This window comes from Tinamus guttatus, unplaced genomic scaffold (assembly GCF_059628265.1).
Source record: "Tinamus guttatus ecotype Peru unplaced genomic scaffold, ASM5962826v1 Tinamus_guttatus_pri_ptg000441l, whole genome shotgun sequence".
Taxonomy (NCBI): domain Eukaryota; kingdom Metazoa; phylum Chordata; class Aves; order Tinamiformes; family Tinamidae; genus Tinamus; species Tinamus guttatus.
The window spans coordinates 181,859-303,754 of record NW_028288975.1 but is presented as its reverse complement, the minus strand read 5'-3'; the positions used below and the strand labels follow the sequence as shown (position 1 = coordinate 303,754).

Here is a 121,896-nt window from a genome sequence, read left to right as displayed (position 1 = left end):
AGCCCCTCAAGAGCCTTCCTGAACGCTGGAACGAGCCGACCCAGGCGAGGGAGTCGCACGCAGCCGCGCGGGACATGGCGGCGCCTCACGAGCAACCGCCGCTTCGCGCGCGCGCGCGCGTCCCTCCCCCCGCTGCGCGGCTCTGCGCATGCGCAGGGCGGGCAGGGCGGGCAGCGCGCGTGCGCCAGGGCGGGGCGCTCCCGCCGCCCGCGAGCAGGGCCGCACCGCGCGTGCGCGGCGGCCGCGCGCCGCCGGGGGGAGCGGGGGCCAGGCGCCTGCGCGGCGCCGCCGGGCGGCGCACTGCGCCTGCGCGAGGGGCGGCCGCGGAGGACGGTGGGATACTGCGGCCCAGGCAGGCTGGTGAGGCGGGCGGCGGCGGGTGCGCGGCGGGCGGGCGCGCGGGCTGGGCCCGGGCTGCGGGCAGCGCGGCCGGGCCTGGATCACCCCTAACGCACCCTCCTTCCCTTTCTCCCGGTGTGCTTGCAGCAGCGGAGCGGGCGGCGGCGCGATGGCTTCCAGCAGCGGCACCGACGTGATCCAGGTCACCAACGTCTCCCCCAGCGCCAGCTCCGAGCAGATGCGGACGCTGTTTGGCTTCCTGGGAAAGATCGAGGAGCTGCGGCTCTTTCCCCCCGAGTGAGTGCGCCGCGCCGCCCCCGCCTGCGCGCGGCCCGCCTCCCGCCGCGAGGCCTGCTAGGCCGCGGCTCGCCTGTCGGGGACCCCCTTCCCTTCCTTCCTTTCCCTTTCTAAGGCGGAGAGGTTGTCGTTGACCCGCATGGCACAGAGCCGCGGTGCCTCCCGGCCATCCGATCTCTCAAAGCTCAGAGACGCGTTCCTGTTTCTCCCCTGTCCTTCCCCAAGTCCCTTCAGCACTCAGTGCGTCCATGGCAGCTGCTCAAAGCTGCTTGGATAACTGCTTTGCGTGCCCGAGGGAAAAGGTGATACCTGGTATCTCCCATTGCATGCTAGAGTCCTGCTGTCAAATGCACTTTATTCCCTATGGGCTGTTTGTCCTCTCTGCCTGTTCTCCAGAGCTGTGGGCAGATTTTGGAAAGTTAGTCTTCAACATAACCTGAAAATATGTGCTCCCTACAAAGACCACTCAGTGAAATGGGCAGTTAATTGCTGATATGTAAATAATACACTTGTGTGTGTGTGTGTGTGTTTGCGTGTCAGCTAGGAATTCATATTGATTTTGGCTGTGTTGCTTTGATTTGTTTTATCAAGGAGCTGTGGCTCAATAGAGGCCTATAGGAGCTTGCATATATATCAGTTTTTTAGTATGTATATATATAATGATACTCTGATGAGTAAACATGATCTGAATCTGATTTTGCTTGTTTGTTTTCTAGTTATTATATGTAAGACCATTGAGATCTTGTTGTTTTAGAAAAAGAAGAGACCTATCAGAAAGGATACTTTTTTTTTTCATCATTCATTTTTCTTATTCAATGCACTGGCACAAAAGAAGAAGGACATTTTTGTCTCCTGCCAGTTGGTTATGTGCACAAACTTGCGTTCTTGCAGTTTCCTGTTTGGGGCTGGCTGTTAGCAATTTCATGTTGGAAATTGAAGTGTAAAATAAAATGGAATGCACATGGAACTGGAACTTAAGGGATAGTACCTGACAGGAGTGTTTTTGTTATTAATATCTGGGGTAACTGTACTTACATAGCAAAGCCATTAATGGCTAGCAACCAACAAAGTACACCACCTTTAAAGATATGTATTTTATTTGATTCACTGCTTCCTATTTCATTTTTCCCATTTTTAAGGTGGGCAATTACAGGCAAATTCTCTTTCTGAAACTTCATGCTGTTATATATTAACTACTTTATTAAAAGCTCACTTGTGGTTCATTTCTAAATGAACTGCTTGAGGCGGGGGGGGGGAATCCCAACTTTGCAGCTCTCCTTTTACCGCACTTGCTGTTGTATAATCTTAATTTAACTCTTTTGCACAAATGTATTATGAAGTACTGGCTCCATAGGGTTGCACTTCTACAGCTGATGGACCTACCTTGATATTCGCATTGGAGAAGACCTGTGATTGTTTTTTGTTTGGTTACTTTGTTTGGTTGTTTTTTGTACAATTTGGTTGAAAGAAGACTTTCCTGGAGAAGGGGGTTGTATCTTTGTGCCTGGAGTGTTTAATCTTGGTCTTTAAGTCAAGCTTCTTGCTTTATGTTGCAGCAGAAGTTCGTGCTTCTGCAGAAGGGGTAGGGCCCTGTATTTGCCTGCTTGCTTCTGCCTCCTTTGTTCTGGCACTGGCATTCATGTGGATTCAGCTGGGTCCCTTCCTTGGGATAGACAAATAGTAACTGCCCTGTGACTGCCTTCTGCAAGGGCTGTGCGTTGAATCACATCATAAAACAACCTCAGAAATGCAGGTACCAACACCTCGAATAGGACAACTACTTCTTTTCTTTCTTTCTTTCTTTTTTTGGAGGGGGTGGGGGGAAGGCTGGTTCAAATCACTAAATGAAAGGATAACACATTCTGAAGGGATATTGTGACAATTAGTGTTTACAAAAAATGAACACTATGATAATTAGAATTATATGGAAAAGCCACTGAGTATATTAAGTCAAAATGGGAAATACAGTGTAACTTAAATAGGTCATGCACAGAACATGAATAAAATATTGAATAGCTGCTGAAATGAACGGTATAATTTATCCCCATTGTGAAATGTGGATCTGGTAGAAAAACACCATGTAATTACTTAAAACCGTATATGCAATAAAGTAAAATAAAAATAAGTAATAACTAAAATAAAGTAAAATAAAGGTGGTGCAGCTGAAACTGAAGTGGCACTTTCTCAGGCCAGAACCATCACTATTTTGGGGATGTTTAGTGCCATTTCCCTTGTGGTGATGTCCCAAGGTTGCTAGAGCTGTCTCCTTTAGATGCACCGTGGGCCTCTGCAGGACCTGATGGCAGCAGAGGGCAGCAGTTTGCTGCGTCCGTCCTTTTCGCAGGTGCCTAGAACTACAGGGATGTTTTGGAGTTTCCGATTTCATTTCACCCCAGAGAAAGGTGTATTTTCTAGTAGGGGCTGTTTCCCTTTCTCTCGCCTCACCCATCTCCATATCCCAGTTTATTTAATATGCCATTGGTGTTTGTTCCTGTGTGACTTTTTTTTTTTTTTCTTTTTTTTGGGGGGTGCGTGTGTGTGTGTGTGTGTATATCTCAGTTTCATATTATATGTCTTTAGTCCACAGCCAGTTATAACTCTTTCTGCATTTTTTTCCTCCCCGTTCTTCAGCTCTATATCCGAGCTATGTTGGGTGACTTCGTAATTGGCAAAATCTTTTTACCTTCTCTGCAATGACTGCAGATTGAACATCATGCAAAGATTCTGTTGAATATGATGTTTATTTGCAGTTAGCACTGATAGTTGGTCTGTTTCAGAGTGAAGGGAGGGGAGCCCTTTTTTCCCCATGCAGTTGAGCAAGGTAATATTAAAGAGCATGTGTCACACAGCCAATCTGTTAACTCTAGCCTGCTTTATTTATTTATTAAACATCAAAAGTAGTGTTTAAGTGGTAGAGCTATCCATTTCAAAATGCATATCCTAGTGTTTTAAGATACAGGCTGCAAAATGAGGGGACTTTGGTGAAAAGAGTCTTTAGAGATTGAGATGCATGAGGTTTGGATTGCCCTACTTACCTACTGTAATTCATAGTTGGTACATTGTTCAAATACCCACCATATTAAATCATAATTTCTCTCGGCTCTCTTTGGTGTGGTGACTGAGAGAGAATTACTGAAATTTTCATTCTCTGTAATGAATTAAAGTGTGCTTTTGCTGGTAGCTGTGTGACCATTCTGTTTTTGAAGATTTTTGCTCAATTACAGGTTGGATTTAGGAGGGATTGGAAATACAGTTTTAAAACACACTACTTCATGTTAAATTTCAGCACAAGCAATAGCCTTATGTATTTTAAGCCTCCGTAGGTTTGGCCAGTTGTTGGTACTGTTCTGTACGTGGTGATACTTCTGCTTTGTGATGCATGGGTGTGAATGGAATATGCTGTGTTTCATATTCGTATGTTAACACAGCCATTTGAATCTTAAGTTTGAAAAGATTGTGCTGTTCTTATCAATAAATTGCTTGTGTGTGTGTGTGTATGCATATGTAATTTAGGTTAGAATACCATTCACAAATGCTGTAACTCCTTGATTTCCATCCCTCCTTTTTTATTTACTGTGACTTTTGCTAAACATAACTTGCCAGTGCTTCTGGTTCTTTAACCAGAAGAGTAAGAAAATGCAGTATTTTGAAAGGCTGATGTGTATTTAATAGATATAGAGAATTGAAACAATGATCTGATTTGTATCTCAGTGAGATTCTCCACAACATTACCTTCCTCTCTATTAGATCTGCAAGATGTTGAATGGAGCAAATGTTTCTGGTTTTAACCGTTTAAAAACTTCAGTATGCTGGTTCCAAATTGTAATATCAGGCTAAGTGTAAAGTGTATTAAAATGGAGTCTGATGTGCATTCAGGAAAATTCTTGTGTTTACTTAGCTTGCACAATGGGCTTCTGTGGTTCAGGATAGGTAGTTTTGACCATGTGCACCAACACAATAGATATTCAACATCTTTGACTGATATGAAAGACTCTTTTCTACTGAATTGTGACAACCCTCTGCTTTTTCAGAACTTAGAGACTCAGTCAATTGTCTTCAACCTAAATAAAATCTACTTGGCACTAGGAGGCATTTTGAAGATCTAGTCTTCTATCTGTTTCTACAAATCCAGTGGTAAAGGCACCCATTGACACTTAGAGAATGTTTTTCAAAGCCAGCTTTCTAGACTAGTTTATACCTCTATTTGAAGGCAGATCTGAACAGCACAAGTACCTAGGCCTTGCTCAGGCAGTAGGGTTTTTGGAATTTGTTTCTACTTTCAGTGCTTGCCAGCCTACAATTCTTCCCTATTGTTGTAGGAAGTACACATCTATATTCTGTAAAATTGCTTGAAACCCCCACATTCTCTTTATGGATTTTCTATGTGCAGAATTTTTACATAGCCCTGCTGACAGATACACAATTTGAGCTGTGGAGTTGATATGGACCTATCTTGTGAAGAAGTTTGCATTTACTCATTGTTTAGAAACCTTTCACCAATTAGTGAGATTGACACTGTAGTGTTGTCTACATAAGCTTCCTGAATTTTGGAGGGATTAGTTCTGTTACTGCCGGATGATAAATATCCGTGTAGCAGTGTGCTTCTGTTCCAAATGAACTTGACTGGTTATTTTTGTGTGAGATTTTGACTAAGAAAAGAAGCACGATGAAGTTTGGCTTAAAAGTTTGTGTGAAATTGTATTTCTTTTTCCATGAAATTCTATAAACAATGAAATCATTGTGGTCTTGTAGTCATTATCCTCTTAATTTCGTAATTTATCTTTAAAAAAAAAAAAAGGCCTAAAGCCGACGTTGTAAAATTACCACTCTTGTGAACGTACATGGTATATGTGCTAGCTTACTCTTTGCATTTCTTTGCAAAATTTTCATTGCCTCCTTCCCTTTTCATAGTGAGGACATGCAAATTAATTTGCATTTTTGTGACTGGCATAGATATAGCTAATAAAATTTAGAATTCATTCTCCATTATAAATGAAGCAATAAAACTATTCTTGTGATTTTTCAGGAAAGTGGCTTCATTCATTGTAATTCCATAGCTATGGTTATGAGAACTGATGTTTGATAGAAAAATTGAAGTCGTATTCTTACATAAAGAAGTACACCGTTATCAAATATAACTTCCTAGTTTGTCAAAAAGGGAGAGACAGTAAAAGTTTGAAAATAAGTTTGGATATGTTAAACTTGCTTCCATCTAATTAATTTTTTTTTCTGTCTCTTCTAGTGATTCTCCTTTGCCTGTTTCTTCACGTGTCTGTTTTGTAAAGTTCCATGATCCTGACTCGGCAGTTGTGGCCCAGCATCTGACAAACACTGTATTCGTTGACAGAGCGTTGATAGTCGTACCATATGCCGAAGGTTTGTGCATTGTTTAATGGCCTATGAAGCCACTGGATGGTGGCATTCTATTCCAGTGTAGCTCATTAGAGTGAGGGTTAGTAGAATATAAAACATATGAGATACCAACATTTTAAAACCCTTGGTATATTGCCATTGGCCTGTAGATTATATATTTTTTTATTTAGTGACACTTAATGAAAGTGGAAAGTTAACCTATAACTGTTCTTACATGTCTTAAGTTTAGAATATTAATACTTTAGAGAGAATTATTAGCAAATTATGGTCTTTATTAACTTTGGTGAGACATTTTTCTAAACAGACTTATGCGAGCATTTTAAAGAAATTTTGCCTAAATAATTGAGTGTTTGCTATTTGCACATAAGCCTAAATGTCCTCACGAGAGTTGTTTTGCTCTCTCTCTCTCTGTAAGAGTGCATGGGAGAGCAGATTGACATTTCTTTGAGATATGCTGCCACTTCATTTAGATAAGAACTTCCCTAAAAAAGCACTCGCTCTCATTATTAATTTCAGTATACCAAGGGTTTGAATAATTGTGGTTTAATTTCCAAGTGAGATTTTCCAAGAGGTGCCAAATGGGCACTGGTATTAGTTTTTATTCCAAGTTTTCTTGTTCAGCCTTGCTATATTTTATAGAATTTCACTAAATAATAAACTCTTCTCTCTGTTATTTGTGTGTGTGATTTTTGTAGTGGAGAAGGCAAATGCAAAGCCCTTCCAGATGACTGAAAAACAGTGGGTCCTCTGCAGCTACAGGGGATTCTAGACATTAACTAAAGGCCAGCAAGCACTCAAGTCCCCAAGTGTTTTCCTGGTGTAACCACTTGTTAACTACATTTTCTCTTCTTCTTTTTATTTTTACATTTTAGGGTGTTACAGTAATTTGAAAGGCAATGAGCAGGGTTTTTGGAACTTACCTTAAAAACAATCTGCTGAGAAGACAACACTTCTTACAGAAGTCTTATTAAACTCTTCTAGACTTGCTTTATAAGTAATTTATTTTCACTGTACTATTTCTGGGTTTACTTCTGAAATCGTAGTTTTTTCTAATCACTTGAATAAGACCTCTGCAGATAAGTCATACTATATTAATTAAGTTGTTATACGGTCTTTGTTCAGACCTTTTATTAAGATATTGTAATGCTTTAGGCTCTCGTTTGAGGCCTTGGGAGCTGTCTTAGATTTGTATTCCTCAAATCTAAAAGATATAAAAACTTAGTTCAGTTAAGGAATCCAGAGTTAGTGATTGAGACACAATACTTTGCTGAGAGTACAGAACACGTTCTAAAATTGTTATTACTGCTTCTGCTTTCACTAATTTAGGTATAATAGCATAGTTGAAAGGCATCTTGTCCTAATCTTTCCATTAAAATGTCCATCTGTTAGTACTGAAATATTTTCCAAGGCCCATATTTAAGAACATTAGTATTTACCTTTGATAAGAATAAAACATTTTTCTCTTTGTCAGTCTGACTTTGTCCATTGTGCTTGATGGTGGATAAATCTGGCACACAGAGAAACCTGACCAGTAGTTTTGGTTCAGAACATGTAAAGACTAAATATGATAAAGTAGTATATTTGAATGGGCCTGTTTAAATCAAGGAATTCGTCATGGACTGTTCCTTGTGGTGTTCTGGTGTTAAGAATGCTGATATTTGTGGCATAATGATGCGGCAGACTGCAACAGATATGTTTTGCCAATGAAGTTATGCCTCCTGGTTTTGTAATATTCTCTGCTTTTGTCCATCACCTGGAGTATAGTTTTTCTTCCAAATATGTATTGCCAGGGTCCCAATTCAACAAGTTACTTAAGCACGATACAGCAAGATTCTTAAAGCCGTACTAAAGTTGCTCATGTGCTTAAAGCCAGGCATATGCTTAACTACTGTGCTGAACTGGGCCCTTTTATCTTTTATTTTGTGTTGTGATAATTCTGTTTTAATATTGCCTGTCGCTAAAGTAAATGTTTATTATTTGTTTAGTGCAGTAATTATCCCCTATATCACAAGCGTACTCCAGTTTTAGCATACACAGACACTTTGATGTTGGCTGTTGCTTTGTGTTGTAGAACTATGCACAAAGTCTACGGTAAGGTTTAGTATTAATTGTGACTTTTCACTGTGATATTCCTAGATTTGGAAGGAACTCTTAAAGGTGGCTGTGGGGGGGTATTTAGGTTCTTTGGTTAATGTTTGTTTCTTTTTGTCTGTTTCTTTTTCTTTCATTTCTACACATTCATGCAGTATTTCATGGTTCTAACAAAGCAGCAGTAAAAAAAACTCTTGACGCATGAAAATTAACTGGTGAGGGGCCTCATTGCTTTTTTTAAAGTTGTAGTTTATTTCTAAATATTTTTTTTTAAAAAATAGAGGATCAGATGCATGATTTTTTTTAATGGATGCAGATCTTCTATGAGGTGTCTCAAGATAAGTCTGAGGATTTGTATTTAGATGCCAGAAATGTTGTAGTTGCACTAATTTGAAATGTCTAGATATACTTTATAAATATCCTCTGAGACATAATTTTGCATGCAAAATTACCCCATAATCTCTGTAGGTATGTTAATTTATTGATGCATTAATGCCCTTTATCTAAATTTCCTTTTTCCCCCCTCTCCCTCCATAACTTTTGGTATCTAAATTGATGACAGCTCAATGACACAAGCAAGATAACAGTGCTGTGTATTATACATTTGTTTATATTATCGGCACTTCTCAGTATAGGTGGAAGGAACCATTACCTTTATTTAACAGTGGTTTTTCTTTTTTGTTGTTGTGTTTTACAGTTCTTTTCCCTGGTTCAGCCTGAACTATATACCAGGCCCTGCTGAAAATACCACCCAACAGTTTTCTTCTGCAGCTTATCCAGTTTCTCTTAAGTGCCCTGTACATATTGTATGTTTTATGATGAGATGCAGTTTCTTAATATGTATTACAGAAACACTACTGGTATTTGCAAATATATAGTAAATTTGTTTTATTGAACTCTCATTTTGGGGGCTTGGGCACATTAACAAATTAATCCATCTGTATAGGGCTTTTGCTGTTGGATAGAATTAAAAATACCTACATAAGTACTTGTTTCACAGTAGGACCCTTAAAATTGCACATGCAGAACAGGCAGTAAAATAAGACACTTGTCTTAGTTGGCTGCAAGATCTGGGGCCAGAAGTTTCTTCTGAAATGGCAGTAAATAGCAGCATTCTTGGTTCAGTAAGCATGGCACATGTTGGAACGTATGCGTTTTACTGCACAGGTAAGGAATGTGCCACCATATACTGTCTGTACGCACCCATGCACCCGCAGACACACATACACAGCGTGTGTTTGAAGATCTGCAGAGACTTACATTTTCATTTGACAAGTCAGCAAAAGCCCTACGCTTGATTCAACAAAAAATATTTCCATACCTTCTCTTAATTTTTGCAAAGTTTGTATGGTAGGTGTAAAAGAAAACATAGTGAACTGTACCATATTATTAACCCCTAAATCAAACTTTTTTTGTCTTGTGTATCTTGATTTTTCTGTGTGCTTTATAGTGAAGCAGCCGACACGAGTCGTTGTTCATAAAACAGCTTTTGAAAGTTGAGAGCACACCCCTGGAGAACCGACTGTGCTTGCTTACGTTTGGTTCATGACTTAAAAATCGAGTACAGGTGATGAAATCTTGGCAGTGTTAACAAAAAAGTAGTGTGTATTGTGCTATTTTTTTGCTCTAGAAACTTAACCATTTGTAGAGAAAAAGGAACAGTCAAATTTTCACACATTGAAGTTTCATTCTGACAAAAAATTTAATGATAAATATTAATAGACAACAAGCTTTGTATTTTAGCCAACATAAGTACTTTCAACAAACTCAGGTGGTGTATCAGGGAGACATTTTCTGGGTGTATTTGTGTTTTTTCTGCCTTTAAGATAGAATGCATGCTAATGCGAGGCTGTTTCTCTGCAGGAGTTATTCCTGATGAGACTAAGGCTTTGTCTCTCTTGGCACCAGCTAATGCTGTGGCAGGTCTGCTGCCCGGAGGTGGACTCCTGCCTACTCCCAACCCGCTCTCTCAGGTAGGCTCCAGCTGGACCACACTGAAGGGAAGCTGCTCATGTCACCCATTACACTGCTTTGCTTTGCTTTTTGTTGTTGTTTTCAGGATAAATACTTTGATGTACTAATGCTTGCCCTGCTGGATTGTATGGCTTCAGATGCATGATCATGATACATACAGACATGATTTTTGGCGTAATGGCAATAAATTGCTAGATGGAATCCTTTTGTTTCCATAGTATAACATGTCTGTTACCTTACGGCCTCTTTTTTTTTTTCCTGGAAACTTTCAGATTTGATGAGTAGCAGAAACCTCAAAGATCTTAAATTCCTGCAGTACAGCAGGCTGTGGAGAGATACTCACCATTAATATTCCAACCATGTGGGGAAAAAAATGCAGCATATATTCAGTCTTTCTTGGGATACACGAGAATCCATATGGAAGATGGGCAGTTAGAATAACTCAGTGTGGAAAAAGTTTCAGTCAAGATGCATCATATTAGAGAATAGAAAATCCAAGCGAAAGGGTCAAATAGTAAGAATTAGGCTCATTATTCATGCTGCTCTCAGATCTACTTCATTTTGTGCTTAGCACTTCTTTGTGTTCCTGCTGTTATGTTTTCATATCACATGAAAAATATACTTGTTATTGAATCATCCGGAGACCCTTTTAAATCTTCCTTATTTGGGAAAAAAAACTTAGAAATTTCAGGAAAGTGATGGAAGAAACAAATAACACGAGATTTTTTTTTCTTCCCCCTGCAAAAAAACAAGTGTATATATAAATCCTTGGAAAGGCTGTTGAACCAATTTAATTTTAGATCTGTCAATCTGAATCCCAGCCTACTCCCAACCTACTTAATTTTAGAGTTTAACACATCCACTTTATGTGATTGTATAGAAAATTGTGCTGGATGGTGGTTTTCAAAGGCATATCAAAAGCTTGTTATGCGTCTCCTTTTGTTTATTAAAGTGAGTTGGGCATCTAACTCATTAAAAATTTTTCAGAATTTTAGTTTCTATTCATGCAAATGGTATGTGGGGATGTGGCTGCTTCTTTGAGGCTGCAGGGAGGAGGCCTGTAAGGTTTCACGAGGAAGAAGGTGAGTGAACTGAAGAGCTCCCCGTCGCCAGCAAGCAGGAGCTCCTGCTCCCATGTTCTTGGCCACGTGCTTCTGCCTCATCAGATCTTTTTGGGAAGCAATGTATTAGTTTGGTGCAGACAGCACAAAAATGTTTTCTGGTGGCTTAGTGAGTTGAATTGTTGACAAATGGGTCCCACAACCTCCAGTGCAACTGGAAGGGAGGCCGTGAGTGTTAAGGAAGTCAGATCAAGACATTTTGGTGAAACTAAACCAATTATATCAGCATATGTGCTTATAAAATCTTATGTTTTGGTACCAAATTTGTATTGGTCATCTCACTTAAATGGCCTGAAAATGAAGTTCTCCTAGGAGGCTTCTAGATTAATTTCTCGAGGAATTCAGACTTATGCTATCATTATACTTATTTATTCTCCTAGTAGCTTTAATCAAATTTGAGAGATACGTAATAATGTAATGATTTTCTGCATTTTAACAGGAAATATATTAATTTCAAATCCTAAATTGACTTACATATGAGGCTCAGAAACTTATAATGAATATTCATTGTAACTCTGGGGGCAGAATTCCATTTTAAACAATTTCTGGATTTTTTTTTAGCTGTTCTTTTTTTCCTCACCTTTTGGGATGCTGAGGGAGAAGAATTTTATTCCTAGAAAAGAATCTGTCATATACCAAGCTTTGAAATACATAGTTAATGAAAGCTTAAGTACATTTACTGACCTTATTATAATGTTTCCTTTACTTGGCAGCCTAGGTAAAACCCAGTTCAGATTTCTTCGTATCGAATGGCTAGGAGTCTTGTACCATAGCCTTTTATCAATGAAATATGGCTTTATCTGACAGTTGTCTTTGTATGTTGCAGATCGGTGCTGTTCCTTTAGCTGCTTTAGGAGCTCCTGCTCTTGATCCTGCTCTGGCTGCTCTTGGGCTTCCTGGAGCAAACTTAAACTCTCAGGTATGTAATACAGTTTCAGTTTTTCCTTTATTGTCCTTAGCACACATGCAAAATGACTAGTTTTCATGATTCCTTTTGTTTTCACAAGTGTATTTAGTCACAGGCTCACAACATGGGACTTACGTTCTTGAGTTTGAACCGTACTTAGAAAACATCACTTTAGTAAATGCTTGGCTCAATAAAATTTGGATAGGCTGCTGGCTCTTTAAACTTCTTCCAGTTATTGTACAATGCAACATTTGTGTTTTGGCACAGCAGGTTCATACAAGAACTCTTTTTTAAATCTAACTTTAGTCCTTTTCATTTATATCTGTTCTGCAACCACTAATAATTTAATGCAGGATTAGCAAATCCATCACTTGGCATTCTTTCTATGTATGTCAGGCATTATAGCAAAAGTAATTATGATAATGAGAAAACAAATGGGGAAAAAAAGCATTGATTACATATTAGCAAAGTGTAATCATGATAGGGTAATACGATAAGTTCTTTGTCCATTAAGCTAGTTGATTGCAGTGCTACTTACAGCTTCGTGTGGCAGCTAGAACAAAACCACTGGGGAGAAAGCATTAGCCTTCTCTATTTATCATTGGTCTAACAAGTGGCTAATGGTTATAATGTCTGGATTTTTCTAAGAGCCGCAAAATACTTTTTTAATAAAATTCTTGAAAGAGTTTGCTTATTGGTCATAGTTTGACATGTTTCCCGTGGGCAGGCAACTTTTTTAATATGCTTTGTATTTTCTTGAGGTTAGAGAAATAACCTGTAAATACCAGAAACTTGGCAGGGTTTATTGTATTGATTCTGTCTGGGAAAAGATGGCTTTTTGGCTTTCTTGGAAGAAAAATGCTCTTACACACCAGAACATAGTGGTAAGACCCAGTTTGCATCTCCAAAATGGTTACAGAATGATTGACCATTTCACCTATAACTGATTGGAATTTTTATTAGCAAGGACTTTCTTTTTGCTTTTAGCCAGAGCTTAGGATACATTCATGGAAGATAATCTTCTTAAAGATGCTCTGTAAAATCCTCCAACATGGTTTTAATTTTGGTTTCAATTTCTTTTTTCCTTTCCCTCACAGTCTCTTGCAGCAGATCAACTACTAAAACTTATGAGCACAGTGGACCCAAAGTAAGCATCAATATTTACAAATACTTGTATGGCAATACACTTGATCTTGGGAATGAAACCTTTTGTGACTTAGTATAAGTTTTTTAACCTGCCTGGTCTAGTTAAAATTGCAGAAAACTGGTGTCATGGATCTCGTGCAGATCCTTCTGTGGTAGGGAGAAGAGAGTCTAGAAAGTAAGGTTGTTCAGCCTCACGTCTGTGGAATCATACCAGTCCATCTCCGGGCTTCCATTTGGCTAGAGACAGGAATTCAGTTTTTCATAGTTGCATTTAACACTTCTGTGCCCAAAATGTAAGGGTGCAGAAAGCATCTTGCCAGGATGGAGTCAAAGCGGGATAGAAAATTTGTTAAGTATAGAAATAGTGTATTGCTTAATGGAAGGGCGCAAGCGACAGATAAAACAAGTATTTGCTAACTTTGAATTCAGTATTCAGACTCTTCCTATTTACAGTTAACTCTGTTTCTAAGAGCCTAGTATGTTAGGATCTTGTTCCACTGATTCCAACATGGATATTGCATCATAGACTTGTAACTCTGTTACCTAAGTGGCAACAAAATGCAGATAGAGACACCCACTGAGATGAGCCGTTTAGGGTGGACTGCACGTTGACAATGTAGGCTTGTGTTTTTTGGATTAAGCAATGCTGAATTTCTAAAATACTCCTCCTGTCCACCAGGTTGAACCATGTGGCTGCAGGTCTTGTTTCACCAAGTCTGAAATCAGATACCTCCAGTAAAGAAATAGAAGAAGCTATGAAAAGAGTACGAGAAGCACAGTCATTAATTTCTGCTGCTATAGAGCCAGGTAATTCCTACTCACAGAATACCTCACTCAAGTCAAGGGGGTATGCTGACACAGTATGTGACAAAGTTAGCTGTCTGCAAAATGTTGCTTTTATGCTTTCCCATTCTATAATTACTTAATTTCTACTTGACAAGCAGTTAATTGTCCTGTATTGTGAATGTATATACAAGTTCTGCAAAATGAAATAGGGAGTGAATCACCTGAGTCTTTTTGTTGTTCCCTACACCATCTCAGTCCAAGCGCCCCAAAGAGACTTGATTTGAGGAGGGTAAAATGCTTGAGCTTCCCTGCACTGGAAGCAGCAAGTGACCTAATCACTTGGCACGCAGTGGCATTTGTTCTTGGTGGTGATTTCCCTCCTTTTAGTTCTTACTCTGTGCAAGTTAGTAAGCAATTTTCTGTAGTTAGTGTTTTTGTAATTCCAGATATTTCTGCTGCAGTGAGATGCAGCACCTCATTCACAAGTGTCAGATGATCTAAATCCCAGTACACATGTACCCAGAACATGGAAAATGTAGTTTTGCTGCTTTTCATCATTTTAGGGAAAGAATAGAGCTTCTATTCTTTTTACTAGCTCTGACTCAAATGGAAAACTCTGAAGTTTGACTTCTTTGTGTAATATTTATACTGTTTCTATGTATGTCACATATGTCTCTGTCATCCAATCACTGTGTGCCTCAGCTTTAGAGGAAAAAGATAGGGCTTAATTGATAATGTCAAAATACTCCCTTTCTTTTTATCCTCTTTGTCTGTAGTGTGAAACCTGAGTTATTTTCCTATGTAGAATCTATTGGAATGCTAAAACAACATTTGTTTTTCTACTTTTTTTTTTTTTTAACTCTAGACAAAAAAGATGAGAAACGAAGGCATTCAAGGTCAAGATCACGCTCAAGGAGGAGGAGGACGCCTTCTTCATCTAGGCACAGGTAGCTAGTTGTTTTGCTTTGAAAACATTTGCCTAGAACAGATCCTTTAGAACTGCTTCTTGCAAGTTATGCTGCACTCGTGCAGACTGACATGAGAGAAACGCAGATATTTTGGAGAAAACCAAGGCTCTGAATTGGGTAATTAGTGTGAGATGAAGGCCTAGCCCTGTGTTTTTTATAAAACAAGTGGGGTGGTACCACAAGATTGTACTATAATAGCAAGAATTCAGGAACTGCAAAGATGGCTTCCTCACCAGCAGTGCTTGTTCTCTGCTTTTAATCAAAACAGTGTTTCTTTTATGAGACAGCTCCAGCAGAAGCCCTTAGTTTTACATAGCCCTAACTCCTGCTAATGCCTCGGCTATCTTAGTCTGTCCATTTTACAATAGTTCCTTAAACCATTTTTTTCCTTCTTTCCATATAGTAATTTAAATTTGTTCTAAAAACAAAAATAAATTTGATTTTGGCTGTTGTAGTTTTTTTCTGGCATTGGCAGCAAATTCTGCCTCGTTGAAGTGCTTTGGAAAGCGTTACCCAGGCATTTCCAGATTTGGTTTTAATTAGACACCAGGTCTGTTTGGGTATCCTGGCTAAAGGTCTCAGTACTGGGCTGCCTTGTCCACTCCGGTTCAGACAGTGCACCCAATGGTCTGTACATGGCAGAAATGTCTCAGCTCTTGCCTTGTGATTGTGTTACTGGCAGACGGTCAAGAAGCAGATCAAGGAGAAGGTCCCATTCAAAGTCAAGAAGCAGAAGGCGGTCTAAAAGTCCAAGGCGAAGAAGATCTCACTCTAGAGAGAGAAGCAGAAGATCTAGGAGCACATCCAAAAACAGGTGATTGCTTCTGTAAATTTGTTATCCTTATTAGAAATTAAGTTTTAGATCTTGGTATTTTATTAGAAAAAGAGATCTCATGAAAGAAAAAATCTCATGAAGATGAACTAGTGACTCTTAAAGATGTTACAAGAGGTTTTATTTTATAGGAAGGCTTACAGTATTTAACCTTTAAATGTGCACAATTAGTCAGCTAACCACACGTAACGTTTTTTCTGTGTGTTGATAGATGCAATACCCATTAATAGATAATTACTGTCTTTTACATTAATACAGTATCCAATGTAATTGTCTTTATTCATAGCCTTATATAGTAAAGAGTAGTAGCATTATCTGAACTGTTATCTGAACTTGAATTTAAAATCTGTGTTTCACTAAAAGGGATAAGAAGAAGGAAGAAAAAGAAAAGAAACGCTCTAAAACTCCTCCCAAAAGCTACAGCACAACTAGACGATCTAGAAGCACAAGCAGGTACAGTGCCTTAGAAGTCATTTTCTCAGTCTGCATTTCTAGCATGCTTAAAGCACTTTGAAGAGATGCTTTAATGTAAAGAGTGTTCGTTTATTTAATAGGATAGTAATCATGTCGTGGATATATTGGGTTGTGCCCGTCACATGGAGGAGGTGATGTTTATCAAGAAGTGCATGATGCTTTGAGACCTAATGGATAGGATAAGCCAAACATGTGCATGAGGTGCAAGATTCTTTTTAGAATCGCTTCCAGAATTGTTTTGTCTTGTTAACAGTGTTTGGTAGTTACAAACTGCCTTTTTTTGTTGTGGGTGGAGTAAGACTCAGTGTCTCCAGTAAGGTTCAAGCTGGCAAGTCCTTGGTGAAGACGAAGGGTGAACAGGAAACTACTTGCCCTGCTGCCTGGCAATGCCTTGGTTTGCAGTGCTGCTAGAAGGAAAGGCTGGTTGTCAGTTACAGTGTATATTTGCAATGCTGCTGAGCTTTTGGAGCAGCATTTGGAGCTCAACAAGCTTCTGTCTTTCCTGCAGAGAAAGACGACGCAGAAGAAGCAGGAGTGGAACACGGTCACCCAAAAAGCCCAGGTCTCCTAAAAGAAAACTCTCCCGGTCGCCATCTCCAAGAAGGTCAGGATGCAAATGAGCCTCTTCCCTTTAAATAAAAAAATAAAGTGCGGGAGGTGGTCTGGCAGAGAATTTCTTACATGAGGTAGAGCACAGCTTGTTGTGGAGTTATCCTGGAGATACCGCGGGTCTGTCTTGTTCTGAGGCTGACGTGTTAAAGAAAGAATGGATCTCTCCTGCCTGCTCCCTCTGCTTGAAGCTAGTTAAGATAGAAGAACTTTTAATGTCCAGAAGCTCTACATGGGATGTGTTCCGGGGACCCGGAGTGAGAGATTTCTTGAGTTTCTAACTGCTGGCTCTGTACGGTTATCCATCAACTTAAGTACATTAATAAATTGGTTAAATAATCCCCTCATCCCAAGTGTGTGATTTGGGATGGTCCTGAGTAAGAAAGTGCAGTTTTACTATTCTTAACTACGGTGTTTTTTTGACTTAACTTTGAGGTTATAGTGAGGAGCTGAGAAGCGTAGGGATGGTTGGCCATTTCTGGAAAGAAATGGCACGTCTTGTTTGCACGCGGTTGTTTCTCCCTGTAGACTTTTAAGGAACTATGGGTGACAGTTTGGACATGACTTTTGTTCTAGTCATGTAAGGGTGTAATTGTCTTTCATTCTTGAACACACTTTATCCTTGTAGACATAAAAAGGAGAAAAAGAAGGATAAGGACAAAGAGAGAAGCAGAGATGAAAGGGAACGATCAACAAGCAAGAAAAAAAAAAGCAAAGACAAAGAGAAGGATCGGGAAAGAAAATCCGAGAGTGATAAAGATGTGAAAGTATGTCTAAAAATCTGTTTAACTTAGTGCCTTAATAAAGCATTAACCTTAAATCCACAAGGGCTTTGAAAGCAAGTTTTACTCTTTTTTATCTCGGCAAAGCAGGTCACAAGGGATTACGACGAAGAAGAGCAAGGATACGACAGCGAGAAAGAGAAAAAGGAAGAAAAGAAAACGGCAGATTCTTCTTCCCCTAAAGTAAAGGAGTCTGCAGTTGATAAAGGCAGCGGAGATTCAGCAAGGGAGTCCAAAGTAAATGGGGATGATCATCACGAAGAGGACATGGATATGAGTGACTAAATCTTGTCTTTGCAGTGAACACGGCTGCAGACGTGCATCAGTGTCATTCCTGTGTGATTCTTTTATGCTGTACTTGTTAATCCTAAATCTAGATGTATACAGCTCTCAGCTATCAATGGTTTGTAAAGCTCCGGATACTAACTCGCATCAGAGGCGTGATGGAAGGGTAACCATCCTTGTTACGGCGGAAAGGGACTGCATAGCCAAGCCATCTTTACTAACTTGGTGATGCTTCAAGCAAAAGTAAAAAGCTGCATGCATCTACAGCAGGCATGGACTGTTTGTTGTATGATCTCCTTTAGTAAATCAGCTCACTTATGATAGTGTTTCTAGAATTTGATTCATTGCAGTAATAGAGCAGTATAGGGAATGCACTGACTGCATGTTGAGTGTGGCAGAAACATCCTACATGTTCGAAAATCCTACCACATACAACGGATCTACTTATGGGTCTTAAGTGTGACTACACAAAAATTGACAGTACATCAGAAAATACGCATTCTGATATAAAGGTTTTTGTTTGTTTGTTTTAAGCCAACTTTCTGTTTTCTTTTCCGTTTTGTTTTTTTGTGGGTTTTGTTTGGCTTCGACAAGTTAAAATGCACTAACCTTTCTGAGGGCTTCTTTACTGTGCCGGTCCAAACCCGCCGCAGGCAGCAGGTCGCGATGGGTCGGGACGTTTCTTTTGGGCGGGCCACGGAAATCTCCGCTTGACCAGTGCCCAGTGATTAAAGGTTGATTTGTGCAGTTTTCGTAATCCAGGTGGTTTTATTTGTTTATTCAGACATTGCAAAAGGGTAGTGCATTTTAAAATTGACCTTTGTATGCTTTTAAAAGCAAGTCTACTTGATAATGTACTTTTTACTTGATCTCAAGTTGTATAAACTAACAAATTTGTGTTTACTGTCACTGCAGTAGTAATCTTATGCACACAGTGATTCCATGTTATATGCAGCATAGTTAGGCAAGCTGTTTCTTAGTTCCCAAGTTACAGAGCTTTTACTTTTGTGCAGGTAAAGAGACAAAAGTAGGCTACAGTCTGTGCCATGTTGATGTACAGTTTCTGAAATTGTTTTACAAAACTTTGATAATAAAACCCTTAAACTTATACTCATGTTCCTATAAAACTGTACTGGTATTTATTTACATGATTGAATGTATGAAGCTTTACCTCACTCATCTAGAACTTATATTTTTCCTCATCTACCTGTTTCAGCAAGACGAACTGAACTCCGTCCTTTGGAAACTGCCAGCGCAGCGGCGGCACTCGGCCATTCTAGCCGAGTTTGTGCTGACGAAAGATTTATTTTACTTTATTTGTGAATGAAGGGAACAGGCTTAAATAGGAATATAAAGGTATTATGAGTCAAGTACTTTTTAAAAGAAATATGTATTTGTAAAAAAAAAAATCGTATTTTCATTGAAATATATTTCTTTCACCTTTTATCTTTAGAATAGTAATAGAAGACTAGTAGAAACAGGAGGCAGCAAGTGCTTTGTGCATGTCAATGAGGCTGTTAAGGACAGGCACTAAAACTAGATTGGTTTATATTAGTTGCGATGAAGCTCTGACTGGTGCTGGCAGCTGAATGGGTAAGTCAAATCACCTTCTAAAAACTGTCCTTTTGACATAGATGAACTGGAACTTGCCATGCAGTTATGCAGGGGCGTTTTTAGAATTTGTAGAACTAAACTTTTTACCAACTTTTTGGAGTATTTTGTCAATCCCAGAGATGTGTGTGATGCAGCCAGTTCTCCTAGCCTTTTATTTCTAGTAGAGATAGTTCTCATAATACTGATAGACACAGACAAGGTGCATGATGTCTTCATGGATGTGCCTTTGTTGTTGTCATCAAGCTATTTATATGTGAAGTTATAAGAACCTCCAACAATTTATAGTAATAAAGTACTATACTCCTTGATCTTTAGATCCTGTTGTTGTGGAAGTCATTAAAACACTGTAATGAAGGACCAAGTGTGTTGAGCTGCACAGGGTAGATCCTGCCTGCCTTAGGTACTGCAAGGTAATTAGACGACGCTGGTGGTGGCTGGTTTGGCAACCAGTGAGTGTTGCAGCTCCCGTTAACACTGGAGCTCACTCACCCCTCGCCTGCTGGGAACAGGAGCAGCCCCGCGGGGTGCCAGCCCCGCTGCTGGTCGTGAAACGCGGAGCTCCGAGAGCCACGTGCTGAAAGGGGCCCCTTGGAGGGACGCGGACAAGTCCTGCCCCCCTCCTGTTCCAGGAGGTTGATGCCTTTCGGGAAGCAGAACAGAGCCAGGGAAGGAGCGTCCCGGGGAAGGGGGCGCCCGGAGCGGAGCGCCCCGGGGCAGGGGCCACGTGTGCTGTTACTGGGGACAGGGGGACAGGGCGGCGAGGCGGGCAGCAGCGCCCGGCCCGAGCAGTGGGACCGTCCTCCCCGGGCCGGCCGCAGCGCCCGCAGCACCCAGGAGCCTTGGAGCCAACCCTCCCGCCCCAACGCTCCACCCGGACTCCTCACAGGAGGAATGAAGCTTCCCAGGTTTTGCCTAAACTGTTGCTATTGTAACATCATCTCCTGGGAGAACAAAGCAAGTTGTCTTAAGGAACAAAGACAACCTTTGCAAGTCGTATTAAGGAAAAGCACTTCTGCAGTGGAAATAATTTGGGAGATAGATAGAACATTTATGTTACGATTATTTACAATATAGTTAAGAAAATTTAACCCAGGAGGAGGGTCAGATAAAGCTCTCTCCCAAACCTGGCTAATTCAGGCCCTTTTAACAGCAGGTATATACTGGAAATTAGCGTTCAGCTCTTCCCCAACACTCCCTTTCCTTTCCTTATTAGATGAACCAAAATAATTTGTCACATTTTGCCACCTGCTAAAGAGCAATGCTATACTGAGAAGTCTGCATTTTCTTTAAAAACTGACCCATAAAACGCCCTCGCAGAACAGTGGGAACCTGCCTCCTTAAATCAAAACAATTCCTTGAACACAGACATCCACCATGGGCGGAGAGTTAAACTGAACCTGGGGGTGGTGATCGGCTCCGGAATCAAACAGCACATTGGGGTCTTTATTCTAACAAATGACATAACCTAAAATGTACTAGTGGTGAAGGCAAGTTAAAAACATGGACCACACAAACAGTAAAATGCAAGAAAGTGACATTGTTTCCATGATAATTACAAATTGTAAGGAAAATAAATGTGAAACTGCAGCATTACAGGAAAGTTGTTAATACAGATTAAATAATGCAGTTATCCTTGCATGAATTAAAAATCAAGAACAAGTACATTTAAAAAAGTGACAATTGCTTTGAATGTCAACTCAACATGGTGGGTTTCCAGCACAAATATATCCAGAATTCTTCGTAACAAATCATTTCAATACATAAATCAATAATTGCAGTAAAGTGAATACAGTGACTGGAACAGCAGCTCCTTAAAAGGAAAAGAAAATGCATTCCCTTTGCCACAAATTAAAGCAATATTTTGGAAGACCAGTAAAACAGTTTGGTTAAGAAACAATCCTAGGAATTCATTTGCAATAACTTCATATTCAGCTGACCAAAATTCATGGCTGCTTTTTAGTACTTTTTATTAAGTAACAGCCATCAGAAAAAAAAAAAAGAGAATTTACACGGAGGCAGCCCCGGTTCCGCCCCGGGGTTGTGGCTGGCACCGGAGGGGCTGCCCAGCCGGGGCGGTTCTTGCAGCTCTGCCAGCTTCGCCCGGGGCAGCTCCCAGCTCCTGCCGAGCGGCTCCCGGCTGCGGCGCCACAGCCCGGGCGCTCTCTGCAAGGGCCCTGCAGCCTCGCGGCGCTGCCCCAGCCCGGGCGCTCTCTCCAAGGGCCCTGCAGCCTCGCGGCGCTGCCCCGGCCCGGGCAGGTCTCCTGCGACGCGGCCGCCTCGGGGGAGGCGCCGGGACCGGCACCCACGGAGCAGGGCCCCGACCCTTCCGCAACGCTGACGCGAGACAAGGGGAGAACCAAAATCAATCCTGCTAGAAACAGGATGTTTTCAAATGGTAACCGGAGATGGGGAGGGGTAAAGGGCGTCAGAGCGCCCAGCGGCTGCGGCGCAGGGCTACGTCTCTGCCGAAGCACTGCACCCATTCCCAGCGCGGGCAGAGCTTCCATGCGGATCCATCCGCAGTGACAAGGACACACGTCGCATCAGCACGGTGAAGGGCAGCCCTTGCCAGCGCAACAAGCTACCCCCGATAAAGCACCGCCACGGGCACCAACACCGCGACGCTGCAACAGGGCGCACGCGCTGCCCATGGCGAAGGAGCAGCGGCAAGAATGGGGCACCTCTCCTCAGTGGGGCTGTCACAGGAGCCTGGAAACAGTCACTGAACTGAAAAAATACAGTCCGATTGGAGTCAGGTCCTTCAGCTGCATATTAGGGAAACAAGTAGCAGGGTCTGTTCACCGTTTATTATGTTAAAAGACTACAGTCAACCAAACCTGCGTCCACGGTGCTGACACTTCAAATTAGAACAAGCCTCAATAGAGCAACCCACTATAAAAAGTTTCTGCAAATCTTAAAACGTATCAAAGTTAGTAATAATGTATTCATGAAGGTTAAAAAACCCATCAAGTCTTCAGCCAGAGTCCACGATAACCAGTGAAAACCCTCCCACAAGCTGCAGTGGGCTCGATGCAGCCACCCCGTTCGCCAGCAGAAGAAACCGCAGCCTCCCCTGAGCAGATGGGGATGACGGCGACCCCGGTCCCACGGGGGCTAACCTGGATGAAGGGTTTGTTTTTAAATGTAGGACCCAGCGCGCTGCAGTTGCTGTGCTGCCCACAACACCCGGCTGTCGCTACGAAGGGGCCCTGCTGTCACAGGCGCTGGGACGATAGCTTGGAATAAGCAAAAACACAAAATGACGTGACCCCCCGGTCCTCCCCCGCAATGCTGACCGGGATGATGCCCAACGCGTGCCGCAGTCCCGCGGACGCGGCGCTCCGACGGCGCCGCCCGGCCCACGGCTCTGCCCGCGCTCGCCACGCGCCCGCGCGCTGAGGAGACCAGCACCTTCCACCCCACACATGCAGAACACTGTAGGAATTCATCATTACTTGGAAAAACAAGTCCTATCATTCCTACCAAATGTTCAACATCTGCTCCTCACGCAGTATTTCGAATGTTATTACAAGAATTTTACATTTCCCTTTGTTCCTCCCTCTACTGTTTTATTTCCAATTTGATTTCGAACTAGGTAACTCCAGTGTATCGGTCACTGTCTGCCAAGGAAACACCACACTCCCCTGTCCAACTCGCAGCCTTAGGGCAATGCTGAAACAGGATCAGCCTCCGCTTTGTTTTCAGTGCAGCCAGCTTGTACTGCCACTGATTCACCAGTACTTCCCTAGAGCAGCCTCTTGCGGTTTTACATAGCCAGGATCCCAGAAATTCCGAATGAATGTCCCCGGGAAGCACTTCCACCTTCGCTTGCTGTGCCTGACAGACCAGCTGTTATTGCCTTGTGACAAGCTACCTCCATTCTCCATCTGCAGGGTTAGTCAGGTGGGTTACCTTTGCTAAGCTTTGATGGTACTCTTTATTATAAAGTTTCAAACATAACTCTATTGATTTCCAGAAAAAGTTTTAACTACAGTGCACAAAGAATATAATTTTGAAAGTATTTACATTTTTGTACAGTTACACCACAGCACGTTATTCTAAATTTCTTAATACAAACAAATAGCACCATTAGCCTGTTGCACAAAGTCTTTCTAACAAACCAGAAAGCTGGATTATTGTCAAATTAGGAGACTGGAACCACTTGGAATGAGAATAAGCTCAAGAAACCAGAGTAATGCAACTCCCTACCTATTAAAAATATTAAGAAGAAAATTAATTTGGAAACATACTAAGCAATTGTAGGTAAAATCTTCCAGTGTGAGCTCTATTCAGTGTGCACTACAATTAAACTAACTTCAAGAGAAACAGTTTTTGTTAAGAGAACAACGCTTGAGCTTATTGTTCTAGCAACTCCTCATCCGCACGCCGGTATTCCAGTGGCTGCCGGACACACAAGCAAGGTAACTTGGTTGATGGTTACCCATCAACTGGAGCAAGTCTCCTAAGTGAGCGTGAAAAAAAGGAAAAAAAGTGGCGATTTCTCCCTCAGGAGCTCCAAGCTAACCAACACCAGGCCGGGACACCGCGAGGGCTGCGGAGGCCACGGTGACAAAAACGTTACCTGCAGAGCCAATGAGAGAAAGAGTAACACAGAGCTCAGGGAAGAAATCACCAGTCCAGAGACACGGATAGCACCACAACGGCCTGCACTCAGGTGCTAAGGTGGTACCTAATTCCCTGCAGAGTGAATGCCCTTTCTGATGTGTACTGCAATACGAAAACGCAATTGTTTAATGGTTGCCATTTGGTTCATTCACCTACAGGAAATGCATTCCTTCTAATATATGTTCAACTAACATTCAAATTACTGAACTATACATAATGATACATAGTTTACAATTCATGAAAACAAAGCATGAAAGAATATAACATGGTCATCTTAAATACAGTGTGATGTTTTAAAGGATTAATATCCAGCTAAGACATTTCAATTTTTATGCTAATGGTCCAAGAGTGCTTTCAGTATCACCAAGAAGAAATGTAAAAAATTTAAAAATGAATGATAGTCCTCACAGCTATTAAATATTTTTAGGGTCACCGAAGTGTCAGACTACCACGCTTGCAGCACGGGATGTACAAAAGTGTGAGCGACACGTCAGGAGACTTGCTGTAAATCAGGGCCTAGATTAGGATGCCCATTATAGTGAACACCAGTACACCAGTCATTTGATGCATGTTCCCTTTTCTTCTGGGTTATTTAAGTTTGTCCCTTCCTGTATGACCCACTCCCATACCTATAATACCTGTGGGCTCTTTGCATCCATTTGCTTTCACTGTGATACGCTGGTATTGTTAGTCACCATTAACCTTCCAGTTTAATTACAGATCAGGAAAATGGCTGGGGTCCTCCTTGTAGTCATCAGGAATAGTGAAGATGGATTCATCAAACTCGTCGTAACGAAACTCCTGAAAAGTCACAGTGGCTGTGATGGTGGGGAATACCGGAATATCTAGGTAGGAAGTAAAATGGGACAGGGAAGAGGAAAGAAATACAAGTTTAGCAATAATCAGCAGTAGTTATTTCATGCCATGTCTTCTGATTTGCTAATACGCAGAAAGTTCCTTGATATTTCAGATTTGCCAATACATGGAAATTTCTTTGATATTTCAGATAACCGCATGCATGAAACTCAAAGCCTAAAGAAAATGAGAATGTGCTTTAAAGATATTGAAGAATCTGCTCAAACAGTCTGAGGGGGGAAAGAGTAGCCAACTGAATACACCATTCAAAAACATGGATGTAATTAAATAAGTGTCTTTCTTTATGCAGATTAATAACACAGAAACAAAAGACAAGGTAGAAGTTTGGCTTGGATGAACAGCTTCAAGGTGCTGTCAACGTGCAGAATAATCTGTTCAAACAGAGGAACTGGCCTGAAGATACCACAAGATAAAGTAATCTTGCCCTGTTTAGGTTTCAGCTGACAAGCTCACATGCAGAGTTCAGCTCTTTGCCATGTTTGCTTTAGAATATATGCTTCCATTTATATTTTTCATTTCACTTCTTCATTTTAAATTCATGTTGAAGTTTAAGAACTGTCCTCATTAGAAGTGGCTTATCCATGAACTAAGTTAACAAGCTAGGCAAATTTCAAACCTCAAATGCAGAGACAGCTGCCAGTGCCAATATAATAGAAGGTAGAATTCAGTCTGTTCACAATGCTCAAGCTTAAACAGAACAAAAATGAAAATTTATCCTGCTGCTATGAAAGAAAACCTGCAACCTTTAGAAAAGCGACTATTGGATTTTGTTATTTTATGTTTTATTTATATGCATCCAGGAATAAAATATTTTATACATTTCTATTTGTTAGCAACAGTTTAGTTTCTCATTTGTTTATAAGTGAATGATGTATCACCACTCATACGAAAAACTCTACAAAATCCTTTACTCAAGACCAAGATCATTCTTCAACGAAGGTGTACTTCAGTGTGTCAATGCTATTCTTACAGCAAGACCTAGCACCAGAGAAATGCTAAAGAACTCTCTTTGTGGCTGTGACTATATTCTTCCTTCAGACAGGTTTCCTTTTTCAAACCTAAGACTATTTCCAGTAGTGTAGCTACTTTCTCCAAAATCTACAGCAACACACTCATGTTAAGAAGAGACAGTTTTTTCTAAAACTTAAAAATAGAATTTTTAAGCATATTATAGGCACGAATATTCTGGAAATACAAAACCATTGAAGTTACAGGAGTCACCTTACCTAATTTTACAGGAAAGCCTGGTGGAAGCTTCATTTGAACAAATTCTCTAAGTTTGTTAAAGTGCTTGAAGGGTGCAATTACTTCTAAAACATTCAATAACCTGAAAAAGAGAATGGATTTCATTATAAATTCTTGTTTCACAAGTTTACTTTTCACACCAGAGAAGATAAAAATGATCTACGGAGCAAAGAAATAAATAAAGAAAAACTACACCATTTAAATATATATCCTTAGAGCTTTAACACCAGCATTGTCACGTTTGTTTCCTAGTGATCTGTAATGCTTTACTACATCCATACAAATCACACGAAGCCCTTTGTCTCTTGTCCTCCTGTTTTACAAGCAGCTGAAGCACACCGTGCTTCACACTCACTTCTCTGAACCTCCTTCCCCATAAAAAGGGCCCAACATGTGGTTTTGTCCACGTTTAGGGAACACAATTGTGTGCCGATGCCCGTGGGCAAAGATGTTTTAGTATCCTGTAGGATCAAGCACATTAGTATAATGAGAACCCAGTGACAAACCTGGTCAAACCTCTGGTCTTAACCTTAACACTTGGGCCCATCAGCTCTGAGGTCTCCAATTTTAACGGTTTCTTACCCTAAAACACAACTTTATTCACGTTTTTGAACTGCCAAAGCCACAAAATCTGAAGACAGGAAGAATTTTGCAGTTCATAAACACATTAATACATTTCCTAGGTACAAACAGCATTTCCAGACAATAGTTTTTAACTTACGATTCAATTCCTAAAGGAAATTCCTGGCTCATTGCTATCGTGGCTTTAAAGGTTTTCTTGCTTTCTTTGCAGACCAGCTCTCTACCCAGATGAGGAGCTCTTCAAAGGGGAGTAGAAGAAAGAAAGAAGAAGTCAGTAAAAATTGCAGTTAAGGAAATGGTGAAACAAGAGCAATGCACAGTAACAGAGGAAATGGTAGCCACTGCAATTCAGATTACTGCAAATTCTGGTAAACCTGGAGACAAGACAAAAATAATTAAGGAAAAAACAACAATATTCAAAAAAGCCCACATGGATGTCATATTAATAAACAGTGCGCAGAGACGTGACAGTTACCTAAGGATATATTTTGGGTGGTATCAGAGTGAATGAACAAAATATATATAGTATATGTACAACATAATAGAGATATATGCTATATATAGTATATGCTATATTACAAGTGAACAAAGTATCAAGCTGAACTAGAAGAAATTTAATCTTGTGCCCAGTTTAGACTATGGAACAACCTCAGGGAAAGCAGGAAAGGTAATCAGTACTGGAAAACCCAGGCAGGAAACAATTCTGTAATAGGACAGGGTAAGAAATTAAGTAACCCATCTTCTCCTCCTCTGTTTTATATTAACTAGAAAACTGTATGTGCCTCTGAACTGCCTTCAGGTAATTAGAATATTAAACAAAATCTAACAGGCTTATACATTTTGGTCCCAACACTAACAGCTGCTCAAGCACAATGTATGTACTCTGTTTGAATGTTTCTTCTGTCTCAAATACAGGAAAAAAAAAGAAAAAAAAGCACACTCACATAAAAATGAATTCAAAAAAAAAAAAAAAGGCAAATCGAATGAAAAATCCACTATACTTGTGGGCCTTTTTAGTAAGTCTGTACTGTAATACCATCTTCACTGGTAACATCTGACTACAGGATAATCTGAATTTCTGAGAAGCAAGCCCTTTTATCAATGCTGTTTCTGTGATGCACTCAGTTTACTTTGGGGCCCTTCTACATTCAATTCCTAGGCAGCATTCAGTCCTAGAAAATGAACTCAATGGCTTGACTTTTCTATAAAAGTAGGAAAAACTACACCTATTCACTACCTAGTTACACAGCTAGCAGAGACTGCAAAGACTTGGCTAACATCCACAGTTATGTATGTCATTCCAGAAGCATTTGTTTTTGCACATATCTGGAGGATAAAATCACACACTTTGTTTTCATTTTAAACATGGTCAATTGAATCATTTATTACTATCATTAATAAAGATTAATGAATTACAGCAATGAGTTTTACTGAAGACTTTCCTTAAAAAACACCAGCTTAAACATTTTGAAATAATTCACATCTATTTAAGTTTCAAGCTATAGCTAGATGCCCATCTGATATTTGTATCATCTCTTGGTGCAATACTATTATCTACTTATACAGGTGCCAGTTTCTCAACCAGTCTACTAGAACATAAAACATGACAGAGAATGAAACCAATGTTCCTCTGTTATCAGAAAACTATAAAAGTATGCACAAACTAGATGAGATTGAACTATATACTAATAATCTAAACCTGTCTGCAGGAGACCTCAACCCAAAAATACTTACTTTCCATTTTCAGCAGATATATACTCTTCCCATGTAATTGTATTGGGTGATGGCGGAGTAAGTGACTGTCGTCTCACAGGCTGTTAAAGAAAGAAAAGTCTCAGCTATTTGCCTCTTTTTGTCTTCTTCCAAAACTTTACCATTTAAAAGATAAAATTGTAGTTTAATTCTAGGAAGAGCAGCAATGTATTTTGTCTAGTGGCCAGCTGGAATTTCACAAGCTTCTCCTTCTCCTTTCTGTCCTGCTCTCCATTTAGATATTAGACCTCAAACAGAATTTTGAACAGAAGTTGGCTGTTTTAATGCACAACTTAATTCAACTTAATCCAACTATGTGCAGCAAAGAACAAATTAATATAGAAATAAGTTAATCCTTTTTAAAAGGCTGTATACATATTCCTAGAGAATGTTTGGCTCATTTGAGAGGTTTCCAATTTCATGGCGACAACAACAGGCTTCTGAGGAACAGTAAGGAAAAATGATGGCAAAGGGAACCTGAAGGGTATTCTAAAGCATAAGCAGTCAGTCTAAGACAACTTGAATTCATTTGCCGCAGCTAAACACATCTTTCACAAACAGCCGTAGTTAAGACCGACATATTCAAAATAATCAAAGAAACCCCTCAATGTGTGCACTAATCAGGCTGATACATGAACAGATCACACCGACTGCATTCATAAGTTACATTCATAGAAACCATTCTAAGTATCTATTATTTTAAAGTTAAGACAACAGAGCAAAAGTATGATGTATTAATTTTGCTGTATGACTAGTGTGAAAGTTTATTCTCCCATGCAAAAATCAGCATGCTGAAAAGAATGATTTAAATTACCTCAAAATTTTGTTCCATTAAATTGCCACCTTTACTCAGACTCTCCATGATAGCTTTATTTCGAAGAATATCCTCCTCACTGAGATGTTCCCTTCTTTTCCTTGATTCTAATACAAGTCCATTAACCAGGTAGAAATCTGCCAAGAAGTTCCCTACTCTTTCCTATAAGAAATAAACTTGACGTTAATAAGCCAAAAAAGAAAACAAAATAGGCCTTTTTAATTCACTTACATATATATATATATATGTATATATATGTAACACTATACTTCAGTGCAATATTAGTGTACACTCTCAGTAATTTAAAATACAGCACAAACAAAAATTTCATCAGGAATAAAATTTCAATTCACATGAAATAGCTATGTCCGAAGAAACTGTTCAAGAATTCATCTGAGAGAGGCCAAGAGAAATCTGCTCTTAAATAGCAAGTTGTGGTAAATGATAATTTACACATGCAATATTTTATGTATGTAGAAAGTACTACATGTTGGATCCAGATGAAAACAAAACCTCTCCAGAGCTAATCCCAACATTGCATTTTCCTGCCCAAAGGAGATGTGTAGGTAGTTATTTCTCAGTTGTTTTCACAGCTGAGAACATACATTTCAAACAGGAAGAAAACACTGACCACTCAGTGTCAAAGGACACCATTCCCAGAACACCTTTCTGTGCTTTTTTCCTTCATTTCACTGATGTAAGTCCACAGACTCCTCACTGTAAATCTTGGAACATGTGTGTGTGTGTGAATACATATATCTATACACATATGTGCAGATGGGCACACAGGTTACACGAGCTCGTTTTTCCCAGCAGCTCTTCCCTGGGAGCTCTCCCAAGCCCCGTGTTCCTGCCAAGGCAGTGCAGTATCACACACATTCTGTGCGATGCCCACAGGGCAGGGAGGCAGTGATTTTCCCACCCTTTCTGGGGAACGAAAACCTCATTGTTTTTCTCTTATTTCTACCCACTACATTACTCAACTACATTATACTGCTGTCTGAACCACTCTGTGTCAGCCTATGACAGTTCTTTCTAGCTTACTGTTTTGTCTTCTCGAAAAAGCCATCCGGTCTGGGCACGTGTGAAGGTAATTGATTTGGTTGATAACGTTGCTGAGTAAATATCACTGCTCATTAAAATGTCAACCTCCTCTTCTGTTTCCATCTCCGATTCCTAGGTAAAAAAAATCCAAACACATGACAGAACTTAGTATTCCTCCTTTTGAAGTAAATAAACCTTTTCCTTTGAAAGTGTTACCAGAATTTGTATTTCCTGAATTTTTAATCAGAATTATAAAAGTTCCATCCAAATCATTACTAAGTAGTTCCACCTTAAATATTACTGCAAGTCAAACACGTAAGCATGATTTACCCAATTCAGCAACCACATCCCTTGAAAGGGCCAAGATCCATATAGTTGAATGATTAACAGAGAGACTTGTAATTAAAAGAACTGTTGTCTAAACACAACGTGTCCAATGATTCATGCCCCTTTTGTTCTTAAAAAACACACACTGGCAACAGAGTGACCAAATGGGTGCAAACCTGGTGGATGCCAGGTTTGATAAAAATAACTGTCAACATCTGAATTAAGTCCACTGGAAAGATTAAAAGTGGCATGCTTCATAATTCAAACATATTTATTTACCTAAAGTGATATGACTGTTTTCTAATAGCTCTATATTTTTAGCTTTCTCTTAATTAGATATCTGTATTCAAAAAGCAGTGTTTTCAAAGAAAACTTTATGTCACTAATAGAACTTAAGTTATATCAGCTAAACACACACAAAAAATCTCTGGTTTGCATTTCTTTGAAGCTAGATTTTTCTGAAGCACATTTTATTTAATTAATTTATCAGACTTCTAATGGACAGAAAAAGCTGCAGTTGTTTCCCATCCACGCAGCTCCTCACCTCATGATGTATTCGCTGGTAAACTTTTTGCTCATTGTCTAAAACTACAAAAGATTCAGAGGGTGCTGCGTCACCGTTAAAAATGAAGCTTAAATCCCCTCGTTGGCACTTCATGTCGGTAAAGTCGATGAGAGTTGTGTCCAGCCTGTGAAAAACAACCAACACTTAAAAATAATTACCCATAAACACTGCAATACACCAGTGAGTTCCAACTGCATACAGAACCTTTTCTGGCCATAATCATGCATATTAAGGTCTAAGTTTTCAAAGAATACTCCATAAAGGAATTCTAGATGCAGAAATTAAAAAAAAACTAGTATTAACTATCATAAGATTTCATATTATGTGTGTGCCATTATAAATTAATTCTAAGCTGTTTTTATGCAATACTAAACATAGGAAAATTTAAATCTTTTGCTCCATAACATATATATAATAGAATAATAATAATAATAATAAAACAGAAAGTTATTTGAACAAAGTAACATATATATAATAGAATAATAATAATAATAAAACAGAAAGTTATTTGAACAAAGTTTCTACTTTTACTTTATTTCAAGACCTTTACAGACACTTTTACTTCATTTCCAAGCTGCCAGCATGAGGACGTACTAGAATTTATGAAATGTAACTGCTCTATGTGATCGACTTCCTGTTCCAGGAGAAACTGCCAATGATGTGAGTAACAACATTACCCATTTCAGTTCGATTGTTTCTATTTTTCCCTTCCCAACAAAAACAAAACACTTCAACTGACTTTAAGAATTAAAGCATGAGGCTGAGGACAAAGATGACCTTAGCAATTCCTGGGGATTATTGCTAGTGTATTTACTTTTTAAAGAAAGGGCTAAAGACCTGAATTCAGTAACACTTCAGCTCTAAGCAGCTCTTGCTCAGTACTCATCACGTATTAGCCTTTACATACAAGAAAACTCAGTAGCTATTTCCAGTCAGTCGTGTAACTCCCAGCTGTAGGGGCACCTGACCCAAAAATGAGAGGACAAAAAAAGGGGAAAAGATGGGGAGGGAGGAGGGAAGAGTGAGGGGAGATCTCAGGCTGAGATCTGACCTACAAAGTCAATCCACATTTCTGTGCTAAAAGCTTTAATAGGAACAGAGGTTTCTATTGAATAATGATCCCGAATGTTTTAATTTTGGAATTTAAATAGGAGAGACACTTGAATCCAAAAAAATCCCACCTGAACTAGTTAAATCATCCAATTAAAGAGCTGAGCTCTCAAAAATGCTGGAAACACCCTGATTTTGTGAATATCAGAGGTTTTAAGCATATTAAAAAGTGAACCTATACTACTTTTTTCCCCCTTTCTCTGTTTTTTTAAGCACTACAGAGTTCACAGCCGTGATATTTTGCCACAACACACAGAAAACTTGTCTATTTGACATTCTGTTACAAATATCATCAAATTTGCTTTTATCAGTCAATCATTATCGTGACAGGTAGGTACAGCCATGCAAAGCATAAATACTTCTGCTTTATATTTTCAGTAACTCAGGAAAAAAAAAAGTTAAATTCAAATTGATAAATACAAGTATTAATCATACTGCTTTGTTGGGTGTCTGCATCATCTCCTACAGGTTTCTTAACTCAGTTCATATGCTTATTTACTATCCAGTAACTTCAATAGACGTAGAAAGAAAAGAACATGCCAACAGGTAAGTAGGTATATACCAATTTTGGAAATTCTTAAATATTTTAAAGGTATTCTAAATACAAAATGAACTCAGCTAATTGCTTAGCTCTGCCATTTAATACTAATAGAGATGCAATTAAAGGTACACTACGCACTTAAAAAAAAAAATCAATCAGAAACTAATATAAAACTTGTTTATACATTGTTAAACAGAGGTTTAAAACACTTCCTGCCCCTAAGGAGCCAGGCACCGACACAACACTGTTTCACTGACAGCTGCAGTCTCCTCACTCTTTCTTTCGGAGCACACTCAAGTCCAGTTGTCTCACAACATGTAGTTATTTATGACTTTAGATATCACATACCATAAATCAGTACTTACCTGATATTTATACCTTGCTTGTGTATTTTACATGCATCAGAAGGCAGAATTCGGGAGAGTAAAGGCACTAGATGTAAAGGGAGAGATAATATAATTAGAACATTAAAATACCAAAAGGTTATTTTGAAATGTATTTCTATTGAAACTACACCAGTTTACATTTTGATGGATTTTAATATAAATCCAACATACCAAATTTCTATCATAATCTCAGTAGACATGCAGTGAAGGAAGGCTTTTTTTCCAGGGTCAGTAACTGAACAACTGATCGGGGTTTGTACAGACCACTTCCAGCACCAGGATAGAACTTAATGTCCTTAGCCACAGGTGTATCATTTGTAACTTACTTGAAGTTTTAGTCTCAGGATTTAGTATTTCACTGACTGAAAGCTTAGCTACAACTGTACCAAACACCCACAAGCAGAAAGAAATCCAAAGCACTCTGCTTAAAAGCTCAAGCTAACATTAAACCGTCTGTGCACATGAGATAGATATATGAGACTGCAGCTGCCCTCATTTTGGAGGGCACCATTTATTTTATGGCAACAAAGGCAACTAAACATTAAAGCATTTCAACACTTTTCTTCAATTAGTACTATAAATATTTGAGCGTATAAATGCAATTAACCAAAAAGACCAATAATCAGCAAAAGGACTGTCCTGTCCATCTTTCTCTTCAAGAAGTGAGATCATCTATAAAAACCACACCGTGTCAAGAGAGGTGCACCCTCCTGTTCAGTGAGAATGCTAGAGGAGAGGAACCTTAAAGCTCAGCTTTATTCCTGGCCCTTTTTCTGCACAGTGTCTGACTGCCATCATAACTCTGCAAGCCAGGTCGTGGCATCATCACTAAGCCAGGTCTTACTCCACGCCTACCCCTACTCTCTTTTATTTCATTTATTTATTTAATATTGACTGTTCTGTGAGAAATCCCACTCATTGAACACCCAGGGCACAGGAGATCTCCTAAGCAAGAGGTATTTTATATCTGCTCAACTTTTGGTTGCAGCTCAGCTGCTCATTCCTCCTCTGAATACTGGAAGAGGCATGTAGTACACCAAGTAACTAGACTATACTAATATAAAATTTATGTTTCTACAGGGAATATCACCAAGGTAAGTTAATGAGACACACTGACCATCGCTAATAAATTTCTGTTAATTTGCTTAGATTTCTACACATAAGAGGAGGTGGAAACTGAAAACTACTTAATGCATTTGAGTAGATTACTCCTATCGGTCATCCTGTCTTGTGGAATGTGTGTCGGCATGAAGCTAAGCTCTCAGGACAGGCTAAATGGTTGCACTTAATGCAACGCCAAGTACTTGGAGCCCAGGTTGAACTTCAAAAAGCCAAATAAGAAATTCAGCTCAGTACTCAAACCACTGCTCTACAGTGACACCAAACGACCACACAAACTTTTTTTTTATAAAAATAAAATATTATTTTTAAAGTAAACAGCAGCTTGTTCCTATACCCCACTACGCACTAGGTTACAGAAAAATATGCAGGTCCAAAAATGAGGAACCAAAAATAATTAATCAAAAAAGTTGTCTGTCTTTTATCACTGATATCTTGAGAATGGGACTGTAAATTTTACACTATGCAAACTGAAGTAAATGAAGCCAGAGAGAACAAATGGTGAAGACCAACTGTATTATCTCTACAAAAGGGAATATGCAATTTCTTACCCCAACTTTGAAAATCCCAGTGAAGCTCTAGATAGAAGTCACCTAGCTGAGATGAAAACAAGAGAGCTTTAGCATACTTTCTAGTCAAAATGACAACTGCAAACTTTGCTGAAACGTGGAAATTTTGACTAATTAATTAAAACAGGTGAAACAAAGAAAACCTTCTTCTTTCTGCAGAAAGTACACCAATCTGGAGTTAGTTAACCAATACTGAAATTAAACATATCTGAGGGTTTAGCCTACAGTAGAATTAATGCTGAAGAAATTATGCAAGTCATTTGAAGCATCCATTTTTGAAGATCTTTTGCTTGAAGCTTTTCTAGAGAGAACCATAAGATACTATTTCCCCCCCACAATGCACAAACAAAAAAATAAACCTTACCTCTTTTAGGGCTTTTAATAATCGAGGTCGCTTTTCTTCAACGCTTTCCCTGGACTGCTGCTTAAGCTTCCTTAGGAGTGCAGTAACTAAACAGACATTAACTATAAGATAAAAATATTCTATTTGTTTGTTAAAATCAATATAATATAATTACTTTACAAATATTCACATAGCAATGGAAAAATGTAGGCAAATGTAATATTCCAGTCTTGAGGGAAATTCCCTTCGAGTTATACTAATTATACATAAACTACGAGGATCACAGCAGGAAGAAAAGCTTTTTTTTAGTATATATTAATTTAATATACATAACTACGAGGATCACAGCAGGAAGACAAGCTTATTTTTAATATACTTTAAGGTTAATATACATATACACACGTCAGGGTTTTTGTCTTTGTTCACAAATTAGTGAACATTACATCCGTGTGCATTACCAAACACGAGCCTGGGGACTGATCAGCATTTACTCCCACCAAGACAATCCTTCAGCAGTGAGGAGCTCACTTGTAGAATGTTGCCACTATATTAGAAACTAGCACATTAATATATTGTAAAGCCAGATGATAATTTCTCTGCTATGGGACATGATAAAACCAAATACTACTACCACCCACTCATGAGTGCAGCAGAATACTTTTCCCTTTACTGCTTCACATGTGGGATGGGTAAGTAATTAACTTGAATCATTACATTTAGCTGCGGGCCTGCTGAAATGTAACAGGAAGGCAACATTGCATTGCCAATCGTTACATCCAATGTCATACATTTGAGTACTATACATGGAGCTGTTTCAATTAGATGATTCTATACAGCTGAAATCCATTTCCAACTTGTACCTCTAATTCTAAATAGTGAATGATCATTTATAGCTTTTTAAATAATTTATGAGCCTTATCTTAACTCTACTTAACATTATTTATCTTAATGCAATTTCTTTCCTATTGAAATTAGGACAACAACATGAGTACAGATTAACATATATGAAGATATATTAAAAAAAAAAAAGTTTCGTGGGTCTATATAAACTGTTCAAACACGTAAAATAGAGATTTTTTTAATATGTATTTTTTTTGAAAGATTGTTTTCCTAGTTTGCACAAGGTATTTGTTTTGATTAAGTAACAACTGAGATTCTTACTCATTTGTCTGTCTCCATAGCTGATGGCTTCTGCAAGAGGGCTCCATCCCTGAGCATTTTTCACCTTTACTGGAGCATTGTGGGCTAAAAGTAAGTGGGCACACTCTGTAACAGAGTAACAATATTCAGTTACAATAAACAACAGGATTTTTAAAAGTATAATCATTTATAATATAGAAAATGACATTTTTCGATGATCAAAAAGCAGCAGATAATCAATATCTTAACAGATTATTACAACATCTGAATTCTAATCCCAAACCTCAAACACACAAAAAATATTTATAAAGCATTTGACGCTCTTTCCTGTTCAACATTGGCATTAAAAACCTAATGCCTAAGTGATCAACCATCACTTACACACATACAGAATTACCACCCTCCTGATTTCTGTATTTTGGTTTCCACAAAGGTGCAGTTGCATGCATGTGGGTCTGCACGCGTGCCGGCACACAAACACATAATAACATTTTAAAAGTTGAATAGATTATCTTGACTTCATTCACAAAGGCCTGAATCGGGACATATTTAATGGTCCTGAACATGACAAAGATGCGCAGCCTTCCCCCTTTCCCCTGTAAATGTCCACAGTGAACCAGGCTGCTAGAAACCTGCACAGACCCACAGATTTTGGGCCAGTTTTGAGAACCCTGGATAAGGGGGCATGAGGGGAAGCTGTCACTGCAACACAGACTCAAGTACCTCCCTACCTGCTACAACATCTCACAGCACCATCCCACATCACGTTACAGTTACTCTAGCTTGGACAGGCAACACGGAAGAAGAAATCTCTGTGTGTTTCCGTGTGTTGAACATACTGTCCTCACTTCAACAATTCTTTAACTTCTAACTGGTTTCCTCACCATGTAGCATCCACCGTCATCCATCTCCAAATGATTCAGTGCTATGAAGCTGCAGCCTGAACAAATGTCTTGTTTGGAGCAGGATGGGCAGGAATTATAGAGAAACTTCCTGGCTCTTTTTCTCCTACCGTAGGCGGCACAGGAAACCGTACTAGTCACTCAAGATGCAACAGCCATGAGTCAGTGCTGAGCGGCGTTTGGAAAAGGAAGGACTTGAGCAATGAATATGCCATCTTCAGCAGTAAATAAACAAGCCTTAACTACTTAATCATCCAACGGTATTTTTATGGCTGCTTAGGTAACTCCCTAGCACAACACCACCACTCTAAACTGAACAGGCAAACGGGGCTGCACTTGCTAGCCAGACTGCATTTTCAGCTAAACAGGATGTACGTTTAGTAAGTGTGTGAAAAGATGCTAGAAAGAAGACCTGAATAAGTTGTCCTTAACTTCTATAGAACACAGAACTGGACCCCGGAACAAACAGATCAGATTTACCTTCACTTCATCCTTTTCATATTTACAATGAAATTTTAAACAAATAATTTAGATACAGTTGTCTTGAACACAAATGTACTAAGTAATCCACTCAAATCTCACCCAGTCCCATTTTCCACGTAACTCTTATGAAGAGTCTCAGAATGAATGTTTGTAATTCAAATATACTATTAACAAATGAAGATCAAAATGCTGACAGAGCCTGTGCAGAGTGCTCAAAGCCACCAGCAGCACCTAGCAGGCTGCATCTCCACTGCTGCTGCACAAGCACAGGTGAGGAGTTTGTCAGCAGTGGATGGCAGGGGCTTTCTATCCTAGATTTGAAATATAAACCAGCCAAATAAGTTTTAAAACAAACTAAAACAGTAAGTATTCAAGAGTACTGAATTAAAATAGGAGAGTTATTAGGAAAAACATTTTTGATCAAAGTTAGTTATCTGTATTTCTAACTACAACGGCATCACACCATGTCATGTGGAAAATGCCCCTTCAAGACAGCTAATCACCTTAAAATAAAACAAAACAGCCACAAACCTTACTACAACAAGAGTGCAAGGCTAGTAAACATTAACTAATGACCCTGAGACAAGCCAGGGCTTGATGCAAACAGTGCAATAAGGCACAATGCATAAGAAGTCACATCCATGACTGAACATCGTTGCTTGAAAGCATCCAGATTTTAGCTGTGCAACTGGTAACCCTCCTGCAGAGGGAAACGCCTTATTTGTGGTTGCTCAAGACCTTTACTGAGCAGCTCATCAAGGAGCAGGACAACACTAATAACCAGAAACGCACTGAGGATGGAAAAGGGCATCCTCGCACGCTGGGAATTCGGAAGCTTTCGGCAGCACGCAGGAATTGTGGATTACAGGAGGGGTCTGCCTGGACGGAGGCCCTCCGAGCCTGCTGAACGGCGCTCCCCGCAGCCCGGGCGCGCTTCCCCTGCCCCTGCAGCTGCTGCCTCTGCTTCCCACCCTGCCCACGCTCCGACTGCTTCACCAAACCCTATGAAATAGCCACGATTTCTTCTTAAACTTCTCTCTCATAAATCTGTGAGGATCCTCCTTCTCAGAAAAGCTATTCAGGTTTGAAATAGTTTGAAACACAAGATCCCATTAAGTGAAATAGGAGAATCTTCCCCCCCTCCCCCATCCCAAATCTGGAGGATAATTTAAGATCAGATAAAATTAATGGGTTTACCCACCTTTATGGCCCAACATCACAGCAAGATGTAAAGGAGTGTTTCCTAAAATAAATAAATAAATACAAAATATTAGATTCAGTGCAACAGAAATCACTGCAATTCCTTCAGGAGTTTGCACACACAGCTCAAAACTCACATATTAAGAAAACTCAGTTACTGTGACCTAAAAAAGACACACACTAAAACATGAGCTGCATTTCTTAAGGAAGGCCTAGATACAGTCTTCACGTGGTACTTTTAAGACAGGCACATCTGAAGCACATTTCATGGACAAAGCTTGTACATTTGTATCTTGGAACTTGTTCCACATAACGGAAGACCCAGTTATACTTTCAAGAAAATGATACAAAACATCTACACTTTTATGGTCTGAGAAGTCTGATATTTTATAAAGAATGACAGATCTAGGGTAAGAGCTACTCAAAGATATGATTATGATTAAATTTTTAAGAGCATATTTTATTAATTTTTCAGATCCTGTACTTTTTTTTTTTTTTTTTTTTTTTACACTAGTAGAGCATTGGACAGGTTATGAAATAATAGTCTAACCTTCACTACAAAAGAAAAAAAAAAAAGCCTTGCTGTTTGCCAAGTTTAAAAACAAACAAACAAAAAAGGCATCCAAGATTATTAGCAAAAATTATAAACAACCTGCTGTTTTCCAGGTTATGCAAATAATACATTTTGTAGTTGTTCTCCTAAATATGAACAATGAGTTAGAGTTGTTTTTCTGCATTAATGCTGCTACTAAAATTCTAGTACTTTTTTTTAAATGAAGCCTATGGAAGCAAAACTATTCCATTTGAATATACTAGTCTGTACTTATATGTTTAAATACTTTTTCAGTGAAGTTGACAGAAAAAAATGGTAACCAAGTTTATTTCACAATCCAATACACTGAATTTTAGGGATATTTTAGGGTATCACTTTAGCAATGAAGATTGCTACAAGCAAACGACAATGTCATTTCACTGCAAATCCAAAAGATATAGCCCCAAACATTTGTTGACTCCCTTATATGAAAGCATTCCTGGTATGATACAGTATCACAAAATCTCTGATGAAGAAAGGCAGCAACAGCAGAGTTCCTAAGTGCTTCTTAATTAGTTATTCAAAACACAGTATAAATTATTCTTCTTGCAAGTCACTAGCAACGTCTCAGTTACATCCTCATTCATTATGCACACTCTAACTAAGCTGACCACAAATTTTCTGTTAATAGATTTTGCAAGCTCTCCAAGCCATGACATACTTTAGAATATTGGATGCAACTCTCCTTCTTTGTTAAGCCTCTAAAGTAATGATGTTATTGAGGAACAAACTTGACAATGAGCCAAAACATACACTCAGAGAACTGAAATTATGCAAGATGGGGGAAATGTTTTGCTCATCTAATTAGGCATTTAAACAGGAAAAAATATTAAAAGCACTAGATGATGTGTTTTCTCTTCAGTTAAAAATAAATTCAGCCTTAAAATAAATAAAGCGGACACCTTTCAAATGCTGAATAAAACAGAGATGTCCTTCCAGTCCAGAGGCAGACAGCTCGGGCCCCTGACAGCTTGGCACAGTGGCAAGAAACAGCAAAATGAGAGTCAGCCGGGCCCGCGACAGTGTTCCTGGGAACTTTGATGAATTTAATTCTGCTGCTAAATGTGAACTGATATATCAGTGTGTAACAACATACATCATTCCAAAACTCTCCTGGATAAGGTTGTGAGAAACCCGATCCAACTCTGATGGTATCTGTGCATTGGGCGGGAGGCTGGACTACACTACCTCCAGGGATCTCTTCCAACAGAGAATTTTCTTTCATGCTGAAATCATATATACACCAAAGAGCACAATTCAAAAAATGTATCAGAAAATGGAACACAATGGAAAAGAGGGGCAGGGAAGGAGGCACATGTAAAACCAACGTTAAAGTACAGAGAGGGAAAAAAAAAGCACGATTTTTGAGGAAGATGAACAGCATAATTGGAACAAACGAACAAACAAAATAAACAAAACCCCCAAACAGTGTTTTCTCCTTAATTGTCAGAAGCAGTCAAAGGTTAAGCTTGGTCATATATTGTCAGAAAGCCTCTTGCTCCCCAGACCAAGCCCAGAAAGCCTCTTGCTCCCCAGACCAAGCCCAGAAGCAGCAAACTGAGAACTCCAGCTCTATTAACTGTCCCTGTATCTCCTCTTCCTGGTAGGATGATGGTGGTGGAGGAGGAGGAGGTATTTCTCCCCTAATCTGGAGCAAGAGGGATCATCCTTCACGCTGGTTTTTTAAGCCAGTAAGCACGTGGTAAGTAGGAATCTACGGATTAGCAGACATCAGTGTGATAAAATAGACATGAGCTGACGTACCAGAGGGAGAGGAATCACTAACAGGTAGGCGAGGAAAAAGGCTTCAGGAAAGGGGAGAGGTGGTGGGCGAGAATACAACACAACAGTGTATGGTTGCTTTAGATAAGCCTGGAATGTGGCAGCACAGACACATCTTCCTTTGAAATATACACAGTAAACCAAACCATGTAAAAACACATTAATCTCTCATAATTTTTTTTGTCAAAATCCCATTGCTGCCTCACAGAAAGTACTTCCATGTGATGTTTGATCCTGACCTGTCAACCAAACAAACTGTTGCTCCTGCACCCTCTCCCAAAGGATAACAGCCTCAACAAGAGAAAAAAAAAAAAAAAAAAAACAGACATGGAACAGGATTTTGCCCAGTTCCATCACTAATCATCTCAGCCTTCCTGAAATCTGATTAAATCCACAGTGGTCTTGATGCTCTTTGGTCCAGAGCGAGTTATATCAGCAGCAAATTTAAGTCTGATTTATTAAAATAAACTAAGAAATCTGTACGTGATTATATGTCACAGAAACGGAGAAAGCCGGGTGCAGCAGTGGTCCTCAAGAGTGTCAGCTTGCAGAACACCATCCGCACAGTCCTGCCCCAGCAAGTTTTCAGGCAGCAGGATCTCCTTTACCCCGTGATAGGCTTAAGCAGAGACCAGCTCGCACTCTGCCCAGGAGCACGAAGAGAAAGCAAGTGCCTCGGAGCAGAGCAGAGTCTCCCAGCCAGCACACGCTGCCAGCCCTATCACTCCAGAAGCAGCAGGACTTATCAGGATCTGAAGGGCAGCAGCCAAAGGCTTGCTCTATTTCTCAGAAGTCTGGCTATCTGGCAAGAACAGCGGAACAAATTTGCTTCTACTTCTTTGGGAAAGTTGGAGATCCCAAAGCACGGTGGCAGAAGTCCCAGATTCACCATGTAATTAGTACCAGCCACCACTGCATTCAAAGGGAATCGTCTCACTGCAGCTCCACCACAGCACAACTTCCACTTCTATCCACCTTAAATACTAACCATGTTCAGTTTATTCAACTCAAGAAGAGCTGGGGCTTCTCCTGAATGTTTACTATCAACAGCACACAGAATAATTCTGCAGTTGGGCTGCCAAACTGCTCAGGGTTAAAATTAATGGGAGGGAAGAAGAATTGTGAACTTTAACCCTAATCAACCTTTCCTACCCAGTTCACAGGGCAACAAAGCACTTGTACCAGGGAAGGCAAGACAGTGGCAAAGGAGACTTTCAACAACTTGGCATTCAATGAATTAAAGCAAAACCAAACACCAAGCCTCAGATACCATGAAAATAACAGCTTTACAGAAGACCATCGCCAGCAAGAGACAGAAGGGTGCAAAAATACAACTATGTGGTTTACCTGCTTAGGAAAGCAGTAATTATTTACCATGCCCTTATATAATAAGTGGCTGACATGTAGTTTTGATTACTTCCACACAACTTAATCACCTTCCTGATAATATTTGATATGATCACTTTTAGACTGAGATTGTATATTGATACACCCAACCAGCTGCAATCAAGCTCCTTCTCAGAGACTTCCCTTTTAACAACTACTCTGCTTGATTCACCATATAAACCAGTTGCATGTATCCCTTGTACCTGAAGACGATTTCCTTGACATCACTAGCTTTGGAAAATGAGCATTTATTATCCCCATGCTCAAATTTAATCTTTGTAAACCATAGGGCCTTATTCCAAGGCATTACTGATACAACCATGCCTAAAATCATGCAGGTGTACACCCAGGCTATGTAAACAAAAATAATTTGTACAAAGTAGAGCACTTGCCTAATAAAAGATTAGAAGTTAAACATCTTTGTAGGTACAGGTAGAGTTTTGGCATACCTACAAGGTGTTTCCAGAGAGTAACTCCAGAAAAAGATTTGCCTCTCCTGGAACATGATAACATATTGTTATTTCTAATATATATTTATACTTTTATTTTTCCTATCATAACATAAAAAAGATAGCTAATATGTACACTTACGAGTTTCTCAAAAGCAATTCATTTCTTTTGGATTAACAATACTCTTTTTGCTCTCTAAACAGAGCTCAGAGCTGTTGCTCATCAGTAAATTAGAGAGGTTACACTCAAATTTACAAACATAGCAAATGTTTGTGTCATCACAACACCATGGTTTAATATTCTATCGGACTCAGCTTTTTAGAATATAAATGTACACTAAACACACCCTAAAAATAGGGCCAATCTACAAGCAACAGTAGTTACTAGGAGTTCTTTCCCTTCAGTCACTCATTTGTCATGCAGTAGGATTCTTCTGTCTTATTTTTTATTAAAATCATAAACTAAGATTACTTACCCCAATAACTCATAATTCAAATATGTAAACAAGTGAATAGCGGAGTCAGGCAGAAAAATGTCAGAAAGCAATAAGGCCATACTGGTCAGGCTTTTCTTAATTACAAAGCAACACTTCAAGTAAAAATTTGGAAGAAGACAATGAATGGAAAACCCCACAGATTTTTTACTCTGAAGTGTAATGAGAAAGCAGAATGGTGTTGATTTGAAATATGAACATATATGTGTACACGCACATGCGTATATTCATATAAATCCTGGTATAATATTTGTGGTAAGTCAAAGATGGGCCAGGAAGTGCCATAGATACCAATGATATAAGTGATTTGATGAGATGTTGGGAAAGGCAGAGAGGAGAAATCAGCAGAAGAAAGAAAGAAGAAAAAAAAAATCTTTCTGGACCTGTTGCTTTCATTCTAACAGCCCTTGCAGCAACAACCTGAATGAAGATGACATGAAAAATGCACTACTCAGAAAAACGTTGTAGCAAACCATTGTAAGAAATACTAGTGTCCATTTTAACCGAGAAACTAGAAGTTACTCTGGCATTACATACACTGGTCTGTATTTCAAAACGCCTGCAATTATCAGGGACATGGTTTATAATTCCCAGTGACAGTGATCCTCCTCGTGTACCCATCCCACAGATCACTCTGGCTGAACACTCCTTTTTGTTTTACACAAGGAAAACAAAGCAAACAGCGATCTCTTAATCAGGAAGAACGTCATCCTTTAATCACAGCTTGTCCAGACACCACATACATATAACTTATGTTCTCCAGCACGAACAGATTGTGTTACTCCTTTTTTTTTTTTTTTTTTTAAGGCAGGAAACTTACAGACTAAAAAAAGAAAAAACTTTTAGGGTAACTTGACATGCTAATTCATTTTTTAAACATGTAGACTATTCCCTGAATTAACCGTGTTAAGTGTCCTAGCAAGTTTTTAAGTATTTATATCTTATAAAGTAAGGTGAGGATCGCATTCCTACTGCTGCTACTGTTGCTTCCACGTCTGATGCAACCTCACAGCGGGACAAGTGACCAGACGGTTACTCTTAGATGCTTCAGTGCTAGGATTTGAAGGACTTTTTTTCTTCAACAAGAGAAAAATTAAAGATGACTAACAGCCAAGGAACCCACCCGAGCACCCCTAAATCCTGTCACCTCCAAAAGAGAAGGGGTGACAGCTCAAAACAAACCAATGAGCAAGAACCCTGAAGGGACACGAGGTGACTCTGGGACGCAGGAAGAGCTTCCTCTTTGCGTGACTATAAAAAAAATGACTAACATGCTCGCTCTCATTAAGAAAGTTCCAGGAAATGTTGTCTAGGTGAGGCAGAGCCACGCTGGTTTTTGCGGAGAGCTCCTATTATAGTTTCCACTGCCATCCCCAACCAGCCAAGTCTCAGGAAGGATAAACACAGAAGTTAAAAATAGACAGATAAATAAACAAAGGCGATAGAGAACAGCTCGTGCTGAGTAGAATGGGGAGAAGTGAAAAGCAGAGATGCGGTCCGAAGGCCTGGCCATGCTCCCCAGCAGGGACAGCCTGCACCGCACGGGATAACGGGGGGACCGGGGCAAGCGGGGCCCGAGCAGCGCCCCGGAGGGCCGTGGGGCAGCTCCCTCCCCCAGGCGCGTCCCCGCCGCCGCCTCGGCGCTCACCGTGACTGTCCTTCTGGCCGATGCCCTGCGTGCGGATGAGGGCCGACAGGCGCCTCACGTCGCCCTTGAAGACGCACTCGTGCACGGGGAAGTGCGCGGGGCTCTTGTCGGGCTCGGCGGCCGGGCCTGTCCCGCCGCCCGCCGGGCCCCCCTTGAGCGGCGCCCGGTGCTGGTGGTTGCTGAAGATGCGGTGCCCCCCGGCGCGGCCGCCCTTGCCGCGCCCGCCCGTGAAGAGCCCCCCGGGCGCGGCGGCCGCCTCCTCCTCGCCGGGCGCCAGCAGGTCCCCGTCCTCCTTGCTGGGCTTGTGGTCCCTGCGCAGCGAGCGCAGCTTCTCTCCGGTCATGGCGGGCGGGAGGCCGGGCGCGATGAGGCGCTCAGAGCCGCGGCGGCGGCTGCCGCCCCGCCCGCATCGCCCGCCGCCACCAACGGCCCCGGCCCGCGGGAGCCCCGCGCGGCCCCGCTCAGCGGCCCCGCGCCGCCGCCGCCGCCTCCATCTTGGCGGGCTGCTCCCGCGAGACGCGGCGCGGCGCGAAGGGCGAGACCGCCCCGGCATCGCGAGAGCGGCGCCAGGGCGGGAACCGCGCGCGGGGGCGGGGCGGTGCTGAGGCGGCCGCGAGGCGACGTTGCGGGGCCCTTGTCGCTGCTCATCTGCGCCAGGGAGAGGCCCCGCATGTGCGGGGAAACGGCTGCCTTTTTTTTTTTTTTTTTTTCCGTTTTTATTGTTGTTGTTTTAGGGTTTTGTAGCTGTCGTTTGTTTGTTTCTGCCGACAGTGAAAGCTCGCCCTCGCCTCCTGGAGGCCGTGGGCGTTACGAGTCGGTGAGAGGAAGCACCTGCTCCTGCTGCAGCGCGGCGGCACGGCCTCCTTCCTTGCAGCCTAGCTCCTCTTTGCAGAAGGCTCTACCTTTCTGCGTCTTGTGTTCTGCCTGCCCTTGGGCCCACGACACGGCTCCCGGCAATGTCTGCTTCCTAGTTAGGGCATCGACACTACTTTGCTGAGTAGAACCACTTTTTTAGAGCTGGTGCAGAAGGCACCAAGATTTCCCATCCATTGCAAAAAAAAATATTGCTGCAGTAACTCCTACAGACTTGCTTAGGTGCATTTGTAAAGCGACAATGTGGATCCAAAAACGTTTTGGTTTGAGGTTTAGTTACTCAGCTTCAGTGGTGTGTACAGTGCATGTTGTGGCATTCCAGGGCTGTTGCCAAACCCACGTGCGGATGAAATGAGAGCTGACCAGCCAGTTCACCTCACTTGCAAAGAGCAGAAGCACTGTGTTAGTTCATGGGTTGTGGACGGTGAGGTGATTTTTTACTATATTGTCTCCTCAAAGCAAATTGTCACTCTTGCATCTCCCCAGCTCTCCTTCCACAAATGCTGTTCCCTTAGGATCTGTGAGGCAGGGGAAAGAATTCCACCGTTAATGCTGCTCCCGTCTTTCAGCCCTCCATTTCCCGTGTCTGGGAGGCTGCTTCATTCACCAAGGGAAATGAAATAAAAGAAAAAAAAAAGGAAAAAAATGATAGTTTTCTGGAAAAATCAGAGACCTGTATTATATATGTATATATAATGCAAACCCCAAAGGGGGGCAGGCAAGGACAGCCGAGACCCGTTTACCAGCAGCCCTTTAGAAGAGGGGTCTTTGTGCCAAGGTCCAGGCCGGTGCCCGAGGCCCCGCCCGGTTCCTCCTCCTGCCCCGGCGGGGCCGGGCCGGGCCGGGCCGGGGGCGGCTCCTCGGGGCGGAGCGGCGGCCGCGCGGGGCAGCGCGGCGCGGCGCGGAGCGGAGCAGCGCGGCGCGGCCATGGAGGGAAGCGGCGGCGCGGGGTTCCTGCCGCGCTTCGCGCACTTCGCCACGCAGGCCATCCACGCGGGCCAGGAGCCCGAGCAGTGGCGCTCGGGCGCCGTGGTGCCGCCGCTGTCGCTCTCCACCACGTTCAAGCAGCGGGCGCCGGGGGAGCACTCGGTGAGTGAGCGGCCTCGCCGCCGCCCCCTGCTTCCCTTGTCTTTCCCTCCTTGTCCCTCGCGCTGGGCGGGGGTGGTTTGGGGCCAAAAGCGGCGCTTTTCTGCGGCGGGAACCGAGCAGAGGGGGCGGGTGCGGGGGCTCCCGGCTCCCAGTGCATCCCGCGGGCCGCTCCGTTACTGTTGAAGATGGGGTGAGTCTCATCGTGAGGATGCTGCGATTTACCCGTGGATTTACCTTGGGATTCAGGCGCCCTCGCGATGCCCCGTGAGGCTGCAAAGCCACGGCGGGAGGGGAGGCGCCTTCCCCTTCCCCTCTTTAAAATGCGTGGGACATCCCGAGCTGTTGGTTTTCCATCGAGCTGGCTTCTGAAGCGAAAGAAAGAAAACTGCACTTATTGTAATTTCTTTCCTCTTTGGGAGAAAAGAGAGAGAGAGAAAAAAAAAAAAGCTTTCCTGTGGTGGTCTGAAAGGCGCATGATCCACCAGGAAGGTTTTCAATTTGCAAGTCACTTGGAGTCAAGTGCTGTGCTTGAGTCAGCTGCAGCAGAGGGATCTGGCTGAGGGAGCTGCCCACACACCAGTGCCCTGGCACGTGCCGGGGGTCTGCATGCACCCCGAGGCTTTCGTGAACCGAGGGAGATAACAATATTTAACTTTACTCGAGGCCTGGATGTTTTCTCATTTGCGCAGGTTGTGTAAGAGCTTGCATCAATTGTCCTTCCAGACCTCAAATTGTCTGTAAATATTTTGTGGAGGTCTTACGTGTTGAATTATCATGAGGTTCCTGATGGTCACAATGTGCGTGCGAGGGAAATAGCACAGCGTTGAACTCGGAAATCAGTATTTGCTCCCAGCTCTAATTCAGAATGTCACACTTTGCTAGTTGGGCAATTGGAATTTGCCTCGTGACCTTTGATCACTTACATAGACTAAAATTTTGAATATTAGCGAGCCAACAGCAGATTGGTTAACTCACTGAAGAGCGTGAGAGAAGTGGTCACAAGCTGCTGCACTTGCTCACTGTTACTAGCGAGCTACCATGTTCATGCTGGAAGCTCGGCGAGAACAGCCTGTCGGTTCCTGAATGTGCTGAAATTGTCTTTAAACAGAAGCCCTGAAAGGACAAAAACACCAAGACGCAGAGCCAAGTTCTCTGTGACAAACGCATTCTTGTGTGCATGATTTTTTATTATTGTTATTGTTAATTTTACAGTGTTCATATAAAGACTATTGGATTCAAACTCAGACCTTGGCATGATTGCATGTCGGATGATTGACTGGCCTTTGCTGGTCTGGCACTGGCTCGTGCCATATAGCGTTTACCAAGCAGGGGATCATGGAGAAAGGACATTTCCTTTCCAGCAAGACAATAAGAATGAGAGGACTGTGTCAGACCAAAGCCTCTTTTCCTGCAGCAACCAAAGGTGGACAACAAGGAAAAAAGTAGAATGAATGTGGCAAGCAGCGTGCTATTTCCCTCAGTACTTTCCTGGATATCCATTTCACTTTGGGGATGTCTGTAATCCACTTGGAGTCAGTTCTGAAGTTATTCTGCTTGGGTACTTCAATACCTTTTGGAAACTGCTCAGATGATCATCTGTTTTCAGTGTTAATTTCTGGGGATATGTGATCAAATGGAAACATTACAATATGTGCGTCTGAGAGATACAAATTACTTTTGGTGAAGTCACCCTGAGTGGAAGGTATGCATCATTGCACAGGAATGAGCCTTCTAGACATCATATTTCAGATTTTGCTGAATTATTTGCTTTCTAGGTCATTCAGTTAATTCTAAATGATGCAATTCCTGGTCATTTAGATAAACGTTGTATTAAGACAAAGAACCAAAGATAGACTGCTGCTGTCTAGAACAGATTCCCTTTAAAGAATGGAGAAACCAATTTTAAATTCTTTCTTCATTGAAATACAGTCTGTATTTTAGTCAGCGAGCAGCAGTCTAGATGTCTCGGTTTTTGTTTTGTTTGTTTTAATGCTTTATTTAAAGAATTGAATGGCATTTAAATGTGCTTTAGATATCCAGACTTTAAAGGGATGGCAGTCCATGAGTCCATGAGATTAGGAAAGCTGTTTTGGTTGATAGCAGCTGAATAAATATCTAGCCATTGATTTATTTTATTTTTTCCCCAAATGGAGTGATGAATGACTATTGACTGAAGCTGAGCTGTAGATATTACTTTAAAGCAAAAAGAGCATTTTGCTCCAGGAAAGACTTAACACAAAATATGTCAATGTGTATTAAAATTAATACCAGATAAATCTAGGTAAAGGTCCCATAAATGTCTTCCTAGAGCTCATGGGAGTATAACAACAAACAGGTTTGTAAGGTGGGAGGGATGGATCCAGGCTGTGCACGAAGAGTTCATGTAGCCACAAGATCGTTCTGCTGTTACTGGAAAAGGCGGGTGCAAAACCTGAATTTTGAAGATGAGGAACTTCTGAGGAACATAGGATTGTTGTTGTACAAAACTTTCTCATTGCTCTCTTAAATTATGCTTGTTTCTTTCTCTCACAATAGGGTTTTGAATATAGCCGGAGTGGAAATCCTACCCGAAATTGCCTGGAAAAGGCTGTAGCTGCACTGGATGGGGCTAAATACTGTAAGCTATTAATAGCTTCCTTAAACATGATGTCAGCACATGTATCTCCTGATAGTGCTTTACGGTAGGCACGTACAGTCGTAGGCAAGGGTGTCAACTTTTCACCAGCAGCTGTATGACAGCAAGGTTTTTACAGGCTTTGACTAATGGTTTGGGGAAATGCTGCTTTGATCTGTGCTGGTAAACTTAGCATTCAGGAAAGTCCAGTTCAGTCATCGGTCTTTGTATAATGACTTTACCTCTTTTTGCTGCATTTTATGCCCAAGCATAAACTTAAGTATGCAGGTTCGTGCTGTCAATCTGTCCCTGTGTAGCAGCACTGAATTCAGTAGTGCGAGTGTGAGCCCGTCAGCGCTTTGTTATCAGGCTATCAGACTTTGTCACCGTCCTTCATCGAGGGTTCCACCTTGTGTAAGCAGTGCCTGACGCCTTTAGTGAATCTACCTAAAGAGCGAGATAGCGTTAAGTGAGAGTGACAGCACAGGTGCCTTTTGAAGCTAAGGAAGGAAAGTGAAGGCAAGTTTGACAGAGTTCTGTCATACTAAAACATGATCTATCTGCCATCTACTGCTCTCTCTTCTAGGTTTAGCTTATGCTTCTGGTTTAGCTGCTACCCTGAATATTACTCACCTGTTAAAGGCAGGAGATACCATTATCTGTATGGATGATGTCTATGGAGGTAGGTAAAGCACATGTTTTTGGTCTTCGTTGTACAAATGATTTAAAGTATCTATTTGTATTTCTCATAACCTCATTCACCAAGCCCTTTTTTCTTTAAAGACATTTCAGTTCATGGGAACATGTATATATGGTTTTCACAAAAAGAAAATAGCATACAGTTTATTGTAGAAATATTGTTATAGACTGTGGGGTCAGAGTTGTTCATAATTTATTTATATAATAGAATTTATATGTGGAAATTCACTCTTTACGATTTAATTTATACACAAAGATACTTTTTTGATACAACAAAAAATAAATGCCAGTTCATTCTAATCGTGGTGCTTTGTAAGAATGCAAATTGTATCAGAGCCTGCCAATTTGAAAACACTCTGTAGAACAGCCTATGATGATTGTGAATGCGTACTCTGGGACCAACAAGAGGATTTCAGTTTTAATTTAATTTCCCAATTAGAAAAAGCCCAAGCCCATAAATATAATGCTATTAATTGAAAATATTTGAGAAATCATTCTGATTCCATATTAGTATTCCTTCTCCATGCTGTTTAGAAACACAATGATCTTTAAATCTTTTAGAAGTAAAAGCATACTAACCTGTCTTCTACAGTGTGCAGCATAAAACTTGCACTCTGACTTTCCTGGAGAGGGACTGACTGGAGATCAGTGAAGCAAAGTTTATTTCATTTAGTACCAGAATTCTGTACATTTTATATTTATTTTTCCACTATCCCATTAATTTAACTTAAAGCAAAACATTTCTTTAAGTGTCTTGCTTTCGTTCTCTCACTCCCTTTCTTGTTGTTAAGGTACAAACAGGTATTTCAGGAAAGTAGCCATGAAAATGGGTTTGAACATCATTTTTGTTGACTGTACAAAATTGGAATGCTTGGAAGCTGCAATTACACCAGAGACCAAGGTAGGAGAGAAGAGCTGCTAATTTTGTTTGCTTAATGTCCTTAGATAATTTTATTCTTTTTTCTTATGTGGTCTTGTGATAGGCTTTTATTGAGCATGTAAAATAAGTAAATGCAATGCCTAGAAATTTCCTAAGTGTTAGAAGCCCTAGGAAATAGCTTTTTTCAAAATACTTTAGAGGAGGAACAGGAGATCTGCAAGCAATAAAGGTTTGTTCAGAGAAGCATATTGAAAAGGCGTGTATAAAAAGGGGCAAGAAGTCAGGAAGTAGTTAGTGGTGTCATAGCTATAATGTTATAAAAATGAATGAGCAGTGTAAGAGTGGTAGTAGCTGATCTCATGGAAGATGGTACAGCTGTAAAAGGCTTCTGAACTTTTGGACATAAAGTTTTCTTCTGGTTATGTCTGGCTTTCTTCGTCTATGAAACACTTCAATTGTTTTTGTGGAAAATAGTACCTCTCCCAAGGAAACGTCGGTAATGACCTTTATTTATGCTCTGCAAACTGAATGGGAAGCTGATACTCAACAAGTTAACATTCAAAAGCAATTAAGACTTCAAAAAACATTTCTTAAAATACAAATGTAGTATTCGTGGTTTTGGACGTGATGATAACAAAGTCTATAACTGGTGATGATGAAGAAAAATAAGGGAGTAATTGCTGTTTATGTATAGGGGGGGGAGGCAGATCCAAGTACTGTTAGTTTGCTTGTGCGTGGGGGGTGTTTTTTTGGTTTGTTTTTTCCTTCTCCTGACACCATTAAAAGTATACAGAAAAGAGGAAATGTCTCCACACTGATGGCTTATATTGTTGAATTACTGCAGCTTGTTTGGATTGAGACCCCTACAAACCCCACACTGAAGGTCATTGATATTCAAGGCTGTGCAGATGTGGTACATAAGCATAAAGATGTTCTTCTAGTAGTGGACAACACTTTCATGTCTGCATATTTCCAGGTAAACTGTTTATTTACAATTATTCCATTATTTCAGTGTATTCTAAAACATCTTTTTTAGTGGGAAGGACCACCAATAAAGAACAGTGGTTTCAATCTTTATATTTTAAAATTGCCTGCTGTAGTACTAGGTACAACTAATGGATTGCTCCTTTTTAAACTACTAAAGATGGCATCCAGAATATTTTATAGCTAGTTGTATAAACATGTGATACCAGTAAAAACAACATAGTTCAACAGTTATAATTTTCAACATTTAGTATTTTGATGGATATGTAGTTTAGAAGTCTAAAAATTTTGGTCTCTGGCAAGTCTCATAGCCTTCTTTTTCCTTCCTTTATAACTAGAATACATGAAGTAATTTGTTTTTAATTATACAAGTATTTTTAAATAATAAGCTTCAATAGACATAATGAAAAAAATGAGTGTTTTTTTTTCTTGAAGGATGAAGCAAAAGGTGTCCTTGTGTTTGTTAAAGATACCGAGATAGTTATAATTTAAGAGAGGCTTATAAAATGTGTTAATGCTTAGCTAAAGTGGCACTTGAGTTTGTCTTACACAGATCAAAGGCTTAGTGAGTGTATTTTCTTTTTCTGCATTTATTTTTCTTCTGAAAGGTACATTTAGAAATAAGAGCTAGTTAATATATCTTATATTGGCCTGGTCCTATGAGGAAGTCTGTTTTAATGATTAATTTTAATGATCAATTTCAATAGTTCATTAATAGGTAATATCTTCAAACCCCTCAAGTGTGCTGCTGACACACTAAGTGTGTCACACTAAGAAAATCATAATTTTAGAGTTTTTTTGTTGGTTTTAATGTGGTAATATTTAATATAAAAGCAGTGGTGTAATGCTACTATTGCAATGGCCAGGCAATGGCAATACGTGCTGTCTGTGTTCCTTGAAGGGACTTCCATGCTTAATCTGGCAACAGTGTTCTTTTGCTCTGATTACTACATCACCTTTTAACACATTAGGACTCTTCAGTCTTTATAATATGTTAGGTGCATTCAGTTCATTCAAATTACTTCTACTGTCACTGAGGCTAGTGCAAGTAGAGCTGGTACCTTTGAATCACACTTTATTATGTATTCTTTTAATTGTGTTTATCATAAATTCAGAATACTTTTTATTATATATTCTGTATTTCTTCATTCTCTTATTCTTGTATTAAGGTTTGGTCTTGGCTTCTGTACCTATTGCTACTTTCTGGTTTTCGTCACAGCGTTTCTGGGCGGTTTGGGAAAGCTAGAGTGCAAAAATAACTTTAATCACACCTATTATTTTCATTTCATTTTAGCGTCCTTTATCTTTGGGGGCTGATATTTGTATGTATTCTGCAACCAAATACATGAATGGTAAGTATCTGAGTTCCACACAGCTCAGGCAGGTTATTTCAAAGCCATCCAAGTACCACAGAGTCTTTTGTGTTTTCTCTTGAACCTCTTCCTCATCTCACAGAAGCTTCTAAATTCATTTTGCTGTGGAAAAATCTACATACAGTTATTGCCAACTTGCTGCTAGCAGCAGCAGTGAATGATACTGTGCAAACACGATTTGCACTGTGATAGTGTCCAGATGGTTTGCTTTAATGGAACAAACAAGTCCATGAGATAAAACATTATTTTTCAAACCCAGGCTCCCTCCAGGCTTGGCTGGTTTTACAGTGTTCAGAATGGAGAAGTCCTGGCTGTTGGAAATGAACCAGGTACACATGCACCATCTGTAAAACTAAACAGTCGGCCACAGGTGACCGGGGTCACCTCTCAGAGCCCTGGTCCCTTTGTGGTTGCTGGCTGCTGGCGTAACGGGTGCTGTGCAGTAACAGTTTGTTGTAGAAGCACACTGTCCTGATCAGATTCGCTGCAATCCAGCCTTGGTAATCTCCTTCAAAATCCTGTCTCTCTGGCACATACCATTTCCTTATGCATCCTCGCCAGCCAGAGCCTTGGCTTCTGCTCGTGCTGGGTATGCCCATTTCCTCTGTGCTTCCTCTCCTACTGCTCTGTCCAGACTCCACCTGCTCTGGCTGCCGTGCTGTCTGCCAACAGCTGCAGGCGGTTCATAAAAATGAGTGCATCTGCCAGGGATTCTTGGATAGACCATTAGTTTCAGTCTGAGGAGCCTCACTAGCTCCGAAACTGTTCCTGAGGAAAGAAACAATGGTGTGACCTTGAAGCACTCTATCTGTAGGTGCTCGTAGCCACGTTAGCTTTACTCTGGCTGCAACACAACAAAGGAACAGCAGTGAGAGTAGCTGCCAGCAGAGATATTAAGTTTGAAGGAAGAATTTACATGGCTATGTTGGAACCTGTTCCAAAGCATATTCATTGTGGTGTTTCCAAGCAATCCAGTCTAAAATACAACTTGAATGTGCTCCCTGTGCTGCAACCACATGTTCTGATTGTGGGATAGATAAAAGTGGGAGCACTCTTGCTCCTGATTTTTCTTGTTAAAGCAGCAGCATGTGTTGCATATCTGTTGCACATGAACACCTTTAATTTCTGGACAAAGTCCTGCTTTTTCATGCCCGTGGGCATGGTCTGTATCTTGAGGCATGAGAAGAGGTCATGTGCTAACCATAACTTCAGAAGAAGCTGCGACCTGCCTTATGATTCATGTGTTGGTACAGGAAGGATCGCGGTAGCAATGAGTCCAGTGTTTTGAAGATGTGGGACTGTATTAGCATCAAGACTACTGCAAAACCCTGGAGCAGATGGGCTGACTAATACTGTTTTCATGTTCTCCCTTCATTTTTAGGGCACAGTGATGTTGTAATGGGACTTGTTTCAGTAAATTGTGATGATCTCTATGAAAGGCTCAAATTCTTACAAAACTGTAAGTAGTTAATGTAGGGAGTACCTTAAAATGCTTTGTATTTGATTGTTATATTCAAATATCCCAGTTCATAATGGAAAGCATGTCGCACACACACAAGCATGAACTCTGGCTCTAGAGATGTAGCCCAAGCAGGTAAATGTGAGGAAATATAAATGTGTAGAGAGGAAATAGTAAAATACATGTAGGAGACCTGATTCTCTTCCCTCTCTTTCCAAAGAATTTAACAGTGCTACACAAGCATGATACCTTTCAGTATGCCCCCATGGCTTCGTGGTTGAATGAAGTGAATGACATTAGTCTTCTCTCAAAAGTACTCATAACTGAGTATTTTCTATCATGTGTTTTAAGGTTTATTTGTTTGCTTTTTACCATTTGGATTGCACATAATTTGGTGTTCTTAAATGTCAGTGGCTGACAACAAATGGTCAAAATCAGGGTTAAAATCAGGGCTGTTCAGTTTCTGGCTTGTCCCCTTTCTGTGTGCATTTCAGGGGACTGACAAACTGGGATGAACTGGTCGTAGCTGCTTGAATCCAGGCGCCATCTGTCACTGCAGGATTAAAGTTTTGTGCTTTTTGCCACGATCTCACTCTTTTCTAATATTCACTTGACCTCACACATTAGGAGAAACAGAGACCTTTAAATTATGCATTTAATTTCATTTAACTTATGTCAGTTATTTTAGGGATTTCTTAAACTCATTTGCAAATCAGAGGATTCAGGTAATGTAGAGTTTTCTTGTGTAGTTTGATTTTTAACAATAGAATTTTATTGCCTAATAAGAAAGAGTGTTTATCTGCCTCCTGTCTGCTGCAGAAATAGTAAAGGTATGTTAGGTCTAACAGATTTCATCCTCAAGTCTGCAGTTTTTAAATTCAACTCATTAATTTCTTTCTCATGTATGTGAGATGGTGAGGACAGATGACATCAGATTTGTCCTTCCCATTGTCTTGTTCTAACTTTAGAATATTTAAACCTCTGTATTAGAGTGCTGTGCTTGAGTTTTTCGGTCCAAGGTAAATTCGGTGCAAATGAAAGCCAAGTTTCAGTAGGAATCACCAGGAATTGTACCTGCTTCTGGGATTAGTTTAGAAATCAGTACTTATACTTAATTATATCCCCTCAAAAAAAGTCTTTATGTGTAATTTTATCTTGTAATTTTTGTAGCTCTTGGAGCTGTTCCATCTCCTTTTGACTGCTATCTGTGCAATCGTGGCTTGAAGACATTGCAAATCCGGATGAAGCAACATTTCCACAATGCGTTGGCTGTCGCTCAATTTCTTGAGTCAGATTCTCGGGTGGAGAAAGTCATTTTCCCTGGTAGGTTGGCCTGGCTTCAGAACAGGTGATGGCTTGGAGCGACGCACGTTTGCATATTGTAATACTGCCCTTTAGTCACCCTTAGCATTTGGAGACTCTAGGTTAGGTGTGTGCCTTGGCAGTGCCCTTAACATTCCTTTCCCTCAGAATTGTTTTTACGCAGTTTGTGATGACTTGCTTTTGTCTTTGAAGTGATGGTGATTAATGTAAACAAACTCTGACAAATGTTTCTAATTTCAGGATTGCCTTCACACCCTCAGCATGAGTTGATCAAGCGGCAGAGTACTGGCTGTCCTGGGATGGTAACCTTTTATATTAAAGGAAATCTTGAACACGCTGTTACTTTTCTCAAGAATTTAAAGGTAAATGACACAAACAGTCATTCTGAGCCTTACAGTGTAAGGAAGTGGTTTTCCTTGGGGCAGCGAGAGTCGCCTTCTAGGCTTGCAAAGCTCCTAGTTTCTTTTGGGTGTATCTGTCTCTCATATGTTATATGTAAATGCAACACTAATGAGAGGGAAGAGAAGGATGTCTCAACCCATAAGTGTTTGTTTATGCAATATGGTGTTCTGTAGCCAGGTTAGTCCAAGTTCTGCTTCTAACAAAGTATTTGCATAGTAGCCTTTTACAATTAGCCATAGTATTTGAAAGCAGAGAAGCTGTGGCTGATGTAATACTATAGCTGTATTTCAGAGTACTTGTTGGCAGGAAATCCCGGCGAGAAATAACATGAATCATGAAGCAAAGGAGGAGTGCCTTGATTTTGAGAATATTTGGGTTTCTTGTTATGAGCCATGGGGTTTTCATCTTCATAGTTCAGGCATTCTGTTTTTACTCTTTAATATGTAAATCTTGATTTCTGATTAATTTTGCATTCTGCTCTTTTTGATTTTCTGCATGGAAATAAAAATTGGTAACAAATGACAAAGGCAAATTAGAACTTCCTGATCATCCTTATCTTACTCACTTGCCAGTTAATGACATCAGCAGAGAAAATATATATGTGTGTGTGTATATATACACACACACACAAACAAAATGATTTTTCCACAGAGTAATCTTTTGAATGAGAGCAAGTGTTTAATCCTGACATAGGAGATCAAGCAGCTGCCAACAAGTTAGTGTGGAAGCAGGTTCCGGAAGATACAGTCTCTTATGAGTATATTTTCAATTTGTCACTAGGTTGCTAAAAAGTAAGGCCGTTTCCTCACACCAGGCCGAGTGAGCAACCACAAGTGCAGAGAAATACTGAGGGCAGTAAATACATTCTAAGCTTTTGTACCTTTGTATCTTTTATTTTAACTTGTGTTTACTTTATTTGTTTAGGTTTTTGCGCTAGCTGAGAGTCTGGGAGGATATGAAAGCCTAGCAGAGCATCCGTAAGTCATTTTTCATCTTAAAAGTCCACTAAGAAAGATCATGAAAAGCTACATCAGAAATTATTTTATTACTATGAATATTTATTGTAGTTCAAAAAATTGCTAGTATAAAAAGCAGTAATGCTTTGCATATGATTGAGATCCAAGGATAGTATCTTGTGTAACACAAAAACAGTGTTTTTTCCAGAAGTCAGTGTGACTAATTTCTAAAAGCAATACATCGGTACATTAAAATATTCTAGAATGACAACAGGTTGTTCCATATTTAATCTAAAGATGTAAGAAATATCCTGCCCTTCAGCACTGTGGAGTGTTTGAGTGGGCCAGGACTGGAGCAGCCCTTGGAAGCTGCCCTGGAATATTCTTGGGAAGATGCAGCATTTGCAAGCGTGAAGATGCATTCCTAAGACGTCCTGGTCCCACCTGGTTTGCAGGGTTCAAATTTTGCTGCTTGAGGCTTAGCCAAAGCATATCTGCTCTCTGTGCCAGATTTTGGACTCCTTTGCCTAGGCACAGCTTCTGTAGCACGCAGCTGTGATTGGTATCAAAGTATCAAACCAGTATCAAAATAGGTTCATCAACATTCACTTTTCCGTTTCCCCTCCCAATGCTTTATGGGGTCATTGGCTGAGTTTTAAATTAGCTTATAGAAGGTCATATCTGTTGAGCAAATTGTTCCATTGTAAATTTTAACATTTTTTCACCATTTGTTTCAGCAATACTATGCTCGTGTTTGCCAAGTTTTCTTGTTTTAACTGGAAAATTGAGCAGCAAAATACTGTGCAACCAAATCCAAGGGATGGGTATTTTTAAACCAGTAGTACTGAGTCTCTTTGGTCTTACCACTGAAGGGGCACAGCTGCCATTCTAACTGCTTACACGAGGGGGCATGTTCAGTACCTTAAACTGAACTGCAGCTGTCTTCATGTCAGCTGGTTTGGCAAGGATTTTTGTAGTACTTAAATGCCTCGGCCCAGGGCAATTGGGCAGATAGATCTGTAGATCTTGCAAACAAAGCAGTTGTTTAGACTCCTATCTAATCATGGCAACCAGTAGTCAAAATTAACATAATGTTGCTGCACCTTTTTTTTTTTTTTTTTCCTGTTTAACCTGCTGATATTTTGGTGAGGCTCTTTTGCCTGCATGATTTACCAAATGAATAACCAAGTGTGTTTATTAAAAAAGAGTTTTAAATGGCATTTTTATTGGATAAATAAATCCAATATCCTCTTATTAAACAGTAATTACATAGAAATTTATGATTAAATTTATACTAGATCATTTCAGGTACTCGTTTTAGAATAACAACAAATCTTAAACATTCGGGCAGCTAAAAGATAATTGTGAAATGGTGGAAGTCACTGGCTGAGCTTCTTATGCAGATACAGAGAGAATAAACTTTTCAGTATGTGTAGTGCCATTTGACAAGTGATCTGAGCAGCCAGAGGTTAAAAAATGGGAGATTTTTTCTCAGTCTATGAATAAAAATAAAGTATGAGGAAAATGTGGTTAGTATTTTTAAAATGTGGAAGAATATAAATCAACTAGTTCATTTTAAAGGAGATACTTTCTGTGCTTGATGTTTAATAACCCAGTTTCTGAGTAGCTTTTCTTTCCTGTTCATCCAATGCACTTATTTCACAAACTAACCATTAGAAGTGTTGTTCATGTGTCTCATTTGTACTACAGGGCAAATAGTTTGACATAAGTTATGCATGAAATAACTGAGGAAAAACTGGCATTATTCATAATTTTCTGGAAGTATAAAACTGAAGAGAATTAGTATATACATGTCATTTAAATAATTGTTATACATTTATTAAATAGAAAAGTGGTAAATTTTGTGTATACTATTAAATTAATAACCACTGCAAAGTATTGAGTTTGCAACCAATGAAGAACAGTCTTATTAGAGGAACTGTTGTGTGAAGGCAAAACAAGATTTCAAAACACCCCTAATCATCACAGATTATACTAGCTGATTTGAACCACATCAAGTCTGGTGTGCAGAAAACTGTTCTGCCTTCATGTAGGGACTCAGATGGCCCTTTGTGTAAGCAAGGGAAATGTAGGCTAATGATTTCAAAGTTGCCCTAAATGCTTTTTGATCAAGAAGACATCTCCGGTGGATGAGGCAAGTGCTTCTATAACACTGCTGTGTCTTTTTATGTTTAAAGTAGAGCTTTTTGATTCTCTTTTTTCAGAAACAAAAAATTAAAATGGGGAAAAAAAGGAAGATGAGTAGGATTTTTTTTCCCTTTTTTTTTTTTTTTATTCCTGATCTGTAGTTTTGAAATACTGCCCTGAATCACTTGGAGATACAAGTCACTGACTTCAGTGGAGTTTACATAATTTGCACTGGCTGTTGACAGTGTATGTTCAATCTAAAGGCTAACTAGCAGGTCTTATAAAAACGTGTCAAATCTTTGTGGAATTATGGGGTGTTGGAAAGTAACAAATGTGTTGGTCTCTGCCATTAACAATAAAAAAAACTCTTAGATAAACTTTTTTTTTTTTCCCCCTTTCAGGGCTATCATGACTCACTCCTCAGTGCCTAAGGAAGATAGGGAGGTTCTTGGAATCAGTGATACATTAATTCGTCTATCAGTTGGTTTGGAAGATGAAGAAGATTTACTGGAAGACCTAGATCAAGCTCTGGAAGCTGCAGTAAGTTGATTGTTATCTTAATGCCTTCAATACAAAAAGAATTTCCCCTCTAATCCTCTCTGCCTTTCTAACTAATCACATATGAGCTCTCTTAACAGTTTTACTGAACCTCAGCAGTAAGTTTCTACTTAACCAACAGGTGCAACTGTTTTCTAGTAACTTTTGCCTCACTTAATTTTTAAAATACTCCTAAATATGCCCTGCAGAGGGTTTAGGTGATGTTCTTGGAGTCTGAGTGATAGGGATAGCACTGGAGACTGGAGACTCACACAAGCATTGGCGTGCTTAGTAAGCATGTATGTACTTTGAAATGTCATGATTTTAGAGAGGGTAAATCTACTAAGCAACTTCAGTAAAAGAGCTTCCACCAGACAGTAACTCTTATATTTGTGTAATATTATTTCCTTTATAGACAAGAGAGTATTTCTAGCCCTGTAGCCAAAGTTCTATGTTTTAGACAATAGATTAAAATATGATTCTGTGTTATGTCCTTTCTTCCCAAGGCAGGTCTTCTAAGTACTTACGTATATGTGTGTGTTTCAGTATACATATATGCACGAGTATAGGAGTCAGAGTAATGAAATGTTTCTTTCTTGTACCCAGCATATATATATACCATAGCACATGCTATGAAGTGCTGTCCTTTCCATTTTTCAAGCTATAACTTACCAAGGTCATTGGCAATGTCTTTGCTTTCTGCAGTAGTGAATAACTGGTTATGGAAGTTTCACTGATCAGCTCAGAAAGCAGATCACGTCCTTTTGCTTTTCCAGAAAGAGATCCCTGACCTTCTGGTATGCAGGCGAATTCCTTGTGATTTAAAATCTCATGACAGCTTTAAACCTGACTGTATGAGCAAGGCGTGCTAAGCAGATGTCCTTGGTCTGTCCATACACTCTCATTTAACCTCTAATTATACCCAATTATGTCTAATCATCAGAGCTTCAGTGGAAAACTAGAAACCCTTCCAACCTTCAGAAGTGTAATTGGAGAGAGGAAGGAGAGCTTCCTCCTGCCCTTGCAGGCAGCACACAGAGCCTAGGGGCAGGGGATGGCCACGGGCAAAGCGGGAGCCCTTTCAAAAGCAGTTGGAGATCTTGGGACATCCATTACCCAAGGATATGCACTACGTCTTGGGTTTCTCTGGCTCCTATTGCAAGGAATTTTACAATTCTAGATTTCTTTCCCAAGTAGCCTGCTTTTCTGGCATAGATCTTCACTTCTGGAAAGTTAGAAGCTTTGCTTTCCCAAATATGCACACAGCTAAGCCCCACGCTGCTCCTGCACAGCAAGCCTGGGTCGGAGAGGTGCTGCGAGCCCCTGCGCAGGGCGGTTTGCTCTGCTGCGCCCTGGGAACTGTTCCCCATGACACGGGTGTGGGATGAGGGAGGCACCTGATAGATCCAGGCCTGCAGCAAGACAGCTGCTTGAGAGGCTTCAGCAAATGCACTAATTTATTGAATAACCACGTACATTAAAAGCATGAGTTTCCTTTTTCCCTTCTGCATTCTCATGTACAGTTGGAGCACCATAAGTCTGATTGATTCTTTCTTTTCCTGCTGAGGATTCTGAGGATTCATTAATTCCTCAAAAGTCCTCATTGTAATTAGTACAAAAGTCAGTGGAAAGACTTGAGACACACTTTACTTGATCTTGAATCAGCTCTAAGTCAATGGCAGAGGTAAAAGTAGATTAAAGATTGCCTTGTTTTCCTGCATCGCCTCTAATGGTAGCTACCATCATCCCAAAATGAAAAAAAAAAACAATTGGAAAAATTAATGTATTTGAAAATCAGTTTTGTCCTTTTTTGAGAGAATGTAATGTTATCAGTGAATAAAATGTAAGTCTGAGCCCAGCAGCAATTGTAGCAAATATATACTAGTTTGATACACAGCATAGCCAGGATTTTTTTTTCCTTCACTGGTGATACAGAAATTTAATGAAAGTTGATAAAAATTAGCAATAGTAGCTGCTTGTGTTTCTACATGTCAGCGTAGAGCACAAAGATTATTTGGTGCTACTCTGTTTCATTCTTGTGTGGGAAAAAATGAGTGGTGCATGGTTGGTATAGGTGCATAATACAATTATCTCATACTTTTCCTTCTTAATGCAGTTTCCAGAAAATAAGGCTTTCAACTAACATCTAAGACCTGAGTTTGGAAGTTGAACGTTAAGCGACTAAAGAAGATGACATGAAAAGTCAAACTGCTAACAGTTTTCCTTGGATTTGCCTTGAGAATTGAAATCCGTTCAATCAGTCTCTAGATTCGTGGGAAGTTTTCCCTTTGTGCCATTATGTCCCTTCTGTTAAGGTCTGTTTGTATGTTGGTTATACACTATTGCACAAACTTGACATTCTCCTCTGTGTCCATTTCTGGTTGCATTGTAATCCTTGTCACTGGAATCAAAGAGGTCAATTTATGTTTGAAGGAAGCTGTGATAATATACTGAGGAATGTTATGGCCAGTTCTCTCAGTAGTTATTAATGTTTCTCAATTGTCATGCTAATGCTAAGAGGATATTATATCACTAGGGTTTGTTTCTGTTATCACATCACTTGAAATCCAACAGTATTTAAAAATATAATTGATATAGTTCAGTTTTTTTAATGAGACTGCAAATTTTTCCACCCTCTGATATTTTGTGACTTACTGAAAATGAAGGAAAATCCAATATCTGATACATAACGGTAACTTTATAAAGACAATTCTTTGGCTTTTTAAAAGATCAATTGACTGCATTAACGATTTGCTTTGTATTTGGAATTGGTTAATTAAAAGACACTTTGCATTTCTCTGTTTTTGTTAGTCCTTTTGGTATTTGAATATACTACTTGCATTCAGAATTGGTTGATAATGTAACCCTGGATTTGTTTAAGTTCTCCTGTAGGAAAATGATTTCATCCATGTTTTTAATTTTGTCAAGAAAAAAAGAGATATAAATTGTTATAAGTCGAAATTTATCTTGCAAATTGCAGCATTCCCCAAGCAAAGATTTCTGTCAGACGGTAGTCACTGACTCATAAAAGGAGATTTATTCACAGATTACTGCTTTGCTGCATTGGATTTGTTGCTGCTTTAAAGTTTTGTAGACTTGCATTTCCGTGTGTTGATCTGCCACGCCAAGAGGGCAGTGCGTATATAGAGCAGGAGTCAGATCCGTGTTTTACACAAAGATCTTAATAGCCCATGGTTTCCCTCTGCAAACACCTGGCAAAGGCGCTGTGGCTGTGTCTGAAGGCAGATCTGAAACTCACCCTGAGCCTGTCTCCAGGCTCCCTCTTTAGGCAGGAGGCCAGCAGCATCAGTGCTGCCTTCCCTCCTCGTGCTTGCTTGGGATCCTGCGGGAAGGAAACAGGAGCAGAAGGAGCCGCTGCTGTCTTGGAAGAGGTTTCTTATCTTGTTAACAGACACCAGGAGCCTCAGCTAACTGCATACTTGGATTAAGTGGTCACTGCGTTATCTGAAGCTGAGGTAAAACATTGCACATATGCAGAATAGACATAAATCCTAATTCCTGCTCCTCTGAAGTGAAATTTGTGGGTTTTTTTGTTTTGTTTTGCTTTTTTCCGTCTCTCTCTCCTCTATCTTAAAATCAGTGGTGAGTAACTGCAGAAGAAGCAAACACATTGGTGTTTGTTACAAGACTGACCACACACATCTCTCTGGTAAGGCTGAAAAATTACACTTGGAAGTTTTTCTGTGTCTGTCATTTAGTTTCTTTTCTTGAGAATGTGGGCTTTTAATGTGTTATAGTTCTGTGAGTTTCCACTCATTAACTGATACACAAATTGATGTAGAGTATGGAATATAGCAAGCAGGACATACAGAGGTGTGGTGAGTGTGCTGTGACTGCTAAGGGATTGGCCACTAACTCTGTGCTTACCCTCTGCAGCTGCTCCGGGCCGGGCGCTCCGCAGCCACGGGAGGCGGCAGCGCTCCTAGCCAGCTCCGCATCCGGATCTGCCCCTTAGAGGTACGTATCGAGGCGCCGAGGCTGAAAAGTGATCCCAGGCGATTTGTGGAGAACCGCTCGTTTTCCTGGAGGAAATCATGCCTTTTCAGGAGCCAGTTAAGCATCCTGCAAGGCTGTTCAAACAAATATATGGAACAATTTTTTGAACCAAGACCAGAACATATAGCCGTTTAAGCTACCAAAAGGGGAAGGAGATGATGCAGACAGAGACCGATAGAGATGGAAGGGGATGTATCACAGGCATGTTGTGTAGTGATTATGTTGCTTGCTTGCCTTTATCCTCCTATTTAACCTTAAGATAACTTATCTAGTAGGCCTGCTGCTGGCAGACACATTGCTGGCGAATTCCACTCGTTCTCCCCCAGGGCATAAAAACATTCAAAGCGACTGCAGACTGCAGTCCTGAACTGCTGAGCGGTGTGGAGTTGAGCAGGGAGGCAGGCAGTGCCATCCTCAGCTGCACCGTTTTGGGGTGGGCACGCAGACCCTGCTGGATCCGCACAACAGGCCATGCTGCTTGTGCAGGCAGCAAGGGAGTCTGCTGGGGGCCCCTTCCAAATGCCAGGATGTGGCAGTGCTGTCCCAAGCGCTCACCATTACCTCTTGCTGTAATTATAGTCGGTTAGCCAGGCTAGCAATCACCAGGGCATCCCGATACTTCTTTTCGAAGGAGCCCAGATGAGTTGGAACCAAGATGATCTGCATCTTTCTAATGATCCTGTGCATCAGTGTTTGTACCTGGGAGTGTTCAGACTTCAGAGCTTTTTGTTCTGAGTGTCCTTTTTCTCTCCTTTTTTTTTTTTTTTTTTTTTTTTTTTTTTTTTTAGCATGTCATTAGTACCTTTCTTCAAAAAAACAGCTCACTGGCCTTGCCGTTCTTTCTCTTTCTACAGGCTCTGACCTGAAGCTTTGCCTTTCTTGCTCTAGAATGAAGTGCTGCACTCCTTTCAAGCAGAGCAGCCGGTCCTTTAGCCCCTGTGTTAAGTTCTGTGTATGTCCACTGGTTCATATCATCAGTCTTATCTCTTTATTTGAAATTTTACTAATTCTGAATTAATTACACTGTCATCTGTACAAACACAGTGCACCTCACTTACACTGACTGTTAATGCAAAAATAAGATGACATTTAAGATCTATAAACAGAAATTCTTCTCAGTGATAATAGTATGGTTTGAAGAATGATCATGAATTTTAACTTGTTGTATAGACAATATTAGGAGTTCTTTAATGTATTTTTATGAAGATACAGGAAATCAGAAATGATGGGACTGAACAGAGTAGTCTAAATAACTATAGTAGACGTTAAGATTCATTGGATGCGGTGTCTTGGTGCATCAATCTGTTCCTTGTGAAAAAAAGAGAACCAGAAGTTAGAGTACTTACACTCTTTTACTTAAAGAAAAATGTATAGGTTTGCATATGTAACATGACTCCTCAAAACATTTGAGTTCATGCATAGATTTAAAAGATTTGAGCCAGTAAAGACTTCTTTTTGTTTTGATTAAAGGTAAGAATGTGAGGTTTTTTTGTACCAGGGCAATGAAACATTGAAGTGAGAAGCAGAGAATACAAAGATAATCCAATCAACTGATCTAGGCACTGTGACTCTGAGCAGCAAGCATTTATGTGTAGAGGTATCCAAACAGCAGTTTATCTAGAATGGTTAAATAGAAATTAATTCTTGGAAAAAATGAGATGACACTATTTATGCCCAGCAGATATCTCAGTTACTTATTTGTGTTACTAGTGTATCATAAAAGCAGGTACAAAGTGAATAAAATGCTCTGTTTGATGTAACCTAGAAAATCATATAAAAATGAGGAGTTGTATTTTAAAAGAACAAAAGCAGAGTGACTGGCAGTGAGCAGTCTCGAAGTCGTGATTATTGTACTGTATGAACTGTTTACTGTTCCCATCTCAACAAAAAAAAAAAAAACTTCCGTTCCATATTAATCTCCTTTTTGAATGTTCATGATTATGTTTCTTGACTAAATATCCAGTTGAACTTCTATATTTTCGGTCCAGTTTTTGTTGTGTCTTTGCCAACAACGGTGTAACGTGAGTGATGGACGTGGGCAGTTCCAGGAATGTCAAACTGAATAGTGTGCGTCCACCTGGGTAGAGTTAATGTGAAAATGAGAATGTCCTAGGGAAAATGTGCCCTTAGGTGGCAGTGATGGGCTGGAAACCTTTCTTTTTTCTGCTTGTATAGAGGAAAGCAACAAAAGAGGAGCAGGTTGCATGTTTTTTTCTGTTCCCAGGAGATCAGGAACTAAAGTAATTTTTCCATTATTCATATAAATATCCTTGACCAACCTTTCCAAGTTCAGTCACAAAAGTCAAAATAAAATTTCATTAAAATGTCAAATACAAAAGCTGATACATCCAAATAATTCCTTTATTTGCTTAATGGCTAGATGAAGATTGGTGAACTGAGCCGTGTGAAACCGAATTATAAATCGGGTCTGTATGTGAGACCAAAAGAAATCTACACAGATGATTCCTTGGAGTAAAGGCAAAGTAGCCCCTGCAGCAGCCGCTCGTGCGGCCGCCAGAAGAGACCTGAGTGAGAGCGGGGCTCCCGCCAGCCCCCTCGCTGCCCCCGCGCGCGGCTCCCGCCGCTTCCCGGCGCGGGAGGATGCACGCAGGGCTCCTAGCAGCCTCTCTGTTCATGCTGCACACTGTAGGAACTGCCATGCTCTGCCTATAATAATCTTAAATTATGTTTAACTCATTTACCGTTCTGATCTGTGTAATAATTTGTTCCACAAATGCTTAAGTTCAAAGGTATGTGCAAAAGGAATTCCTTTTTTTTCCTTTGCTTCTGTTGCAGTTGGATTTTTTATTTTTTTAGTCTCTCTCCTGTCTGTTTTCCTTTTCTTAGCAATTATTTATCTAGTACTTTATGCACAGCCAACAAATTTTAAATGCTGCTTTGTGAAACAGCTTCCAAATCGGGTACTCCTATTTTCTTGAGGTTTTCTCAGGTTTAACGTGCAAACATAAGCACTTCTGTTACCCATGGTTGTTGTCTTTGCACTGCACGTTGATGAGGGTCATTGTGAAGAACTCGGAATTTGAGGTTTGGGGAAGACCTGTGTTTTGTATGAGACGGGCTGGGTCCTCACTTCCTTCGCCTCTGCAGGGCCGTCCTGTTGCTAGAGCTGAGGCAGGGCTCGTCCTCCGAGCCTTGTGGCCGGCTGTTCAGGCCAATTTCTCTCCTGTTGTGTACAGTGTGTTGGGTTTTGTTTTAGTTTTCCTTCTTCCTCCAGTATTTTGGTTACATCAGGTCTGCAACTAGTAAAACAGACAAGGTTGGTTTATTTTGGTCCCAGTATTTGTAAATGAGCAACATCCTCTAATGAGCTCCAAGTGTGTGAATGGTTGGTCTAGAATGACGGACGACTGCTTGTATGGGAGACCCGTATCTGGTTTTTACCAAGAGAGTATCTGTCATGAAATGAATAGCTTCTGTATTTCCTAATTCTTCTGCAGCTGTCTTATGCAGATGTGAGTTTCCTTTATGCTGTTTATTTTGGGAACAGACCGATAATCCTGCCAGCAGCTAAATTCTCAACGAATTGGTCAATAAATCTCTGTAAACATGAAGTATCAGTCTAAAGTTGCATATAAGAAGTTTGTCCTCGTTGCAACCAAGTTACTCTCATTAGATTTCATAGCAGCTGGAGATGTTTTTGTTTTGTTTTGGTGGGGAAGAATTAAAATCAATGAGTATATAGGAATTTAAGAAGCTGAATACGAATCTGCAAATAGAGAAGATAATCATCTGAGATCTAATCTAATATCCATTCTTTTATGACTTTCCTAAAGTCATCATACTTGCCAGCGCACTTCCCCAGGGAAGAACTTCAGCACTTGTTCTGCCCTCTCTTTTTATACAGTTGCTCTACCACAGATTCTTTAATAATCTTAAAAATGGGTTCCCAAACTGCTTGGGAAACTGATACTGTTCTCTTGGTTACACTCCATTAATGACATCAGTCAGCTGTGTGCTTTTCTTAGCTGTCTTGCAAATACCACAGTTACAGTCATAATCCTTAAAGTATAATAGTTTATTTGAACTGGGAAAAATAAGAAGTTTCCCCTGGAAAACTTGTAGTTGCATTCAGTGAACTATGATATTTGATATGAGAATTCTAAGTATCAGCTGCTTAGCTTAAATGAAATCTTTTAGACTACTGGGAACAGTTAGCACAGACGTTCAGTTTTGAAAACACTGAAGTGAAGACCTAGGAAAATATCCTATGTACCTCACCTTGAAAATTATCTAAAAATAAGTTATTCTGTGCTATTTTGAAGAACACAAAGACAGCTGCAAGGAATGGTAGCAGGTGAGTGATGATGTAACTGTGATGTACCTTGGGATACTGTCACCAAATCACAGAAGATTAGGAATACTTCAAAGTGGGGGGAAGATAATTAATGCAATTTAAAATACGCTTCTGTATGGCTACCTCTGGACTTCAGTGGATTAATCCAGATCTATCACATATTTCACATATAACAACTTTCTGGAGTTAAAAGTTATCCCTTGATTAGTTTCTTGCACATCTGGAATCACAGATTAAATTACACTTCAAGGAGAATTTCTTTTTTATGTTGAATCCCAGATCATACCTATATTAAATAAAGATTACATTTGTTCCCCAGAAAATAATTCTGTATAGCTAAGCCTAGAAATAAAAGCAATTAACTAGTGTCTGCTCTAAGCAAATGAACGCTGAAAGATGTCCTAATGACATTAGGAGTCAAGTGAAATTTATAAGTTGTGGCAGCTCTTGCAAAAGGCTAACGTGGTTATTGTGTATCTGGTTGTTGTCAGGTGAATTCGCTCGTGTTTTCTATAAACTGAGAATCGGTGTAGTTAGGGATCCCAAAGGCAAAATATTCTTTCTTGCATTAACATAAATACCAGTGAGAAGAATGAATGTCTAAGAGGTGAATTTTGACGTTGTAAGTTTTGCAAATACTTGCATTTCCTCTTTTATAAAGCACCAATTGTAAAAATTACTTCATGCCAAGACAGACGTGCCAGGTTCCAGGTGGAGGTGCAGTTCTGTCCTCCTCTCGGTCGCCTGCACGGACATTCATCTTCCCTGGAGCCAGCGAGTGCAGCGCCCTGCTGGGTAGGGAACGTTCGGAGCTTCGGGGCTGAGCAGAAGGTGCTGGAGTAAAATGCCATCTGGGCAATTTATACTGAAAAAATGTTGCAGCATAATTTTATTTTAAACTGCATACAAGAGTAATCCCCGTCTGGCTGTTTTTGGACTTCTTTATTATTGTGAAGAAAATGAGGTTCTTCTCTTTTCAAATTGACTGCCTTGGGCTGAATGTACCTGCAGTTGTCGAAACAGCCCGTTATGGCCAGAAGAGGTATTTGTGGGAGGAAATATTAACTAAAAAAGCAAAGCAGACTAGAGAAGGCAGCCCCAGGGACCCCGCAAGGGCCATGGAGGCTGTGCTGGCGGCAGCACCGCGAGCAGGGTGTTGGGCCCTCTGCTCCCTCCCGAGCCGCTGTGCAAAGACAGTCGTCATGTGCATTATAAATGGCAGCAAGCGGAGGAGTCTGCATCTCCCTTGCTCTCTCCAAGCGGCACATTCCCCGAACTTGAGCTTTTTGGCATGTATCTGCCTGCCACAGCAGAGCCAAGAGCTGCACCATGTTAGTCAGGGTGGTTCTTAGAAATGTCCAGCTTTTACTTACAGGAAAGTTGCTGTAATTGAAATACACTCTATGTCATAAACTAATGCATATAGGAAATGTCAAGTGATACAGTGCATACTTTCCGTTTCAGCGGAGACAGTGACTCCTTTTGGAGATTTACTGACTGGCCGTTGACTGACACCACTGACTACAGCCAAAGAAATGTAGCGACACTTCATCTTATCCTGCTGATGTAGGTCTGTGCTGGAGAGGAAATCTGGAAATGTCAGCTCAGTATCTGCCTATTTATGGATTTAGTGGACTTGAAGGCATCAACTCCAGTAAAGCAAATGCATATTCATATCGGTATGGTTTACTAGCCTTTACAGTTATATCTTGTGAAACGTTAAAATGAGTTTGAGACTGATAAGTGCTTTTAATTTTATTATCTCCTACAGTAGCTGTCTTAAAAGGGAGAAATGAAAATTGCAATTCTATCAACTCCCATTAGGAAAATATTGATTCTCTTATGTCTTATTAGAAAATAACCTGTGTCATAAAATAGTAATAGATCTGTGGCTCTTATCTTGTGAGTTTTACCTAGGATAAACTTAGCTCAGTGTCATGCAGGTTTTCTTCTACAGAAGGCTGAATTCCTGCCCAGGTAAGTGTGCCTGGGTCTGCAAGTACCGCAGTCGTTTAGGGCACTTGCTGAGTGTGGAGTCACCTCCGTGTCCTTCATCTTGTGGATGGGAGGGTTTAGAGGGGGCAGCAGCCTTGGCGGGGCCAGCAGGGCGCCAGGGCACCCTCAGCACCCTTGTATTTAGTGAGGTTTCATACTTATCTGTACAGCATCCGGCACCACCTCACCCGGGAGTAATTCACAAACAAGTGAATTAACTTCTCTTCACCCTTTTGTTATCGCTTTTTTTGGTACTGTGATACGAAATAGTAAAATAGTTTTTAAAACTGGAGTATTCATCATAGAAGTAAGATGCTAATGGGAACAGGAGGGTTGGTGTGCCTCCTGCATGACCTCAGAGAAAAGTAATGTCTTGACTGTTTATTTCTTGTCAAAGAACTCCCTCAAAGTTAAAATGTTTGAACTTTTTTTTTTTTTATGGAAGTTTCCTGGTTCAGATTGGAACTGTCAAATTGTTGCCAAATAGAGAAGGAGAAATGGAAAGAAGTAGATTTGATTAAAAAAGACATTTTGAACCCAACACCATTCTCTGGAAAAGGCCCAGAGGTTCAAGGTCATTGGTTCCCTGGCGGAACAGAAACAAGTGTTCAGCCTCCCCAAAGCTGCTGTGAGACAGAACTGTGGCCGGTGAGCGGCGGTTTGCCAGCCCCTGCCTCCTCCTGGCAGAGGGGCCTCGGGGCGCTGGGAAGGGCCGGAGCGCGACGGGCTGTTCCTTGGGTTTCACACAGCCTGGCGTCAGTGTCACCCGCTCTCCAGGCTGCTCGTGCTCTCACATCGCCACGGGTTGCAGGAGCTGGGACAAAAACGTGTATTTGTTTGCAAAGTGAGTAAACACCTTGAGAGGGGTCGTTGGTGGCTTTTGGGAAACGGTGCTCCCTTCCGGAGCTCGGCGGATGCCTGGGTGGCTGCAAGCTTGAGGATTCCCCATCTATTATGGAGCTTTTGCAGTCTTGCTTGAGAAACAAATTCCAATTCATCCTTCCGGAATGTGAATCTCACAAAATTAAGTGTTGTGTAAATATGGCTTAGTGTTGCCCTTTAAAAAAAAAAAAATAAGCAAGAATATTTGATCTATTAACAACAAAAATTTGTTTGGGCATAGGAACTTAGTAGTTGGGAGAGTGATTATGAATTAATAGCTACAGATATTGATATCTTTTAGAAATCACAAGGGATTCAGCAAATATTTCCTGCTGTTTTAATTAGATTGGCTAATGGAAATTTAGGGTAAACGTGTAGGTGGAATGTTGAGCAACCTGCTTTTAAAAGATCTAATAATCATAAATCTACATTAGTGCCTAGAATTAATGAGGACACTAAAGCACACTGCTGGAATTTCGTCTGTATACTGATTAAGTGTCAAGGTTACTTGAATAAAATAAGGTCTGTACAGTTTTCTACCCGGATAAGACAACTGGGAGAACTTGAACTATCATAGATATGGTCACAAATGTGACTTATTTTCCTTTCTGCGTATGTCGTAAATGTTTTCTAATTTGAGGATAATACTAAATACAATGTTTGCTTGACAAGTGCTAAAATTGTTAGCCATGGGACCGATGAAAACACTCTTACCCCCAGGCATATTACGGGTGTTGCTGCACTCTGGTGCTGCCTGGTGTCCTAGGACCAGGCGCAGAGCACCCAAGAGGCACCGTGGCCTCCCTGCTGGGCTCCGAGGGCTGCCTCGCGCTGAGCGTGCAGCAGATGCTGAGCTGCAGAACGCTGTAGAGGCAGGGCCCTGAGCCTTGAGTGCCTCTGATGGGTTTGTGACATGCACAAGTAGTTTAGAACATGGACGAGCAATTTTGTCCTGCAAAATAGTCTATCTGTAGCCTGTCTAGAACAGGCTCTGGTTAGTACTTGTAGGAGATGCTGAACAAAATGTGATTACTGGTGCAAGAGTCTCTTTAGGTAATCAGATGTTCTCCTCAACTGTTGTGTCTCCTCAACAAGCAGTTTTTTCTCACATCGCAGATTATTTAAATGGTTTGGAACATCCTTGAAGAGAATCGTGTATTTTTTTAAAAAAAAAAAAAAAAAAGAAAGAAAGAATTGTGTGAGGTTAGTAAATGAGTAAAATAGCTTCATATTTTGTTGAATGTCTGCCAATGGAAAGTACCATTAGTTTGTGTAATTACTGCTGTGTGCAGGCTGTGAGGCCGCAGCCCTGCGTGCAGCCGCAGCGCAGCTGAGGACAGTGCTGGGTGCCAGCACAGCAGACCCCTGCAGCGTCCCGGGGCTCTGCACGGCCCTTCGCCGTGCACCGAGTTAGGGCTGCTGGAATAGTCACCCATAGCAGCTCGCTTTCCCTTTGCAGGTGACTCAGCAAGCAGAATGGGACCTGTTTGTTCAGTACTGCATGTTTTGTGTGAGGCAGCATCGATGTCATCAGTGAGATCATTTCAGAGCTTGCATTTGCTGTGAGTTTTGAGATTGCATTGCCTGATGATTTTTTTTTTAATCTTACTGTTTCTTCTTTCATTATCTGCTGTTATTAATGATTTTTATAGAACTTCTAAAATACATAGGAATACAGAAAATCAGAGCAGCAGTGTTCCTAAGAAGTGGACCTGCCTCTGGAATGGCACTGGTCTCCCTGTTGCTTGGGCAGGTCCTCCTGCAGGGTTTCTCGCCCTCTGCAGTCTAATTCCAGGAGAGCTCTGCCTGGGTATCAGCAGCAGATGTTGCCTTTGCTCTGTTGAGCAGTATATGTTTTCTGTGACCCCCATAAAGTCTATGACCATCAAGCTTTTTGCAAATGTCCGTTTTTAAGACCTAAAACGTCTTTTGCCTCAATTTGCTTCTTGGTTGTTGTTCAGCACTATGTTGCCAGTGACTGAATTTACTGCAATGATCAGTTTTTGCTCAGCGTTTGCAAGCTTGGGTCCTCGTAACAGCTGTAGTACCCAGCTGAGTACGAGCTGAATCATCTGGAGATGCAGAGTTGCAAGTTAGCATAGCAGTGATGTTGGGTCACAGCGAGACGTCTAGAAAGGTTTTAAAGAGCATTCGCAAGACTTACATGTCAAATAATACTCCTGTGCCTCTCTTCCTTTGCTCTCATCAGCAAATAAATAAATAATTTAGAAAATTGGCAGCTTACTAAACAGTTGATTAACTAGATTGTGACCCTGCAGACTGAACCTTCACTGTGAACTTTGCACTTGTCTGAGGTTTCATAAACAGTGATGGGGTAGAAGCCAGACTGTCAAATTGGACTCTGAAGATCAAGAGACAGAGAGGCTTAAACCTTCACAGGCTGCGTCCTCTGAAGAGAGATGGAATAATAAATTTAAATCAACAGTTGAAAGGCAGCTGTGATCCAGTATAGAGGACAGGAAAACTGAGACGGGTGGTCTCCGTGAAGGAAATTCAAGTGAAGAAAATGGAAAATCAGGCATTATAAAATCTGCTTTAAGAAACAATCATTTCTCCAGAAGACCTTTCTAGGTACTAATCTATGTTACTAAGCAGATATACAGAATTTTTTAGAAATATTTTTCTGCTCCTGAAATACAAAGAAGAAAAATCACTACTGTATGATAGTACCAAATTGTCTTCGGGGATTCATCTTCCTACATATGACTAAGTAAGATCATTATTTTGAAAGCATTCATTTGATCTTTCTGAATTCCCTTTGTGTATGTGTGTGTGTGCGTGTTTAATTTTGCATGGGTAGGTAGAAGGAAAATATATAATAATTGATAAGCCTTAGTAAGCTTCTACAATTGTCTACCATCTAATATGCAGAAGTTTTTTCTCTGTGATATTTCTCAGTTTGTCAAGCATAGCAATAAAGATATGTGAAAGAGCTTTTCTAAGCAATGCTATGTTATGAATTGCCACCTTTCTTCAGGTAAGGAGCAGATCGTCCAGACCTGCTTCGTCTGTACAAAGCGGGTTCCTGGCACTTCTGAAGTCTCAGCAGTGAGTCAAGGTAAGGGTGCCTCAAGTGGCCTCCTTTACACCAGCCCCACTGACAGTTACCCTCTGAGAGCGTTTGCTGAGCCGGTTACCATCACTGTGAGATAGGTAGGATTTGTGTAAGAGTGAAATGGAAGCCAGAATAAAACCAGTAGGGCCAGTTTTCCTAAATTACTGATGATATGTTTGGGATCTATTTCGTCGTATTTTTGGGTTAGACACAGATTTTCTCTGCCTGCATTTCCTGGTATTGGAAGCTGAGTAGCCTCTGAAGCAGCACTCGGGGCGCTCCTGCAGCAGCTGGATGGAGGACAGCGGGAACGGAGGTGGTGCTCAGGAGGAGGCTCCGGCGGGCACCCAGGTCCCTGGCCTGTGAGGAGGAAAAGCACCGGAGAGTGAGCGCAGCACGGCCGCTCTTGCAGCCACGGGCAGCAGCGCGCCGGCGCCTGCCCTCGGGGTGGCTGTGCAACTGTATGCGCCTGAGCCGGCCCGGAATTATTTTTGGAATTATTTCTTCAATTATTTTTTCAGGTGAATCTACTTTTATAGCAAATGACTGTAGGAATAAGTAAAAGTATTTGTTGGATCTAAAATGTGAGATTTTCAGAATACCACAAGAAAATTATGGTTTCTAATACCCTGAGAAATTAAAAATGTACACTTTATAGGTTAATCTGTAAACTTAAGCCTGAACTAGATTTTGCTGTCAGAAAAGCAAGTGTATTATTCATGCAAGATGCAAAAAAATGAAGATACAGATGGTCTTCCACGTTCAAGGCCAAAACCCATCTGCTTTCCACAGACTCATACTCCTGCTACCGCCAAGTAACTGTCCACGATTGGTGTTTCTAGAATTGCAAAATTCTCAGTTCTAAAACAGAGTACTTCCTGAGACAGCTATATATAGCGGAGATGATCATGCTGGCGGTGGTAATCTCATCAAGAAGTTGTCCTTTGGCAGATAAACTGGGGAGGATCCTCCAGCATTCCATGCACGGTAATTGGAATATCCACATTGCTCTGCTCTTTGCTGCTGTCATTTAAATTAGATTTGTAGATACGTCACCTCCTTTAATGAGAATTTTAGACAATTCTATAATCCTCTCCATGAAGTCCTTCATCGCATAGGTATTATCTGGGAGTTTGTAAAGTATTTCTGCATCCCTTTTTGCCATCTTGGCAAAACATCTGTTTATTCCTCTAACTCCCAGTTGTAGAGGGAATTGATGCAAAGAATTGATAGCAGGCAATACTGAAAGGCCAAAGAGCAGTCCAGATCTGGATCGGGTTCTGAGAACTCCCCGGCTTGTGAATGTTTCTTGGCCAGGTAGCAATGTTCAAATTATGTGAAGTGTGAATTTTGCCCCTATTTGACCTTTTCAGCAGCTCATGGAGAGAGGGAATAGTACGGATTGGAAATCTTACCAGCAGGGCCAGGTAGGAACTGCAGACCACAGCAGCACCTCATGCAGGGTAACATATTAGAAACATAAATCCCTACCTTCTCATAAGTTGTATGTTATAAGAATTCTGGTTAAGCTTAATATCCTTTTGATATATTGATAACGAACTTTGATAGCTAATTTTAAAAGCTGCCTGCTACACTGTGGAAGAGGTTAGCCAAGTTCTTTAACGGATTGTACTCTCTTTTCTTTAGGTAATTCCCTGACTTGAATAAGTTCAGTTTTCTAAGCAATTCTGTGGATGGCATATCCTTTCCTAATGGGATATCCTTTCCTAACGGCATATCCTTTCCGAAGCATGGTAGGTACTTGATTACCTCTTAGAATAGATGCTGCCTGACTATGCTGTTTGGCAGGGCGCTTTGCAGCCTGCAAAAGGCCTGAAGTCACCCGCGACCTGGGGAGCTCCAGGGTGGCCCTGGTTCTGGGGTGCAGGGAGCTCCAGGGTGGCCCTGGCACCTCATGCTGGTCCTGGGCCACGGGGAGCTCCCCGAGGCACCTCTCGGAGTTGCACACAGCTTTATCGTGGCTTCAAGCAGCTGTGCTTTCTTTGTGGCAAAAAAGTAACAAAAAACAACAAAAGAATTTCAGAAGGTAGAGCAATCGATTTAAGGACTTTCTAAGATTCTCCTGAATATACTGACTTGCCAAAGAATGCTTCGTGTATAGGTAATACATGCAACTATGATATGCCTACCAGTCCATTACAGATTGCACTAAATGAAGTGATTCTCTTCTAGCAGTAGCTTAAAATTTGAAAGGCTACTAATGGTGCTGTTTTAAAAAAATATTTTCATGTCTGCATGTATTCCCAAGATGACTGTTGTGTTCTCACCATAACAGTTATTGACCTAATAATTACTACTTGAAAATGACCTTGAAGACTTCACATGTTTCTCAAGAATAATATTAGATCTGTGAAGAACTTCCAGGAATTCCATTTCCCTTAGAAATATTTCCCAAGTGGGTATGTGTCATAAGAACTCTTTAAATATGAGGAAAATCTTTTTATTTAGATTATATTAATCATTTATCTCTTCTTTTAAGCTTTCATGAGGTCAAATTAATGTAAAAGAAATTATTTCATTTATATACATAGGAGAAGAGCAGAGACAGATTAGTGTAAGACAAAAATAATGCGTCATGTTTCCAGAAGTCACTTCAGAATTTGTGCGCTTAATTTCAGTAAATGATTTCATCCAAGGAGCAAGTTCACAGTTTAGCATGTTAAGTGGTAGAAATTGTAGTTTAGACTTAAAATCCCCAAAAAACTACCATTTGAGATTCCAAACAAACATTTGTCTGTGTCAAGTAAGACAAATTGAGATGCTTCTTCTTGTAGGAAAGGAGAAATGAGAGTGAACATGAGAGAACGCAAAAGATAAGAGAATAATCTGAGAAGAAGCAAAAGCACTCCAGAACCATGAAAGCTTTCCCAGCTTCCAAATACTTGACTCACTGAGCTGTATTTTATTTCATTGTTTTCCGTGTGGGACTCTGTTTCCCGTGGGACATGGTTTCTGGTAGGAGAGCTTGTGAAGTTGCCCATGCCAGTACTGCAGATGGAGGCGGGAAGGGTAACTTCTGTGCTGCTGTGCACAGGGGAATGTTCTGACCAGCAGCCTGAGCTCCTTGAGCTGAGGTGCATTAAGCTAGCAGATTTGGCTTTGGGACATTGATTAGTTACAGCTAAATTAAGTTTACCTTTCCATAAATTTGAAATTGAAGCAATACTTTTTACTTAAATTCAGTTACCTGAAGAAGCACTTGATGTTCGGATGTGCATTTTATTTCAAACTGCTGTAGCACTTTTTTTTGTCAGTGATCTTGCATGTTTCATTCCTCTACATATGAGGTATCAAAATCACTCACCAGTTTCCCTTTGAGGACAACTACCTTCCCCAAAATAATTTCAACGTTATTATTTAAAAGGAAAGAAAAGTGTAATTTTAAACTGAAATCCATTGAACACTGTCTTTCTTCTTTCCACTGGAAAATTCTGCTGATGTCCTCCTTCACACATGGATTTTAATTGATAGTGCTGCCTTTCTCAATGTATTATTTTGAAATAGCTTCAGTTCCTAATATAAAATCTTACATAAGGTCTTAAACACTGAAAATAATTTCCTTAAACTTTAGTTGAAGAAATGTCTTTGCAAGCAATGCCCACAAATTAGAACAGAGGCCAGAAGAGCAGGAGCGGTGGCATCCTGGCAGATAGGAAGATCGTATATAAAAATACTATCCAACCCTATTTTTGCTGGCTATCCGATGAGAATTCTCTTTCCTGGACAGTGCATAAAGTGATCTTCCATAGTCTGTTCTAAATCAGCACGTCCTGTGAATTGCCCATAAACAATTTGGAAGTTTTGAAACGGAGCAGCCAGAATGAGCTCAGTGGAGCAGGTTACATAACCTGGCACATCCCAGTGCTCCACAGTCATTTACCATGTTTGTTACCTAACATCTGTCAAGGAAGTGTCTTAAAATAAATTCATAAATAAATAAGCAGCAGCAGTTCCTCCTTCCAACACGGATTTCTCTGTCCCCTTGCGCTTGCTCTGCCCCACGTGCTGTGCTGCTCTCTGGGTCTGCCTTGACACTGTGTTTGGCAGAGTCCGTGGTTTAGCAGCCAGCAGCCATCGCTTGTGTCCACACCGCTGCCCCGAGGCCCTCTGAGGTGCTCCGTGCACGTGAGCTTGCAGCTTGGCGAGAGCTTTTGGACGTGGCGGGTTTGGTTTGTGCCTCTCTGGCCTCAGGACTCTCCCTGCGCTGCCTCCCGCTCACCCCTGGGCTCCTCTTTGCCTCCTGTTCCTGCATGCCCTTGTTTTGGGCTCCTCTGCTTGCCTGTTCTTACTGACGATACGTCAGAGCGAGGAACAGGAGACTGCCCCAGCCACAACACCACTCCATGAGCTTTAGGGACCATTATGTTCTCCCTCCACAGTCTTAAAATAACTATCCACCTCCTTAGATATCTGCTACTGTCCGATCTGAATATGCTGTTTGTCCAGTTGTACATCTGTTTCTTATAAAAGGGAGTGTCACCCTTGTGACTGGAACGGTGCCATCTGTTCCATTATTTTCTAAACAGTATTGTTCTCATGCACTGTCCATGTAAGGAGGTGTTTGTGCTAGAAATCTAATAGCAAAGTATGAGGGGGCATAAGGAGGAGAGCAAGATCTGATTTTCATCAGTTATTTACGTTATATGTAAGTGGACATGTATTATTTCATTATTTATTGAAAAATGAGTTGTATTGATCCTGTTAAGAAAGGAGATGAAACTTTCTGTAGGAGACTGTGAAACAGATAATGAAACAATAGCAACAGCCGTGAAATATTCAGGTACATTGATTTTTTTTTTACCACCTTCTTGAACGCCGATCATTCTTGACACAAAATTTCCCCCTTTAGTAAAGATGTGAACTTCGTCGAATCAAAAACCGTATCCTGAAATCTTCCCTCACGTAATATATTCTCATTTGGTTCTCCGCAGCTCTGGCAGCCTGTGGCAGAGCATCGTTTCTCACGTGGAGGCTAGAACCAGAGCCCTTTAATTGGGCTGCCCCGCAGGGAGCGGGTGTTCTCTGTGCTGGAGCCCAGGGTGCCAGGGAAGGGCCCCTGGGAGCCCCAGCCCTGCCGAGGAGGTGAGGCTGCTTGTGGAGGAGCATTGCGGAGCCGCTGGCAAATCGGAGTGTTAACTCCATGTGTGATCAGCTAGAGAGCTCAGGTTCTTTTTGCATCTTATCATCTGTCAAGCTTTCTTTTCCTAAAAAAGAATGTCTTATAATTCGATTTATACAGCTTGCTTTTAACTACTTGCATATGGTGATGGTTTAATTCCACTTGTGACTGGGTAACAAAAGCAGTATCCAGGTAAGGCAGCCCACAGCCCTGCGGTGCATTCAGGCGGCTGCTCGTGTCGCTGCAGTGCCACAAGCCACGTCCCGCCCGCGCCAGCGTCTGCATCGCCAGGGCCCAGGCGGCTCCCTGGGCTGCGCTGCCTCGGCAGCATCGCCCGCCCGCACGGCCCCGCGGCCAGCGCCGCTCGGAAACGGGGAGCACGGGGAGGTGTCACCCAGCGGTCCGAGGGCCGGGTGGCAGAGCTCCTCTTGGTCCAGCAGCTCCACAGAAGTGCCCAGATGACTAAGCAAATGCCAACCCTTAGACTCTGTCTGTGTCTGTGTTTGTCCAGCTGTGCTTACAGCATTCAACTCCCAGGTGTTTTTCTAGACAGGAGCTCAACTGTTTGTCCATGACCTCTTTGTAATAAGAGCAAAGCATGCTGGAAAGCACACTTTCTCCCTTAATATTCTGAAGATGCAGGTTCTTTGCTGACAGACAGCTCTAGCTCTGGACTAACTGTTTTGCCTAATGATTTTTTAGGACAGAACAATCGATACAATATTGAACAATGTAGTATAAAAAAAATGAAAATGAGTCTGGGAAAGAAGTACAATAGTATTAAGAGCATCTTTGGCTCATTGATTATGTTAATGATTTGTTCTCTGTAAAATGGAAGGGGTTGCACCACCTGGAGATGATGTCCTTGTAAATCTATTTGCAACGCTGTAACTAACAAATGCAAGCACGATGAATGCACACGATTTCCCTGTTAACACTTCCAATTAACAATATTTTTAGGTGAAATATGGGAAAGATGATGGATGCTATCCTGTTAAAGCCATGTTTGGTCTACTGCTTGCAACAAGTCCGTCCGCATTAGGAAAGGTATGTGCAAGTCCCATTTCAAAGTTGCTCTTGCAAACAGAGCCAAGCCCTCAGATGTGCATCGTAGCAGCAATCCAGTTGCCCCATGCTCCGTGGTATCGGATGGCTCTTGCCACCGCCGTGTGGGCTGCAGTCAGCTCCCCTGCCGACTGACCGTGTCGGGTACTCGTAGGTAAGACCAGCTCATCTGAAAGGCTCCCTGCCAGGCCCAGGGAGCTGAATGATGACTGGTGGCAGTTACGGTTCTGCTCACTTTTCAGTGAAATGTTTCATGTAATTTCATTCCAAAAATGGCATTTGTCATAGTCCCAATATCACATTAAAAGACAAATAACTGTTAGAGGATGCACACTAAATATCTGGCTTATTACTTCTTTGTCAAATACACGTTTCAAAAAGCTTCACTAGTCAGTTAAAAATATTTAGTCTCTTTAGCTTTAGCATGTTATAGAGTCGGCTCTTTGTAAAAACAGCTCTGATTTTAGAAACTAGAGGAGCTGAGAACGCTACAGCAGTGGAACATGTTTTCAGTCATAACTTTCGTCTTCACTGGATTTCTTTTCTGGGAAATGGAAACAGTTCAGGAAGATAATAGTTGCCCATGGATGGCAGAAGAATGTAGCATTTTCAGTTCACCTTTTCCTTTTCTTAGCTTTTCTTTGGGTTTGGTGTCAGCAGTAACATGCTCTGAATGTGTATGTGTGTCATTTTCATTGCATGATTCTGTAAATATCTGGAAATTTATTTAATTCCTCTGTACAGCAGAGGCTTCTCTGTTGGAGGAAAATACCAGTAAGATATTCAAAACCATATCTGAGCCTGGGAAAATGTATCAAGTTTAGTTTTACTGGGGGATTTATGCTCTGTAATACTCATGGGGGAAAAAAAGTGTCTCTTAATTCTGCATTATGTAATACTTTCTCCAAGGCCCAGGTTCATTTTTGTATACTTGTAGGTCTTCAAATCAGGTATGTACCTCAAGAGTCTATTCATACTTTTGAAACTAAAATATATACATGTGTTTTAATTAGATCCAGCACTGGTTTTCAAAATCTTTGGAGCAGTACCCATTTTCACTACGCATTTGTGGAAGACGGTCTTGGGGCCACAGCAACTGATACTATTGCAGACAGCATAATTTTCTATTTTTCTTCTGGATTTAGAGAGCTTCAAAGCTATGCCAGGAAGTGCAGATGGAATAAGTGTGCTTGGTTTTGTCCAAAATAACTCTTCTGTTGTGGTCACAACCTCTGCTGGTCTTGACTCAGAAGAAATTTAATGTTTGACTAGAAAGAAGGATGACTATGGGGGTAACAATAATAATAATAAAAAAAGTGTTAGATACTCCTTGTTTCAGCAAGTTCTTTTGATTCTGCATCACTGAAATTAGAACAAACATATATTCTGAAATGAAACGCAAAAAAAGCTAAATGCTAAGAGCTAAATAGAAAACGCCTGCTCAGTTATGTCTAACCTCTTCCCAACAGCTAAAACATTCTTATTTCAGTCTTGTAAATATTTATAGGATGAAAACAAATCCAGTTTCTTGCATTTTTATGTAAAATCTATTGCTTTGTTTAGCTAGATTATGTTTAAATGATAGAACATTGAGTGGATAGGAGATTCACGTGAAGTATATCCTACTGAATCTCCCACAGGCCTTTTAAAACTGAGAGGTTATTTCCAGTCCCCGAATTTCCTTTGTACTGAATCCCAGCTTTCTTAAAAGGTTATGTTAACATGAATAAAAAACCCACCCAAGTCAGTTTACAGATTTTACTGTCAGCTCTTAATAACCTGCTAAAAATAACATGGATGATTCATTTTCTAATCTATTGAAACAGAAGTTATTTGTTCTTGGCAGTTATCTTGTTTTCTGTCTGTGCTGTACAAGATATATCTATTAGCAAAATCAAAAAATATTGTAGTGATTTTTCTTCTTTGTATTTCAGGAGCAGGAAAGCATTTTGTAAAAACAAAGGTAAGTTTTTCATGACAAGAAAAATACAGCATTCTGGATTGTGTTGTGCAAGCTCTACTAGTCTAATACTGGTAGTGCAGTTTTTAAACAGAAATATTCAAACACAGCTAATTTTAAATGGAATATCTTAAATGGAATATTTAGAGAACAATCAATACTTTCTAATCTTTTTATAAGGACCATTTAAATGTTCTAGTAATAAAATAATGTCTGATATAACATCTTCTGTTTAATTAAAATTATTCATCAGTTATATAAAGCCATTTAGGTTTTAAATCCAAGTGTTCTTCAGATTTCCAGCACACTTCACTTTATCTGTACAGTTTTACAACGTGAGGCCTTTGCTGACCTTTGCAATGCAGCGATATTTTTTGCAAAACTGATGAAAGACCAGTACTTTGTAAGGCAAAATAAATACCACGTGAATGGTGTGGTAATTGTTTTACCATGCTGCAGGCATTGGCACGGGCACCAGCACGGGCACCGCGCAGACTCACTGGCTGCAGAGTCACTCGTTCGTATTGCAGCCAGCAGAAGGATGCAGTCAGATAACAGAAACACAGGGTTAGCAAAACATACTTGGGTTGGACATAATATTTATCTATCTGTTCATAATAATTACAATTATTTGCTTCTCGGGAACATTTACGTAAACTATTTTTATCTTGACCATGCTAGGATATGGCTTTTGCAAACAACCATTCATCTGTGCCCACTTATGCTCGAGAGAACTCATTTTTCACTAGACATTTATAAAATTACTTATATTAATATTAAAATATTATTAATTCATACAAATGTGATACCCTGATCAGAATATAGAATAGTGCTATTTGAGCAATTTGAGCAATTGCATGACTGAAACAGCAAATGTAGTTAGCAAACATGCGTGAGGCTGAAATTTGCTAGCAAATTATTTTGCAGATGCTTACTGAAATTAAATACTTTCAGAAATCTGCAGCGGTTTGTGACTATCTGCTTAATGTAAAACAAAAACAAAAAACAATATATAATAACCAATTTGCTCTTCGTACTTTAGTCATCCTTACTAATGTCAAGCCTCAATATTAACAGGAGGCATCTTTGATCCCAAACTGACACGACGCAAAGGTGACTGGTGAGCAGGGAACCTGGTCGACTTTTAAACAGACATGAAAGTGCAGTGATCCCAGGTTTACGGAAGGTAAGCTGATTAGAATTTGAACAATGTGGGTGAAAGAAAGAGACCAAGGAGTTATATTCCAAGCTACCTTTTTCACGAGTGGTTATTTTCGTAGTTTAAAACTAAAGGTAAGTGCATCAAAGGCTTTGGAAAAATGTGACATATTTTTCAAAAGTAGGTAGCTAACTCAGCTGGGGAGATCTTACCTGTAATACTTATAACTGAAATGTGTTTCAGTGAATGAAGAAAAGCATAATGCGCTAAAGCAGACAAAAATTAAAACATCCATTTGAAACCATGTTTATTTAAATGTGTTTTTTATCACAGTACTGAGGAAGGATAAAGTGGTAGTGTTTAACTATATAAGAAAAATATTTATGTAACACCAGAACTTCCACTACTTTTCTGTATTTGGCTTTGAAAGCTTGTCAGAAAGTTTCCTGCTGATTTCCACATCTTGTTTGAAGCTAAATCCATCAGTAGGAGCAGGCGTTTGCAGAATGCAGATTACAGGAGATAGTAAACTACATGAATGGCTCTAAATTTTAGGCAGGAGTAACCTGACCTTGCCCTCTGCAACCTCATGCCAGGCATTTCTCATGTTATTCCTCTAGAGGTGCTGGATCGTAGTTCGGAAACCCAACTGTTGCAGCCGTGGCTTGTTGTCATGGCGTTTGTGTTCATGTTGTTAAACATGTACGTTGTTATCTTGTTATCCTGCCTCCGAGATTAAGCTGGGATAAACGGAGACGCGCGGGAGCTGCAGCACAGAGCAACCAGCGGGCTGAGCCTTGGTACGTTTATGATTCAGATCTAAAGCAAGAGACAAGAGCACAACACGTGGACAGAGGAACGTTGGGGTGGAACCAATGATGAGTCTGGGTGGAAACGCGAAGAATTATAATCAAACCGTGGGTCTTAATTACAGACTGCGTGATGGGGTGGTTCAGAGTTGTTGAGAAGATAGACATAGAAATGGGCACAAAGATTAACAACGTTTTGAGAGCCAGATGGGAATGACCTAGTCATTAGTCAGGAATTAAGAAACACGCTGTGAATTTAACCTGGGCTCAAGCAGAAAGAAAACAAAACTAGACAATGTGTCAAGATGGTCAGTAATATTAAAAGCAGCTGAGAGGGAAAAGCAGACATGATACTTACGTGTCTTTGCAGGGATTCTGATTCTCTCCCGGGTTCTCATAAGCAAAGAAAACATGAAAAACAATGAATTTCCTTCAGATGATGATTTTTTGTCATAAAAAAAAACTCTTTTCTTTTTAATAATAATTACTATCGTACACTTCAGGTGGGATTTGTCCCAGGCATGCTCCTAATTTTCATTAGGAGCCTGAATGGCAATGACCATTTTATAGGATAACTTGAAGAAGAGAAAATATTTGTGGGTAATCTGGAGCTGGAAGTAGCTGCAGTCACTTCAGTTCCTGAAAAAATAATAATGAACAATTAGAGGAGGCTCAAAACCAGTCAGATGAAATTAGGGCAAGTGCAAAAGAATATATTTTAGCAGAAAAAAGAGTCAAATGTATTAATGCTAAATAGGAAATAACTAGCTAGATAGCCTTACTGTATATCAAGCAACATTGCAAAAATGTCAGGGTTCAAGACTTTGGACTGTTTTCTACTTTGCATGATACTCGTGAGATGTCAGCCAAACTGTTCTGTCCCGTTTTGAGTGCCACACTTTAAAAGAAATGTGGAAAATTAGATGCATTTTAGTAGGAAAAAATACATGATAGGAAGTTTAGAAGACATATCCTGTGGGCAGTGCTGAGGAATAAAACAGAGAGAATACAGTTACAAGTGATAAAAGCCACATGAGGTTTCTGTGACAAAATGAGAAATGCTGGAGGCTGCTGGGGATTCACAGGCCCTTGCCAGTTGGGTGGCTGTTCATGGTGAAGCGGAAAAAGGAAAAAGGAGGCTGAGGCTGTGAGGAAATCTGGAAAGAGTTTGTCCTTCCCCTGTCTGAAGCGAGGAGAACATTTAAGGAATTTTGCCTAGTTTTATTATATTAATTTTATATAATTTTTTATAAATAAAACAAGCCTTGAAGAAGAGACTATGAAGAAAGAGAGGAAAAAAAAATACAATTAGAAAAAATGAAGCCTGCTGCTGAAACCACTCATATCACACACCACTACCCATATCATACACCACCAGTATGTGCTATAAATGCAGAGAACAATTTCTTATCACAAGGAAGGAGAAAGATCAGAACAAATCCACTTTCTTTTGTCCCTAGAAGTTGGAGAGGCCCTGTAAATATTAATCACTTTTGGTAGGCAGTAGTGTAACAATCGTTAACGAGGGTATTTCAAAATTTGCACTGCAAAAGGCAGAAGTATAGCGATTCCTGTATCAAGGGAAAAGAAACAAGTATCTTTATTTTCTTGGCTCAGTGAGTGAATTTCTTACAGAAAATAAAATTAGGAGGTAGTTAAGTAATACAAATTACTAACGCAGGCAATAAACAGCATATGCAGCTGGTTCTGGCTTAAGCACTCATGAAGGAAAAACACAAATGAAGGAAAAAATGTATAAACTATTGTAGGACACACACTGGGTTTTGGGTTTGCTCATCAAGCCGAGGTGCTAAACGCTGTGTGTGCAGTAGGCGGCCGGGACGGCGCCGCTCTGCGCGGGGGCCTCCCCGCTGCCTTTACCTGCTGCTCTGGGTAAGGAAAAGCAGCTGCCCCGGGGAGAGCGGGGGGCTGAGGGCAGCTGCAGCGCCAGGAGGGGACAGGCAGAGCACCCTCTAAACTGCGTTCACGACTGCTGAGATAAATGGCTTGAACTGAGAGCAGCCACCCTGGCTGCCCCTCTGCACCAAGAGGAAGGTTTTGCCTCTCCGAGAAATACGACAGCTGAAGCCGCGAGTGGGATAACGCAGGGGGAAATGGTGATGGCATCAGAGCTACAGCTACATCCCCGTTTTTGAGTTTAGTTTCTACATTGCTGCTATATTTCATTTTCTTCAGGTAGAAAACGTATCCAGATAACTGCTAGGCCTTTGTGCCAGGCCCCAAGGAGCAGCTTGGAGCTGCCCCTGCCGCCTTGCCGATTCGCGCTCGTGGCGGCTCTGCAGCGTCTGCCGCCCTCAGCCTGGGAGAACTCCATGTTCCCCCACTGTTCCCCACACTCCATGTTCCCCCACCGCTGGGGGAAACTGCCCGCACACTGAGCGCGGAAAAGGATGCAAAGTCTTCCCAAGTGCTGTGCCGGGATAAGGCTGCGCGGAGAACAGCTCAACTGCTGCTGCAGCGGTGACTGTGCGGGACAAAAAGTGAGGGCTGAGGTAAAAAAATAAATTACTTGAAAATGGGCACGTAGAGTTGAGATGAGTTAGGAAAGGAACAAACAAACTGCTACTGCTGTCGCTGAGAAGGTTCCTAAGGCTGTTTCCACTGATAAATTGGTAATGTTCCTAGTCACAAACCGGCAGAGGGGTAGGGAGCTCGTAGATTTGGGAACCAAAGACTAAACAAGAATAATGTCTAGTGTAAAAAGCACTGGGATTTGTAAAGAAATTCATCTCATGATTTGCTTTTAAACTTCTGGAGTTGGTTAACCGTGTAGTTTTCATTGTGTTTCTCTACAAGCTCTTGACGTGGAAATACATGATTTATTTGTTGTTGGGTCCAAATTCCAAAGGGAGTTTTGGGTGGATAGTACCAAATCATGTTTAACTTGCTATTACTAGAACAAAAATAAGTGAGATTCTGCTTGAAGCTCCTTCATATAATCCCCCTGGTCGTATGCCTGCTCCTTTCTCATAAGAAGGAAGTTGCTCAGCTGAATTGTGATATATATTCAGCGGAGGTTATTACTTGAAAGACAACTTTGATAGAAGGAACGTAATTCTGTTAGAGTAATCAAAGATTAAACCCTTTATATAGAACTTAATGCTGATTTCCTTGTGTGCATCACAGCAATTGTATTTAGGAGTCTCAGATTTACTTTATTTACTTTTCAGTGACCAGTACATACTACAACCCCTGCAGCTTACTGTGCATTTTTTCAATTAACTAACACTAACAAGAGTGAATCTAACCACTTTTTTTCTGGCTGATCCTTAGCCAGCATGTAGACTCGTGTGAATGTCTCTGCTGGAGGCAACTGTTGGATAAGTATTTAGAGAAGTGGTTTCAGCCAGTGGATTTTGCACATCCATGTTCTGTGTTAGCTTTTCCCGCTGTTTGAGGTTTGACACCGTGAATAGGAACAGCAGTTCAGTAGTATTGGACTGGCAAAGGCCTGCAGTGACACAGCAGACACCCCTCCTCAGTTGTTTACTGAAGAAAACTGATGCAGGTAGGAAAGTCAACTTGGGTTAATGATGACAAGTGATCAATATTTCATATTTCATGAAATATGATGATGCTACTTTTGAAGCAAGTGCCCTATAATTTCATAGTCATTTAAGGGAACACAGTGTCAACTATGTACGGAGTTTCTTCACAGTTTGTACATCTCTAGAGAGGTGCTGAAATCCAGCCTGATTATTCATTTCTATAGTAATGCGTCTGTGTAGTTAGTAGTTTTCAGGCTTTCTTTACCATCCTTATAGTGATGGCTCTGTTCCATGATATGAACATGCCTGGTCATATGGCATGAGTGTTTTTAAATATATGCTCGGTCCTGCCCTGACAGTAATGTTACAGGGATATGTGAAAAAGCAGTAAGGAGAATAATATACTTTATTCAAGTGATTATTTGCTTTCTGTATGCCTTTAAAATATTAATTAAATAAAATGGTATATGGGGATTTATTATGCAGGGCTAGGGAGGTTGCGAACACGTTCGCTATGTTGACGGTGCCTGTTTGCAGCAGATGAGGAATTGTATTCAGTTTTAAAATGAATATTTACTGCTGATTAAATAAATCTCAAGTAGCTGCAGTTCTGTTGGCGCTCTCCTGCTGTGAGGTCCGGCTTACGCCGCTGAGCAATGTGGATCATCCCGGCGCTGGATGCAGGCAGTGGAAGAGCTCCCTCTTGGCTCGTGCGCCTTTGGCATTTGCTTTCCTTGTCTGGATACCTGAGGAAAGGAGGAACAAGGGAATGGCCCTCGGGCCCTCTCCTGTGCAGAGCTGGTGCTGGCTGCTGCAGGAACATCCCTTTGGAGTGAATTTTGGGCACTGGTGAGTTCATCTGTTTCGAGAATCCCTGGGAAGTACCTGTACCCCAGGAAGGCCTCTGACAGGAATACCGCAAGGAGAAATCCTGGCAGCTCAAGCACATTTTTTTAAAGGAACGTTTTGTTTCTGAAAGCAGGATTTCTAGAGTGTGTCTCGCTGTGTGCAAGTGTTCAGCTATGTTCCACCACTGCAGTTTTCCAAGAAAACTCGCCCGCCCTCCGGGGCGGCTGATCCCGCGCAGCTCCCGGCGCGTTCCTGACGCGCACAGCCTGGGAGCAACTGCTTAATTCGCCAGGCCATCCTGTGTTAATATCTGCCATGGATTCCTGAACTGGAAGAAAAGGCTGTTTATTCTTTCCAGACTTCTTGATGGAAAGCAAGAAGCTCATTTTCAGCATAATTTGTAGAAAATTTATTAAATATTGACACTAATTAGATTACAGTGACTCAGAATAATATTGATATTAATTTGATTAGATTGAATTTAAGAGGAAACTCTGTTTTAACTTAATGTCCATAATAAATGAAGAAGCAGGTACTAGAGAGGCTTCCTCCTTCATAAAAAATGGACAGATCAGAAAATATTTTAGGCTCTGAAAAGCCATACGTTTTCAGGCATTCAGTGTTACTAGTTTATGGTACAATTCCTGTGTGCATGAGCTACAACATAAATCTTGATAGTCTCTTCTGAATTGTAAGCGTTGTTGATGAGATCTGCAACCAGCGAGGTCTGCTGCTCGGAATGAATGGATATCCATTTACCCCCATCATACATGTAGCAGCTGTTCCTGGATAAATGGAGTAACAGAAATAGGAATGTCAGGGGAAAATGGGCATGAGGCCAGTGGCTCTGCGCACAGGCCGAGCCTGCCTGGCCCGGGGCCCGCGCGGCGCAGCTTGCTCGGCTGCCTTTGCTGCTCGCTGGCAGAGCAGCAAGTCAGAAATTCAGCCTGGAGACGGGCTTGCCTTGTCTTCCTGGGGCAGTCGTGTTCCCCCTCCTTTGGCTGGCTCCTCAGGAAGGGTCTGGCAGGCGGCAGCGGGCAGGTTGCGGGAAGCTCTTCGTCCCTGCAGGCCGGGACGCGTCAGGATGCGTCGTCCTGGCCGCGCGCCCGCGCTCGCGTCCCAAACCTGCCGTCCCGCACACGCTGCCGCTGCTCTCTGTGCAGCCTTCTGGAAGAGGAAACAGCAGGTCCATTACCCTGCAACGGTGAAACTCCTAACATCCACTTTCCTGAGGAGGACCCCATCCTCTTGGGAGCATCAACACTGCTCTTGCTCTTCACATGCCTGGGAAAGAAGCAAAAAAGAAGTCGAAGGCTTTTGCCCTTCCTGGGCAAGGGATAAAGCACCCGGTTTGGGGCAGAGGAGCATTTTGGGATGCTCAGTGCACTTCTCTCCTGCCAGCCCTCATGCAGCCGGGATGCCCTTCTCCATAGGCCCCTTCCTAGCAGCAGGCACGGAGGAGAGTGCAACAGTCTGGCAGTCATTCGGGGTAGGCGACTGGCTTGATGCTTGAAATTCCATGATGAATTCTGCTTTCCTATGGGATATCCAAATGCTGGGCTTCCTGGTGGCAAAAGGATGGCAAGAAGGGCATGAGATGAGCCTTGAAGGAGCCAGTTTATTTCTTCTGTCGTTGGCCTGCAGAGTGAACTTGCCTCGCTGAGACTCAGTTTCCTCTAGCAGACCTAATGATATTAACTTGTTGAAGGGAGAAAAACGTCTTTAGCAAAGCAAGCAATAAGATAATAGCAGCTGGCACAGTCCTGCTATCTAAATACAATATGGAGTCTTTGCAAACCTTATGTGTGTGTTAAAAATTACAGTGCAGCTAGAGATACACTATCAGTTCTTGAAATTTCTTTCATCCTACTCTCTACGACTAGCTTATTTTATAATTCCATAATGCTGCCTAATTACATCTCATAGCAAAGGTCTGTTTATTAGTGGACTTTATGAAGTCATTGATACTTTTTAGAGGGAAAACAACTTTTTTCATTCTAAAGGGAAAAGGTTGTGTTTTTTTTTGGGGGGGGCGGGAATAGGCAGAGTTCTGTTGTTTTAGTGGAGACACTTAATCCTCCAAATAAACATGTATGAGAAAAGCAGTGAGAACATAGTTCCTATTTATTCCCTGTCCTATTTAATATTATCATCTCACAGAAGTGAAAACAGGATGTTCCTGGGTCTGCTGTGCAGAATTTCTACAGTAGACTAGGATTTAACACTGCTTTTCTGTATCCCTGTTCCATTAAAGCTAAATAGGAATTAGTAGCTGTAGATAATTGTCTTTAACTGCATGAGACTGGGTACAGATAGCAAGATAGAGATCCTGCCTGCAGAGCCTGTAATTTGGCAACAAGCAGAGCTGGCGAAGCTGGCAGACCAAAGCTGGCGGGTTAGCTGCACAGTTTACATGAGGGCTATACAGAGGTGCCAAGGGCTAGCAAGACAATTCGGTTTAAAAGCCAAGAAAAGGTAAAACTGAATGAGGAAGGGGAGAGAGGAGGTGAAGGGAGGAGCGCCCTGGTGTAATTCCAGTGGTAAGGGATTTGCTTCAGAGCAGGGCTTTGTTGCTGTAGCAGCAAGGTTTTATTCCAAAGATGACAGCTGCAGAAAAGTATAAAATGTTGGGTGTGCGGAGGGGTTTGTTGTGCTCCTGTGTTCAGCTTTCGCTAGGGTTTGGAGAAATTAAAAAGCCTTACTGAAATGTAAAATGCAAAACTCTTCCCAGGCTTGTTTCTAGTCTAGTTTTTAATTCTTTACATGGCACAGAGAATTCAGAGGGTTTTACCCAAAAAGTAGAATTGACCTAATGTCTTTATTTAAATCAAATTCAATCTCCTCAACGCTATATTGCAGAAGTGGGCTGCTTCCCTTTGCTTGATCTGATGTTGTTGTTTTTGTTGTTTGATCAGTCTTTTTAAAATTGGTTTATATAGATGTGAGGTGCCAGGATAAAGGGAATAATTCCTAGACTACATCAAACCATTTCTGCAGCACTACAATATTGCTGTTTTTACTGCTTTCATAAGCAATCTGTGAAAAGTTATTAAGCAGCTGTTTGTTAAAATGGTGGTACAATGTCATGGTCCAGCAAATCATTCATGTACATATAAATATTCTTGTATTATAGGCATGTGACTAATCAATTAGGTTTTTTTTTTTCTGACTAACTTAAAAAAATGGTCCCTAGAACTGAAGTCTAACAATAAATTTTAATATACAAGATTCAGAGCCAAATCCTGACATTTTTATGAAGTTTCCCCTGGTTAATACAGTACAGAATTCTTTATTCCATAGTCTGTTCTTGGGTGTACGTGCAACCTGCCGGTGAAAAGACTAACTGCTCATTGCAATATGCAAGTTGAGTGCCTTCTGCTTTTGAAATACTATTCGCAGTTTGCGTAAACTTGCTCAGGATGTTAAACTCTCCTGCCAGCATCTTTGGAAATTTCTGAGAACGTGATTTTCTTGTCCTCTTTCTTTTAAAGTCACCAGACATCATTTAGTGTGATGTATATAATTGCTGATAACTGCTGGGTAACTCAGCGTCCCTGCCTCACAAAATTAACCCATCAGCCGCTAAATGCCCAAAGGTTTGTTCATTCTGAGCTGTAACACACACATGCACTTTTTCTTGGAAACTTTCCGACTGGCAAAATTCCATCCCAGGAAATTAGATTTCACGGATCTCCAGTTGTAGCTCCTCAAAGTTTGTGTTTCCATTACAATGCAGGAAATCTGAACTTCTTCCTTTCTGATTTATGTGAAATAATTGAGGAAGTTGCTGCTGCAAGTCCCCATGGTCAAGAAATTAACAACCTCCTCATGATTTATGTACAGGCTTATGCCCATCATATTTCTGAATTTTGAGAGCCTTGCACAAAAGGCTTTCTGTAAGCTAAGCAATAATACAATATTCATAATTTCATTTGTTTAAACTTCTCAATTAAGGAATCCTGGGAGTAGAATTATGTTAAAAAACAGACCAGATCACTGAATCAGATTGGAGGAGGAGGAGATGCTTCTGTTTCTAACTCCATTCTCAAGAAAGTAAGTTTTTTTAAAAAGAAAAAAGAGTAAAAGATCCCTGTTTTATCTTTCACGGATTGTAGTAAATTGCCTTAGTTATACCTAAAGGCAAACCTGCTTCCAAATTCGCTGTGAAGATTTGCCAGTACAATTAGACGAAGCGAGAAACGCGTCGCTTCTGAGTCTGAGCGCTGCCTGGGCTGGGCAGGGCTGTTAGCGCGTGCCCGTGGGCAGGGTCCGTGCTGGGGCAGCGGGATCGCTGCGGTCCCGAGCGCCTCTCGGAGCGATCCCGAGCGCCCTGCGCCTCCCGGAGCGCAGGGTATCCCCGACGGCAGGGAGAGGCCTCCCTGCTGCTCCTGCTGGAATTGCTCCTGCACGCGCCGCTCCGTGTTTGCTGCAGGGAAGGGGGACGGTTGTTGGTTCCTGGTTGTGCTCCTGCATAGTGGAGTGGAGGTTTTGTCAGACCTTGTGTGGAAAAAAAATAGATCTCTGCATGATGACTCTGATAAGCGAAATCCATGGGCATTTAAGAGTCTAGACATTCCTTTGCATTTAATCTTTACGAAGCAGTGTGTTTATGCTGTACCTTTCCTTGTTGCTCTGTTCAAAATTCTTCTCATTTCTAGGAGAAACTCCCATCTTCAAATGTTATTGCGCAGAGTGTCCAACCTGTTCCCTCCGCGTGTGATCTCACCGCGCCGCATCCCTGCAGTCCCCGCACGCACGTCCACAGGGCATCGCACGCCAGCGCATGTGAAAGCTGGATCTAAAAATGGAGTGAAGAAAGGTGAGGGAATTGTTTTAGGGTTCAGGTTAACGTAGAGACAGTTACAGTTTAGGCTGTATTTTATGTTGTATTTTCCCTTGTCTACGTTACATTCTTTACTGTCATCTCCCTTTAACAGAAAATAATTTGGGGTGGGCTCGAGCCCAGCCCACAGCAGCCGGGAGCTCCCGCAGCCCCGCGCGGTCCAGACCTGCCGCAGCCCGGCGCGTTCCGAGCTTTGGCCTCCCGCGTTTCCCTGCGGCTCCGATGGCTCGAGCAGAAACGAGACGCGTTTAGGATTGTCGTGGCTTCGGCGGGGGCTCCATGTTTGTGCTTACAAAGCGGAGATCCTTGTGGATTCCGAGTCGCTCCTGTTCAGGAGTCCTGGTGTGGTTTGTGAGTCTTGCTTTAAGCCCGCCTGCCTGAACGGTTGAGCATTTTGGCTTTGGCATTAGGGAGCCTCGTAAACAGGTGAACCTCTGACCTGAACTTCAAAAAGTGAGGAGCAAGAAAAGTCACAAGTTCGAGGCATTTTCAGGTCCTAAAAAAGAGGTGTTTACGGAAAATCTGTCCGTGTGAGAGTAGCATTTTTACAGCACCCCAGAGGAGCTGAGGCCAGCAGGGACCTGTGCGGTGCCCGGCTCAGGCAGGGCCACCCAGAGCCGCTGGCCCGGCCCGTGTCCTGAGCATCTCCAGGGACGGAGACGCCGCTGCCGCGCTGGGCACCGCAGCCCAGCGTTTTGAGTAAAAGCTTCTATAAAACAATTGCATAAATGTACTTTTGCTTTGAAACATTTATTTTATTGGTCTCGGGCAAGTGCTGGCACATCTTCAACTGGATTTGTTTAATAAACTGGATTAGCCTCTTTTGGAGTCACTTGTTCTCCTCGAGCTGTCTCGCTAGCGATAATCCCCGTTTGTGTTTAATGAGGAGCGCGTAATGAAAACAAAGTGACATGGGGCGGCAGCGGGGCCGGTTCCCGGCGCGGGACGAGGGCCGTGGGCGGCCGCGCGGCGCCGCGGGCTCCCAGCCCCGATCCTGGGCGCTCCACGGGGCGGGCGGCTGCCCGGGGCCTCCCGTCCCCACACCAGCCCCTCGGCTCTGAGCAAGCGCCCGGGCACCGCGCGGCGGGGCCTGCGCAGCCTCCTCCTGGCTGCGGGTTCCCCCTTACGTCTTGGTTGCTTCATGCCCCTAGCTCTCTGTCTAAAAAAATCTGGAGTTTTGGTGTTTAAAAACCAAAGTTTAATGTCGGGCTTCTCCCAGTGAATCGGTTTCACAAAGCCAGTCATTAAAGACACAATTTAATTACCTGTGCTTTTCATCTGTGAATAAGTTGTCGAAAGGCAGTTACGTTTTTCCAGAGTTGTGTAAGAGTATAAATTATTTGGCTATAAACAGATGCGTTTGAACTACAATAGCATCTTTATATTTTGTGTTGATCGCAAAAACATCAGTTGTCATCAGATCATAACTCAAGTTCGCAGCAAAAACAAAGTAGATACCATAAAGATGAGGGAGTTTTTTCAGAACAGAACTGGGAATTGGAGCCATTCGATAATTCATTTTCACAAGACTTCATTTATATAACATAACAGAGAAAAAAAATAAAATGACGGGCTGTACCCTGCCAAAGAGGCATGCCATTTGAGCAGCAGGCTGTCCCTTAAAAAGAAGCAATGGAGTCACGGCTCGAGAAAGCCTTCCAGGACAAGAATAGAAAGGTTATTCGGACTCTGCTGGTTGTGCTGTAAGTGGGGACGGGTGGGTGACACGTCGGGGCAGGGAGGCGCGAGCCGCGTTTCAGCCGCGCGGCTGCCGCACACGAGGCGCCGCCGGCACCGCCGCTTCTCCCTGCCGGCTGGGGCCCTGCGTGCCCATCCGCGGGCTGCGTTCCGCGCTCCGTGGCCTGGGGGCCAGGCCAAAGTCCTACACTGCAAGTTTTACATGGGCTTGTACCTTATAATGCGCCATATGCGGCTTTCCCTAAGCTCCCGCAGGTCTCTTTGCTCTTGTGGCTTGCAGGGAGGCCGCGGGCTGGGCTGGCTTGTCCGGAGCTGGACAAGGTGCTGCTCTGGGGCCAGTTCTTGTCAGAGGCGATCGCGTATGCACAGCACAGGCACGGGGCCCAGCGCACGGCGCGTCGCCTTATTGGGGTAAAATTGCTTTTCTCTCAAAACTGCTGAAGATTTTATCTAGGCAACAGTAATGACATTCCTCTCATTTGTAATGACACGTTCACATTGCTGTTAATTTGTGGGAGAAATCAAATTCCTTATTTCCAGCTTGTAGACTTACCTGTTGCTGATTTTTGAGTAAACTTACTGCTGGAAATATGTATAAAATTTAAACTCATTGGTGCTTAAAAATGGGGAAAGAGTAATGTCTGTCCTGAACTATGTTTGTATCATCTTCTCCATGACATATTGGTGAAATAGGTGTTTGACATATAACTGAGCCTGGAAAAAAAACTGGGGTATTGGAAGTATAAAAATTGAAGATTTATGCAAGTTAGCCTTGCACAGAGAATTTATATTCTCGATGTTCTCTGAATGGATGACATAAAGATAATTTCATCTTAACAACCAAGCGAATAAGGAAGGATGTGGTATAAAACATACTGGTTATATGTACCACAATAGCAAGGTTGTAACTTTTGACAGGATTTGGCGTAAGATCAGAGATGAGATAATTTTGTATGGTTTTTGTAATTATACAGTTTTTTTTTCTTTAAATTAGTACTTTCATATTCCTTTATATATGCTTTAATGACATACAGCAGGATTTTTTTTTCTTTTATGTGCCTCCTAACTGGACAAGCAGTCAGTCCCCAACTTTTCACTTGAGAATAAGCATGTTGCTTTATGAATCAGGCTCTATATCAGGCTAGTTTGTTTCTGTGAAGATACTAATCACCACCCAAATGTGAGTTTTGCAAATGATCCCTGTTTTTAAAGACCTGAAGCTGAAGTCGCTGTTTGGAACAGGCTCTACAACTGTAAGGGCTTATTTACTTGGAGAGAGAGGTGGCTTCAAGCAGCGTGGGCAGAGCTCCCCTGTTTTTATCTCTCCATTTCCCTACCTAAGTGTTTTTTTTTGCTCTAATCTTTATTTGCTGATCATGTGATATCACTTAAGCAGTTCTTTTAAGGGGGGATTCCTCCCTGTTTCTGCTTGCCGTTTGCTCCTGCTCATGGCAAGGAGCAGCCAAGATCCGTGGTCCCCTCGCTCCTGGGAGATGAGCACCACTAAGGGCAGTGGCCGCGACGCTCCACGCAGCGGGGAGCAGCGCTGGGGAGCTCCCTGTCCTGGTTCTCTTTGCTTGATGTCCCTGCATCTGAACAGCAGGTTCTTGGTGGTCAATATATGCAGCAGAAAATATATGGGCTAACTTTCGGCCTTCCTTTGGACCGTTCCGTAATTTTCCCTTCTTTCTCTTCTCGTGTTATAGGAAGCACCAGGTCAGACGTTATCGTGATCAGAGAGCATGGAAAGCTGTTCCTGGCTTTGCCGAGCCGCCGGACAAGCGGGACCGTCTCTAGGCTCCCCCGGGGCTGCCTCCCAGGCCTGTTCCTGCAGAACAGCTTCACATCCCCGTTGTGCACGGGGACAAAGCGGCCCCGGCTGCATTTGTACCACACTCCTCTGCCCCCGCCGGTAACTAGTGACCCATCTGCAAGGACATCCTGCATGAAATGGCGTTCAGTGAGCGTGTGGGGCTGGAGCTCTCTGTTCTCACATCTAACAGCATTGTATAGTTAGTATACTGAAATGGTTCTGTTTTGGCTGTAGTTATTCTTTATGTTCTGAACTCTTCTCCTTATCTTGTTTTCCTTGATGGCTGGACATATTCTCCCAGCTCCTCAGCGTTATCCTGGAGCTTCACGAAGTTTCATTCCTCCCCCCACATCTCCTTCTCTCAGTCTCCCTTTTACAGGGCTAAGCAAAAGGCTTGCTAGGATGCTGCCGAGATGCTGAATTCACCTGGCACTGCACGCAGGGTTTCAGATGCAGGGCTTCTCCATTTCCATGTAACAGACCCCAAAGTGCAGTTCTGAGCCCTGCCTGCTGCCCTTCCCAGCGCTCCGGAGCAGCGCGGCTGCCGCTCAGCCCGCGCCAGCTCCCCAGAACGCGCTCACGGCGCCGGCCTTCGCAGGGGCTCCAAAGCTGACTTGCCCACATTACTGTGTGCTGACCCCTAGCTTGAGTTACTGCCTGCTCAGAGCAGCGTGCTACCATCGACCTGGAGATCATGGGAAAAGAGCAAAGAAAGCGAAAGTTTGTGATAAAACTTCCAGGCTGAAAGAGAGAACAGTCTGAGAAAACTTCACCACTCATATCAAAATGCTTATCTTCTATACTGTAGCCTTAATGACTGTCTCTCTAAAGAGCGTGCAGTTTGATGCTTCTTTCACAGCATCAGAAATCTTTTGAGCTTATGAGTCTGCTATTAGTCACCGCAAGCAGCGCGTCCCGGCGAAGCCTTGGGGAGCTGGTGTGTCCCTTGGGGCAGGAGCGGAGCAGACAGCGTCGCTCGGGAAGGCAGAGGGTGTCCCGTGGCGCCGGCCTCGCCGCGGGTGCAGGGCCCCGGCTTTAGTGTGTGCGAACGAGGGCTGCTTTTCCCCGAGCCATTGCTGCTTGCCAGGCTGACCGTAGGCACAAAGCTTCTCTTTGGGCACGTGGGGATTTCTTAAAATGTCTTCTCTAGGATATCCTTCGGTGCGCGTTATGGTTTGTGTATCATGAATAGTCTTCTACAGTCTTCAAGTTTAAATCATTTGTGGTTTTGCACTCCATCTCACTTTTGGTGTGAGGTTTTTTTTGTTTGTTATCCAAGTATCTTGCTACAGATGTGCTTTCAACTGAAAGCACCTTTAATTGAATTTAATAGCACTGAATAGCGCTGCACGTTGCTAATGCTGCAGGTGAAAAGCACTCTGTAATTTGTGTATTAACTAACGGAGTTGTTTTGTTGTGCAGAAGGGCATAACTTGAAAAATAAGACTAGTTTTAATAGCAAAATAATTTTTTCAAAATTGTTGAGGACTCTTGTGGGTTACAAACTTCTGAGCCCTGATTGTAGTCAACGTCATTTACCACAAAAACCTCTTGGACTTGAAGAAAAGCTTTGAATGTTCAGTAGTTGAATGTAAAATATGAGCAATCTGGAAAAGCTGCCCTGTCCAAGACTCTGACACTTTACGGAGTCTTCATACTGCTTTTTATCAATAGATTAACCTTTATTGAATTAATACATTTTTGCTGTTGTATTTAATTAATTTTATGTCTTTCATCAAAAATAGCTACTCACGCTTTGCAGTGGGATACTCTCTGGGTATGTTTTTGACAAATGACGTAGTGTGGATCTCCAGAGCTTGGTGAGGAGACCTGTGTTGCTATCGGATACAAGGTGTTGGCAGCCAGCACCATGCTGAGGTCTGATGGCTGATGGATGTTGGGGAGGGAGAGGCTGAGACAAAGGCCCTTCCTCCTCCTCCTCCTCCTCCTCCTCCTCAGCACTGCCTGTACCCCCTCACCCTCTTCCTCCGCTCGTGTAACCATCATACACGTGACCTACCAGCAAGAAATCAGATACCGAGGAAGCAGAAGCTTTCTGAATCATTTGCCTGCACGTCTTGTGCCCCTTTACATCTGTTTTTTGCTAAGTTTCCTGTTTCCTCAAAAGAGTAACTTAGACATGATGTAAAACCATGCAGACTCACTCTGAGCATCAAATGTGTATCGGTAATGCCCACCCACTGTGGTGGCAAATATGAAGAAATAAATACTGTCTGGTGAAGACAGATGCAAAACAACCATGTTTAAAGTGACCTGAAGCTCATACAACTCATCTTTTTGATGTTTTCTAGTTGTTATGCTTTGATGGTGAGGAGGCTGAGGGGAGAAGCACGGCCTCGCGCTGCTCACCCTCCTGTGGGAACGGCGGCACGGCGCTCACCAACACGGATCACAGCGTATCCGCAAGGGAATCGTGCACCGTCCCCAGGCCAGGGCTGTGTCACCTCCTGTCACCCTAAACAAAACAGAACTTGGCACCTCTTCTTTGCATCCACAGCAAATGTAGTAATGAGCTCGGTCTATAGTTTCATAGCCGCCAGTTTTTTAACATCTGTTAATTTTCTCTCCAAGATTTCTCATCCCTGAGACCATCCTTATATCTGCCTTTGCTTTAAATGAAAGTTGAGGAAGAACAGGAAGAATTGTCCTGGTAACTTATCCAATTCTACAGCTATATTGTAATATCAGCCGTAAGTCAAGTCTTGATTGGGGATCCAGCTGATGCTACTGCTCTGCCTCTGCACAGCTGTAATCTAAAAGATTCCTGTGCAGAACAGTTCTGTATTTCTTTGCCTTTGGATCTTATGTTTGTCAAATCATTAAAAGCACAGAGAGGAGATCAAAATCAGGCCCCTTACCATCAAGGAATGCAGCATCTTTACTTATGGGAAGCAATAATGAAGTTATATATGCTTGCTGAATTCATTCTGATTTGTTTAGTAAAGTCAGACTGAAGTCCATGAGTCAATATTTCATTTACTGCACAGATATCTTGGGTTTCAATTCACAACAGCTGAAGTGTTGGTTCAGGGTACAAGGCTGAAGAGGCAAAATTAAATGCATCTTGAGTTACGTATCAAAACAATAATTTGAAAATATTCTGTTAAACTGCTCTTAATAGGAAGCTTGACTGCTCCTTTTTCCCCAGAAAGTTTTCTTCCTTGCAACTGTGGAAACTATCAAAGCCGTAAGCTACACATAAAAAGAGAAACTGCTTCCAAGAAATAGTAGTTGAATAAGAAGGGAGTATGAAAATTAATGCACTTCTTCATTACTGTTAAAGAGGTGACTCACATTTCCACGATTCTCCAAAATCTGCAGTGTCTGAAGATCAATACAGCTTGGACTAACCTAGATGTGACACCAAACCTAAAACCCCAACAGATGGGTTTTACTGAACTCCTGGAATAACAACTGAGAAGTGACAGCGCGGCGGCCAGACGAGTGGCCCGGGGATGCCCACCCGCCACCCCGTCCTCCCGCTGCCCCCACGACACGTTCCCGGTGGAAGGGCCTCTCCTCTCCGAAGCGGTTCCCGATCCGGGACCCAGACACGGGAGCTGCGGCAGCCCCGAGGACGGGGCCCCGCGGGCGCCCGGCTCCCGTCGCCGGAGCAGCTCCCTCCCCTGCTGCGCAGCGTCAAACCGAGCCCGGGCACAGCGCGTCTCCCTTGATTATTCATCGGCCAAGCTCTTTTATAACCTCCGGCGCTGCACTTTATTAGAGAACCTTGAAAACTATTTACTACACCTCTGAACAGCTTCCAGAAAAAAGGTTAATCAGCTCTTCCTGCTAAACTTACACACAGACCGCACATCCGAGTACTCGGAGCGTTTTGCTGAAACAACATCAGACACCCTCCATGAAAATACATTTTTCAAAGTGGAATCAGCATGAACGCCCTTTTAAACACATGATAAATCTGAACAAAATGTTGTTCCTATTGAGACAAGTTGAGAATAACCATAAACTTTGAGAGAAGACTCATAAGATTGCACAAGTGGACAGAACACAGGCAAGACCCTAATATTTCATTGTCTCCAGATTGTTTTTTTTTTTTTTAGTTGCTGCCAAGAGCTTCTTCTAAATTCTAAAAATACATAGTTACAGTTGCCAGCATTAACCAGGGTCATACAAATGTTTAAACATTCAGAAGACTTTTACCCTCAGAGCTGGGGTGTGTTGCCTGGGTGTTTTTTAAAGACACAATGTTAAATTTAATGTTACCATTCAATGCAAGTATATGCTATGTATAAACGGTCCTTATGGAAGAGCAGCCCTAGACACAACGAGCCCTGTGGATGCTCAGTGTTAAGCACAGGTACGATGTGACTACACGTAGTTAACCACATTTTTCACCAAGGAGAGGAGAAAGCACAGCTTTAAAAAAGCAGCACGCAGGGAAGACGCTGCCTCCCGTCGGTACCCGAGCACAGAGCGGGTTTCCAGAGGTGCTGAAGCTGAAGCTGTTCCTGTCGGGGCGCTCACCAAGGCCGTACGGCTCTGCAGGGTCCCCCTTCCAGCAGCCATCCCGTTTGCTCTGCTCCAGCTCCCACGGGCCCGTCCAAGAGGCTTTTCTTATTCACCTGCTTACTGGCTGACACCCAGAAAGAGAGCAGGACGGTCGTTCTTTCCTGTGGCCAACAAGCCAAACAGGCAGCCATGAGGGGGTGCAGCAAGCAACGCAGGACCGACAGGGGAAACTGGCTATCTCTGAACAGCAGATAGGAGAAAATACCAGGAGATTTGCTCCTTGTATATAAACTAAGCTTTTGCAGCTTCGCTTGCAGTGTTTAAGTTAAAATAAACAAGCCAGAAGGATAATAAACATGTCAGGGACCTTACATGGGCTCTTCTGTGAATGGCCAACAGCATCTGAGCTCCGGAGACGCCAGTGAGGGACCCGCTGGCGTGGTGGTTTTAAGGCCCACCAGGATGTGCAAGCCCTTCCTTTGTATCCCACAAGCTATGCGAAACTTTCAGAGCGCCGCAGATTAAAGGACTGCAGCGTCTTCTGGTTTTCTGGAAGCTTAGACCATAATATATTGTATATCTTGGCAGGATGCTTAGGAGAACATAACCTGGCTTGCTACCAGTGCAAAAAGCCTCAGACTTTATTTTTTTATTATTTTTAAACAGTTCTTCACTGCTTTCCATCACCATACTGTACACAGTTCTTGGTGAGCAAATCCTTTGCTGTTGTTTTAGAACTTGGCAAAAACAGTCCACTGGTGCTTAAAAAGTAAGTTGAATCTCACCAGAGCACAGCTCTGGAATATCGTGAAAACCATTCCCCTATCAACTGATTTTTTGCTTTCTCTCCTCCATTCTGTGTCTTGTAAAATTAGAAGCAGAGACCTTCTGACCTGCACAGAGAGAAGGATATTGCCTCTCTCTGGAAATAAGCACTAGAGAATATATTAAATTACTGAGTTCAAGTTAGACCATCTCTTAGAGGTTTGAGGTTAAAGACATGTAGGAAGGAGTCCTATACTCATGCAATTATTCACCTGCTGACTTCTCCATTTCTGAGACTGGGGAGGACGGGTTTGTGCTGGCTGATCTCGATGAAAGTCTTGGGATTCAGAAGTCATAGCTTTCCACGTGGTGGGAAGGAACCGCTGGGGTTGCGCAGTGCGAACAGCCTGCAGCGTTTGGCCTCTCCTGCACACGGGACACGTGTCCCAGGCTTCCCAAATGTCCTGTCAGCTTCCTGGGCTCCAAGATGGTCATGGCAATTGCAGCACTTTGTTGCTTTGGCCAGAAGCTGACTGGGAAAAAAGGAAAACACAGCCTGTGCATTAGGACATGTAAACTTTTGGTATTGATGGTAGTGTATTTGGAACGGTTGTATGTTCTCTAAAGACAAGAGATCGTATCTTTTTTATTTTCTGTCTTGTATATATATTTAAAAAAAAAAAAAAAAAAAAAAAGAAAGAACGTTTTCCAATGCTCTGTGTTCTTGTTTCTGATATTCTGCAGGGGAATTTCCGCCCAGCAACCCAGGCTGGAGGGATTCTCCCCTAGGATCCGTGCACTGTGCGTTGTCAAGCGCGCCATGTTGTTTAAGCTGTAATCAACATGCGTAGTCCATTTCTTTATCAGCTTCAAACTGATGGCACAGAATGCCAGAAGCTTGAAACCGGGGAGCAGAGCGGCCTTGGATCAGATTGCAGTGGCCGTATTTTAACCCAGGCATCATACTATTGATTTCTGGCTGGTTTGTTCTTCTGGCTTATGTTTAGAAACATTTAAAGGATGGTGAAGAATTGGAATTCCGGTGCCTCGAAACTGAGAAAAGTCATCAGTTAGGAAACCCATTACTCACTTTAAAGAGAAACTCATTAGTCACTTTAAAAAGTGAGTAATGAATTTCCTGGTGGCTTTCGAGGGGCTGGGCTCTACCCCGGGCACAGAGCTAAGCGGGGCCTGTTTCCTCCTTGCTGGCAGCAACCCGTGATCTCTGCTGGTTTAGAAACTGCACATGAGACACCCAGGAACTGCAGTGAGGCCAAAACTGAACCCGGGGACCTCACAAGTTCAGTTTTACTAAGCGAATTGCATAACAGGTTTTGAGTGATATAGCAATGCTGTTGCTGGCACACCAAACCTTTCTGTCACTGCGAGTGTTTCGGATGTGTTGTAATTTACAGCACCTCATAAAATGGCATCGTTCCTTTCCTTTCCATGAAACATTTGTCTCTCTTTTGAAACTTGTTTTTGGCTGAACCCCGCTTCTCCATCGTCCTGCACCACCTACCAAGAAGTCTCCCATGCCAAGCTCTCCTCTCGTCGGACATCACAGGAGGTCTGGGAGCATCCTTGGGACCCTAACTCCTCGGGATAACGCTAATGAGACAACAGCACATTTGTAAATGCACCGTTGGAGCCTGGGTTAAAACGAGAAGGTAGTTTTAAAAAGGTAAATTTTTAATAGGAAAACATGCAGGTCATGGAGAAAAGGCAGGGAAGGAATTACCTACATGGAGAACGGAGCTGCTCGGCCATAGCTGACGCTTGTGATGGAAGGGAGAGAGTTGTTTGCTTGGAGGTGGTGGTTGGTGCCGTGGCAGCGGCTGCGGACGCGGGGCTGTAAATAAACACGTAGGCTGGGGGCAACCTCGCCCCTCGTGGGTGCAAAGAGACAAATAAAACCCATGAAAACTGATACGTAATTATAGTGACAGGGAGTCGTAACTTTCGTTAAATGTGTTTGTATTGCCCAGAGTCATAACATGTCACCCAGGCATCAACTTGTGCAGTTTTTTTAAAAAAACAAATCTATAAAATAGTGTTAAATTCAGTTAATTTCTTGGGAGAGTAAATCAAAGATAAAATACAATGTTTTGAGAGGTAAACATTAAAATATTTTCTCTCAAATTCTAAGGATAATATTTTTCAATTTTTTGTGAAATGCTTTTGTGCCTTCCCTGGTGGAATTTGCCAAAGATTAAATGGCAAAAATTAAAAACAAAAAAATATAGTTTTTGGTATAACAAGACATTTTGACCAGGGTAAAACCAGATTTCCAAGTTACTTTTGGCTGATTTCACATATGTGATTGTTAATTTATATTCTGAAATATGTTTTCTTTCATCATTTATAATTATTAGCAGATGCTAGTAAAGAGTCAACCTTTTAGCACAAAAATCTGAAACTTAGTAATGGTAAATTGTGGCAGAGCTAACTAAGGCTATGCAAGAGCTTTTTTTTTGAAAGAGCGCAATAATTTGATTTTGAGCACATCAAATCATGGTACTTAATGTGTGTCCGGAGCCAATGTGTGCCTAAGCGTGACCGAGGAGCCCAGCGGTGTACGCGGCTGCATGGATTGCCACCGAACCGGCCGTCCTGTCACCCGCGCCCGGTGCTGCGTCCACAATAGGCCATTTTGTAGCCCTCTGTTAAATAAGGGCATATTTAAGTAGATTTTAGGGGAAAATTGCATTCTAAAGAGTGATGAAATGGAACAAGGCAGCTGGAAAACAGCCACAGCCAGGCCAGTTTGTGGCTTCTGTAACAAGAGCTGTGCTTCAAGGCTCCAGCTACTGTGAATCTTCTGCTTTCGCCCAAGCGTCTCCCCGGTTCACACTTGCGGGTGCTAAAATGCCTGGTGAAAAGGCGGCCGGCAGCCGGTGCGGAGCAGCGAAACGGCACCGGTGACGATCAGGAGGCCCCGCCGTGCCCATCCCAGCGTGCCCGGCCTCCTCGTCCTCCTCTGCCCACAGAGCTGGGCTGCAGCCCGTGGCTTTGGGGCCTTTGTTCGGCCTCGTCTACACGCAAGGGAGTGTCGGAAACCTCCTTCCTCATTAAAAAATAAGATTCTTAAGTGGATTCTGCTGTGTGAGAGTAAACCCCCGCAGGGCTCTGCGACTCGAGCGGGCCGTGCTGCTGCGGCTGCCCTTCCCCGAGGCCTCTCTGCCCCGCGGGGATGGACTCGCTCGCCGCACGGCGGAGCAGCCTTCCAGCAGCCCCCGAGCCTCCCCGGCTCCGAGGGTGATTTGTTGACCACGCTTCTGTGTGCTATTGGCGTCGCAGCTCCCACCCACTTCGTGATGGAATCACTTTTTTCTTCTTCTATTTAACGGAATGTTAAACAAAACAAATCATACGTAAGCCAGAGCACATCCAGGCCTGCTTGTTTGTCAGCTTTTCTCACCACTGGACACTCGCAGGTCACTTCTCCCTTCTCTGTTTGTCTGGAGTCTTGGGGACGACACGGGATGGACGATTTACTTTTGGGATTTGAGCACAGGATCTGCATGTACAAGGCCAGAGTGTTTGAAAAGAAGAAAGAACATATCTCCGCTTTCTTCTGTTTGACAGCCTTTTCCTCCCTTCTCAGAAAGACTTACAGAAATTGTGTTTGGATCTTAACCTTGATGAAAGAAGAACTGAGTACTGACTCTGAAGGAGGGAAAGAGAGTTTGGAGATATTTTTTTCTTGTTGCTGTTATTTTAAAATGAAATGAAGCAAATCTGAAAAATGCTTGCTTTATCATGTGGCATATAAATCTTTTCCAGCAGTATTGTGTTATTCTCCTGTGCTGTTACAGAGCTCTGTAGTTTTGTGTCTTTAAATCAGTTTAATAGGTATGTAAGCAGCGTCATTTAACATTAGAGGAGTGTTTGGGTGCAAATGGGAAAGCCCTGCAGTTATTTAAGAGGATTTTCCATGGTATGAGCTCAGGTCTGCCATGGGCACGTGGCAGAGAAGAACATTGTACTGGCTAGAGGCCCTTGAGTGGTACAGAAAGATGTGCAGAAAACCCTCTTTTGGCCAGACTTCTGCAGATGTCGTTACTCTGTATTTTTACAGCTCTGTCCTTTGCAGAAGATGTCAAAACTATGGACTCAGTGTTTGAACTGTCTGGAAGAAATCTTCAAGGAAGTATCACCGTCTTTACATGCAGAAATACGATGCTTTTCGTGTTTCTTAAAAAGGAAGGACGATCCCCCAAAACATTTTTCTGTTCTTCCTGCCAATGGCGTCTTCCATCAGATTAATCATTTCTGTGCTTGGTTCTGGATCCTTTCATTTCTGCCCTTTTGGAAGACCGTGATAGCAGGGTCAAGTTGTTCCTTGGACTTTTGCACAAGTAGTATAAATTTTCAATGTTCTCTACATATTCAGTATGTGGAAATAACGAGACATAATTTTAGCTACATTTTCAGAAGTTCTCACTGAACCATTCATGGTGATGTCCAGGTTTCCTTCCCACAGGGTTTATCCAGAGCCCCCAGAGGTGTCTGACTAGATTGGATGACACCTTCAGTCGTTGCTGCCTCGTGGCAGCAGTAACATTAATGTGCCATTACAGAGTCCCTCCATCTAGCCATGCTTGGTCAATGTTGCTTTCTTGTGCATCTTCAATACCGATTAAAACAAACAATCCTGTCTCAAAAAATTTAGTTTGTCCCATGAACAGACTCTGGCATAGTTCTTATCTTCTCTCCCCCATCCCCTCCATGCCCTTCCCATCCATATGGATCTGTATTTTGGGAAGAGGAGAAGGTTCTGCAGGAACCTGCAGCAGTGATTTCTGTGGCTTCTGGTCCAGTTTTTGAGTTTCACTGAGGGGGTGTTGTGGTCTTCCCCAGTCAGCTTCTTTCAAGAATGTAAATATTCTTCATAGAAGAGAGTATTTCTCTTAATTTTGTGTTACGTGCTTAAGATAAAAGACGTCATTGTAGCTGTTATGTGAAGCTCTGTCAAACCGTTTTTCATTACTCTGCTTTCCACAGTCCTGCTTTCAGTGCACAGTATTACACTGTGGCCTCTATCTCTTGTATTTCTAGGGGCTAGCTGTCTAGACTGGCTGTCCTGCTGCTGTCTTCCTAGCTCAACTAGGAAAACCCGTGTCGGTGGTAATGGACAAACCTTTGGAGTGCTCTGCTAGTGCCAGCCGCTGCTGCTGGGGGGAAACTGGCTGCTTGCTGTGTCCTTGGAAGTGCTGCTGTTTGCAAACACATTGTGTTAGTGCCTCATCCAGGATGAAAACCAGCCAAATGAGAGAATGAAGTGTTTGAATCTAGTTAGTGTTCCCACTAATGTTGCCTCAGAATTACAGTACCGCATCCTAAACAAGAGAGAAGATAAACGAGAGTTAATGCACGTATTTGGTAGCACAAGGATCATCAAATAACTTAATTGGTTATAGATGTCTTTTCTGTAACATGGGAGTGTTAGTGTTCTGTAACACCGGAGTCTTTTATCTTTGCTTTCATTTTCTTAGCAAAAACTGTGGCAAGCAAGTGGAAAAGAAAGCTGCTTTTCCCTTGCTCTCTTGGCAGGACCTGCAGGAGGAATTCAAGTACAGTGCCTGTCTGAAGAGCACTGAATATCCCCCCAGAATTACAGTGTGCATGCCCAAGTGTGGAGTGGGAGTAACCATCATTATCACTTTGACAAGAAAGAATCTGAGAAATGATCCATTCATATATATATATATATTTATTTATTTATAGACTTATATATATGTCTGGTTACATATAGCTTATTTAAATCTCTGTATATCAGAGATAAATGTAACTTGGCATTAGTAAAATGAGCACTTATTCCCCCAGTTTTCCAATGAAACCAGTGGCTATGGATTCTTCAAGCACACATGAGCACTCTCATAAATTTGGTTAATTCTCTTTGGAAGTATCTACTTAACTATTGGTTATTATATTCCATCGCAACATTGTGATTTTGAAAGCTAACCAGGCCTGTTTGGTGTTCTCGTTGGCAAAGCAGCATCAGTTTAGGTGTATTTTGGATGAAAGCCTGCAGATAGCATCCCAATAGCGTCAGGAAACCGTGGGTGATGAAAAAGGAAACGGCACCACCAGTGCAGAGCTATGCTAAGGGGTCTGGGGCATCGGAAGGACTGGCTTTCCGAATTATGAATCTGTGGGAGTCTGTTGCTCCAGGAGTATGTGGGGAACAAATGATCTTGGTGTTTCAGGGTGACTTAATCTCTTTTTTTTTGTAAAAATGACATAGATAACAGATATCCTGAAAGAAGCAGCAGTCAGAGAAGGAGAGGGCTCCTAATGATTTAATGCTCTTAAGACGAAGTTGGATATTGCTATTCCAGTAAAAATTATCCTGGAATAGAGACTGGGCCTCATTCAAAAGCAGGTGCTCAAGTTTCTCAGCATTGCTGGCTCTGAAATGCAGACCCTTGGATTGCTGCGTGTCCTGCATAGCTCTGATCCTAGGGGATGTTCTGCAAGGGAAGAGGCTTTCAAAGCGGCGCCTGGGTGCCCTCATCCATTTGCTGAAGAAAAAGCAGTTTTTCTTTCCAAGCACACAGGAAAATGAGTAACTGGCTCGTGCAATTCTTACTAGACCCTTGAGTAAAAGTCAGAGTAACCTTTAACAGACTGTATGGCTGGGGTGGGAGAAGGGAACAGCAGATTGCAAAAACGTGTGAAAAATTTCTAGCTAGTGTGAATATGGATGAGAGGTTTCAGAGAAAAGCCTTTAATGACTGGGTATTAAACTAGAAACCACTGGCCTCTTCTACCTTGGAAACCTTTATATTAGTTACACATTGAGGAACTTTAAAAAACATCATGTGCTTGGTTGCTAAATAGCACTGGAAAAATTGATTTTAAAATTAACATAGTTTAGTGACCACTTTGCAGATTAGCAGCCCGCTCAATATCCTCAGATCATGCTGTCCAACAACATAATAAAATCGCTCACGGAACCCGTGGTTGTGGGAGGGTTGAAGCGTTGTTCCGGCACGCGGCCGCGCTGTGCCCGGAGTCACCGTGGTGGGCAGGCAGCCCTCCTTTCTCCGCGTTAGGGCTGTCTCTGCTGTTCCGGGGTGCGTGCTAAGGAGGAGGGTTTCTGCAGAAAGGCAGCGGAGCCTGCGTCCCCGCAGCGCTCTGTGCCCTTCCCTCGCACGTGCGCAGCCTCCCTAGGTGCTGAACGCCCAACGCGCCGTGCGGCTGAGCTCCTGCAGCGAGACGGGCTGCGGCTACGTGTTCCCTGCTTCCCGCTTCTGGAGGGAACAGGGATTAGAAGAGCGTTTCACCACCGCAGCCAGCGCGCGGCCGCTTGCTTTTCATCTCACCTACTGAGGAGAGGACTCTGCCGCCATCACGCTCTTGTCCCCTGCAGTTTGTCTCCCCAGCTGGCCCCCATCTCTTCTTGCTCCCTCCCGCAGCCGGGAAGCGCTGCCCAAATCCAATGTTTTTCATACCCTTAGTCCAATCCTTCCTCGGCGCCTGCCCTGGGGGGTCCTGCCTTAGGCCGGGCAGTGGGAGCGGTGTTATTCCAGGTAGGACTCGGGTGGTGCTGGGGAAAGTCCTCTGATCCTGGGCCAGGCGCTCTGCTTTTGCTCAACTTCTGGGTGTTTCGCAGTCAGAAATGGCACTGTCCAGCCAAACATATAAAGCCATGTTCCAGCCCACGCCAGAAAAAAGCAAACAACTGTCCATTTTCATTTAGTGTAGCTGAAACTGGCTATACACATTTTAGTACATGCAACAGCACAAACTATGCACTTTCCTCCAGAGCAAAATGAGCTGGTTCTTCATAATTATGAAAGTACTGCCCAAAAGAAAAGAAACGACCTCAGATCCTTCAAACACAGGTCTGAGCTTCCATAGCTGGAAGAAAAAGGAATGGGGATGGAAGCAGGGAGTGTTACGTGCTCGGAAGCTGTTTCCTGCCCTCGCCCTTGCTGTGGTCCACGTGCGTTTCTCACGCTGACGGAGGCCTTGGTGTTGCAGAACAGTTCCTGCTGGTGGTTACCTGTACGTACAGCCGAGCTGCCCGCAGCTCTCATGGAATCTCCTCACTCTGCAACCACGACACTGGCCGTTCCTCTTCTCCGCTGTGGGAGGCAGTGCTGGGGCTCCAGCGTGTCCTGCCTTCCGCTCTTCCACAGAATAAAGGGGAAAATGTGGCTGCTCAGCTGGCAAGGGTAAGCGGTACCATGAGGAGCAAGATGCTGGGGACGGGGAGCTCTGATCAGGGCAAGGAGCACTGCAGGACTGTGTGCCCCAGGATCGCTGGTTTCTTCCCATTTTTTCTGTGTTGCATTTTAACACACTATTTTCCAGTTTGAAAGCACTGCTGATTATCATCTGCGTATTTTTTAAAATGTACTATACAAGCACCTGGTTCCGTTTCTTTTATTCTGCTTTCCCTGTGCTCTCTGGTCACCGTGTGTTCCTGGGTACCTTCTGTCTGACCCCAGAGGTTAACTGCAGAGGCTTGGAGGAGAGTGAGAGGAAAATTGCTTATTCTACCTATAAGATTAATTACACCTTCAGGTACTTGCTAAATTACTCTCAGTTAAAACCAATATTGTTCTTTGTATGGCTCATTGCATCATTTCAGGCCTTTTCTGTTTGGGATTTTCTAATGGCAAGTAAAGTGCTGGTTGTCTAAAGCACCTTCTGTGCCTGGTTTATGGCTAGTTACGGCAAAGTGCTGCAGCCCTGATAACGTGCTCTGCCCGGTCGGATTCCGTGCCCGGCCTCCCTGCTCGTGCTCCGCATACGGAGGCGCTGCTGTTCTCATCCTCTCTCCTCCTCTCGTTAGCAAGCTGCCACATACTCAATAATTCATTAAGGATCTGAAAGCTTGATGCTTATTGAAGCTATCCAGACATTTTCAGTGCTCTTTCCTTTTTAATGCTTTTATTTTCTCTACCGTAAAACGCCAGCTCTCTAGGAGTGAGGGCCCTCCATGGCAAAACACAATCTGTAGCTGAATATTTTATAGCTGAGCCTCACCGTGCAGTCCTGTGTCGGTTTAGGCACTCGGTTGTCGTTCGCAGTGTGAGAGGTGAGTCGTCGTGGTTCCCTTGCTCATTTCCCCTGCTCACCAAGCCCATTCCCAAGCACTTTTGGAGGAACGGGGCACTGCTGGTGCCTCTGATAGACCTTATGCTGCCTGGTGTCACCAGGGGGGAATATTCATCCCCCATTTTCACTGCACAACTAGGGTTTCACTGAGCTTGCCAGGTTTTATTATGAAATGCTTGAAGTATTTCAGTAAGGATCCCTTTGAGAAGCACTGCCAAAGTAACATTTTGTCCTAAAGAAAAAGAATTGCTGACAAACAAGCTTTATCAGTATCCAGAAACTGTCAATGAAAAATATGAGGAGGGTCTTTATAACCATGTTTTGTCTAATGATTCTTACATGTCTCAACCATCTCCCATATTTCACCTGTATCAGCTAAACTACTAGTAAAATAAGCTTTACACAATTTTAGAAGGGAATAGCAGCACCCAAGTTCCCTTCCAGAGCAGGGAATTAATGCCCTTGAGGCGCTAGAGGCCTTTGTCAGACGGCTTTAGGTAAGTTAATGGCGCTGTGTTATACAGTTATCACACAGGAAACTCGAAACTCAGAGATCTTGCTTCTTTACCTACATAAGCCAAACTGCTCTGTAATAAAACCCCTCGCTGGTGTTTGATGGGGTCCTGTTATTTACTGGAAACAGAGACCAGGCTAAGAAGGGGGCTCCCACACTGGTAATTCTGCTGAGACGTCGCGTCCGCGCGCGGCGCGGCCTTGCAGCCCCACGGTCCTTTCTCAGTCGCCGCGTGGAGGTCGGCAGGGTGCTGCGTTGTGAGAGGTGGCGCCTGGTGGCAGCCACCACGTGTCGCAGGACAGGCCGTGCTGCGCTCAGCTGCGGGGCCCGCGTGGGTTCCAGTCCGTCTGCTGCCAGCTGCAGGAAACCCCATGGTCCGACTTGCTGGAAAACTCTCGTTTTCTTTCATGGGATATTGCTTGCTCCAGGTATTTAAGGAAAGAAAAGAGCACCAGAATGCCATGGTATTTCTAAACTTTTATTTTGTTGATAAAGAACAGTTTACTTTCCAAAGGCCGTGTAACTCTCAGTGAAGCTTCCAGAGCCCAGAAGACTCTGCAGTTGCTGCAAACTCCGTATCTGATCGACAGGCGGCCGGAAAAAAATTGTTCAGGGTATTTGATTCTGGTATAATAAAATGGTATCCTAAGCACTGATCGCAAAGCTGTCCTCTGCTCCCAGACCTGTTTCTGGATCCATTCTTCAGAATTAGGACTGTTTAATTTATGATACTAAAAGTTTTAAAATGACTTAAAAGAAAAAGAATCCAGAGAGCTGATTTCCATTAACTTCTGAGGATATCTGTGATAGGCATCTGGATCTGATACAAATCGTGTCACTGAGCATAGCTAAGTCACTGCTGTATCTGTCTCAAAAAGCTGAGGTTGTTGGGATCTTTAACTCAGGCAGAGTGTTTTGAACCAAATGCGTGCGCTAAAACTAGGTAGAGCCTCTCCTAGCAAGCTGGTGCTTTCTGTTAGATTAGCCTCCGTGAGCCTTGGGTGCCCTGTGTGTCTAGTGAGCGCAGCTCTCCTCATTTCCTTCAGTTTCCTTCTCCTCGCTTTCCTTCACGTTCCCGAGGCCCTGCCGGGCTCCCTGCTTGCCGGCTTCCCGCGGGAGCGCGGGGCTCGGACGAGACGCGGCCGGCAGCACCGGCGGCTCCGTGTCCTGCACCCCCTCGTGCACCTAGATGTGCCTCGGTGCTCAAAGAAAAGGGATGGTTCCTGCAGCCTTTGAGCAAAATTTTAGTGTTTGGCAGGGCTCTCTCTTTGGACAAATAGACCGTATTTTTGCTGGAGTGTTTCTGAACAGCACGTTTTGCTGCATGCGCCAAAAGTATTTAGGCTCTGGGGGAGAGTTAAATTCAGCAAGAGCCTGTCAGATGGCCTCTTCCTTAGTGACAGCAAATTGATGGCTCGTATATGTTCATCATATCTCATCTAGCAGGATGGAAAACGTGGTCATCGGTGCCAATGAGTATAACGTAACAGGAGAGGTTTATTACTTTCTGATGAAAAATGATAGATCTGGGGAGCTGGCAGCGTGCTGACATGAGCAGTGCGGAATAACTTCTCACCTCCCACCAGTGCCACCGTCCTGCGTTTGGCTGCCAGTAGAGTGCCATCCCTCTGCTTGTGCTCGGACGCTTCCCTGCTTTGTGTGTTGGGCATTTTTGCTTGAGGAAGAGAAAGGACGTAGGAAAGGCCACAGGCACAGAGAGGAGGGAGAGGGGAGCTTCCTAACAGAATCACTTTCCAAGCCTATTGTTTCTTTTCCATAACTTTTGTTAGCACTTTGCTGCCGTAACTAAGCATCTCGTGCGGCTGATAGTTTGTAGTTAGGCAATGAGCTGTATTTATGGATTAACCTTGCACCTTGTTGTCTGAACAAGGACTAAGAAAAAACAGGAGAGCACCAGCTGCATGCTGAGGGTGAAGTGTTTTTTTGAAGTGAAGGCTATTTATGAGAAAAACTTCTCAGGCCAAGATTGGAAGAACTAGAATATGCAGTTTTGATTGTTGATAAGGAAAAATGAAATCATAAAAACAACCGACCTTTCATTTTTTTGCAGTGAGAATGCCAGCACAATGAGGAACATCTTCTGGCGATGTTTTCCGGAGGTTTTGGCAGACGAACAGCCCTGCTGCGTGCAGCATTTTGAGCAGTGTGTGCTCCAGGTGAGGCCTTCAGCGTGGGGCTGCACTGCTGCTGCCGGGGGCTGCAGGTGGCAAAGCCACGATGGGAGACGGAGCCGTGGTGCAGCCTCCGGGACAGCTCGTCAAGTGCCTTGAGAACTGTGGTGAACTGGGAGAGAGGAGAGACACATTGTAAGAGCAGCAGTTTTGAAGTCTAACAGCATTGTTTTTATTTAAATTTGTTTAATATACAAATTGAAATCATTAGTGCTAGTGCTCTATACAAATGTGGGTGTGAATTTGGCCCACTGCTTCTTTATAAACAGTATAGAAGCATATACCTCATTTGACTAATGCCAGCTATAGATTTACATTTTAAATTTTATCAGGACTATGTAGGTATTGTTGCTTTCAGGACTAATGTAAACATATTTATAGTCACTAAATTATAAATAAAACCTTATTAAGTCTTTTATTTGGACTTAAATACTTTTTTATGAGGGGAACATTTTCCACAGTCTTGAGCAGACCTCCGCCTACATCCTGTATTGATCTTTTTTGGCTTGTTAAGCTCTTTTCAAATGGCCAGGAAGGCTGTCACAGGAATTGGTACGTTCTGCATGCTCACATGTTAATATAGGGTTTGTTTTGTTTTGCAACACAGCTATAAACTGTGAATTCATTTTAAAAATTGTAGAAGTGCAATAAAACGATCTAGTTTCTGGTAGACTTGGCGTTGTAACAAATAGCAGATATGCACCCGGGATTCTGGTTCAGAGGCACAAAGGGAAACAGGCTGTTTACTTTCCAGCCTTATAAACCAGAGAGGTTTCCTATCAAACCCTGATGGGTTATTGTTTCAGTGTCTATCACGGCAACGCTGAGCAGCAGGTGGAGTCACCGGTGCAGCTGCGGGACGAGCGCAGCGACCCCTTTGCACGAGACTCGGCGAGGCCGGTGCTCCCGTTTCCAGGCTCCTGGGGTTTCCCTGGTTTGCTCCTCTGCCCCCTCACTGCACTGCCCTGCTCCGTGCCGTATTTCAGAAGATCTGGAGCTGCCAGGAGGCTGCTTAGGCAGAGGCTGCTCAACAAGCAGTGTTGAAAAGCAATCCCTCTGCTTCTTATTAGTGCAGATACACCTCGGGGCTTGGTAGAGCAGAGGACATGGAGTCAGGACATTCTAAGAGCGGAAGGTGACATTAGATCCCGTGATTCCTTTTGAAATGCATACATTAAAATACATGTGTACCTGAGGCTAAGTAATTATATAAAAATAATCGATAACGAGCAATGATGGAGTAGCCCAGTAAAAATCAGCTGAATTATTAACTTGTACATTGTTACTGTAAACAAAGTAATTTATTGGCATTGCTGCGATACTAATTCATTTCCAGTAAATTAGATAATTCTACTGTGTCAATAAGTATGAAAGGAAGGGGAAATCGATCCAAATCCCACCATGGATGATTTTTAAATTGTCTTTTAAAAGCATAAGATGGAAAGAGGAGGAGAGAAGCCCGAACTAATTCAGCACTTTGCTTAGAGTGCTTTTTTTTTTTTCACTTTCTTTCGTTCTCATTTTTGTTTCCAAATGAGTAAACTGGCCACAACTATGAGTTTCTGATTCTCTGATAAACGAAGTTTCAAAAACAGCCTCTGTGTGAGAGCGGGTGACAAAACAACTTGTCAGTTTTAAATTGGAGATTAATGAGTTTGTGGAGTGGCTGGAGCTGTCCCCACACACCAGAGCCCTTTGATGCCCGACGGCGGGTGCCCGGGGCTGGTGGAGCTGTGGGCAGCAGCCACCGCGCCGTACTCACCTCGCTGGTTCCTCTGAGGGTTACAGACCACAGGCAAGGGAGGGTCCAGAACACTGACGTTTAAGACTGCTTTTCCTGACGAGTCTTTCTGGTGCCTGGGTCCCGGTTCCTGAGCACAGAGCGCTCAATGCGCTGGTGTTTCTTGCTGCAGCCCAGAGCACTGCAGTGCACAGGGGCCTGGGGGTATCTCCCCGGTGGCTTCCCGGGACATTTACTGCTGCTGTAGTCCCTGTTAATGAACTGCACCAACTATTCCTGCTTTAAGTCTTTCATTTTGCCATAGAAACTGTGGCCTAGTCTGGTAAGTGTCTGCGAGGACTCAGCAGCGCCCTGATGTGCTCCAGCCAAGTCCCCGTGCTGGCCCAACTGACCTCTCAGTACCAGGAGCAGTTTGTGATCTAGTTTGACGCCTGCATTCGCTTTCTCTTGGCGTGTGAGCTGCCAAACTGCCTGGTGTTTGGTGCAGATACTTCAGGTGATACCCCGCTTTTGCCTCGGTCACACGCAATCGGATGAAGATCTGATGGCTTCTCCTCAGGCCAGGGGCAATGTCCATCAGTTTTGCTTTGGCCAAATTTGTAAGTACTCCTCAACTCCAAAAGCGTGCTTGACTCTCCTCTGCCCTTGGTGTGACAGTGTGACCCACAGAGGGGCAGAGGGACATGGGAGGGGAGGTGGGAGCTGGCTCTGCACTTAGGGAGTGTCATTAGGTAGAAATGCAGCAGCAGGGGAGTCCCGGACACACGGTGTCCAGTGTTCGAGTACTGCTGCACTGTTCATTTGTTTACTCTGGGATCAGTGGTCTCGAGTGCTTAACAGCTTTCAGTTAATCTCGTTATTTGATGAAGCTGTGTTCATAATTTAGGCAGTAAGGTCAGCAGATTTCTGGAGCTCTCGTGGAAGCAGGGATCTTTTCTCTTTCTGAGCACACATGCCAAGGACAGCATCATCTAGACCATGTATATGGGCAATTAAATATGGGCTAAGGAGGCAAAATTTTGGTTTCTGAATCTGAAAATATCAGCCACAGGTCCCGGGGAGGGTCTTGGCGTGCGCGGTGTCCGTGCCCATCGCCCGCCAGCAGCCAGACGCAGTGACACTGCGGGAGCACCGTGAGCGGTTTTGAACAGGAAAGATTCACCAAAAATTAAGTTTTGCGTCTTTTAACCTACTTACCCGAATAGCTTTGTAATGATTGAACACTGTGGCACTTAACACAGTCTATATAAAAATAGAAAACCCTGTTCTGAGTGTAGAGGTTTGTATACCACAGCTTGCATTGAGTGGCAGTATTTGAATTGGCGGCACATTTTTGCTCCCTTGGGCATGATGCAGATGATTGATAGTTTCTTTCCTTGCATCAAGCAGTGGTTCTTCTGCAAGACGCGGCCACTTGCAGTGAGGTACCTGCCTGTGTAAGGGGTACTGCAGTGAGGCTCTTCAGCATGCACTTTATTAAGTGACATCAAGGATCTGAAAAACTGTGGAATATGTTTTCTCCCTCAAAGGTGCCTTGCAAATTTGTGGATGTTTTTTATGAATTACTTGTGGCTTAATTTAGCCATTAACAGGTCAACTGCATGCTTCTCGCGCTGCACACACCTTGTCTTGTTTTCTAGTTTGAAATAGCTCACCCTTTACTTAGTCTTACTGTGGGATGTGCCGAAATAGCTCAACGGAGAGCATGAACGTTACCACGTGCTATTGGGATGATAAATACTGCATCAGTGAATGGGAATTTTCTTTGTGTTGGGGATACTTGAACGAACACCAAATTATTTGGATCTAGGAATGGAAGAAAAGCAAATTTGAGGGATTGGAAGGAAGAATAAGTTGAGGAACATAAGAAATATTAGCAAAAGAACTCACCTAAAAGTTACCCCTTCAGACACAGAATGGATCGTTTAATGTTGTGTTCTCCTTTGCATCAGTGGTGCAGTATGTATCGGTTTGGATTCAATAAAGATTTTGAATTAATGTATAAGATCTAGCTATATACTGAAGCAAAAGTAGCTTTTGAAGTTATTAGTCCCAAAGAACGAATCATAACCCTGTTAGGTCTGAAGAGAGGTGCCAACTTTAATAAGTGGCACCAAGCAGAGAGGACCAGAAAGGACAGATGGGCCTGTGATTTCTGGAGGGGTACCTGCCTTTAGTCATATCAATATCAATCAGGGGAATCATTTCTGTCTCCCTTGCACTCCTCTGGGATTATACTGCACCACATAATGGGGAGCAAAATTTAATACACGGCTGTCTTTAGTCTTTGGAACTATATTGGAGAGAATGGGGAAAAACACTGTTCAATTCACTGTTCAAAACACTGTAGGCTGTTCAATTCAAATATAGAGAGATTCATGATATACTAAATACATCTTATAATTATACAGTAGCAGCAAGAGATACAGTTGGACCAGGCATGTATTTAATGAGAAAGATAATCAATAGAACTCGGTTTAATAAACTTCCGTAAGGAAGCTACGATGTTACCTTTATTAAATTTCTGATCAGCTTATGAGACTCTGGAATAGCCATTTTACAATTAGAAATAAATTTTGCCACAGGGTGAAATCTTGTACAACTGTAAACGGACAGAGCTTTATTGACTTTTAATGGAGTTGGGATAGTTTATGTCTGCCACAGACCTGACTTTCTTTGGCTGGTTGCTAAGCATTTCTATAAACTGAAAAAGTGTTTCTCCAGTATTTTGGTTTGTAGCTGAGCTGTGGGATAGTTTGAGCCATCCAGCTTTAAAAGACACGTATGGGTCTCTGTGATCTGAAATAATACAGGTTTAGGTTTATTCTCTGTATTTTTTTTCCTTAAGACTTAACGATGCCTCCCCAAATGGTTCCTCTAATCCATTCTGGATGTGGGAAAGGCCACGGTGTGTTGTCGCCTGGACGCTGCTCCCGTGCTCCTGCGCTGCAAGGGGCAGCGCGGATAGAGCAGCGCTCGTGCAGAGTGAAGGGCCCTTCCATTGGAGGGACCCCGGGCTATCGTGCGCCTTGAGGGCTGCAGCAGGAGCTCTGCAAAGAGGGCTCTGTAGGTCTCCCAAGGAGATCTTTCACTCGGCCGGTGCTGCTGCTGCTGCTGCTGCGGTCCTTCCACCCTGCCAAGGACACCGTGGCCTTGGCAGAGGGCAGAAATGGAATAAGACTGTGCCCTTCATGACGCGAGTTTACCTGGAGGCTTGAACCCACCAGGCTGTTTTATCGCTGCTCTTATCATCCTGTTGAGTTGACATTGCTAACAGCACTGATTGCTCCTGAAACCAGTGGCGAGGCAGTCTAGAGGACATCCTTCAGCGAAGCAGAGCTCATTTAATTATTATTATCGTTTGGATAAAGCATTGCCATTAAAACACTCCAGATGAAATTTGTTGCTGTCACTTTTGAAGTAGCCAGATATTCTTGTCCTTTTCTCCTGACTCAGAGTTCAATTACTGTAGAAATATTTGAAGAATGAAATATTCCATTTCTACAGATCAGTGATTTGCAGTGCCTTTAGCCTAACATTTCAAGGACATTTAAAAAAAAAAGATCAATAGTAGCAGCATGAAAGGGATAGCAGGGGGAGAAACCTAATTAGTCTGGTGTAAAATCTACTTCAAGTGTTTCAACATACACAGTTCCTATAAATTGCTAACTTTCTCATTATTTCTTAGATGCATAATAAGAACACAGATTTAAAAGAAAAATTATCAGCTTTTGAAAACTAGCAATTAGGTTGTTACTTTGATGACCCGTTTAGCACCTCAGTAGGGTCTGTCTATTGTGTGGCTGTTGCCTCATGGAAGAATCGGGTCATGATTTTATAACTGTGGGCAGAATCTCTCACACGCCTTGCAGGTTTTTTTTCTAATGCTGTATTCAGTGTTTTAGGTACATAGTGCATAATTTGCAATTTGAAACTGTCTGGTTTATTCTCCAGCCATTGCTGCATTTTATTCTGATCACGAGGAGACCCTACAAACAGCTGGTGTTTCCTCGCCTCTGTGCACCCTTTATGCATCATAGCGGATGTTAATGTTCAAAAAAAAATAAAGATTTAAATGGCATTCTTTAAATTTAAAGGTGTAAGATTGCTTAAATGTAAATTAAAATGTCTAGCTCTTCCTGTAGGGCAGGACGTGCTCGGCCGGGATGGCGTGCGGATGGCGCCCGGCCTGTCGCAGGACAGCAGCTCTGGCACCGCGGGGCCCCGAGCCCGGGCACGGGGGACCAAGAGAACCAGGGTGACCCACCTGCCTTGCTTCTCAAGGTCCCCAGCACGCCCTGGCATGGAGAGGGGTTTCTGGCTTGATCAAGGCTTGCCTTCATCAGCCAGGATTGCCGCTGCGGCTCTGTGTCGCGGATCTGAGCTCCTGTTAACCCAACGCTCCCTTTGGAGCCCAGGGGACCCTGGGCAGGGTACCAGCGCGTGGTGCTCCTGGAGGCACCTCCGCCTCTCAGGCGTTTCACCAAGAGCAGTTTAGGGCTCTGCTGAAGCCGCGAGTGCTGAGGAACGTGTGGGAACGCATGGGAGAGCGCGCAGCAGCAGCGGCGTTTCTGAAGCATGATCAAAATCAGACGTTCCCTGCCCTCTAACAGGGAGACCAGCATTTCATTCGGGTGCCCCAATCCACCCGAGGCCCTCAGGCTGCCTCCACCCGGCGCCTTTCCGCTCCCCGGGGCCCACCTGGGTGCTCCTGCGGGCCCAGGAGCTGCCCCACAGGAGATGCTGGCCGGGGAGCAGGAAAGTTTTGACCTGCCTGTTGTCTGCCAGTGTGAGCAAAACCAGAGCGTTCCCAGAGGACTCCAATTCCCATGAATCAGTATTTTCCGCTGGAAAGTTCTCAGCCAGCTCTATTTATTTGCTCATTTTGAAGCAAAAGCTCTTCAGGGAAGCAGAGAGTCCTACAACGTGTTAATTTTATAATATGCTGGGGTAGGAATTTGGGGGGGAGGCAATTACCGAAGATGAACCATCGCCACCCTAGGGTGTCCTGGGGTGAGTCAGCTCCTGCCCACAAGCTGTGACAGGCGAAGGAGGCTGTGGAGGGCACAGAGTCC

The 121,896-nt window shown here is 42.2% G+C and overlaps 3 protein-coding genes across 7 annotated transcripts; 2 read left to right on the top strand and 1 right to left on the bottom strand.

The window, feature by feature from the left end:
* Positions 1 to 261: 261 nt before the first annotated feature.
* SRSF11 (serine and arginine rich splicing factor 11) lies at positions 262 to 18,448 on the top strand. 3 transcript variants are annotated; one of them, XM_088531947.1, is made up of 13 exons: positions 262 to 360; positions 487 to 636; positions 5,879 to 6,012; positions 9,964 to 10,073; positions 12,022 to 12,114; positions 13,200 to 13,249; positions 13,928 to 14,055; positions 14,900 to 14,981; positions 15,685 to 15,816; positions 16,198 to 16,287; positions 16,817 to 16,912; positions 17,546 to 17,684; positions 17,787 to 18,448. In XM_088531947.1, the coding sequence occupies exons 2-13, from the start codon at positions 509 to 511 to the stop codon at positions 17,982 to 17,984; spliced, it is 1,380 nt and encodes a 459-aa protein (XP_088388073.1). In that variant the 5' UTR covers positions 262 to 360; positions 487 to 508; the 3' UTR covers positions 17,985 to 18,448. The 3 variants fall into 3 exon arrangements, with proteins under 3 accessions (XP_088388073.1, XP_088388074.1, XP_088388075.1); XM_088531948.1 differs by having other exon boundaries at positions 339 to 360; positions 17,790 to 18,448; XM_088531949.1 differs by lacking the exons at positions 262 to 360; positions 487 to 636; positions 5,879 to 6,012; positions 9,964 to 10,073.
* A 5,773-nt stretch (positions 18,449 to 24,221) lies between these two features.
* ANKRD13C (ankyrin repeat domain 13C) lies at positions 24,222 to 46,007 on the bottom strand. 2 transcript variants are annotated; one of them, XM_088531940.1, is made up of 13 exons: positions 45,574 to 46,007; positions 39,224 to 39,265; positions 36,659 to 36,763; positions 35,519 to 35,619; positions 35,137 to 35,182; positions 33,446 to 33,512; positions 31,409 to 31,553; positions 30,538 to 30,669; positions 29,494 to 29,655; positions 28,662 to 28,741; positions 27,067 to 27,165; positions 26,327 to 26,427; positions 24,222 to 25,069 (listed from the first exon to the last, which is right to left on the bottom strand). In XM_088531940.1, the coding sequence occupies exons 1-13, from the start codon at positions 45,914 to 45,916 to the stop codon at positions 24,939 to 24,941; spliced, it is 1,554 nt and encodes a 517-aa protein (XP_088388066.1). In that variant the 5' UTR covers positions 45,917 to 46,007; the 3' UTR covers positions 24,222 to 24,938. The 2 variants fall into 2 exon arrangements, with proteins under 2 accessions (XP_088388066.1, XP_010212342.2); XM_010214040.2 differs by having other exon boundaries at positions 35,519 to 35,604.
* A 1,366-nt stretch (positions 46,008 to 47,373) lies between these two features.
* CTH (cystathionine gamma-lyase) lies at positions 47,374 to 63,707 on the top strand. Of its 2 annotated transcripts, XM_088531937.1 has the most exons (12): positions 47,374 to 47,535; positions 50,071 to 50,152; positions 50,736 to 50,831; positions 51,640 to 51,749; positions 52,573 to 52,704; positions 54,007 to 54,064; positions 55,467 to 55,544; positions 56,715 to 56,867; positions 57,108 to 57,229; positions 58,194 to 58,246; positions 60,775 to 60,913; positions 63,027 to 63,707. In XM_088531937.1, exons 1-12 carry the CDS (start codon positions 47,374 to 47,376, stop codon positions 63,051 to 63,053), a joined length of 1,212 nt encoding a protein of 403 aa, XP_088388063.1. In that variant the 3' UTR covers positions 63,054 to 63,707. The 2 variants fall into 2 exon arrangements, with proteins under 2 accessions (XP_088388063.1, XP_088388065.1); XM_088531939.1 differs by lacking the exon at positions 63,027 to 63,707 and having other exon boundaries at positions 60,775 to 60,922.
* Positions 63,708 to 121,896: the final 58,189 nt, after the last annotated feature.

Excerpts from the sequence above, each read along its gene's own strand:
- ANKRD13C (XM_088531940.1), bottom strand. The coding sequence starts at position 45,916 with ATGACCGGAGAGAAGCTGCGCTCGCTGCGCAGGGACCACAAGCCCAGC. Across the intron at positions 33,513-35,136 it reads CTGGGATTTTCAAAGTTGGG|TGCCTTTACTCTCCCGAATT; the intron begins GTAAGAAATTGC and ends CTTTACATCTAG. Across the intron at positions 26,428-27,066 it reads TTTCCTTTAGGAATTGAATC|GTTATTGAATGTTTTAGAAG; the intron begins GTAAGTTAAAAA and ends TCTCTTTTTCAG.
- CTH (XM_088531937.1), top strand. The coding sequence starts at position 47,374 with ATGGAGGGAAGCGGCGGCGCGGGGTTCCTGCCGCGCTTCGCGCACTTC. Across the intron at positions 47,536-50,070 it reads GGGCGCCGGGGGAGCACTCG|GGTTTTGAATATAGCCGGAG; the intron begins GTGAGTGAGCGG and ends CTCTCACAATAG. Across the intron at positions 57,230-58,193 it reads CTTTTCTCAAGAATTTAAAG|GTTTTTGCGCTAGCTGAGAG; the intron begins GTAAATGACACA and ends TTATTTGTTTAG.
- SRSF11 (XM_088531947.1), top strand. The coding sequence starts at position 509 with ATGGCTTCCAGCAGCGGCACCGACGTGATCCAGGTCACCAACGTCTCC. Across the intron at positions 637-5,878 it reads CTGCGGCTCTTTCCCCCCGA|TGATTCTCCTTTGCCTGTTT; the intron begins GTGAGTGCGCCG and ends TGTCTCTTCTAG. Across the intron at positions 12,115-13,199 it reads GAGCAAACTTAAACTCTCAG|TCTCTTGCAGCAGATCAACT; the intron begins GTATGTAATACA and ends TTTCCCTCACAG.